The sequence below is a fragment of the Rhipicephalus microplus genome, chromosome 2, assembly GCF_043290135.1.
Source record: "Rhipicephalus microplus isolate Deutch F79 chromosome 2, USDA_Rmic, whole genome shotgun sequence".
Classification (NCBI taxonomy): Eukaryota; Metazoa; Arthropoda; class Arachnida; order Ixodida; family Ixodidae; genus Rhipicephalus; species Rhipicephalus microplus.
In genome coordinates, this window is record NC_134701.1 from 249,867,997 (window position 1) to 249,971,875 (window position 103,879).

Sequence of the window (103,879 nt, forward strand, 5' to 3'; positions counted from 1 at the left end):
CAGTGGAACATACCTATGGGTGATTATGTGCCGCTGTTATGCGGGTATGTGCCACAGGTGATTGACACTAAGGAACGATGAGAACATACATGGCCAATTTGAACGCGCGAGCGTTAAGAAATATCCGACATCGGTAGCGTCGACCCAACGAATGCAACGAATAAATGTCAGGGTACCAGCTGGAATCAAACCCAAGCATTCTGCGTGGCAATGAAGCATTTTACCACAGAGCTATACCCCATGTACCTTAACTACTCTTTCTTTGTCAATTTATTTTATAAATATTTACTTATTATTTTAATGAAAAAAGCCGCCAGGGGGCTGAGGTGTGTAGTCGCACTTCACACGGGCTCCTGCTCTTATTGCTATTTTCTGTGCAACCTTGCCTGGACACTGCTCGCGTTTAGTGACCTGGGATTCCTCACGTTGCAAGGCATCGGTTGACACCAGACTCATCGCAGTGAGTGTACTTTTTTACTAGATATTGAACTCTAAACATATTGTGCCTGCTCGCGGGGACGCGCCAAGGAATTCAGAGGACGCGCTGCACGTGAACGCCGCTGTGGCGACGGGCCTGCGAAACGAGCTGGACGCCAGCGTCTCGTAGGTGCACGAGCACGCTGCTCGCGCAACACAGAGACGCAGCGTCTGAGGTAAAGAGCTCTCATGGAAACGCAGACGTCTAACCCACGTCAAGAAAACCCGAGTACGATGCAAGTGGACAACACGGAGGGTAACTCAAGAACGGCATCACAATGGACGTTTGATGAAAATAGTGGCAAAACGACAGGCAAAGCCCACATTGAGTGGCTTCAAGCTGGCCGTAAAGGCAGGTCAGCCAAAGAAAAAAAGTCAGCCGAAGAACGAGCTACGCAACCTGTGAAGCCAGACGCCGAATCTCAACCGCAACGTCAACGCAGCACTAGGATGCGGCCATTCCCTACTGATGACTTCAAAATTGTATTCCGCCCGCAACCGGGACTAGATCTTTCAAAACGAACACTCATCGAGGTTACACATGCCATCGGAAGATTCAGTGGCTTGGCGCAGCAGGACTTCTTTGACCATGTGCGAGTGCAGGTGCAAAAAGTAGAGAATGTGATCATCGCAAGCACAGCAAGTACTGAAGGAGCTTCCAAAGTGCAAAGTATAAATGCTATACAGCTCGGTGGAGTAATATATCAAGTGAATCCGCACATTCCACACCCCGATGATGTGTGCCGCGGAGTGATCTACGGCCTCGAACCAGGAACAAGCCCCACAGAGATTGTTGAAGGACTTCGCGTAGACCCAAGATACCACGTCCTTGGCGCGCGCATGCTGGGATCTTCCACAGCTGCAGTTATCACTTTCGACGGGCAGCACGTTCCTTTTTACGTGACGTACCTCAGTGGAGACTACCGATGCAAGCCATACCGGAAATCCATCCAATATTGCCGAACCTGTGGCGCCCTTGGTCACCGACAAGACATCTGCCCTCAGCCGAAAGCAACTTCTGCTACAAATGCGGCCACGACAAAGACACATAACCACATGACTGCCAACCGATGTGCAAGATCTGCGGAGAAGACCATGAGACTGCTGGAAAGGAATGCAAGAAGAAACTCCGCAGCAACCCCCCTCCTTATCAAGTAAGACGCCACCAGCTCGATAACGCCCGCGCCCGTGAGAATCACTGGAGTGCTTGCACCAATGATTTACCCGGGTCAGTTATCACACCTGAAATTTCACGGGCCCCCTCTTTTCCCCCCAAACTTGACCGAAGTCGCTCTCGCACTAAGAAAAAAGGCCGCTCTGGATCCCGCACGCCATCACGGTCTCGCTCCGTTAGGGGAATCAGTTACGCCGCCGCGGTGACCGGTAGTGACGGGCCCAGTTCTCTAAATACTACAAGTGCCTCGACCATCTCGCCTGCTCAGACAGCGACCATCCGGGCTCTAGAAAATAAAGTCCAAGATCTACAACGGAGGGTACAACAACGCCCACCAGCCGAGTGTAGCACACTAGAACTTGTCGACAGCATACTCAAACAGACGGAAGCCAGAATAATGAAGCGGGTAGAATAAAGGCTGCAAGCACATGAAGTGAAGATGCTCGACCTCATCGAACGACGCCTTGAAGCTTTCGCGAAAGCCCTCACTGCGAAACTCCTCGCATTCATAGACACAACCATAGAGAAAGTGGTTACTAAAATTATGAAAAAGGTAGACCCACTGACCCGTACTGTAAGCACGCTCGACGCCAAGCTTGATGGCTTCATGGCACAACAGCATAACTTCATAACATATGCATACAAAAATTTCGTTACCCATGAGCAGCTGGTGGAGCAATGGACCAAGCAGAAAGAGCGAAAAACTTTAGAGGATGAAACTGCAGCGGAAATTCGATCTACAGCACCAAACGACCAGCACCAGGCGGGAATCAACTGCCAGAATGGCAGCTCCCACACATAGACAGTCTGAGCCACTCCCCACTCTTCGAATTTGGCAATGGAATTGCAGATCCTACAGACCTCGTTCTGCAAACTTGCAAGAATATGTTAAAACAAATAATCCAGATATGATCGCGTTGCAGGAAACCCACACAGAAAAAATCAAGCTCCCCGGCTACAGCACTCTCACCTGCTCACCCCGCACCGCAATTCTAGTCAAGAAGACTCTAACCGCACAGGCTCATGAAATTGAAGACATTGGCATCGAACACACCATCGTGGAGATAATCCCCCCTCGGAAGACTCAACAAAGCTTATACCTGGCCAACCTTTACAGCCCTCCGCGGGAGCTGTTACACCAATACGACCACTTCGTCCACGAGCTCCGTCAAATGGTTAACGGCAACCGACTCGTCATAGTTGTGGACTTCAATGCCCCACACGCGGCCTGGGGCTATCACAGCACCACCAAGAAGGGGCGCGTGTTCACGACGCTGCGCAGCAACACGGTCTGACGCTGTGGAATGACTTGCTCCATCCAACCCGAGTTGGCAACAGCGTCTCGAGGGATACTAATCCTGATCTCACGTTCACTAGAGACGTGCACAACGCAACGTGGACAAGGCTACCAGACACTCTAGGGAGTGACCATCACATAATTCAAATAGAGGTCGAACAGGCTCACCGCTCGCTCAAGACAGGAAAAGCTCGGCTCACGGACTGGACCGCCTACAGGAATGAGCTTGATGGTGATTTGACTATCGAAGACATTGAAGCCTGGTTAAAGAGTATTGTAAGTGTTGCTGACGGACATACCAAAACGATACACTTGAACGAGGACAATCCGGCAGTCGATAATCATCTTCACCTATGAGAAGCTCGAAGATCGCTTATTAAACGATGGCAACGGCAAAAGCTCAACCGCAAGCTGAAGCGCCGCATTGCCGTACTCACTAGACAGGCACAGGAGTACGCCGAAAACCTTGCGAGCCAGAACTGGCGGTCCTTCTGCGACAAACTTCAAGGGACATTGAGCACAAAGAAGACTTGGCGCATTCTTCGAGCCCTGATTGACGACACCCACACCAAAACTAATCAAAGAAATACAATTCAGCGGCTCATACACTACTATGAGGGCACAGAGCACCAGTTACTCCAAGAACTTCAAGCAAAACTTTGTGGCTCGGTTAACCAGCAAGCTACCTCCATCAACGATTCGACGCCCAGGGAGTACCGAGGAGCACCGAACGAAGCACTAGACCAGCCTTTCACGCTGGCAGAGCTACACGCGGCCCTTGCTACGCTTACGCGCAACACGAGCCCGGGAAAAGACGGAGTGACCAATAAGCACCTACGACAGCTACCGCCCCGGGCGTTGACGGCGCTCCTTCGGCACTATAACGACTGCTGGAGGAAGGGCGAGCTACCACAAGCCTGGAATCACTCAGAGGTGACCATGGTACCCAAGCCAAACAAGCCAATCTAGATTGCGAATCTTCGTCCCATTTCCCTTACATCTTGCGCTGGGAAATTCTTTGAGCACATGGTAAACGAGCGGCTCACCACACATCTAGAAGACAATGGTCACTATCCGAACACCATGTTCGGCTTCCGCCAAATGCTCAGCACACAAGACGTCCTCTTGCAGATAAAGGAAGATATTCTTCTCCGCTTGAGCAAGCACAGTAAGCCATCTGTTCTAGCTTTGGACGTAAAGGGCGCATTTGACAATGTGAGCCACGAAGCCATTCTGCGTAGCCTGGAAGATGTCGGCTGCGGTGCCAAGGCATACGCCTATATGCTGGCTTTCCTCACCAACCACACTGCCACTGTAGGGATTGCCAGTATCAGGAGCGAGCTTTTTCAACTCCCTAACAAAGGCACGCCGCAGGGCTCAGTGATATCACCAGTGCTTTTCAACTTCTCCTTAAGCCCTCCTTAAGCTCCCACGTCTCTTGGACGCGGTCCCTGGGTTACATCGCGCGTTATACGCCGATGATATCACTATGTGGACAAGAGGTTCAAGCACGGGTGAACAGGAGGACCGACTTCAAGAGGCGGTTAACTTCACTGAAGGCTATCTCAAGACCTGCGGCCTCCAATGTGCTCCGGAAAAGTCGGAACTGTTAGTACTTGCGGCACGCACCCGGGGTAGGCCACCAAGCTACGACACTCCTGAACCACAAGTCTTTCTACAGGGAGTCCAAATACCACAAGTTGACACGCTTCGAGTCCTTGGACTACACATACATAAAGATGGGTCTGGCGCCGCTGCCCTACCCCGGCTGCAGAACACTGTGACACAGCTCACCCACCTAATCCAAAGGGTGGCTAATCGCCGCAGTGGCTTCAAAGAGCACGACACACTAAAAATGATACAAGCTCTCCTTTACAGCCGCATAACGTACGGAACTCCCTACCTCAACCTGAAGACAGCGGAGAAACAAAAACTTAATCTGCTGATACGAAAGGCTACAAAGCTTGCCCTAGGACTGCCGCCAGCCGCCTCCACTGACCGACTGCTTCGCATGGGAGTTCATAATACGTGGGAAGAACTCACCGAAGCACACCTCATCAACCAGGTCGAGAGACTCAAGCTGTCACTCACAGGGCAAGCCGTCCTTCGACGCACAGGATACCAGACCACTCTAGAACCCAACGAAGAACGCAAAGGCAAAATACCGTCACAGCTGCGAGAAAGCCTTGAAATTCAGCAGATCCCTCAGAACATGCATCCTCAACATCACCGAGAAAGGCGGCTCGCCAGGGTTAACATGATCCGGAAAAAACATGGCAATGACCCGCAGGCGCGATGCGTGGACGCAGCCAAATATCCGAGACGTAATGCCTTCGCGATTACCGTCGCAGATTACAAGGGCGTGGTACTGGCATCGGCGACTATCCTCGCCAAACGTGCGGAAACAGCTGAAGAGGCTGCTATATCACTCGCCACCCAGACGAGTGAGGATCCCATCGTGGTTTACCGACTCACAAACAGCGGCACGGAACTACCGGAAAGGCAGGGTCTCCACGGTAGCGATTAGGCTACTAAAGCGCATGGACAATCCTCCTCCCTACACATGCATCGTGTGGATTCCGGGTCATGAAGGTCTCGAGGGAAATGAAGCGGCACACACCGCAGCCCGCGAATGCGTCAACCGGGCATTCCCGTACAAGATCCGAGGCACCTCCCACTCAACAACAGAATCAGAGACAAGAGAAGCCATACCACTAACGTATCATGCATTACTGCAACATTATCGGCTCGAACGCAGGTTATACCCCCCGCCACATCCAAAACTCACAAGAGACGAAGGGACTGACTATAGGCGTCTTCAAAGCAACACGTTCACACACGGCGTACTATTGCGCCATATGAGGCCAACGTTGCACAGCTACATCTGCCCTCACTGCAATGTGGCAGACACTCTGGCGCACCTCCTACTGCAGTGCAAAGTAAGCGTCCCAAGACTACGAGCAGCAGCACCAGATGCGGACCTCCTCAGTGAAGCGTGGGAGGCTGCGATCTCCCAGCCGGACCTGGTCGAGCAGCGTCAACTCGTCGCTCGAGCTCGGCGGGCTGTCCAAGCCAGAGGGTTCCTGGAATAAGGGACCCTCCCACCTTTACTCACAAGCTTCTTTCAATAAATGTTTTCTCTCTCTCTCTCTCTTTTATTTTAATACTTACTTTTGAAATTGTTATACTTCATTTCTCTCTATTCTTTCTTAAAAGTTGTGTAAGTACACCGCAAACATCACTAATCTTTGCGTTTGCCCAAACTTTGCTTTTTGGGAATTTTTGATTTTCACAAAACCCACTGCAGTATGATTCATGTCCACTTCCTCGTGGTGGGCTGAGCACAGCGCCTCCTCAAAAAAATTGCCCGCAGCTTCCCTCGGGGGAACACTGAGGAGGATGCGGAGCATATAATTGGTTAACGGGGTGTTAAAGTGCGACTTACTTGGGCCGATGGCTAAATTGGTTAACGCGGTTGTGAAATGGGGTGTTAAATTGCGACTTACTTGGGTCGATGGCTAAATTGGTTAACGTGGTTGTAGGAGGGGGTGTTAAATGAGTGAACACGTACACACGTATGCGAAAGGGCGGCGCTGGTCGAAGGGACGTCGATCATTGTGTTTGTGGATTCGTTGGAATTCATTTCACCGCGACCTTGGACGTCGACGCGCCGTACAAACCAACCGACGAGCGGCAACTGAGCGAGCGAGCGCCGACCTTGAGTATATATACAGCGCGACGGCGCATGCACTGTCAGCTGTCGAATGTTCGAGAAGGGGGAGAAGTGCAACGGCGCATGCGCGCGCGTCAGCTGCCGATGTTCTCGAAGCGCGACGGCGCATGCGCGCGCGTCAGCTGCCGATGTTCTCGAAGCGTGACGGCGCATGCGCGCTACATTATACAGCTAGCGAATGTTCGTGAATAGGAGAAGCGCACGCGGTGTGTAGAGGAGGAAGGGTGCACAGATGGTGGAGGAGTGAAGCGCGCGCGGTGTGTAGAGGAGGAAGGGATGCACAGATGGTGGAAGAAGGAGGAGGAAGCTTGCGGACGGCGCCGCACTACAAGCCTCGAGTATTAGATGCTCCGCATCTAAAATAGAGCAGGCACTGGTTGAACCACTCTTCTAGGATCCTACCAACCAATCAGCCAAGTTAGCTTCGCTTTTTTTTTTTGGGGGGGGGGGGGGGGGGAGGGAGGACTTGGCACTACTAACGCGAAGCTGCCATTATATTTTGTTTGAGCATCGTGCGCCTTTTTGGCCCAACATGCGTAGTTTTATCTGGTTGGCTGGCTGCTCGAGCTTGGCGTTCGGTGCACACTATGCGCTATCTCCATTTGAATAGAAAGCGCCTTTTGCCACATTGTTTGTTTCGCGACACTTTCGCGGAACAGTGGCGAGTAGTAGGGTTTGTCCAATTATTGTTGTTTTCTGCGTACGGACGTAATCATGTGGCCTCCCGTTGGACCGTGAATCTGCTGTGCTTTCCAGATTAGGAGTGTGTATGGGGTATACTACAGTTTAACCCGCTTACAATGATACCACTTTTGTCAATATGTCGGTCATAACAATGAGAAGCTGATGCACCGCCAACTTTTGTACCCGCTTTCTGCAATGGCCGCATACCGCATTATTGATTTATAACAATAAATTCTGGCTGTTGGATGTCCGTGGCGAGAGGTATTGGAACCCGAAGTCCCTGAAAAGAAGAAAAGAAAACGAAAAATTCAAGCTGCTGAATCCCCATCCACAACTCCAGCGTCCCCAGCGTCCCATCAAAGCCACGGTGTCTTTTCCTGCACAGCGGGAAAAGCGAACTTTTGAAATCCGCTGCGGCACGTTAGTGGTGGTGGCTGCTGTAAATACTTTCTGACATGAAACTTCAGTAATAATCTCGAACTTTCAAAAGTTTCGGCATCCGCGACTTCAGATGTTGTCATACATTGAATATATGGGGCTGGTGGCAGCCCCATGAAAGTATCCGAATTTTTCAAGCATGTCTGAAAATCGGCAGCTTTGTCATCCTTATTACTGATGTGTATTGGCATATCTAATCCAATATCATAGTTTTTTTTTTTTCAAAACAACCTGCGATTCCCTATTATGCTTTTTTGTGCAACCCATTTATCGCAATTATCAGTTATAACAATTAAATTTTCTTGGCACTTGAGTATTGTTGTAAGTGGGTTTGACTGTATATCGCTTTGAAAAAATTTCCTAATCATATCGCCGGGCGGATATTGTGGTATTAGATAAACGTTCAATACCCTAGTATTGATGGTGTGGTTACCTATATACTGTGATGGGAGAACTGCGCTGGTGCTGTGTTTGTTGCTGTGAGAGCGCCGGCATGGACATAGCGGATGAAGTTGTCAAGTGGAATCACTATGGCAAGACTGACGCGAAGAGAGTGGCCTATCCCACATAGTGCGTATACGAGTCAATCAAGGGACGGGGAAGAAAGAATAAGACGAGTTTCTCTTCCGTCAAATCAAAACAGCGCAGTTATAATGATGGATTCTCTGTCAGTTTGTGCAGCTCTGACAGCTTCTGAAAACTCTCAAATTCTAAGGACATGCAGAACATTAGTACCACCGCAGTTGAGACTCCTGAGGTTACTGTGGGTTCCAGGACACTGTGGATTAAGATTAAATGAACTGGCCGTTTCCTTAGCACGAGCGGTGTTTGATGGTCCAATTTTGTCTGCACTGCCAGAAGTTGAATATATTGCAGCATTAAGATATCGATAATCAGCAATCTGCATTGATATGATAGAAAAAGGAACTACATGGACAGAATATAACCACCTCAAGTTTCCATGGTGACCCCACTGGAGTCAGTCCAAAAAGCTCGAAGTTTTATTGACTAAATTTCAATGTCGTGTCCCCCCCCCCCCCCCCTAAACCTGTATCTACGCAGAGCTGGTCAGACGATATCAGCCCTCTGCGCATTCTGCGGAGAAATGGAATCAACGGAACATTATTTTTTGTGTTGTCACCGATACGCTATACTTAGAAAAAGACTTCTAGTTATTCCATTTCTGAAAATAGGCGTTACATTGACGGCGGAAACTGCACTAAACTTTGGTGCCTCAGTTTTGGGACATTGCCACAGGGATGCTTTCAATGCCGTTTGCGATTATATTCAGGCGTCCAAACGTATCCCATTGAAATCTTCAATCAGATAATTATTATTCAGCATCTAAAAATTAAAAAAAAAACAATCTAAATGGTGAGGGGAAGTAAACGCAGCTGAGTGGTAATCACAACACCTGAAATTTCATAATTTCTCAAATTGACTTTTTCATTTTTTTTTCGTTTGCTCTCTTTTTATGTGGTTTTCCTTACTTTAGTCCTACTATAATACATATTCGTTTTTACACATAGTTATAATGATCACAGAAAAAAATGCACTACGCTTTCTTGGCCAATCCCGCTGAGTGGGCGTGAGCCATGAGTCCAGGGAAACAAACAAACAAACAAACAAACAAACAAACAAACAAACAAACGAAGCAATGCAGAAAGTATCGGGCAGATTCACCCTATAATCGGCCAATCCCCTCCTTTGGGTACGAGCCATGCGCAGAGGAAAACAACAACAATAAGCCAGGTGGCGTCGGTTGGGGCGGCAGCAAAGACGACGGTCCGCCAGGGTCACAGTCGTAGTCTCGTCCCGCGGGCCTGGTAGGGCTCAAGGGTCCGAGTAGATTGCTTCACTTGGCCTCAAGTGTCAACGGTCCCTGGTCTACGCGTCCGAAAAGTCTGCGTGGCTTCGTCAACCACGGTTATCAGCACCGACCTGCTCCGTCGGCGCATCTGCTTCAGCGTTGCACTGCTCCTCGCCGAACTCCTGCAGTGCCGGCATGCCAGAGTTGCATCGTGCCTACGCAGACGTGCCCCGCAAACATTTGAAGTTTTCGCCGGTGAGACGTTCACGTGTTGGAACTCAGTTTAGGCTGGTTTGTTGCTTCTGCAGTTTTGTCTCCGTTATATAACGCCCTTGTCGTGTGTCCTTTTTGTATGTGTCCGCTTAAAGCGAAAAGAAAACGAAAACAGCCTCGCCCCCTCCTTTTTTTTTATTCAGAGCATTGCTGTTCCAGACGCAACGTCTACTTATTACAGAGAACCCCACCACACCTACACTAAGCTGATACTATTCGGTCAAGTGGGAGGCGGTCCTCCGCCAATCGCTCCGGGCCCACCAACAGTGGGCCGTCCAGCACGACCTCAAAGGCTTGGCTTGGCCATCTCGACTTGGCAGCCACCCGTTGACCACTAAGGTGCGCCTTGCCGGACATCAATAAAGCTTTGCACACACGCACCCACCCCGAAACGGGACTAAAGGTACGTTGGGTTCGTGGGTCGACGTGGTGACGCCAGATAAATTTGAAATTACCGCGTTTTAATATGTTTATGAACAAGCGCTATTTAGTGTGTGACTTAGTCATTATTTTTGAAATTTTCAGCTCTATATTAGCTAGACATGCGAAATGACGGCATTCTGCACTTGTTTTACAATATGTATGGTTGCCTTGGCGCGCAAGTCAAGCCAAAATGCTTCACGATCTGGCACCACTGTGCGCCTTTGTTTTATTTACTCATTTGCTTTAGAACGAAGTTTGGAATGGTGGGCGATGCTCCATGTTCTGTGGATGCATTGAATGACAAGAGCAAGAACAACATGGTGGCTGCTAGACCTTTGATGTAATTCTGGACACTTCATTATTCAATGCCTTATTCATAATCATACCAGTGTTGCATTTGGTTGTGAGCAGTTGAACGCGTTCACGTTCTCGTTGCGAAGGCCGTTCTCCGATCGTTACAGATCTTGGTTGTGACCGTGGTTTTGTCTATTAGTATGCTTTGCAACGTTATAAAATTATATCGTCGTAACTTCAATATGAATTATGTTTTTCGCTTTATAAATTGCACTTTTTCCTGTTTCATTACTATGGTAATGGGGCGTTTGAGTGCTGTTTTCAAATGAGAGTTGACGCCGAAACTTTGCATCTATAAAATTGACTGGCTAACCTCTGTACTTGTTTCTCACTTCGTCATTTTTAGAAGCGACATGCCCGGGAAGTAGTTTCGTGACTTACAATATAAGCAGCAGTTGTGCACTGTTGGTTTAAAACGAAAATAATATCGAGTAGCCTTGACGTAGATCAAAAGTTTGTAAAACATGGTCAAGTCTCTGGACAATGGTACATAAGTGACTGCATTGCAAGGACACCCAACCAAACTTCTCCTAAATTTTTGTCACTCTAATAATGTCACGTTTGTGTGACCGTCGTGGTGCGAGACTGTCGCACAGTGGCAGTTAGTCGTTTCAGCACATCTTCGTAATACATACTACTTTACAGCTTCCAATTAAAATATTGGTGTTCTGTAATGTAGATATTTTACTGACTTCTTCAAGAGAAAAAGCCTCGAGTGTATCCCTGGTGGTTGTGGGCACTAGCAAAGGCAACCGCAATTGTCAGACCATTTTAAGAGTGTCTATAAAGCAAGTGAGAGAGAGTGAAAAAGATACACCCAGCGACTATAAAACAAATTTTATATATATATATATGTATATATATATGTATATATATATATATATATATATATATACTGTCTATAGCAAAACGTGCTGGGATATTTGTTAAACGACTTTTTTTTAACATTTTTATCTCAGTTCTCAAGCACATCTGATGGCGAGTCGTAGGTTTGTAGGTCAAGGGCTATAGTGGTGCACCTGTGAGCCTCATGATTTGCTAATTTCAGGTTGATGTCAATGTTTGTTACTGCTTTTACTTGTTTCCTCTAGAACTTGTCAAGCGGATTCTCTTCTTTCACTCGAGAACTTCTTGACCGAGTGTGATGCTTACTGCGCAACATTTCGACACTAGGAAAGACAACACATGGTAAAGAGACTTAAACCTGATGGCATGGGTGGCATTCGTCATGTTCATGTCTTTCTTGTATATATTGTCTTTCCTAGCGGTAAAATGTCAGATAGTTCACATCTTTCAGTTGGTTCTTATAGCTGACATATTTTTAATATTTGTACAGCCTCGTTAACATTGAACATTGTATAGTTGACCAGCAACATTTGTTTCATTTTTCTCAAACACGACCTTACTGCTCCATTTTTCATTCCAGTAGAATCTGACTGACTGACATCTGACACCAGTCATGTCCACACGGGTGTACATCAACGTTGACTTGGACCCTTTTTGTGCGGAGTTGGTGTTCCCCAAAGGTCTTAATGTCGGAGGCTTCGTCTCTCTCATATTTGGTCGCTTCACCCAAGAAGCTCCTCGTGGTCCCCAAGACCACGGAGTGCGTCATATCTCCCTTCAATCTGCTTCAAAAGCCCAGTTCGGTATGTCCAGTAAATCCTGTTGCATTAGATACAGTGTGATACAAAAGCGCCTAAAGCATTTACTTAAAATAAAAACCATGTAGTACCTACTTTTTTTGCAGCATTCAGTTTGGTAAGAGAAGCAGTGACGATAGTCTGTTACAACCTAATAAAAAACTGGGGGGCCCATAAGCTTTGCCTTTAGGGGTTGAACAGAATAGCTATTTGCAAACAAACGCTCACACTCGCTCACCCTTTATTGCCTTCTCAATCGCTGGTCTGCCTTTGTTTCTCGATGGAGACTTAAACTGAGCGGCTTTCTCGCTCACAACCAAAGAAGCCATCGTTAATGCCAGAATTTTCGTGAAACGAGCCTTTAATGTATCGTGCTGGGAAATGGAAACTAAACTGCACCCACAGTACGAACTCGCACCCACCTGTCACCTGTAAAATACAGTCTTGCAAGCTGGTTTCCTCTCAAACTTAAATGCATTGAGAGTTGATTTTTTTTTCGTTACAAGTGTCCCAAAAATGTGTATTTCTTTTATTGCTGAATAAGATTTTTAGATGAAATCATTTTACAAAAAAAATTGCCTAAGATTTTTTTTCAGTCATCGTAAGGTGAGAAAAGAAGTCATATTTGTTATTGCATCAGATGGCTTATTCATAATGGCAATATAGTTGTAAAAAAAAAGGTATAACTGTTAAAACATTCTGCATTAAAATAAACATCTGTGTAGTTCACAGATACAAAAATAAGTGAACAAAGTCGCGTTAGTTAGAAACGCGAGAGGAGAACAGCCTTCTTATGTTTAGTCAGCATCGTCTCGCCATGCGCGCTTTTGAGAAGCCACTCACGAACGGCTGAGCCTTGACTCATAACTCCTCGCATGACCTCCCAGTATGAACGCAGTATGTGCATCAAGCGACAAAAACGAAGCATGTGCAGCCTATACACTTCAAAGAAATAAAAACCTAAACATTAAAAAATGTAAAATATGCACAGTTCAGGGTTATTTCCTGTTTCATGGGATAAGAAAGCATGAATTATCGCTCATTTCTACACGTTCCACAATTCTTTTATTGTTAAGTGCTCTAAATTTGATTTTCTGTAAGTTTTTAGTGCCCGTTATTTCATTTCTGTGTTGCTCGGGGTCAGCTTGGTTGCATATTGTCATGGCTAAAGGCCGGGCAGGAAGACAGGATGACGAAATGGTGAGCGTGGACAGCAACCTCAATTCCTCGGAGGAAGACGGATGTCAAAGCGGCTGCTCTTTTTTTGTTCTGTTAATACAGACCTTGTTTTTTCTGGTCCCACCGTCGTCCTGTATCTTGTTATTTTCACGTCGCGACATTGGTGGAGGTGCTGGACTTCTCCAACTGATGCTCGGGACACTTCTGCGCCTTGGCACTTCAAGTCCGTCACCGAAACCCGTTCCTGCTGTGGATACTCCTGTCCACCGCTACAGTCGCCAACAGCGAGGCCTTAGTCCCGAGGTGATCCCCCTCGAACTTCTCCAGCAACACACCGTGCCTAGAGAAATGGCTACTGGAGGGCCTTCACAGCTTACTGTTGATCAGCCTCAAATTCTCGAGACCTTCCATGGTGACGTTTATGAATACGTTGAGGACTGGTTAACCCAGTATGAGCGAGTCGCCACGGCCAACCGCTGGCCCACTGAACAAAAGCTATCACGCGTCTACTTTGCTGTGGCGGACAGCGCTCGTACATGGTACGAGAACCATGAGTCAACGCTGTCTTCGTGGGATGAATTTTGGCAGTAAATGCTCGGTACATTCGCAAACACTGAGTGCCGTGATTCTGCTCTGCAGCTCATGGAAGCACTCATACAGAAACCGAACAAGGGCATCGCCATGTTTGCGGGGGACATGACCCGCTTATTTCGGCGGGCGAACGCCGAGATGCCTGAAGGTAAAAAACTCCGACATTTGTTGAGGGGCGTCAAAGAAGAGCTCTTTGCCGGTCTTCTGCACAACCCACCAACAAGTGTGGCAGAATTTATCGAAGAGGCTACGACAATCGAGCGAGCACTGCAGCAACAGCGCCGATACCATGACCAACCAAACAACACATCTGTCATCCTCTCTGCTTTGACTGCCAGCAGTGAGTGTTCTCTGCGCGAGCTCATTCGTGAGTTCGTTCGTGAGGAGATCCGAAACCTCCTTGTGGCTCCGCAAGAACATACCGTGGCTTTCGTTGCAGAAGTTGTGCGACAAAAACTCCGCCAGGCATCTTCGTTGCCCGAATCGCCCTCAGACCAGTGGTCTGTTAGCTACGCATCGGCCGTACTTCGACCCACTCTAGGGACATACAACTGATCGCCACTGGCTTATCGCGATGTCATCCAAGGGCCTTACAATGAGCCGTGGGCCCAGCTTCTAAACCTCGCTGCCGTACCAACAGTATAACGTGCCTGTGCAAACGTCGCCAATGTACACTTCGTGGACATCTGCATCTTGGCCGCAAAGGATGCCCACCAGTCAACCATTAATCCGTAAGACGGACTTGTGGCGCACCGTCGACCGTGGACCACTTTGCTTCCATTGCCGAGAAGCAGGCCATGTTTTCCACATTTGCCCATACCGTGACCATAGACATCAGATCTTTTTACAAACCTCCCCACGTGCTTATTTCGATTACCGCCCTGACAGCAGTGCAAGCTTTCAAGCACAGCCACACGATGTGTCATATCGTCGACCCCGCTCTCCTTATCTGCACCTAACTCGCCGCAGCAGCGCAGTTACGCCGAGGTGGTCTGGGGCAAATTTCCTAGCCCTCATCAGTGAAACTAACAGCAGCGACCTTTGGGGGAAAGGTTGCCGCCCCTCGAGATGCTACCACACCCCCAACATCTTCACTATGACGCGATACGACGGATCGTACAATGAACGATACCAAGGACAATACGACGTCACTGACATCAACGAAAATCGTAAGCCCCAGTCTAGGCATTTTTATAGACGGACGCCCAGTAACAGCGCTGGTAGATACTGGTGTTGATGCGATCGTCTCTGTAATAATCAGCCGTAAGCTCGCCGACTACCTAAAGAAAGTCAGAACAATATGGACGGGCCCAAACATAAGAACCTCAGGGGGTCAATTGGTGACGCCGACGAGCAAGTGTACCTCTTCAATTAATATCGGCAGTTCAGATTTTGTCGCTACTTTCGTAATTTTACCAGAGTGCTGCATAGACCTTATCGTGGGCATGTACTTCCTGCGTGATTACGGCACCGTTATCAACATTCCTGAGAGATTTATTACGTTTTGTATGGCCCCAGGTCAAGTTTTGGATGGGCCCTGTACAGACCAGCGACTTAAACCTTTGCGCGTCTTTGACGACAACAATCCCACTGCGGTCGAGTGCGCTCATGGCTGTGACATGTGACACGTCAAACAATTCTGAAAACACCGCCGAGCAAATTCCAACACTGCTATTCAGCCATGGTTTATCTTTTGCAAGAGGAGGACACGCACGCATCCTTGTCACGAACTTCAGCTCTGAACGCCGACATCTAACGAGGGGCATGGCGGTCGCGTACATGGAAGAGCTCGCCGAGATGACAGACTGCCCAACTCTTGAGAAAGATAATTCAACTGATCTGCCCCCCGTACCTCTATCTGTATTTATTTGCCCAAGTTTTCTACCGGCGCAGAAGCAAAGTATCCTGCAGCTTATTAACCAGTTTGAAGATAGTTTCTCTTCGACTTCCAGGGTCCGTCAAGCACCACTGTCGAAACATCAAATTATAACGGACGACATGACAAGACCCATCAGGCAAAACCCGTACTAGGTAGCTTCACGGGAACGTGAAGCCATAGAAAACCAGGTGCTACAGATGCTTGAAGATGACGTTATTCATTGAAAAGCCTTTGGGCTTCGCCGGTTGTATTAGTGAAGAAAAAGGACGGCGCCCTACATTTCTGCGTGATTTACCGCTAGCTGGGAATCAGGTGACAAAAGAAAGATGTCTACCCACTTCCACGTATGGATAATTCACTTGATCGACTATGGCATGTGCGGCGTCGATGGATCTAAGAAGTGGGTATTGGCAGATAGAAGTCGATGAAAGAGACCGGGAGAAAACAGCTTTCGTGACACCTGATGGCCTTTTTGAATTTAAGGTACTTCCATTCGGCTTGTGCTCAGCACTGGCAACGTTTCAGCGGCTAATGGACACCGTACTATTAGGCCTCAATCGGCAGACGTGCTCAGTGTATTTAGATGACATCATATTTTCTACCACATTCGACGAACACATCAGTTGACTGTACTCAGTATTTCAAGCTATCCGTTCCGCCGGACTAACACTTAAGCTGGAAAAATGCCACTTCGGCCTCGAAGAGCTTCTGTTCCTGGGGCATCTTGTCAGCAGTGAAGGTGTGCGACCTGACCTTAAAAAAAATAGCTGTTGTTATGAATTTTCCAGCGCCAACTGACAAAAAGGCGGTCAGACAATTTTTTGGACTGTGTGCTTACTACCGACGCTCCATTGAGAACTTCTCGCGTATTGCCTCGCCGTTGACTCGCCTTACCAGAGAAGACGTCACATTCGTATGGAGTGACGAACAGCAAAAATCATTTGATGAGCTGCGGAAACACCTTCAGAAGCCACCAGTTTTCGCACACTTTGATGATGACGCCCCGACAACAGTGCACACCGATGCCACCAAGGTCGGCTTAGAAGCTGTACTCGTGCAGTGGCAGGATGGCATCGAACGAGTATTTGCTTATGCGAGCAGAACTCTTTCACGTGCGGTAGAAAATTATTCCAGAGTGCCTTGCAGTGGTGTGGGCAGTTATAAAATTTCGCCCATATCTGTATGGCCGTCCTTTTAATGTTGTCAGCGACCATCACTCTCTCTGCTGGCTGATGCACTTCAATTGGGTCGCACTTCAGTGGTACCTAGACTGTTTGCGAGAGCGCTTTCATCATTTTGCTTGCGCAACGACGTCCTGTGTAAGATGAACTTCACGCCACATGGAAACAACTACTTACTCATCGTCCCAACATCTGTAAGAAGCGAAGTATTACAGGCATGCCACGATCAACCAACATCTGGCCATTTGGGTTACACGCGTACGTTGTGCAGAGGGAGGCAGAAATACTACTGGCCAAGGCTGACGGCGACCAATCAACACTTTTGTTCGGACGTGCCTTGAATGCCAGCGCAGAAAAGTCCCACCCGTCAAACCAGCAGGCCTCCTCTATCCTATTCGCACTTTGCAGCACCTGTAGGGCGCGCGGAGAGCATTTTAATATGGCGGGACTAAAGGTGATGGAGGCTACCCGAAAGCGTGCGCATCTTGAAGATCAGGCGAATTTCAGGTCCGCCGCATGCCATAAAAGTTGAAGTCTCCAACGCCACCGGCGCCATAAAAGTCAGTATTTCTTATGTTTTGCAAACTCTGTACGGTATATGATAATTTAGAGCGAACAGCGGTAGCGCTGTTGTAAACAATGCGCCATACATGTGTTTATGGCGAGATCTATGATTCCCTTTGACGACTTAGTTGCAAAACGATTGCTCAAAATAGTCGAGTGACATGGGCGCAGTAGAAACAGGGGTGATTTAGGAGATAGGAACACTGCACATGCGATTGCTCTTCGCTCGTAGCCCGTCTTTCGCCATGGCGCAGCACGACTACGACGCGCCTGCACCAACCTGCTATCGCCCATAGAGTTTCCTAAAATTAACTAGTGGAAACTCTGTCGCTGCGATCGTTCAGCAACCATTGGAATGATGGGTAGCACACACATTTGCCTAGTCTTCGTACTTGCACCTTCGTTTATTGCTGTTTCGGTCTTGTTTTGAAAAAAAAATTCCACTCTTTTGAACTTTGTGACCCGATTTGGAAAAATAAATCTAAAAAAGTAAGGTGGTGAAGCGCAACCGCTGAACATTTGCTGATTTTTGTTTCGTGAGAAAACACCTCCAAGCCACATGAACACACATGAAGCTGAAAGCAGGCCAGAAATACGAAGATTAGACAGATGTGTGTACTACCTATCATTCCCATGCTCGATGAAGTGCCGTGCGTTGCAGCTCCCATAGACACCAGCGCCAGAGTTCTCTCTAGTGTATATTAGGAAACTATGCTGTCGCCTCCTTCCGGCTTCTGAAAAATTCAATGCGGTGGCGCTAGCTGATCTGGAAAGTGCGAATTGACGTGCCAGTTACTCCATTCGCTCATGTCGGAATGGATATTTTGGGCCCATTTCCAACCTCATCGGCAGATGGATTATAGTAGCCACCGACTACCCCACTCGTTACACCGAAACAAAGGCTCTGGAGAGGGGCACGGCCAGTGAAGCAGCCCGATTTTTTTGTAGAGAATGTGGTGCTCAGGCATGGCGCTCCGTCAGTGGTAATAACGGACAGGGGAGCTGCATTTTCAGACGACCTATTACAAACACTTTTAAGGCTTAGTGTCACATTCCGCCGTTGAACAACGGCTTATCATCCGCAAGCGAATAGTCTTACGGAGAGTCTCAACAAGACACTTGCGGATATACTCTGCATGTAACATCGATGTGGAGCATAAAAACTAGGACGAGATCTTGCCGTATGTCACGCTCGCCTATAACACAGCTCATCAAGAAATAACAAGAACGCCATTCCGCCTTTTTCATGGTCGTGAAGTCACCACTATGTTGTGTGCTATGCTGCCGCATGAGTGCGAAGACGCCGAAACGGATGCTGATTATATCACCCAGCTTTGCGAAGAAGCCCAACAACTTGCATGTCTATGTATTAGTCGCCAGCCGGACTACGATTCAAGATGGTACAACCTTCGTCACCGACCAGTCTCATACGAGCCAGGAGAGAAAGTTTGGATATGGACTCCCATTCGGCGCCGTGGCCTCTTAGGAAAACTGTTAGAGCGATACTTCGGGCCCTATAAAGTTCTATGACGTCTCAGTGACATTAATTATGAGGTTGTTCCTGATACCGCGCACTCCTTAAGGCGTCGAAGGTATGCTCTAGAAGTTGTGCACATGAAGTCTTATTTCTTCGAATGTACTCACGCGTTTCCAATAAATACAAACCACTTTGATTATAAAGCATCGAGACGATGCTTTCTTAAATGGGAGGCTAATGTCACGGCTAAAGGCCGGACAGGAAGACAGAGGACAACGAATTATTGAGCATGGACAGCAACCACGGTTCCTCAGGGGAAAACGGCGTCGAAGCGGCTGCTCCTTTTTTGTTCTGTTAATACACACCTTGTTTTCTTTTTTCTGATTGCACCGTCGTCCTGTATCCTATTCTTTTCACGTCGCGACAATATATATGAATTATTTAGTTGTGAGCGTAGCGAATGTCGTGTCCTAACTCTTGTTGTCGATGTCAAAAAGTGCGCTACTTAATCTTACAATAAAATGATCAATCACAAACTAGCCCACCTCTCAACCATATTTAATGGGAGATTAACAAATTAATCACCTCTTAAATGATTCTAAACCAGAAAGCCATTAGTTTTGAGGGCACAACAAACGCGAACCGGGCAAAGAACTAAACTGAAACTAGCCGGCACATCTCTGTAGTAAAGCATTAAAGAAAATTTAGAAACATTAGCGCAAGAAAAAATTTCACATATTTCGGCAGTGTGGCAGCACATTTCTAGCAAGAGAAATAATTGAAAAAGGCATGCATTTTAAAACATACAGGCATTGACAAACACATGTTGGTGGCTGTGGCAGATGACGTACATGTACTTCATTGAACCTCAAAGGGTTAAAAAGGGTTAAGCACCTCTTTTCAGCTAATGTAAATTCTATTCATGCTAAAACCTAAATGTTCATTTTTTCTACCAAAATCATACCACGTGGCTGTGAAGCGATACCAGAATCTCTGACAAAAGTTACTAAAGTGTTCTCATGTTGCCAATCTAAAAAGTGCAACATAAACATGTCTGTCTTGGAAAGTCAACCATGCTGAAATGCTTGAGAAGTGCTTGACGTCACAAAGAAAAGTAAGTGTTATTGAATACAGTGACAGAAGCGCTGCTCTAATTGTTCCAAACTGCCCCAATCGAGAAATGCTATAACATGCTGCTCTAGACTGATTTCTTTTAGTAATTGCTTCAAAACTGGTCTGAAATGGCACATAAAAAATCAAGATGAGAGACTTTAACCAAAATAATCTGTATACTCTCAGCCTAGTATGCTAGTAGGCAGCTTTATCAGTACTGATCTCATTTTTGCTGCAAGAACTGGCATGTCAAGCATTTAGATCATTTTCCTCTCTTCAGTTTTACATGTAGATTATTTTGGTGAAATGTGAAAATAACTCGGGTTGTGTTAAAAAACCAGCAGTCTTTTTAGTTGTTTGTTTCTTGCAATTTACATTCATTCTTGTCTGTGAAATATTTTCATAATAAATTTTCATTTTTAGGAGACACTTCGGTGATGCTTTGATCGTCTGTAGTTGTGTGGCATTTTGTGCAGTCTGCTCCTGAAACACCAGTAGCTGCTTCATAGTAGCATTTTCCTGCTCCGAAAATCTTAAGCTTTAAAACCATACTCCTTCTGCTCCAAAATCAACTACAAGTAAAAAGCCAGTTCAATCACCGTGAATATCGCATTTACGTGCTATTCCCAGTGATGGGAGGGACGGCAGTGGCTGTGGACGTAGTGCAGATTTTTCGTAAGCTGTGATGAACTACAGCATATCGAAATGTCTGGTGTGCTGTCTCTCTGCAGGAACAGAATTGCCCCTGAAGAAGAAGGTGTTCATCAGTGTGCCTTATGGAGAGCGAAATCCGCTGTGCACACTAAGAGATGCTCCACTACCCGATGATCTTGAGGATATCCCGGATGCGTCCGATGAAGAAGCTGTAGACGATGTAATCCTAGGTAATGAAATCTTGGTACATTGGTTTCGGCTCTCTCATGGTGTCATCATATAATGCACGATAGCACAGTTTCTAGTGCGCACTTGAAAATTGCATGCAATTCTTAACATGATACTTGCATTAATACTGCGATGGCATTTCCAGTGCAGTATCTGCAGCTGGAAATTTTGGCCTTATTTTGTCTCGTAAATTTTACTTTCATATAACAAACACAGTTTTTATTGAATACTGTTTCAGTCTAAAGTGATTGGTAGTTTATAGTGCCCACATTTCAGTGCCCTTTTTGTTATCATGCTTGCCAAGCCAGCAATGTTGGTTCCTGCCGGTTTGTAAACAACTTTACTGATATATTATACCTGAAGTATTGGAGTTTCTTTAGATAACTACCACTTCAGTCATATTCTTTCACTTTCACAATAGGCTCATTTCGTCGCCCTCCCAAGGCTTGCTACGGTCTCTTAACCTCAACTTGATTGTGTTAGATAGCGACTCTTCACAATATGCGACCAACGAAGTAGGTGACATTTTGCCCAATTTAATTTCTCTCAATTTTCTTACATGTTACTACACTACGGTTAAGACAACAATTAGGTTTTTATGCTATCTTTTACCTAATTGTCTGATGGATTGGTTCGGTTTTCTAGAAAAAAGAAATGAGCCCCGTGAAAAAATTTCTCTTTCACTCATTTGCCATGTAGTCTTATCTTGTGAATGTGTATACCTATATATTAGGGTGGTGTGCAAAATGCTGACTCCGAAAATGATCGCAGGGAACACCGTTGGACCGCAAAAGTTAAAAGTTTTATCACACTCAAACTGGTTTGTAGCATTGCTTGTGGCAATCACACAACTGTTCAATGCTTGTCTTGTTTGATTCTCATCCACCATCCCGTTTTCACTTGTCCCGCAGCATTTGGGCACAAGGGTGCTGAAGAGGCACTTATGCTAGTGTCAAATATTTCCACCGTGCTTTATTATCAGAACCTTTTGCCGCCCATTCTCACTATACATTTCATGTCACTTTTATGATTTTATTACTTCTATGTTTTAACCGATGTTGTAGGCCCGTGTGCTCAGATTTGGGTGCACGTTAAAGAACACCAGGTGGTCTAAATTACCGGAGCCCTCCACTACGGCGTCTCTCATAATCATATAGTGGTTTTGGGACGTTAAACCCCACATATCAAATCAGTCTATGTTTTAACCGCCCTATTGCGAGAAATTTTGAAGCCCTTAAGAGGGGACACAGGTCTTAGAAGGCCAAAAGTCACAAAAAAATGGAGTTATTGAAGCTGACATTTTCAGAATATGTACCTATTTTTGCACCCATTTCAGAAGTTTCTACCGTCTCGCGTCATTATTTCTGGCGCAAAATCAAGTTATAACATCCCTGTGAGATGAATGTGAGCACAAATTGACGCTAAAATCGCGCTTTTTCCACGCCAGACTGTTGCCGTTACACACGGGCTATCGTGTTCATCTTGGTCTCGTTTGGAAAGGTCGTTCTTCATCTTCAATTTCCCGCCACTGCTGGCTCGCCTTGCTTACTCGTGCGATTCTATTGGCTGCTTGGAGCATGTGACAAAACTTAGGCATCTGATTGGCCAAGTGGCATTTCCGGCATCTGCTTCACCATCGTGACGCGCACGGACATGCGCCATTCTGTCATGGTGCTACTCACTGCCTGCGGCAAAAAGAAGTTCCGTGCTACAGTAATTTGTGAAGTGGGTGTGGCGATCGTTCGTTCACTGTGAACTTAAGAATGAGCCCCGTTATGGCTCAGGACAACGAGGATAATGAACTCGCTGCAGTTAATGGCGGTCGCCGAGTCACCGGTGTAGGCCTAACTCACGTACGAGCCCGTTGGTTGCCGACAACGTAACTGTTTTGCAGCCTCATCAGTTAGAGGACGGCAAGTAAAACGCAAAAGTGAAGCTACTAGAGATATCAATCTTTGTTGTGACGGAACGGAAGTGCAGTCTTATCGCTAAACGCGTCGATGCCGCGGTTCCCCCCGCCTGACAAAAGGACCTTGAAATGCGTGACGAATCGTCAGCATGGAGTACGCCGCGCATCGACGAACAACAGAAAGTCAATCCGTTCGCAATGAACAGGCTCGCTGCTCACGCAATGGAGGCTACTGGCAACAGGTAGACTGCGTTTAACGACGTGTTCGCAACGTTGTCGTGGTATCCGCTCGAAAATGTGGCAGTCTTACGTGAAAAAAGAAACTAACACCTCGGCACTCGTGTAGCCTTGAAATTGATTAGCGAGGGAGCAAGTTTGGTTCGTGACATTTGCGGGTAACTCATTCTGGACAAGCCGGAAAATATCGCCGTGCTATTCGACGCAGATGACGCGCCCACATTCGTCGCATATCGTCGTCAGTACAGTCACCGAACTGATAAGCGGCCTTGCGGCACACGAGCACACGGCGACAACTTGCTACAGGACTAGAAGAAACGACACGCTCGTGCAAACAATCAGTTCTATTACATTCCTGGTGCATATTAACTGACTAAAAGTATGTGTGCCATGATATTTTTCACTCGGAACAGTGAAAGAAAGTTTTAACAGCATTATCTTCGAAGCACAGATTTTGACCACTTTCTTTTGCTTGTTCGGTAAAAGTGGACCTAGGACAACTAGAGGTGGAATTGTCTTTGCACAATGTAGCTAAATGTGCACAAAAAATAATGCTGAGAGCCTATTTTTGATGGGCAGCTTCATTTTTTTATTTTATTATAAAAATTTGTTTTTAGTTACATGCAATGAACGTTATTGCGCTGTAATTAGAGAAGTACTGGTTCAATTATCGATCAGCTTGCAGTGTTGCACTCCTTGGGCTTTTTAGTATTCATAAATATGTTAATGACTATGTAATTCTAAGTACATACATTTTTACGATTAAAAATGTTAGAATTCCATGTTTTCTTGATTTTCTCAAAATGGTAAATTTGTACACCATGCATGAAAGCTCCTGCAATATGTCGGAAACTATTACAGATAGCAGAATAATTTTTTTTGCAGCATGAAGCTATATGTTCGGAGCACACAACTTAGGAAGCAGATTTTGATTTCTCTTGGTGCAAGTTCTTTAAATTGGTCTTTTGTGTGACCACACAATGGCCTCATTCAGAGCTATGAAGTTTTTACTGTAAAGTAAAAAATAAGGACCCAATCAAAAAAGTGCTTCTCATGTTGTGGACCTTGTGCTTTCTAGTGTTGATCCCTATGCTATTTCTAGATTTCGGACTGGTGGTTATTTTTCTATTGTGGTAGGGACAATAGACATTGTTATGCTAATTAAATAATGAATTAATAAAGCTATAGAACAAATAACTATATATTTAGAATATGGAGAGCAAACTGAGTAAGCATGCCAACTTTTGTCACATTTGGTTCAAAAATAAATCAGAGAGCCCTAAGATCCATTTCCCCCTTAACAGCCACCCAACATATTCATTGTTCACATCTCTTGTCCTACGATGTGGCGCTCTTTTGCCATTAAATGGCCCTTGCATCATTAAATGCTGCACATCATCATCATCCCATTTTCACTCTGTTTTCATCGCAGTAACATTTACCAATGGGCATTTCAGTATACCCATCTGGTCTAGCATTGTGTTTACATAAATTGACCAATATGAATTTCCTTAGTTTCTGCCAAATGTGACATTCAATGATTTCCTTTCGTTTTCCACTGTTGTCGTTGCCTCATTCACTGTTTGATTCCTTTTGTAATGCTCAGTTTTTTTGGCGAAACAAACTTTGCTGAATGAAATACTTCACTGACAGCTTTGGATATTACTGGATCCATGCGCAGGTTCCAGCAACGGCGATGGCAGCAACAGGCCTTCCTCAAAACCTGAAGTGGCCTCTCCCACCATGGTTTCAGGACTGCTGTGTCCGTCTTGCGGGGGTTGGTTTAGCAACACGGAAGTTCTACAGCTACACAAGGCCATGAGTCATTCACGAGTCAACTCCAACAAGCCTGTCAGAACAATGTACGGTTGCAAGATCTGCAAGAAGACATACAGCTCTAGCTCTGAGTGCCTGCTGCATAAGTGGAAACACAAGTGAGCACTGGATTTAGCCTGGTAGTTTGACCATTCTGTTTCCTCCACATTGGCATCTAATTGTAAAATGGGTAATCATCTGATTAAAACCAATACCACATGTATCAGTTTGCGTCCGTTAAACTTCCAGAACGTTAATGCCTTTGGCGCACCGGTATTTTAATTCAGTGGCTTCAAGTCTTCGCTCGTCGTTGAGGTGTGCCTTAAAGTGGTTAGGGTCAGCTTGCCAAATTGGATAGAGTTGCATGAAACTAGATAAGGACTTCGAAGGCCTTTGAATTGCAGGCATGAGCACATTCATGAGCGGTTTGCTTACACAAGTGTTTTGTGAACAACATATTTGAAACAAAAAAAAAAAACTAACTTTAGAAAATTTACTCTGAAGAAAATTGAGCCATGGTCTGTAGGGATTGATTGCAAAATGTAGTAAGGCATGTAGACACTTACATTGTATATTTCCCTTTCTTACATCCATGTCTGCATGTCTTGCTTCCTTCTGCAAAAAATGTTTACATAAGTTTTTTTCTTCCAGCAACGACAAGCGCATGTGCTGCGAGATAATGAAACACAGTCTCAAACACAGTGCTTAAAAACAAAACACCTGCAACAAGTGTGTAATGCCTGAACATGACAGTATACGGTTTACTCACGCTAATCGAACACCAACAGAACTGATGAAATCAGTTGAATCATTGTATAATCTAATTGAACGAGATATTAAAAATGTTAGAGTGCACAATAGGATCACTTAGCAGCGTATGTTCAATTCAAGCATGTTCTGTTTTAAGGGTTCAAAGCAGCAATCTAAAGGGGAAATAACATTAGAACTACAAGAATGTAGAAACCAAAGGCACAGCTGATTTTTCATGAAAAAGATGGTGGCTGACATCTGATACTGACCGTAAGAAAAATAGAAACGAGCAAACTACCTTCGCATATAATAGAAGTCTCTTTACACCCAATTTCAACCAGAACAATTCTCGGTCGCTAATTTAATGCTATGAACCGCACATGTTTTCCTTGTAATCAAGCGGCTTGATTTCTTTCGTGTTGTCTTCTGAGGAGCTGTTCTGCTTATTTGAGCTGGTTATGGTACTCTTCACTTGTTCTGAGACACTTGTCTGCTCTCCGAGGGAAATCGAAATTCAAGTCGTTCTGTGCGGAACCCAGGCCGGAGTCCGAATGGCCGTTCCAGTGCAAGAACTGCAGCCGTGGCTTCATCCGCCAGGCATCCTTTGTGCGTCACCAGCAGACACACAACTTTGAGTGCAAAGAGTGCAACCGTAGTTTCACGACCCAAGAAAGGCTGCAGGAACATAGCGTGGTGAGTTGCCCGCCATGTCCAAGTTGTCATAGTTGCAGTGCAGACTTGAAAATAGTGGCACACGAATAGTGGTCTGTGAAGACATCATCAGATATTGAATACATCCAAAATGAAATCACACCTTTTTATATTTATTTGTTTATTTATATATTATACCCTTTGGGCTTTAGCATATTACAAAGGGGAGTGGGGATGCTTAATGAATCCAATATGGCACAATGAAAGAAAAAATGTGTGTACAAATATTCAAACTTTCAAAAATACTTCCGATAGTATCTGCTACACAATTCAGTTATCACCCGAATTCAGCTATTTATACTTTTCATATTCAAACTTCCCGAAAATAAATATGACAGTTTTGATAAGAGAAAATCGGTGCGCAGCATGCTTGGCCATGCGTTTTTGAGCACCAATGTGTGAAACTGCAAGTTTCTTCCACCGGTGCTCTGAGCAGTTGCTGCAGTTCAAGCTGGGCCAGGAGGCAAGGCAATTGATGCTTTCATTGAAGCACATTCCAGCTTCTTTGCTTTCGCATGTCCACTAGCGTGATGTCTTTGTGTGCAATGTTTGGATTTGTGCTGTGAACAGCACCATGAGCGGTGTTAAACCCAGCCACGACTCTGAGCAGTGATCTCGGTCGCGGTGTGTGTGGCTGCAGTGTTTTGCGTTTCAAAGTACATCAATCTTGATTGCAAATACAAAGAGTTATTCTGCGACGGTATTAGTCACAAGGTTTGAAGTGCTAACAAACAGAGCATAGACACATGTCTGCATTCTCTGGGACGAGCGCGGGGCGCCGTCAAAATCTGATATTTGAGGCTCTGCTTCCAGGTGCCAAACTAAAGCGTCGTTATACTCTAAGTGATTGCTGAGCCATGCACACAGAGCAAGTGCAATACATTACTAAGTATTGCTGACATTCATGACCTTGCAACACACAAGTTGCAGACGATGGTCTCCCAGAGCCAGGATTGGCCCAATGACAACACAAACTTTAACAGATTTCTTTCTGGTACACTTGTTGCTCAATGGAGGGCCTAGCTAAGGCGGGAAATTCCAAAGTGGAGAAAGGCTCCTTCTGATGAGCCCAACATGGAGGCGTCAGGTTGCGACCTTGCGAAGCTATAATTTCTATAAATATAATTTGTAATATGTCTAGGGAGCACCTGCAACGTTTTTCTGTAAGTTTGCTTTGAAGTATTCGAAAACAATTTGATTCAATCGGCACTTAAACTTTCGTATTTTTTGGTCTATAAGTCACACTTTTGTATAAGTTGCACCCCCCTCAAAATGGCAGTTTTTCCGGGAAAAAAAACATATATAAGTCGCACCGGTGAATAAGTCGCACTGGTGTATAAGTTGCATTGGTGTACAAGTCACACCTGCTTATACGGCCAACGAATGTTGCGTTTTAAGAAAGCATCACGAAAATGCATGCTTGAGGCGGCCGCCGCTGTTGCAAGTTTCCAGCTGTTGGCATACGTGTGTGAGCGCCCCCCAACAAACGTAAAAGCAATATTTCCAGTTAAAACTATTTTTATTATTTCGATAAATCAAAACCATCGAAGTCGTCTTCCTCCGAGTCGCTCACAAACAGTGCAGCTATTTGGGGTTGTAGCTCTGCTGGCCCGTCACTGTCGTCATCCGACTCTCTCGAATCAGACTGAACATTGGCCACACAGGGGTTCAACCCAGCCTTGCGAAAGCCCGCCACAATTGTCTTGTCAGAAATGGAATGCCAGACTTCACTAACCCATTTCATCACTTCGCCAAACTCGGCACGTCTCATGCGACTCGTTTTAGTGAAGCTGTGCTCTCACTCCGACATCCATGACTCCCACAAATGTCGCAGAACGGCCTTGAAGCTGCGGTTCGCAGATATGTTGAGTGGCTGAAGCAACTTGGCCATGCCACTGGGAATGATTACAGGCACACAATGCTTCGAAGTGATCTTCTTTTTTACGACGTCGGTGATATGAGCCTGCATACTGTCCATTACCAGCATTCCTGGCTTCAAGTGAAAGAATTCGTCGAGTCAACGTGATAAACAGCGGTCAAGCCACACACCCACCGTTTCCTCGTCCATCCAACCCTTCGCGTTCGCCTGAATCACCACTGTAGGAGGGAAAATATCCTTCGGCACGGTTTTCCGCTTAAATATAAGCATGGGAGGCAACTTGGTGCCATCTGTGCAGCAGGCGAGCACAGCGGTGAAGTGGGACTATTCGTGGCCAGTTGTCCTCACCGTCAGTTTTCTGGCCTTTCTCGGCGACACTTCTCTCGAGTAGGATGTCAAAGGTCAACGGCACTTCATCTATGTTGAAGATGTGGCTCGTGCTGACGTTCTTCTTCACAATTTCCTCCCTCACGAATGAGCTGAAGTGTTCCAGCTGCACTTGAAAGTCGTCAGGTAGCTTCTGGCTCACTGTAGTCCGGGCCCGCATGACAAGCTGATTCCACCGCATAAAACGCAAGCACCACGACGGACCACTGCTAAACCCCTCAGTGTTAGTCCCAGAGCCTTTGCCTTCAGGTGCAGCTGCACTGTAGACAGGCCTCTTCCTTCGGCTCGCTGTTGTAGCACCCACAGTCGCAGGCTACATTCAAGGTCCAGCCAGCGTGCCTTCATGCCGCAGTTGGCCTTCTTTGTAGACTTCATTGCCTGGAGAACGCTGTGAGCCTTGCGCCAGTCCCGGATTACTTTTTCGGTGACATCGAATTCTCTCCTTGCAGCATGATTTCCATGTTCTTCTGTAATTTAACTGCACGCAGCTTGAACTTCGCATCGAAACTTCGCGGACTTTGCTTTCCATGTGGCACCATGGTTAGCGATGATGCTGCGACAACGCCGCTATGCCTACGTTACGATGCACAATATCATCAACCGCAACTGCTATGGCGGGCGGGCAGAAGGGACGGCAAACGAAGCGGCTCTTGTCTGAAATGCAAACTTGACTTCCATTATTTATAATTTTAAATACCTCTACTTTTTTTCACCCCTCAATGATGATTTATTTTCTGTGCAAAACTATATAAGCATTATTATTTTGGGGAGTTAATTTACAACTCTTTTAATTTTCTTTTGAATTGTGGTTTTCGTGCATGACAAAAGGGGGCGCACGGCGAACCGCCTGACGCAGAAAGCGTGGCCGTAATATCCAAGTCGCCAAATCTGCAGCATCTGATCCGATTTTGATTTTATATAAGTTGCACCATTGTATAAGTCGCACCAACGAAAAATTCAGAATAAAACCATGACTTATACACCGAAAAATACGGTATATCATTCGAATTCGCCTCATATCAAAAATTTTACGAACCGCACAGCTCCAACAAAAAAAGTAAAAGTACAATGTGACTGATAAAAACTCGCAGCACGACAAAGAATTGAAATAGCAGTGGGCATATATGAGAACAATTTTAACTTCAACGCAAAAATTACTAGAGGTGTGGGAATATTCAAACTTATGAATATTTTTCTTGTAGTGTTCGCTATTCTATTTGCACCGTAATTTTATTATTCAAAGTATTCAAACTTCCAGTAAAAAAAGTGATAATTGTTCATAATAAATGAAAATAAATAAAACCATGAAAAATCTTTATTCAGCATGCTTAGTTTTGCGCTTTGGGGCACCCACGAGCGAAATTGAGCCGCTTGCACCAGTGCTTCAAGTGTTTGCTGCGCGACATGCTCCACACAGAGCTTGGCCGGGAGGTCCACTGCCCATGTGCAAGATGCCCAATCTTTGTCTCGAGGAGCCGGCGGGCGATGCCACTTGTTGCTTGCGACAAAGCACCTTGCGGTGGCCCCTCCCCCCTCTTTAGCATGCATGCTAGTGTGATGGCCTGTGAACCTCAAAGTCATCTCATACATTACGGTGCCTTGTGTGGAGTTAGGTGTAGCCACTACTCTGAGAAGTAAGGTCAGTCACAATGTGCAGAGCTGTGGTGCTCTGTGTTTGAAAGTACATATGTCATGCTTTATTGGGAGTAAAAAGATCTGGTCCTTGACAGTCTCCATCACGGGGTCCAAAGTGGTGATGAGCAGGACCCCTAACCTCGAGTCTGTCCGAGACGCACGTCTGCTACGTTCACGATGAGCGTGGTGCACTATCGTAATTCGAGTATAGAGCTTCCACTTGCAGCTGCTAACTTTAGACGTAATAATTTTCTGCATGATTGTTGACCCATGAACAAAGGTTGAGTAGGAACGTCTCCTTATGTAGTGAGATTTTCGAAAGTGATGTCCTCGCAACGCCCAAGCAGAGACGATGCTTTCCTAGAGCAAGGAATCGCTCTAATAGTGAGGTGTGCTGGAGCAACATTGTGGACACGGCCAATAAGAGGCTTCGAAACAAAGTGCTAACATTTGCTTTTTCTACTTTTGTTCATGAATAGAAGTCCTAGCTGATGCAGGAAACTTAAAGCCTAAGAAATGCCTTTTCCCAACAAGACCAAAACGGTGGAGCTTGCTGCGCTGTTGCGGAGCTACAAAGTTTTTAAAAATGCATTTTTTTTGCAATTTTTGCAGTAATTTTTGTCACTCAGGCTGATGCGACAAATTCGTTATGCCTTTTCTGCATAAGTCTCAGTAACAGTTGATTTTTAGAATTGGAAAGGGTGTTACAGAAACCTAAAATGAAATTTTTAAGAAATAGATTTTTAAAATTTTTTTGTAATATGAAAGCTCTCACAAAGTCATGTCCACATACAGCGCAAGAAAGTTTTAATGATCTGGTGTAGCGTTTATTTACTGCCAGGTATCCTTGCATGGTAGTTAAGATTATCACAAATACTCTTCTGCATGAAGAGAAAGCAGCCCGTTCCCACCAAGCTTGCATCCTAGGAGGCGTCCAGAAGTGATGCTGTATATGCATCACATGTTCGGCAAAGATAACGAGTAGGCATGGCATGCCCATTGTCTTTTTTGCCCCTTGAATATTAGCTTGGCTTCAGAATCCCTTCTGGTAAGAAGAAATTTGGTACCGGGTGCGGAATAAAACACTATTTGGCGTATGCAAGATGTGCGACTGGCGTCTTCTTCGAAATTTTCCTACTGTGCGGGAAATCTTGCAGAGGCCAAGTAAAGGGCTGCCTCAATGATAATGCAAGAGAACTTGAACTGTCAGCTAGAAATAACTGGAATATGCACTTGCCCGGGCATTGTCAAGCTTGCATGTGTGCACCTTTTTTTCTGAAACATTGAGGCATTAGGCAACAGCAGTGACAGTGCAGCTTTCGAACTGATTAAGGATTTTTTATATATCTGTAAGGGGCAAAGCTTACATAACCAGCACGTCCGTTTCATTATTTATAGTGGAAATTTTCGCATGCCTTGTTATAATCGGCTCATTCATGACCATGTGACCACCTTTGCTTGGGCATATCTGTCAATGCTTACATAATAAAGAGCGACGAAAAATAATTGTCTGTTAAAAGCTTGTACCTGTCAATGTTTGTTACTGTGTATGTTTGTCATTTTGCTTTTACAGTAAAACCTCGTTTATTCAACGTCACTGGGACTGTGACAAAACTGCTAATTAAGTGTTTTGGAATTAATAGAGCATACAAAAATGGGATTCAAGGAACTTGAAAGTATAATGAGGGCTGGTCGTTTGCTGTGCTGGCTTATTTGCGGCTCCAAGGGTTACATTTTCCAGCAATATAAGGTCACAGTTTTCCCACAAACAAGGGGAATGCTAAGATTCATTGCTGCAGTCGAAGAAAAGAAAGATAATAATAGTAATAATCATTGTGATCAACCGAAATGCACGCCTGCAAAAACTAAGACTTCTTCACTGCAGTAGAGTAGTGGCAAAAGGGCAGCGTGTCACCTGCTCCTCGCTGCATCAGCACGTCATTATGCGACAATTTGCAAAATTTTTCTAGTAAAATAAAGAATTTAATAATAGACAATGTGATGAAATTTCCACTATTTTGGCTGGAAAACATGATTATTGAAACTTTCGAACCGAGCTGCAGTCGAAGAAAAGAAAGATAATAATAGTAATAATCATTGTGATCAACCGAAATGCACGCCTGCAAAAACTAAGACTTCTTCACTGCAGTAGAGTAGCGGCAAAAGGGCAGCGTGTCACCTGCTCCTCGCTGCATCAGCACGTCATTATGCGACAATTTGCAAATTTTTTCTAGTAAAATAAAGAATTTAATAATAGACAATGTGATGAAATTTCCACTATTTTGGCTGGAAAACATGATTATTGAAACTTTCGAACCGAGTTTCCGAAGTAGGTAAAGCAGGCAAGAACTTCGACAGCAGTGCAACTGTGCAAATTGCTGGAGCAACTGGCACTTGGAGGTTCGCATATATCGCCAATTCCCTCAGAATGTCTTTTATTAATTTGTTTATATTCTCAGAAAGAATAGGTAAATATTGATGTGCTGACGTCGCGAGATGAGACATGCGGCTCGCGCGTTGCCACTGTGTTGCAGTGAAGCACGTTTTGTTTTCCGCAGGCACACCATTCAGCTGCTCACAAAGCTTTTTTTTTAACAGTTTTATTTTTTTGTGCTGGAAGTATTAAGGCTGGGTACTTCAGCTGACACTCAGTAGAATCGCTATGGTATATTGCCTAGTGGCTCTTAAGGGCTCTCGTTTCCGCAGTATTGTGATGAAATCGGGATTGAGAATTGGTACACTGCACCCACAATCTGGCGATGCGCTCATTGGGCCATCTCACTGGTAATGCTGAAAACATGATAGTTCCCCCGAGATGGGCATCTGCAGTAGTAAGTGGTAAACAGAAATAGCTTTGCGTTTCAACGTTGAAGGAGGTGCTCTTTCGTGGCTCAGTGGCTAACGTCTCGCACTTACAAATAAGAGGTAGGATGTTCAGTTCCACGTGCCAGAGTCTTTTTCTGAATTATTTTTCTTTTTTTGTCTTGCGTTTTCATATACGAATAATGACGGTGATGCTGGCGGCAAAATTCAGCTGAGAGTGTCCATACAATTGCTATTGCAATAAAATGTGTGATATGCATGCAGATACACCAACAAGCACGTGAGACGTTCCTGTGTGTTCACTGCGAGCAGCTCTTCCTAAGCAAGGCTGGCCTGGAACGCCATGTGTTGAAGTTAGTGCATTTCTTCTTTTCTATTCTTTCCTTTTTTCCCTTCATTATACTTGCTTTGTTTCACTATACTTGCTATGCATTCATGATGTATATTCTTTGACTTATGTTTGCACACAGTCTATGCATGCTTCTATTGTATGCTGCAAAAATGTCTGGAAGGCCTAGTATAACTTACTGGAGCTTTGTGGGGATGTATTTATTTATTTATTTATTTATTTATTGATAGTAACCATATGACCAAGAAGCCACGTGTTTTTTTCAGCTGCAGAGTCACACTCATTGAAACAAACAAAAAAAGCAAAGGGGCAGAGTTTGACAAATTGAAAAGTATAGTAGTGTACATATTATGTTTCTGCATTAATATTTGGGCTAATAACCAAGAGGCTAACATTCAGTATGGTTTGAAAGTATGTGGGCTTGTCAGATTCTGAGAAAACAAGAATTATACACATGTCACACGGGCTCAAAAAATGGCATTAAATTCCTGATGCCTTAAGATATAAGGGTGTAATGTGGTTTTTCTTAATGCAATTATGCGATTTGTCACCTAATGCTTTCGCTAAAACTCACTCGACATAGAAATACGTACTCTCGAGGCCAAAGCTTACTCTGTCAAGTGCACATAAGACATTTGAAGGGACACTGAAGGCAAATAACAATTTCCATCAGAGTAAAAGATCAACGTTTGGGAACGCCTAAAGCATCAATATTATCAACAGCAATGCTGCACTTATCGAGAAATTGATGTTAGTGTACAGTACCACATGCTCCACAAGTGGGACATTTTTGAAATTATCCCAATGACATGAGAGCATCCGACTACAAATAATTGCTATTAATAAAAAAGACCCTTCCATGCAGTACAACACATGCTACTTGTCTGTTTCTGTTTGTGTAGAAAAAAAGAACTGAAGGGTTAAAATAGTTCTGTTTTTACGTAGTTAAGCTGAATATGTGGTGCCATCTATTGGGGCCCAGCTGAACCGGCACGCAGAATATTGTTCAATGGTCGTTGTTGCTGCTGTGACTCCTGTTACTTTCGCTCTGTTCCTGCTGGTGTCGGCGGCCGCACAGTAATAACAGGCAATGTTCAGCACGGCCACAGTGACATCAGAAAGACCGCTTTTCCGCAGTTGATTTTTAGTGCACTAATGTGATGCGAACCACTGAAATGTGATTTTATTTCAAAATAAGCATTTCCTTGATACAAATTAAGCTCTAGGAGGTTTCAGGACCGCTATTTCAACAATCAATATTGACTTGATATTTGCCTTTAGTGTCCCTTCAAAATAGCGTCTATCATGTCAGAAATTTCTTAAACAGGGCTTTTGATGAAAAGCATGCTATATTGTCTTGTTGTACCATACAGAAATTCACATCGAAATTGCAACTGTTTCTACATGACAGGTGCCATGTCAAATTCTAGGCTTCAGATTCAGCATGCAATGGCCGAAGTTGCTTTGGCCAGTTGACATTCTGTAAAGACAAGAACGAACTTAAGCTAATTGCAATATAATGGCTTATGTTTACATTTCACTCTTCTTGAAAACAGGTTAGAGTTGTTAAAATGCATGCTTATACTTTATTACTCTAAAATTGTTGATTTCAAAAGTCACTGTTATTGACATTGTCAGGTCAAATTCCATTAAATTTAGATGTGTGGCAGCTTGGCTAAACAAAATCATATCCATGTAAGTAAGTCTTAAATGCTGAATGTCATTCCTTGTGCCCAAGTGGCACAGGTGGAATACATTAACTCTAGAACATGTAGAATATGTAAATGTAAAATAGAATATATAGAAGTAGATAGGTAAAAGAATATGTAAAAGTAGAATATTTAAAAGTAGCACTTTCAATGCAGGACTTGTGTGACATTTTTCTTAGAAGATGCAAGAAAAAAAAAACATGCTAGTAAGGAGAAAAAGGTTTCAAATATTGGCAAAAGTAAATATGTTCTAATAGTGTGCGAATATTCAAACATTTAAGTATTTTGCTAAAGGTACGTGCACACTGGCAGAAAGCTTGCTGCGGCGGAGTCCTGCTTGTCAATACCTCTGCTCGACACGCAGCTCTCCACATTGGTGACGTCGCGAATGTAGTGAGGCAAAAGAGGACATGTTGAGGCGTGTACGACACGCATCCATCGGCTCGTGGCTTCTGTGGATAAATATTCTTGAGTTTGGAAGAAAGCAAAAAAAAATTATATACACTAAAACCTTGCTATAACGAAGTTTAAGGAAAGCCAGAATTATTTCGTTATATCGATTATAACAGTTTGTGGCAAGGTATGCTCAGATGGGCGCACACCTATAAAGCATGCAAAGAAGGAAACCGCTTTGCAGCTCAATGTACCGCTACGCGACCACGCGTGCGACGGAAAATGGACACAGTCGAATCTCATTAATTAGAACACACCTAATTCGAACTGCTGGTTAATTTGAACTCAGGCTGAGGTCCCGTCAAAGCTAGGCGAATTCCAATGGGTGAAAACGCCCTGTAATTCTACGGTTAAGTCGAACATACCGCGCTCCGAAAATGCTCTCAGCACCATGCCCAATTTCATGTCAGCACCTCTCAACGCTGCGCGTGAAGAAGGATTAGAAAAAAGAAAGAAAAGACTGTGGCGGATTGTTTGCTCTCTCTCAAATGCCGCTCTGGGACGCGCTCGTGCCCGCTTCTCCCTTTTCCGTCTCTGCACGTAGAGACCCTTCTCCTTTCAAAGCCGCACACGGAGAGAGTGGAAAAAAAAAAAAAAAGAAAGCTGTCGCAGAGAGTTGGCTCTCTCTCTAATGCAGATCTGCTTCTCTTCGCATGGAGACACTCCTCCTTTCTCGGTGCAGAAGGTAGCGGCGGAGATGCAATCATTGCCATCGTCTTTAGCATAGCCTTGCTCCATTTCATAGAGTTGCTCCATGGAGTGGCTCCATTTTCACAACGAGAATGGGAAAGGGCTGAGAAGAGGATTCCTACTAGTACATCAACAGGACCTGACGGTATCCCAATTGCGCTGACAAAGGAATTAGATCCCAAGTCTAAACAGACTAGAGGCAGTGAGCAAAACAATAATCGATGGTAAAGTCCCTGATGGATGGAAACTTAGCAGAATTAGCATGATCCATAAAGGAAACGGAGACAAAACTGACATAAACAACCATTGTCATATACCAGTGACATCAGTGGTTTACAGGCTGGTGATGCAGATTGTTAAGGACAGACTGCAGGCATGGATAGAGGATGAGGGGGTGCAAGGAGAACTGCAGAATGGGTTTCGAAAACAAAGGAGTTTGGAAGACAATCTGTTCTCACTGATGCAGTGCATCGAAATAGCAGAGAAGGAACACAGGCCCCTGCTACTAGCATTTTTGGATATCAAAGGAGCGTACAATAGCGCGGGCGGTTCAAGAGGTCTTGTGGGGAATACTGGACACACTAGGTGTGGAGGATGAAGTCGCTAAGCTCTTAAACGATATCTTAGAAAAGTAACAAGGTAGCTATAAAATGGAAAAAACAGGTATCCAAGCCCACAGAGATAAAACGGGGGCTTAGGCAGGGGTGTCCTCTGTCACCCTTATTATTCATAAGGTACCTAGAAGGATTAGAAGCCAAATTAGGGGTAGTAACTTGGCTTCAACCTCTCTTTCGTCAAACTAGGAAAACTCATTGAACAGGCACTACCAACATTGATGTACGTAGATGATATAGTGCTAATGGCCGACAACAAGGAATATTTGCTGATTTATGGAAATCTGCGGTAATGAGGGAGATAAGTTAGATTTCAGATTCAGTAAGAGAAAATCAGCAGTCATGATTTTTTATTATAATGAAGGTAGTGAGCTTATAATACTGGAGGTCACGCTAGAGATAACAGATAAATACAAATATCTGGGCGTATGGATAAGCAATGGGGCAGAGTACCTAAGGGAACACGAAATATACGTGACGACTAAAGGTAACAGGAATGCAGCGGTAATGAAAAACAGGGCACTGTGGAATTACAATAGGTGTGATGTTGTGAGAGGAATATGGAAAGGGATCATGGTTCTTGGTCTGATGTTCAGCAATGCAGTCTTGTGCATGAGATCAGAAGTTCAAGCAGGATTAGAAATTAAGCAACGTGGAATAGGTAGGCTTGCCTTAGGAGCTCACGGGAATACACCAATTCAGGGAGTACAAGGTGATATGGGATGGACATCATTTGAGGGCAGGGAAGCTAGCAGCAAGATAAAATTTGAGAAACGATTGAGAGAAGGGGGGGAGGAGGGTTGGGCAAGGAAGGTTTTCAGATACTTGTACATGAAGAATGTCGATACAAAATGGAGAAAGCGAACGAGAAAATTGACGGATAAATACTTAGAAAATAGCAGGGAGCCAAACCAAAAAAAGCTGTCAGTTAAGAAGAAGGTGAAGGAAGTGGAGACCGATATGTGGAGAATTGGCATGATTAAGAAGTCGGCACTAGAGATCTATCGAACTTTTAAGCAGGAAATTGTCAAGGAAAGAATCTATGATAATACTCGGGGTAGTTCTCTACTCTTTGAGGCCAGGGCGGGAGTATTGTGAACCAAGACATATCAGGCCAAACTCGAAGGTGTGGACACGCTATGCAGCGCGTGTGGATAGGAAAAGGAAACTGCCAAACACTTGGAAATGTTCTGTTAAGGGCTTCGCCCTATAGTTCAAGATGATGGTGCAGAGTTTTTCAAAGCACTGAGGTTTAGGGGCAGGGAGGGCAAAATATACTTTAAGCGGGTCGAATTAATTAGAAGGAGGTTATCTGATTGGTGGCTAAAATCAAAGCACGTGTGAAAATAAACCCTTCACTGCAAAGTACCAGTCCTCAATTTCACTATTTAAAGAAAAAAAAAAAAAGATAAATCTTGTTGTTGGTTCATGAAGAATTGCGACTAGGGGGCGTTAGCCACTGCCCAATCTAAAGGGTACAGCCATATCAATCCATTCATCCATGCACGTTGTTTGCACGTTTCCGACAGTTTCGTTGGGTGTGTTCGTCCTCTTTTTTTTTTTTTTTATTCTAGCGGCACTCTCACACCAACAAATGCTTCTGTATGCCCTGTCATGGCGCGAAAACAAAGTCATTGCTTTGTCCCAAGGTGCACTACAGGCTACAAGTCAGGTTGTTCAGCGTTACAAAAAGCGAAGCTTTGCGCAGCGGCAGAGAGCGATCCCACGCGCTGACAAGCTGCTTCAAGAAAACGTGGCTGTGCGCGAGCAGCACTTCGATGAGAGGTACATCTCCCGGCACTTTGGGCTCCCTGTAGATGGCAAAATTGTCCACTTTAAATGGGGTAGGCCCATATGTGTGCTTCTCGTTCAGGGGGGAGGGGGGGGGGATGTTCATTGCAGGGCACCCCCTCCCTATTAACTCAGTGTATAAGGCAGATTTTGCCCCCCCCCCCCCCCCACCCCGTTTAGATGACTATAAGAGTGCCCTGCCACCTAGTCTATGTATAGAGCAGATTTAGCGCCCCCCTCCCAGGTGACAAGGGGGGGGGGGGCGCCCGCCACCCTTTCCCCCCCCCTCGTGGGGACGCCTATAAATAGGCCTCCCAAAGAGCTTCACAGTGAGAGCTTGAAAGAGCCTAATTGTTTCCTGATAGAAAAAAAAAGATGCCACACTGAGCTGCGCACAACATGGTCCGAGCCTCACCAATCAAATGAACAAGTTTTTTCTGCTCACCGATTTGCGTATTTACCCAAAGGCACTCCTCAAGGAGCGAGCATCTCTCCTTGAAAAGAAGAAGTGCCTGAAGCTCAGGCGCGTAACCTAGGCTCCCAGCGCAAGGGTAATGTTCTGTGGGGCGCTTGTGAAATATAAAACTTTTCTTTGGGGGGTATAAAAGAAGATGCACGAACAATTATTAAGAATGCATTGCTGTAAACAGATAGTGAGTCACTACTCGGAAATGCGCTGCATGACCAGTGTGCAGAAAATAAATCATCCAGGCACCGTTCGTTGTTCTCATCTTTGAGTTTGACATTACGAATGATGGGGCTTTTTTTACAGATTAGTGCCTGAGGATAGGATAGTTCGCCGTGGAAGGCATTGTAAGCAATGGCTCACAATTTAGTTCATCGTTCCTCTCTTCTACCACTTCACATTGATAAAATGCTTCAGTGCCGTCACGCGCTCACTTTCGGCACCCTGTTGATATTTCTGTTCAGTCACGCACCCACGTAGACATCCTGTAATTCCAGAAGCTAATTAACATATTTTTTCGCTAATAAACATATTAACCATTTGAAACCATGCATGAGCAACAAAATATATTTCAAATGCTTCACATTGCTTGCGTGCGTGTTTGATTCCCATCTCTGCGCAGCGCAACGCCGGCTTGGGTGACACGCAAATGCCGTTGCCGTCGTAAGTGAGAGGGAAATGGCTTTGCACCGTGGCTGCGCATCTCGGTCGTGTGACCCGCTGAGCGCTTCTTCAATCCTCTCCGCTGGCTGTGGGAGAAGGACGGCTCTCTCGGCCGCGCATGGCGTGGCTGTGAGGTCGGCACGGGAGTTTTGAAAGAGCCACGCTGATTGAGCTTCAAACTCCACAGAAAACGATATACCTAACACACTACAGTGGTTTACTTTTTTTGATAGACTAATTTATTTCAATATGTCCATTTACCGGTCAATTTTAATTTGTTCTCAATGGAGTTTTTAAAGGGAACTTAATTTACTTCGTTTTTATCTATTATTTCATGATATATTATTACGTTGTACTGAGGTTTTAGTGTAATTAATTAATGGAAAGAGGTGACGCAGGTAAGGAGACAACAAGCTTGTGAGGAGAAAAAGCAAGTGCTCATTGGTGGTTTGCTTGCACGGCAGCCGGTGGTTGCGGCCAAAATAGCTCACGGAGCGATATGGTCGGTGGCAGAAATTCACTGATGCTCCATGGAAGAAAGAGAAAAGCAGCACTTGCGAGCAGTGAGCAGCGTGAGAGAGAGTGCCGCGCCGCCAGTGTGTTCGTACCTTAAAGGGGCTTTGTGATGCTTTGTCATCTGCATTCTACATCGCCTTAATTCGTACAGCGCCAAAGGCTGAAAATGATCAAAAAAGAATGATCAAAATCGGTACACAGTAATGGAAGCTATGAGCCTTAAAACTTTAAAACCCCAACAGATGACGAGAAAACACGTTCAATTTTGCATTTCACCCTCCCGCCTTTGAATGTCACTTCCAATCACTGCACGCATCTCACTGAGACGTACCAGATGATTCGCCTCATGGTGGCTAATTATGCAGCACTCCTGGCGTCACTTTCCAATTTTATCACTCTTTAAGGTTTAAAGACTAACATTTTTTCATATCTGGTGCAGTCTAAAAAGTGCTTTTGTAATTTTTAGTGGCCAATGGTGTGGCCTATCTGAGACCGTATGAATATTATGCTCAATTTGTCACGTCGGACCATACAACCTATGTCGTTACTTTCGATCACAAGAATAGCCGGTGGTTGTCGCTCTAATCTTAAAACAGTGCGATTTCTCTGTAGAAGTAAAATTACAACAGCTTTGTTTTTGGCATTGTCATTCGCACACTGACATGGGTGCATACCATAGTTCAAAAAGAAGTGTTGAAAACAATATGCTTAACTTGTGTTGCGGGACCCCTTTTGATAGTGTTTGCTATTGGACTCGATTCGCACTGGAATTTGACTGTTAAAAGTATTTCTACTTTCTGAAAATGAATACAGTCAACATCTTGACGCCTTCAGGACCACGAAATCATTCGAAAAATTGGGCACTCCAAAAAAAGCGAGTTCATGCTTTATTATTCTGTTTAGTGGTAAAATCGTCACAGCGATGTCAGAAATAGCTTTAATGCTTGCCAGTACACCTGTCAGGCATTTTGGTGCACGTAGGGCTTTCATGAATGCATGCAATACCTGCTGTGAGCCCCATTTATCTACGTGCCAGTTGCAAACTGCAAGTTAGCATCTCGTGATGAGCATTACTGATACTAGCGAAGCACAGGATAGATCACAGCTCTTTCGCATGGATCATTTTGAAAGGATGATGCAATGCACAAGGACTGCGGCAGAAGAGTGGACCACTTGTCTGGCTTTCCCCGATGCCTGTGCGCATTTAAACAATGCGTGCGCATGACCAAATGTCATCCAATATGCATCATTTGCTGTCCCGTGAAGCCAATCGTTTCTAGTCGCGCGCAGCACATCGTCAACTAGGCTGATGCCCTAACTGCGGTGTCGCTTGCTGTACCGTATGCACGCATTTGTCACGAACGTGTTATTGATGCCCACATGTTCCTGACCGCACATGGGTGCGGCGATAGCGAGCTGCTTAACCACTTGTCTGTGGTACACACTTAGCGGTCTTGCACGTAGAGGCAGCATGAACCGTGGCACGCACATTTTGGTTATCTCCTATTAAATGCGTGCTACTGCGTGCAGGCGACATGCACGACTTGACACTTAGATAAAAATACTTGTCATAAGAGTTGTTGCGGATTAAGCTGTTATGGAGTGTTTGCTGTTTGCCGCCATCATGCCTCCGTACATTTCCGGCACTTTTGCTTGAACTGTTTTTATGTCTCATATTCGCGGCAACAAAATTTTCGCGAAAACGAAATTTTTCGGTTTCTCCGGTGATTTCGTTATTGCGGGTTTCGACTGTACTTCTCTGGATGCCATACCGGCAAGTCGGCTTATCAGGGAAGCTACTACCACACTACCATGGCCCCTACAAAGTGTTACGACAACTCAGTGACGTGAACTACGAGATCACACCTTTAAAGAATGCCTCTTCGACCCCCTCACTCCAGTCGGACGTTGTCCACGTTTCTAGACTCAAACCGTATTACCCTGCTAGTTCGTAGCCGCTGTACCAAGCGCCGTGACGGCACTTCTGCCGTGGGGGAGTGATGTTATGGTGCACCACCGACAGAAGCAAGCGTAGCACTCTGCGAAAAGGGCGAAGACGCCTGTGCATTAGACGCTTACGCTAGAGGCAGTTCAGTCATCCTGTTCGGCTGCCGATTCTCTGTGGACGCTACAATACAAACCTAGATCTCGCCCCGTCACAATATGATAAGCATAAGTGGCCCACCAACCTCGAGTGAGTGCTGTTAGTTTTTATTGCCATATGAGTGCTGATGAAGTAGATACATAAGGAGATACATAATACTGCAAAACAGCTGCAAAATAAGGTAGTTTTTGCCGGGTCACCTAATCAAGTCCTTCATGCAGAGGGCAAACTTTTTTTAAACAAGTTTAGACAAATGTAGAAAGCAGTGCACTATATGCCGACAGTGTTTTCAGTATTATCGATGGCCTTGACATTTGCGCAGCGTTAGGTAATGTTTCGTATTACAGTCGGAAACATCTTTTTTTTGCCCTCATATAGGTATCACAAGAATGTGTCAGCCGTGTCGACTGGTGAGAGAGTTAATGAAGCTGATGGTATGGATCCAGAAACGGCTCCAGAAAAAGCTGCCATTCTAAGCTCTATTCCACTTGAGCTGTCCTGTGACCAGTGCACCTTTGGCTGCTCACAGGCCTCTGAATTGGCACAGCACGTTGCATCAAACCACCCGAGTGTACCAATATTCAGGTATGTGTCCATTAAAGGAAAAGAAGGATTACTCCCGACTTATGTGATTTTATAAACATTGTTATTGCCTTATTAAGCATTGTCTACAAACATTTCACTTTCAGAGGCCTTTGCAGTGCATGAATACTAGTGCTGTTTGCAATATTCTCACAGTGCATTAAAGTTGCATATTCGCTTAGCCACTCTTTCAGGGCGGGTGAGCTATACAGAATCGAAGCATCAAAAACAATTAGGGAGCAGCAATGTTTTTGTTAGTCAAGCTATGCCGGAATGTTGAAGGTAAATTTTCACTCATTTTGACTCTAAAATTAATAAGACGCAGGGATCTGAAAAAAAAAAAATGTCTTCTAAGCAGCCTCGATTTTCGGATTGGTTACTCGTACTATTTAGTGTGCGTGGCCAGCACGATGTTGCAGTGTTTTACAAGCTGTCAGCTGAAGCTTAGCTGAATACCGATTTCTCACAAATGTCATGTCCCGCAAAATTTAAAGTGTGACGGCACAACACAAGATTTTTTACAGTAGCTAAGTGCAGTTTCTTTCTAAAGTCATCTTGGCACAAAATTCAGGGGTTCAGTCTTTCTCGTAGGCCAATGACGCAGCGCAAAGCTTTCTACAGTAAAGTGGTGGAAATGGCTACTTCCGTCTTGTTGCAGGTGTAAAAAGTGCGAGCAGCCATTTCTCAAGGAGGCAGTGTGTGAGGAACACATGCAGCTTAAGCATCAGATGATTCATGTGGAGCCCACTTCGGACGGCAACTATGTGTGTCATATCTGCGACCGTGAACTGAAGACGTTCAGCGGCTACTGGGGACATCTCAGAGGCCACACAAAGGCTTGTTTTCGTTCCATCGCCGCCTGGGTTTAGAGTGGACTGTACCGGCAGCAAGTCTACATGCCGGCGCCTCTGCCATTGTTACCTTGAAATTTTGTTACGCCAAATTCTATAAGCGGTCCAGATGAGAATGAGAGCTACCAAACTTACCTACTAGTTACAGTGCACCTCTAGATGACAATTTAAGATTATTAGTCAGACCAGCATAATCTACTTCAAAAAAATGTAAACTCTGTCATGCTTGGCATCGTTAGGGTGGCTTGATGGGCAAGTTTGCACATAGTTCTGTTGGCATTCCTTTTACCAAGAACTTCGTTTGTGCTTGCACATTAGTTATATGTGGTAAGGAGAAAAGCCAGCATTTTTCTGACAGCACAGTTGTTGCTGGAATGTGGGATTTTTGAATGCAAGCAATGAACAAGGGCTTAATACCACCAAATGTGTTAAATTTAATACTTGGCACATAAAGTTTAGTACTTCTGGTTTTGAGAGATGAGTCCAGTGTAGTTATGTCCCTTGGCATGATAAATTTGCTTCGCTCAAATGAGGCCGTATGTGGCTGTTTATTTAGGCACGTGCAACTAGTGAATTTTAGGTTCAAAGTGAATCTAAAGCGAATAGCGATCTTTGTTGAATAATTTCAAATCAAATTCAAATAGTATATATCTTGCATATTGTAAAGCAAAGTGAGCATATTTGTCATCACCTAACCTACAAAATATTTTACAAAGATTGAAACAAGGCCTGTACAAATGCCTTTTTTGTTGCATCAAGGAAAGTTGAAACAACTTCGAATAGTAGCAGAATTTGGCTTTCGGTAGAGTGCAAGTTATAACTTGTATAATATGTATGTTTTTAAAATTTCCTATTATAATGAAGGTAGTGGGACATGCGGCTTGACCAAGAGAGAAGAGAAAGACGTTGACGGGCAATAGCCTTTGAGGAGTTGAATAAAGGTTCAAAAAGATTCAGATCGTAGAGCCAATTCATACTCCTATTTTCTAAATTGCATTTAAATTCCTAATTACTTCCTAAATTACTCAGCTCAGAGTTACTACCCATGTTTTTACTCGTGTATTGGTAGTACGTATGTGAAATTTTGTTACATTACTACTTCTTTCAGCTCTAACTAGATGACATTCAATCTTAATGATTAAGAATTTTTTTTTATAGCTCTTGGCTGACCCCCCCAGCGTGGGTGTGTGCCACTGTCCAAGGTTCTACTCTACTCTACTGTACTCTACACTACCCACCTTGCTAGTTAGACTTTGTGGTTGTAAAACCGGTGTCCAGTTATCGCGACTCCTGCCTTTAACGCACCCTTGTTTGAATTGGTAAAGGTGCTGGGAATGCATGGTCTTGATCCTGGAACTGTGTAGTCGGACACTACCGCGACCTGTCACGATTGCTGATGTGGGATCATCTCTGGGCACTCCCGATGCCGCACCTGTTGGGCCTGTTTCTGCCCTGGCACACACTGTCAGCGTCACTCTTTTATGTTCAGTGGTACAGATGAACACGACGTAGAAGACTGGCTTGCCGAGTATGAGCAGGTGGCCGCTTGCAGTAAGTGGGATGCCGCGACAAGCTAACTAACTTGAACTTCTACTTGACGAACGTTGCAAAGCTCTGGTACAGAAATACAAAAATTCAACACACCCTCGTTTGACAATTATACCTACAGCATATAAGTCGGTGTAACTAGCCTTTAAACTTAAAAAAATAATTGATGTGAAGGTAATATGCTCATTTAACATTGAAGTGGAGCTTCACTGCAGTGGGAATTTTTTTTAATATGTTTTCATGGTTTAGCATGACATAACTGCAGTGAAACCACTCTACAGGGGGATTACATGCAAACTTTTATACATCTAAATGAACGCTTTCATAGCTTAGCATTGCTGCACAGCAGTGAAACCATCTCTACAGGTTGTCACAGGCAGATAAATACCCCTGTCGCACGGCAACCGCCAAGCTCCGTTTACATCCATCAGCATTCGAATTCCTAATGCAGCTTTACGGGAATGGTGTTGCAGCCATACCACACAGCTACACAACGAGCTTATAGGGCTTATAGCTGCGCTTGTCGAAGCATCTAGTCTTTCACATATGTAGTCGCCTTCAAATGGCTTCGGGCAGTCGAAATACAGAGAACGCCTGTGTGCTTAGAGTGAAATTTAAGTTGAAATAACCCAAGTCGTATAAATGAATCCAAAGATTCCTCTGTGGTTGGGCCTCAAATTCATGTCAAATGGCGGCAGCTGAATTTAACCCAATGCACGAGTCTATGTCTGTGTAATCTTTCATCACATGTTGTTTACCTGTGGATTGCCACACCGATATATTCTGTGGAGGGTTTCAATAAACGCCACTTGTCAGTGTCAGCACTGTCCTTTTGTTTCTTTCCTTCGTGCATACGTTTAAGTTTAGCTGCTATCATTCCACATGCAAGATCATCAACTAGCCCATATACAAACCACTCAAATTGATATTGTGGTTATGGCACATAAAACTCCAGCAATTATACATTATTACGTTTACCACCACTTCACAAGCCTCACTTCGTCCCCTCCTTCTCCAGGCCAAACCGTTTCTGTGTGATCAATGTGGTCACCGTTACACCAGCCGGGGCAGTCTGACCAAGCACAAGCGCACCCACGACTTTGCCAATGCCACCAAGTGTCCGCACTGCTCGAAGGAATTTGCGACCCTTGATTATATGCGCAATCACGAGCGACTGGTTCACACGCGCAACTTCAAGTTTTCTTGCCGGTAAGTTGTTATGCATAGAACTTCTAGCAGGTAATTAGCTTTAGATACACAGTTGAGATTCATGGCTGGAAAATCGCGACTTTTATTCAAACTTGGAAAAAAAAGAGAATTTCCTACTTCTGTGCAGAGTCATTCTGTAACACCTATGAACCTATACAAACTCGCCTATCTTACTTTTGGTCCTTTTGTCTTTACCGTTGTTATTATTTAAAGTCACCCCTAAACTAAGTTGAGATAGATAAGTAGATGACTTTTCAGGGCTAATCGCATTCTTTATGCAAGGCAGACCAGTTTTAACTACCAGATGAAGGAAAGAATCCAGAAATCGAAGATGATTAGAAAAGGCTTGCTTCATATCTATTTGTTGTGGGTGCCTTACTTTGTGTTCATTTTCTAAATTACGACCTTACTTGTGGGGTGCGATAAATAAATAGGCGAAATTTTCCACAAATACATAGAAAGAAAAAGAAAACGAGGCGGTCGCAAATCGGGATTCTCACGCCAGAAACGAATGGTAAGCTTTGAGTACTAGTAATTGGGACTTTCCTTAACAATAAAACCACAAGTTTAACACAAAGCAAGATTATTTGCAGACACAAACGCAACTAGCAAATAGTGTCCCACAGGTCTTCGTGCGCAGACCCTTGACGTAATCAAGATATCCCGGACTTCACAAATTAATGCGGACATCGTATAAACGATGCTTCCTTAGACAAAGAAGTAGGAAAATTCTGTGTGGCACTATAATCTTTCAAACCTTTCACATCGGCTAATTGTTGCCAAGATGCAGCTCTTGGAGGCCTATCTGGGAAATTTCTTATTCAATTGCATACCTCTCAATTTTTTTACGGTCAGGCTTGCCGAACAACCTTTACCAATGTTGAAGGCAGGAATACTGAAAAGAAATGAAGTATTCAGGATTCAGGCATGGTTCTTGCATAATGAAAATCAGACTTCAGAAGTACAGTTATGCATTGCACACAATACACCTTATATCCTGTTCTTGTAACGACACACGAGTCTTTAGCGAATCCTGATGTCGTGCTGGCTACTTTTCTTTTTTTGCAGACTGTGCGGCCACAAGTTCCCGAATGAGCGCAAGCAACAGACCCACATGGCTGTGGTGCACGAGCAGGAACTGACACGCGAGGAGCTGAATGCCATGACGCGCGTGCGGCACATGAACTGCCCCGACTGTTCCTTTGCCACCTACAGTGTCCTGCAGTTCCGTCAGCACCGAGCAACACACACGGGCCGCTACCCTTTCTCCTGCACAGTGTGCGACCGGGCTTTCGCTTTCCGGTGAGAATTGGCATTTTTTGAATACTACATGGCATTTATTTATTTATAAAAGCTGTCAGCCCTCACTTGGAGGCAAGGTACAACAATTTACATACATAAGCCAGACGGATGCACTGTTATATAGCTTACATTAGTGACAGATACACAATAATAGGAATATATAAAAGCTGTGTGACAACTAAATCAGACACAGCTGAATTTATATGGCTGTAAGTTAAGTCTTCGTAAATCATTATGGCAAATCATATAAATGTGCATCAAGTGCATAAATTTATTAATGTTATTTGTATTTACAGTAACATCTCTGTAGAACGAACACCACTTTAACAAACTTTTCAGATGAACAAACTTTTAAAAAATTCCGCGCCGACTGCTGATAGTTTCAATGTAAAATTATTTCGCTATTGCGTACTTCAGGATACCAAACTTTTCAGAATAACGAGCACTAATTTAGTTTCACGTTATATTAACAACGCCTCAGTACTATGAACACATGTTCTTAAATTCGTCGCGACCACCAGAACGATATCCAAGCAGACGACACAACGAACGCCTTGCTTCTCGAAAGATCTGCGACCGTGTGGAGGGAAAAAAAAAAAAAACTAAAGGACGACTTTCTTTTCTTTCTTTTTATTGAAATTCCAACACTGCAGGTTTAGAAGCGTAGAGGCGAGGGGTGAGGGCAACACAGGAGGGCAAAGTCAGCGAGCCAGAGGTACAAGAGGGCAGAGTGGGGGTTGCAGAGCAGGAAGCATGGGCGCGGGAAACCCGAGACAGCGAGAGAGCAGAAAACAGAACACGAGGAATTTTCTTTTTAGCTCTTTTATTTTTTTTTTTGGAAGAGGCGATGACAGCCGCTACGCTTCGGGTCTTTCTCATCTTTGTCGCTTATACATATGATCTGAAGGCCAAAGGAGTATAGGTGTTCTCTGAGGAGGCCTCGTCAGTTGTGTTCATCTTTTCGGTGATTGCTTATAGCGTCTGCAAAACAAGTTGGCATTCGCAGTGCGGTGCTGCTACAATGAGTTCATCTCTGCTTGCGACGAAGAAGCGGAAGCAGTTTTCGAAAAGGAGAAAGTAGAGAATGTGCATGAGCTGAAAGCCTTCGCGCTGCAAAGTTTGTGCTGCACGCGTAAAAAAAAACAGAAATCGGAGACTTCTTTAATGAAAGGTGTATTTTTTGGTGCTCACATGCGCATTTATCTTTATCGTGAAAAATGATACGAAAAAGGAACCACTGTTGTAAAGGTGTCGTTTTGATTGGTGGAAAATAAGTATTTATGATTATTTTTGTGGGCTTTCACTATAACGACCTTTCAAAATAATTAACAAATTGCCACGGTCCCCTGAAGTACGTTACAGCACTGAGATTTTACTGTACTACATCACCCGGCAACTAATTCTAGGCCTCAATTATATCGGGCAAGCTTCACTACCATTGCAGTCAAACCTGTTTGTGACAAACTAGAAAGTGTCGTGAAAAGTGGTAGTTATATCAGTAGTTTATTTCATGTGTACTTGCCTTTAAAATTATGCTCTTAGCGATCAGCTGTTTTTTTTCTTTTTCTGCGCATTTTTATTCAACAGCTCTAACAACCCCTCTGGTGACCAGTCAGGTCTTTTCGCGTCATGATGTGACACCGCACGCTTACGGATTAAATAACAACCTTTGTGGTTCTCTAGATGGAGCCAATTATCTCTAGCTAGTTCTATGCTGCGCGTCTCCTACTTGGTTCACGGCGTCATCACTAAGTTTGTTGCTTTGTGTCGTATGCACTTGTTTGTGCGTCCTTCGAGCCTGCTCAACTCTGGATCGTGCGAGAGTGCAGGGGAAAACCTCAGCTTGTTCAATGCAGCAAGGACAAGCATTTTGCAAGCCTTGCGTGCTTGGGTTGTCATCTAATAAAACATGCAGTGTACACAGTGTGTATCGACGTTTTTCTATGCCGCACAACTTAACAACGCCAAGCTATCGTATTTACTAGCATAATCCTCGCACTCTCATCCTTTCCTCTCCCCCCCCCCTCATTGTCCAACAAACCCATATTTTTGGTTGTTTTTTTCTCCACGAGTAATTATCGTGCCTTCAAAAATTGCAGCAATAATGTTGTCTGCTTCTTTTAACCACTGGTGATGATAGCGCACAACAGCCTGGAACCATCTATTAAGTGTCATGCATACTGTCAAAGCATGGAGCCTTAATTCACTCCAGTCTAAAATGGCAAGCCATAATGGCAAATTGAAAGCCAAGTCAAAATGGCAAGTACACGTCGCGGCATGCTAGTTAGTGTAGCGTACATTGTTGTGTGTTCTTTGGTTACGCTATTGGGCGATACAGAAGCTACACAGGTGCTTTCAAGTTGAAAGAGGTTGATCATGCGCGAAATAGCAGCAACAGGGACGCTGGCGGGCGCTTCGGAGTCAACGAGTTTTTCGATGGCTACTGGTGACGGCAGCACGAGCAACTAAAAGCCCCTTGGACGCATCGGGCCTTCCGTGTGGTTAAGACTGGGATGAATGGTAAAACTCAGTTTCGTCAGAAGGCAACTGCGGGTGATTCCATGTTAAATGGCCATCAGTCAAAGGTTGAAGGCTACCTATGATGTCCACAGGTTGATGTGGCACTTCTTGATTACGTCAAGAGTCTGCGCACGAAGACCCATGGGACACTATTTGCTAGTTGCTTTTGTGCCTGCAAATGATCTTGCTTTGTGTTCAACTTGTGGTTTTATTGTTAAGGTAAGTCCCGATTACTAGTACTCAAAGCTTACCATAAGTTTCTGGCGTGAGAATCCCGATTTGCAGCCGCTTCATTTTCTTTTTATTTCTATGTATTTGTGGAAAATTTCGCCCGTTTAATTTTTGCACCCCTCAACTTTTTATCTGTTTTTCACGACAAGAAATGCAAAGAATATTCGAGTAAATATGGTACTTTCGTTTCTACAAGGTTGCGCTCTATAGTGGTCTTGCACAACGTGGTGGTGGCAAACTTGCAAGTGACAGCATGGCGCACTTGTGCTGCTGTCAATCTGCACAGTTAATGCCACATGTGCTGCCGCAGATAGCTGCAAATGACTATGATGAGGTTGTGAGCAATAAGTCATAATAGCACGTTCACCGTCAGTCACTGCCTCACCTTTGGTTTTCCAATCCTTATTCGGGAAAGCATTGCTGCAATCATGCAGAAGCCGTAAGCACTGATTGACTGGTCTCTGCCATGACAGAAAAGACTTAAAATAGAGAGTTTAGAATAGCGTAACGCTGAGTTTGCATTCATTGTAGTCATCCGCTATTTCTGTCACATAACGGGGGCCCTTAAAAGGTTAGCATATGATGCATGTGCAGTTGCGGTAAACACAAAGCTTTGCACACGCTATTATGAAGCTCTCAAATATTTTTTATCAACAGACTGTGGCATCGACGAGTTGAAGGCCTCAGTGAACTTTTTTGTGCGACAAAAAGTTCTCCCGGTTATCATTTCTAGCATTTATGGCATCTTGCGTTTTGAGGTGATCGTAGCTGTATGGCATAAAAAAAGGTAACCGCGCAGAAGTTGAGCGCGAGGCTTGATGCTGTCTCCCAATCTGCCATTCCTCTTTTTCTTTTCTTTTTTGCATCAATGCCATTTTACCCCTGAAGAAATGTCTCAAAAGTTTGCGACCTCACTCACAGTGTCCGAAATCTGCATGCAGTGCTCACTGATGGAGGATATCTTAGTTGCGGGTAAACCGCAGCGGAGCATGCATGAGCGCATGTTTTCTCTCATGCTTAGAAGGTCTGTTGTAACTTCTTTTCGCTTTGTTTGCATCATATTGTTGCGAGTGACTGTGTTTATTTACGCGCCCCGTAGGCTCGCGCATCTTTGTTTCAATATTTTTACAGCGACCTTGACGAAATGCCTGCTGTAAAAGTAGGAGGCTTTGGAAAATGTTCACTTTTTGTGGACGATATTTCAATGAGTAGCTAAGGAACATTGTAAGTGCATTGAAATATGGTCATTACAAAAGAGCGATTGTTATCTGTGGGATCGTTATAAGTGGATTCGACTACATCTTTCGAGCAATGTAAGACTGCATCATTCGTCTGCGATTTCCTCTCCCTTAACCTTGGTAGTTGTAAGGGGTTGTTGCTGTCACAAGTTGCTGTCGGTAGTGTAAGTGTTTGTCAGCGTTGAGGCATATTGTTACTTGACTTTTGCAACTGGGCGTAGTAGTGCAACTGAAAGCTTCGAGTGCTTTTGATCTGTAACTTGGTGAAAAGTTGCTCTGTTCACTGCTAAATACTGTAGGCTTCTGGTCAAGGCAGAAGTGCTGAAATGCTGACTGCACTTTGACTTGACGTGGCAGATCAATAAGGAGTGCAGATAGCTTTAGCAAAATATGCTATTTTAGCCAGTGAAAAACTGTTTAGATCATTAGTAGCCCTAGTTAACTAGTTGGTCAGTTAACCTTTGATAATGTTAATGTACTGACTACAAGTATACTTAGCTGCACTGTTCCCACTAAAGCAGCATCACCAGCATGTTTCTCAGGAGAATAGCAATTGAGGAGCTGTGTACTTGAAGCCAATCATACGAGGGAATATCCTTGTGCTGCTATACTTATTATGCATTGTTATTCGACTGTGTGTTGTTCTCGGTGTCTGAAATTATTAAAGACTGAATTCAACCTATTTTTAGTAAAGGCCTTCTTTACCTAGGCTTTAACTGGAAGTCCGGACCATGCATGAAAGCCTAAGGTGAACCGAAAACTGGATGTACTTGGAACAAAAAAAAAAAAAAAAAAAAAAAACAAGCATTGGCTAGTTGCATTTCTGAGGTAGTACATCTTAAAAGTCATGTGACACACTGGTCGTGGCATAACTCAAGCTAGGTGTGATCTGACAATCATTGTGGTTCAGGTCAAAGTAACATGAAAAAAAAAAAATAGAGATGTTAGACATTAGTGCAACGTCGATTTCGTGAAATATCTACGCATTTATAGTATTACCATCCCGCCTTCTCCCTTTCGTTTAGCAGATTTGAATTTTTCAGCTTGCATATGTAAATGCACACTAACTGTTCAAGATTTCCCCGCAAGTCAAGCTTAAATTATCAGCCACTGATGCCCAGCGCTTGTCTTAATCCTTGCAGGCAGTGCCAAGGTGCAATGAAATTATCAGTGCACTAGCCTTCTGCTGATATTTAAAGCTTGCTTGCGCAGGTTCCAGCTGACGTTGCACATGCGGCGACAGCACCGACCAGGCGGTCCGCTGATGTGCCCTCACTGCCCGCGACATTTCATCGCTGAGGACGCCCACAGTGCGCACGTGGCCTTGCACAGCGCCTCCCATGCCAAAGAGCTCGAGTGCACTCAATGCAAGAGGCTGTACGAAACTCCACGACTGTTGGAGAAGCACCATGCCTCTTTTCACAGCTCGCAGGCGACGCGCTTTACATGCAAAGTCTGCGGCAAACGGTTCCGCACGTCCAGTGGCATCGTAGCTCACCGTAGGGTAGCCCACCTCAATTCACACGGTGGTACAAACGAAAAGGTGAAGCAGCCTACGTCCTCCAGAAACTGGGCACACAGACCAGGCAGGTGAGTGGAGATTCATGCGTCGCTTGGGTAGGAATGCAAGCACTGGCTTCACTGTCTTGATTTTTCTGTGATGGGGTAGGCAGCCGTGGAGAAAGTTAGACAGGTTGGGCTATTATGCATTAATGACGAGTGTAAATTAACCAAATAGGCAGACAGGAGCAAGGGAGAAGACATCAAATACACATTAAACTCTCAATATAAGGAAATATTTTTCAGTGGAATTGCTGCTTAAATGTAACAACTGCCTATACAGTCAGTCCCAGATATATCAAACTGGGAGGGGTCGCGAAGTAGTTTGATTATATCAGTAATCCGAAATAAAAAATATACGTACAAAAGTCTTAAATTAATGCAATTCAGGTCTCGTAATTGCCCCAACTTGATAATTTGCTCATTGTACACTAAAAACCAAGGTTACAACTTCTTTTGCCAGTGAGCGCACTTTATTTCGCTCAAAGATAGTCTGTAAACTTGTCTTGCTTCTTGTATGCCTAAATAATATTGAAGCTTTTGAAGAAATTCAGCACTGTTAACCACAATAGCAGTGATTGATGTTTAACGTTGATGGAAGCTCTGGAGAGTGGTCAAAGGTTGTTTAGTGTCGGCGTTGGCGTCTTCATAACCGCGCAGTTCTACTTCTATGGCAGCGATGTCAGCCATGACCTCAGTTTTGATGTAGTCAGAAACAGCAACGTCGCCATCTGCACTGATGAAGTCGCTTGCTGTACTACCATCTGATATGGCATCCGTAAATGTCAAGGAGTTGCAAAATTCACTGAAGTACCATACACCATTGTTAGCGGTGTCTAAATCGGTTAGCGGGGTCTGTGAGTCTGGGGTGTGACATTTGGATGGAGGCGCGAGTTTTACCAAGCTTATTAATTAAAAGTGTTTGTGTTCTTCAAAGACTTCAATAGGCGCCCTCTAAAAAAAAATTCTGGCTATGTGCCTGATACACCATTAGTCACTTGGTACCAAAGCCCGTAAGGAAACAATTTATGACTGCGCTTTGCTTGACATCGTTCCAAGCACCAGTCGTCCTTTTTATCGCTACCAGTGGGTCAATGTTTGGTTTGACTCTTGAATGAGGACTTGTCAAGAACGAAGTGAGCAGTACTAACATCGTCAAATGAAACCGGAACAGCTTCAAGCTTTTGCGATGCTATAGTGCACGCCGTCCGCTTATCACTACGAAGAGTGATGCACATATGCGGAAAGCTGCCGGACAGGATGCGCGCACCTATCAATCGTGATAACTGGACGGCACGCACCACACTATCGCAAAGGCTTGTCACTGTTCGGGGTTCATTTGGCGCTGATAGTACACAAGTCCTGAAGCTGCAAAAGACATCGCTGCCCACAAACAACAGAGGCATCATTTCCCACTCTCACCCCGCCATCGACATCTTGGCGATGTTGATGGCACTCGTGGCTTGGTAGAAAACAGCCGCTGCTTTGACACAAAAAGGAAAAAAAGAAGGTGTAGCCTCCGAGATGTGTGTTTTGTAACAGAAGACACCAAAAATATGTCACGAGGTTGCTTATTTTGAAAAGCCGTGCTTTCTGGGTCCGCATACTTACAGGTATATTTACAGGCACCAGATAATATGTCCGAATTAACCAATTTTTTCAAATTAATGAGCTGTTACTATATCATTATTTGACTATCTTCATAATGGAATATGATAGCACGGCAAGGCATTTCCCCAATTACTGTGTTTATGCAGACCTGTTTAATCGTTAGATAAGTATACTACTGTTTCTCAGTTTGACAAATTTGTCCAAGCATGATGCACAATTAGTTGCCATTATCACTGTTCCTCATGTTTACACTTCTTATTATTGCACTGTGTGTCTGTACTCTATTGGCATCTTTAAAATAAAAAAGTAAGTGAAACTGTGTAGAAGTTATACTTGTCCGCATGCACACACAGCGTTTTGCCTGCGAGTAGAAAAAGAATGAAGCATAGCATCATATTTCTGTGCCATGCAGAAAGTATGGCTGTTCACGATGGAAGTACTGCTGTGAACCCTGCAAACGCTTCTTCAAGTTTGACAGCAGTCTGCGTGCGCACCGGGTCTTCATTCATGGCATCGAGGGCCAGCCTGCCGAGGAGAAGCTGTGTCCCGAGTGCGGGAAAGCCTTCCAGTGAGTTTTGCTTGTGGTTGCTCGAGCAGAATTGTGCTAACTCATTCTCTGCCACTGTGCGCAGACAGGGAACTGCTGGTCAAGCTGGCATAGCAGCCCATGAATGCTAGTTCGTTTATACAATATACTTGCTGTCAAATTCAGTTCACTCTTTGATTTGGACAGGTGAGAAGGCTGTGATATCGCATTATTATCTATTAAGGTGCAGTTGTAGCCCCTCCTCGGAGATACTGTTCAAAACTATAGCATTGTACTACGCTTATCAAAATACCATTTGCTTCCGAATTCGACATATCAGATGCTGCAGTGCACCCCTGTAGGTGTACTTCTTCAATCTCACTAGCGATCACTCACATAATCAGAAATACTCGTGCTGACGAGACTTCGCTGTTTTAGCAGACTCTCGCAGATGGGGTATTGAGCTGGGAAATAGCTAAGGAAAATGGAGATTAAGCTCTGTGCGTGCATCAGTACTGTAAAAGCTAATTAATTTTAACTTGAAGGGCTCTATGAAATTGCTTGAATTAGAGGGTGGGTTCGAATTAGTGAGTGGGCGCTGAAGTGAACAGATGTGGCACCACACTGAGCGGGCAGAGCACAAGGAAGGCACTTCTGGACTTAATTCACGAACTTTGCACTGCTACACATTCGGAGCTAGTGATTTCGTGAATTACATTCGTGGAGCTGTAACAGCGGATAGAATTAATTGAGCAGTCTGTGATACACCAGAAACAAGCGCTATCATGCATTCATGTGAGACGGGAGTTTTAATGTGAGATACATAATGCCATTTAGGCTCAGAAACGCCTTTATTTACATGGCAGGCTTAATCCAATGAAAATAAATAATAAATAAATAAATAAATATAATTGGTAATTTGCTTTTGCTTGCATTCCTTCTGTCATGGCACTATTGGCATTATTTGCAGTTTTCAAGAGCTACAGTGCAGCGTCCGAATTCTCATTTGCTGAGAAATACTGCTCTATTGTTTCAAATCTAGTAGAGTTGGTTTGATTTCATTTTATAACACCGTGTTATCATTTTGGACCGACTTCTGTGAGGAACGATGAAAGCCAGGTGGTTTCAGTTCGAATTAACTGTTGTGGATACCAACATCTTTGAATTATGCCTCAGTTAGAACTGTCTCTACGTTTAAATTAGCACAGTTTGAATAAACGAACTTTTTTTTGTAAGTGAATCGCTGAAGCAGGGGATCGCTTTTATGATCATAAAATTGATTTAATCTCTGACTGCAGATTTTTTTGCAATATGCATCTAAAAAATGCATTTTTTGTTTATCGCTGAATTAAATTCTTCAGATTAAATTATTTAGCAAAAAAATTTTTGAAAATTTTTTCGGTGACCATGACATACCCCCCAAGTCTCTCGCATTTTCCAGGAGACTCACGGATTTCTACCGTTTCTTATGCGTGTACAGTTGGCTGGAAAATTTCCTAGCAAATCAAAATTTTTGTGCATGATCTGGCTGCAATAATAAAAATTCAACCCAATTGGATTTAAGCTTTTTGCGAAACTATTCGACTATTGCATAATAACAGCGTCAATGCAAACCCACAGTAAAATCTCGGTGATATGAATTCGCGAAATTTCCCAGCCGAGTTCCACTGTGTCCACTGGGCTGAAATTCGGATGTTCAGAAACTTTGGCACGTCAAGCCAGGTGATATGAACTTCGATACCAAATCATCGAGTGATGGAGGAGAGCAACCTGCTGGAAGCTTTGGAAGAACGTGTGCGGCCGACGAAATCGCAGTCACTTTCAACGCGATCATATTTGGCGATGACGAACTGACAAAGCTCCGAAAGTGCACGCGTGTACAATGCTCACACAGCTAAAGCGACGAAGTTTTGAAGGCACATGCGCGGGCAGCGCGGGCAGATTATTAACGGAACTGTTGTTTGTTGCAACCACCGCGAGCGAAACTGCGGTCGCTGCGACGCGATTATCAATAGGGACTACTACATGTAGCTCCAGAGATACGCGGCTAATGCAGCAATAGATTAAAGGCAATAAAGGCATAAAATAAAAGGCACGAAGTGTTTCGGTGTTCATGTCAATCTTCGTATATGACTACGGGTGGGCCACGGCAGCCAGTTGTGCCATCCCCCCCCCCCCCGCTCCCCCGTTGCGATAATCTTCCAAATTCGGAGTCCTTCAACTAGACAGGTATGCCCTGAAGTCACGATAAAATAAAATCGTTTGTGTTGTTAGATACACATGCATCTTTCATAAGTAACAGTTAGCAAAGTCCTAAAATGGCAGTCTATACTATTGAAAAAAATTAAAATTATGCATTGTAATAAACATAGCTCACGTGCACACAAAAGTAAATGCATCCGAGTATTTTTCCAGTAAAGAATGTTCATGCTTTAACTGTTAAAACAGTCTTTGAACCATGGCTCCACGCAGAGTAGTTTGTTGCACTTAACACACATGTAGGGGGTCTCTTTGGGCTACATGTGTGTTACCTGCAAGTTTCTGTCACCGAGTGGTGTTGGCACAGACTGTAGTGTCTTATCAGGGTTCTGCTCCACTTAGCATTAGTGGGTGGCAACTTTCCTATAAAGTGTCCGGCGGGCACTTCTACTGCCTAAATGAGCTGCATGAGTAAGCTCACGATGGAAAAGTATGTTGATGTGCACCAGTCCAAAAATCAAAACGAGTATGAAAGCTATAATAATCCTTCGCCTTGTCTCCAACCACGCTGAGTAAAGGAGGAGGAGGAAATGCAACCAAAGTGAAATCGTATGTGTAATTTAGTGCTGCATGGAAAGAGATGTTATTGCGCTCCGAGAATCAATAAACTAAAGTAACAAGTGGTCACGCTTTAAGAAGCGTCGCCCTTTGAGAGATTTGTAACCAGGCATGAATTAATTTTGCGGGTGAGAGAAGCAATGACCGCTCGAAGGAGGAAATCGAAACCTGTCGCACCACGCGTGTGCTCTCCGATGTGCAAGCTAGCGCACCACTAGGGAAAGCGAACGAAAAAAAAAAAAAAGTGAGACACATTGGCACCTAAAAAAAAGTCCACTTATTCCTGAAGTGTGTCAGCAAATGCCAAGCTAGAGGAATGATCGGAAAAGGCGCTTGTTTTAAAGATACATGCAATAACATACTACAGTCGACGTCCGATTTCCCAGACCCTCAAGGTACCGCGAAAACGTCCAAAAATTTGGGCAGTCTGTAAAAACTAATGCAAACGAAAACACTTTTTAATAGGTATTTTTCGCTGACAGAGATTGTCACGGCAGGAGTACAGTGCAATTAAGAAAATGCATCGTTTAGGTAGCTCTGAAAAGAGCCGAAAGAAAGAAGAAAAAAATCTAATATGGCCGACGCTACCGCGTTCTTGAACACTTGGGTGCAAAAAAAAAAAAAGTTGCTTATTTTCGTTTGCACAGTGTTCCACTTGCCCGTGATGATGTTTGCCTCAATTTGAGTTAACCTCGTGCAGTCGCTGTACACCGATGACTGTGTCAGTGCTCGGATCAACTCTGGGCTCGTTTTATGTGTAGGTGCTGCCTCTTCGATCTCAGTGTCAGAGTCGGCGGATTCCTCCGTAACTTGCCAAATGATTTAGCCATCGGCCACTTCACACACAGCTTGAGGTCTTTGTCAGTGTCGACAAAGCCCTCAAGGGTTATCCCAGCTGGAATCGAAACGCTGGCAATGTGCAGATTGTCGAACGCAATGTCCGCGGGTGGAATTTCGTCACAAACGCTGTCCACTTTGAACAAGACGGCTGTCTGGGCATCCAGTATGAAGCTCCCGCAGCGACAATAATTTCGGAGGGTCTGTTGCGTAACCACCTTCCACGAGTCTGTAAGCATGCCGACGGCAGAACATAGGTCAACAGCCTAGCTTTTACCACTGTCGGTGCTCGCGTCAACTTCGAGCTTGTTTTTTTGTGTAGGCATTGCCTCTACGATCTCGGTGTCGGAGTCACAGCACAGCATCCTGCGGCCTAAGCTATGGCTGGCAACGGATTGGCGTGCGCTGGATTACGGCATTTTCGGTTTCTAGGGTACGGCAGTGGCGGCCCTGTGGGTGTGAGAGTCCGAAAAAAAGCAGAATGGCGGGTTCAATAGTTACTTTGAGTTTGCAGTTAGTGGGTTTTTTTCTTACTTTTTAATGCGTTGACTTTATGGGGAAGTTTACGATGCCACAGGTGAGTCCAGGAAGTCAGGCATGTGCTGAATTTTGGGCGTCCGAGAAATCGGACGTCGACTGTATTGCACACCACAGGAGATGTAGAATATTAGAATGTGATAATTTAGTTTTGTTTTGTGTACTCTTTTATGAATTTTGTTGCTTTAGCACCTGTTTAAGCAATTGTGTCCAGTAGTGGTCGCATGTGGTCACGGTTCTCAAACTCTCTATGCTGTTTATGCAGGACTGAACTGAGTCTTGGAATGCACTTGCGCACACACACCCAGGAGATCAACTACAAATGCAGTGTCTGCAGCAAGATCTATCACAGTCGCTGCAGCCTCAAGAAGCACATAGCTACGGTACACCGTTCAAGTCTACGTGTATTCTGTGCTCTCTGCAACCGGGGCTTCCTCAGCCATGCCTCCATGCTGCTGCATGTTAAGTTTGCACACAAGGTTGGTTGGCATTTCTTAGAACACGTGAAGTCAAATTTCATCGTAGTAAAGTTCGTGGTGCTCTTAACATATACAGTAAAACCTCATTAATTTGAACACAGTTATTTCAAAATCCTGCTTAAATCGAGGTATTTCAGCCGTGCCGTATTTTGCAATGTAAGGTTGAGCAGATAATTTGAAGCGGCGGCCAGCACCATTCCGGTTAATTCGAAAACTTTGGGTGCCATGTATCAATTCATAATCCCAAGTTTGCCGCAAAACAACAGAAATGACAGCCCTTAATAGCCACTAGGCAATGTACCGTAGCGATGCTACTAAGTCGCAGCTGCAATACCCCAGCCTCGATACTTCCAGTACAAAAAATATAATTAAAGAAAAGAGGGGGTGGTCTTGTGAGCAGCTAAAATGTGTGCCTGCGGAAACCAAGACATGCTTCACTGCAACACAGTTGTGACGCATGGGCAGCATGTTGCATGCTTTTTGCAACATCAGCACGTCAATATTTACCCATTCTTTCTGAAAATATAAAGAAATTAATAAAGGAAAGTCTGGCGGAATTCGCGTTGTATGCGAACGTCCGAGTGCCAGTTGCTCCAACAATTTGCACACTTGCACTGCTGGCGGAGTTCTTGCCTGCTACGCCTACTTCGGAAACTCGGTTCGGAAGCTTCAATGTTTTCCAGCTAAAATGTCGTGAATTTTCTCACACTTTCTGTTATTAAATTCTTTATTGTACTTGAAAGAATGAGTGAACAGTCGCATCATGATGTGCTGATGCAGCGAGGAGCAGGTGACACGCTGCCTGCAGGTCACTACTGTGTTGCAGTGAAGATATCTTAATTTTCACAGACGCACATTTGAGTCATTTACGTTTTTTGTTTGACTTGTAGAATGGATAGGGTGCATTTAGCAGTGCCTGCAAAAGACGAGGAAGAGGACCGTGGTTCGTGCTCATGACAGCTCCGATTTGGATCGCTGAGCGCTTGACCTGTGTTCGTTTTTAATAAACGCGTCGCGGACTCAACGCTCAACGCGTACTATCAAGTGGTGCAGAGTGCTGGTTCTCTTTTTCACCCTGGAACTTTGTAGCCGAACTCTACCTCCGCCGTCCATCATGCCTGACGACGTTGCAGCAAAGCCAAATGCTGCCACACCCACCGCTCTCCGCTGCCCCGGTATTCCGAAGGAGCGCGACTCAGTTCTATTCAACGGCACTGATGAACAGGACGTCGAGGACTGGCTCGCTTCGTTTGAAAAAGTGAGTGTCAACAACCTGTGGGACGACAACGACAAACTCAGTCGCGTTCACTTCTACCTGAGGGGTGTCGCGGAGCTTTGGTTGAACAACCATGAGGCTGAGATTACCACCTGGGCGTCTTTCAAAACGACCTTCGCAGACGTATTTGGGCGACCGGCAGTGCGCAAGCTTCACGCGGAGCAGCGTTTGCGTGATCGTGCCCAGTTGCCAGGAGAAAGTTTCACGTCTAACATTGAGGACCTCGTAGGCCTCTGCCGGTGCTTCAATCCGGCCATGTCCGAAGCCGACAAAGTCAAGCATATCAATGAAGGGCATCGAGGACGATGCGTTCCACATGCTTGTGGGGAAATCTCCTCGAACCATCACAGACATCATTCAGCACTGCCAGAGCTACGACGAGTTGCGAAAGCAGCGCATTTCCACACGACGTCACAGTTTCGACACGACCAGCACGTCAGCACTGACCGTTGGCGCGATCTCCCCAGGTCCGGTAGTATTGACGCACCAAATACAACAGTTCATTTGCGAGGAGGTTGCCCGTCAATTGTCTATTGCTCCCTTTCTACCTAGTAATAGTCATGGACTCCCCTCGTCACTGTGCCAAACCATTGAGGAGCAAGTATCCAAAGCTCTTCCGCCTACGCACCAGCCACCGCTTGTATCAGTGCCGTTGACCTATGCCGACGTCGCGAGAAGGCCTTCACATGCAGTGCCATACAGCAAAGGCCCTCCTCAACGCCCTCATGTCTTCTACGCACCGCAGGCGCCGACAAGCCCGCAAATTCCGCTTTATCGACGTCCTGCCACCCGTCCCAATAATCCTTGGCGCACACTGGACAACCGACCAATATGCTATTACTGTGGTCTACCCGGGCATGTCGAGCGTTTCTGCCGCCGCCGCGTTCCTCGTCCAACTGCCGTTGAAGCCAATTACAGCTATGACCATACAGAGTCACAACTGCCAATACCCTCCCACGCTCCTTCGAACACCTCATCGTCGAACCGCCGCACCTCCAACTCGTCTCGATCACCCTCCCCGCGCCGGCGCTCGCTATCGCCAATGCTTCGACGCACCGCGCCCGTCCACACGGAAAACTGACCACCTCAGTTCCCGAGGCAAGAACTGCGCCACTGTCGACATCTACAAGGCCTCGTTCCCAACCTGCAAAGGAAATCCCAATTTTCATTGAAGGTGTTGCCGTGTCCGCTTTAGTCGATAACAGAGCTGCTGTGTCCGTGTTAAGCGAAGCAATGTGCCGCAAGTTGAAAAAGATTACGACTCCGATTTCTGGTGTTTCTCTCCGTACAGCGACCGCACTTCACATACAATCTTCCGTCACGTGCACAGCTCGCCTACTCATTCAGGACGTTTTGTATGTGGTTTAATTCGTCGTATTTCCACACTGCTCGCATGACGTTATATTGGGCTGGGACTTTCTTTCCATGCATCATGCCGTTGTCTATTGTGCCCGTGCCGAGCTTGAATTATCAGCAATCTCGGACATCGCTCCTGCCAAGTCATCTTTTTCTCGTGTCGTCATCGCCGAGGACACGGACATCCCACCTATTTCGTCTGCTATTGTGCCAATTTACTGCGACTATGCTTTCTCTACCACCTTGTTTACGCCGTCAGCGAAATTCACTTCCCGTAAGCACTTTCTTCTCCTATTTGCTCTTATCACGATCGAAAACTCCTCCGCAACCATTTATGTCACGAACCTGCTTTCAGTCCCAACCACTATGTTCTGCGGAGAATGTATAGGGTAACTTGAGGACATTGATTCAGTCTGTCCTAACTCACCACCTGGTCGCACAGCTAGCCTCCATGTCGCGAGCGTTAATCTCGATACCACGGCCAACACATCTACCCCAGATGCCTTCCTTCCATCCATTGCTCTGGACCTTCCCAGCGTTCAGCGGACACAACTCTTGAAGCTTCTCGGCCGCTTTCGGACTTCTTTTGATTACAAGCAACCCAGTTTGGGCAGAACAACTTCGATCGCTCATCATATAGACACCGGCAGCCATGCACCCTGCGCCAGCGTCCATACCGCGTCTCTCAAGCTGGACGTCAGGTTATTGAAGTCCACAGCCGTCCCACAATTTCTGGGCATCCTCGGTGTTGCTCGTGAAAAAGAAGGACAGTAGCATCCGCTTCTGTGTTGATTATAGGCGCCTTAACAAGATCACGCGCAAAGATGTCTATCCGCTCCCCAGAATTGATGACGCGCTCGACTGTTTGCAAGGAGCGGAGTTCTTCTCTTCGCTGGATCTTCGGTCGAGGTACTGGCAGGTACCTATGGATGAAGCCGACCGCCCCAAAACTGCGTTCGTAACTCCTGACGGCTTGTACTAGTTCAACATGATGCCGTTCGACCTTTGCGATGCCCCGGCCACATTTGAGCATCTTATGGACAACATACTTTGAGGTCTCAAGTGGCATACGTGCCTTTGATATCTGGACGACGTCGTGGTTTTTTCAAAAGACTTAGATACCCATCTCCAGCGCCTCGCAAGTGTCCTGGAATGCCTCACACAGGCTGGGGTACAACTAAATTTGAAGAAATGTCACTTCGCTGCACAGAAGCTCGCAATCTTAGGGCACGTTGTCAGCAAGGATGGCGTTCTACCAGACCCAGACAAGCTCCGCGCCGTCACCGAGTTTCCTAAGCCGTCGACACTCAAAGAACTCCGGAGCTTTATAGGGCTATGCTCGTATTTTCGACGATTTATTCGTAATTTTGCATCTATAATGATCCCTTTAAGACGTCTACTTGCTGACAGCCAAGGTATCTCGGCATGGTCGTCCACTTGTGACGACACATTTGCGAAATTACATCATCTTCTGACATCGCCGCCGATTCTCCGTCACTTCGACCCAGACGTCCCTACTGAAATCCACAAGGACGCTAGTGGAGTCGGCCTTGGCGCTATCCTTGCGCAGCGGAAGTTTGGCTTCGATGAGTACGATGTTTATTACGCGAGTCGCTCTCTGAAAAGAGCTGAATAAAATTATTCGGTCACGGAAAAAGAATGTCTAGCCATCGTTTGGGCAACCGCTAAATTTATACCTTACATATATGGTCGGACATTTGATGTCGTGACCGACCATCACGCCCTCTGCTGGTTGTCGTCTCTAAAAGACCCATCTGGTCGCCTAGCCCGTTGGGCATTACGACTCCAAGACTACGACATCCGCGTCATCTACAGGTCAGAGCGCAGACATTCAGATGCCGACACTCTCTCTCGATCTCTGCTTCCCCATGACTGTGCAAATGCGCCTGTTTCTACCTACAATTCTACCTCCCTCACACACGCTAACATGCCATCCAAGCAGCGTCAAGACCCTTGGATAGTGTCTTTAATGAAGTTCCTATCGAAGCCATCACCAAGTACCGCCAGTCGCTCGCTGCGGCGCACAGCTCGCCATTTCACCATGCGCGATGGGCTACTTTACCGCCGCAATTACCTCAGTGAAGGTCGCAAGTGGTTGTTGGTGATTCCTCGCCATCTACGTGCTGATATTTGCACCTCGTTTCATGCGGACCCCCAATGCGGCCATGCTGGTGTAATAAAGACACGCACGCCACCGGCTGCGGTACTACTGGCGTGTAATGTACCGATTTGTCCGCCAATACGTGCGTTCATGCTCAAAATGTCAACGCCGGAAGAGTTCACCGCATGCCGTCACTGGTCCGCTCCAGCCGTTGCCCTGCTCATCCCGACCTTTTGATCGCATCGGAATTGACTTCTATGGCCCACTTCCATACACACCTGACGGGAATCGCTGGGTGGTTGTCGCTATTGATCATTTGACACGGTACGCTGAGACTGCCGCGCTGCCAGAGGCTACATCACGTGAAGTCGGCTTATTTATTCTTCACAAACTTGTTCTTCGCCACGGTGCTTCTCGCGAGTTACTCAGCGACTGTGGACGCACGTTCCTCTCAGAAGCCGTACAAGGCCTCCTGCGTGAATGCAATGTTGTTCATCGAACGACCAGTGCGTACCATCCCCAAACCAATGGCATGACTGAACGCTTCAATCGCACATTAGGCGACATGCTGTCAATGTATGTATCTGCTGACCACACCAACTGGGACCGCATACTACCATTTGTCACCTATGCGTACAACAGCGCCACTCAGTCCACGACTGGATTTTCTCCCTTCTTTCTTCTATATGGCCGTGAACCCTCCTCATTTATGGATACCATCTGCTGTATCGCCCAGATACTTCAGAGTCTGCAACTCTCTCAGAATTCGCCATCTATGCGGAAAAATGCAGGCAGCCAGCACGTTCGTTAACTACACAAGACCAAGCACACCAAAAGGACCGCCATGACGCCAACCTGCATCCCCAGTCATATTCGCCTGGAACATTGGTGTGGCTTCGCGTTGCCTCCTCAGCTCCAGGCCTTTCTTCAAAGCTGCTGCCTAAGTATGAAGGCCCCTATCGCATCCTGCGTCAAGCATCCTCGATAAACTATATTGTCGAGCCCGCGTACAGTTATCCACAGACCGCCGCCGTCGCGGCCGTAAGGCTGTTCACGTCGACCGACTGAAGCCGCACTATGACCCACCAGTTGTACCTGTGCCTTAGGTCGCCAAGATGGCTCCTTTTCCGCGGGGGAGTGATTTGTAGAATGGATAGGGTGCATTTAGCAGTACCTGCAAAAGACGAAGAGGACCGTGGTTCAGGCTCGTGACAGCTCCGATTTGGATCGCTGAGCGCTTGACCTGTGTTTTTTTAATAAACGCGTCGCGGACTCAACGCGTACTATCAGTTTGTTTTTGTGATTGCAGCAGGGAGGCTCAGGGTTTTCTCTTGTTTGTAGCAAAAGTGCGACACTGTATTGCTGGAAAACATAACCCTTGAAGCAGCAATCTAGCCAGCACAGCAAATGACCAGACCTGATTATATTTCCATAATTTCAAGTTCTTTGCATCGCACATTTTTCATATTCTGTCAATTTAAAAACCCGCTTAATTCGAAGATTTATTACGGTCCCAGTGACTTCAAATTAACAAAGTTTTACTGTATATATTTGTGGTAGAATTTCGAAGTTGTTAAGTTCACAACCAACCATGAAATACTGCTATAGGTGCCCAGAGCAATAGGTTTCGCTAAAGGAGCCCAAAGCAATAGGTTCAGAAAGATGCAGTTGCATCAACGCAGCCAAAGCCGCTCTAGATGATGTGGCTTTATGGTAAGAGCGTCTTTTCTCCCCCACACATACACCACTGTGTGACCCCATCTGCCAAAAGTGACAAGCTGTAGTGTGAACAGTTTAGTCTCAAAATGCAAAAAAAAACAGATAGGAAAAAGCCTTGACCTATGCTTGTTTTTAAAATGAATGTATGACTAAAAAGTTATGTCGTTTTCATTCATGAAAAGGAAATCTCTTTTTGCCATTTCAAGGATGGTGCCAAAGCTGGAGCGTCAGTTGAAGTTATTGCCGACCGTTTGGAGCCATCCGCAGATGCCGCAACATCAGTCCCATCAGTGACAATGGCAGATATAAATGCTGAAGCAGCTGCAACCTCGGTATCAGCCATGTTTCCCATTTCCAATGCACCTCCTGTGCCCACTATGACTTCTATTCAAGTAGTGCCCATGTCAACCGTCTCTTCGGTCCCACACATGGAAGCTGCACTGAGTGGGTCTTCCGTTTCGCATTTGGCCACTGCAACCACTGGGTCTTCAGTTCCAGGAATTGCAGCCGTTTCTGCGTTGTCACTGGTTCCAAATATGGCCTCTGTGTGCTCAGTTCCAGGAATTGCAGCTGTGACCTCAGTGTCAGTGGTTCCAGATATGGCCTCTGTGTCTACTGTGTCTTCAGCTGCACGTGTGGCTTCTGCACCCAGCGTGCCTTGCGTTCCAGAGATGGGTTCTTATCCTGCGATGGCCTCCGATAACACTGAGGCTCCAGTTCAGGACCTAGAAGCAGCTGCAGACTCTGTTGCATTATCACCGTCCATGACAAGTGATAGCATGGTTGAGTTGGAGCCAGTGCAGGAGATCACCGAGCTGACCCGTATGGAGCCCGAGAGTCATGAGCACGCAACGGTGGAGCACTTGTTTGCCAGCATTCAGCAGCCCACGACCTCCTTGCCTGTGGTAACCGATGGACCACCTTTGAGTGTTGGTTCAGGGCAGCACGTGTTGCACATGCTGACTGTGTCCCAAGTTGAAGAAGTAGTCAGCGAGGTCTGTCTGCCTCAGAACAGTTCTCCAAATGTGTGGTAGTTAAGCCAAGAATTGTTTCCGCAAAGGCACGCAATGTAGCCAGCTCTCTGAATGGTTGGAGACCTTGTTCAACCGTGTAGTTCTGTGAAGGAAACTTGCAGGGTGTGCCTTGGTAACTATGAGGACTCATGACATCACACACTTGTCGGGCCATTGCTTTTTTTATTTTTATTTATTTTTGTGAATGTGCCAGCGCAAGTTATTATTAAGTGTTAACTACTCGAAAAGTTACCCAACCACCTGTAATGTGCAGTTTATCCTTAGTAGATTGTAAAGCAGGAAGATGCATATCAGTATAGACCGCTTATAACGTAAGTCGCGGGAGTCGCGAATATCTGCACTATAAGCGGTACCACACTATAACCAAAGCAACCTTCTTTAAGGGCCGCACTTGGGCAAGAGGCATGCAGTGCAACCTCGTGTGTCCAAGAATCGAAGCATGCAATGCGTGGTGCTTACAAGCATACAAATTTCGAAATGTTAAAAAAAAATTAACATCCAAAGATACACGTTGCCAACAAAATGAACGCAAACGGGGAGTTGGGGTGTTCAACAAGAAACATTATCGCGGAAGCTCGCCAACCACTTTTCAGACTGCTTCAATTATGCGCATTACATAAAAACTATTTCGAATAAAGACCAGAATTTCACGGACTGAAAGACGCTAATCATTCAATTTCACAGGCCCGCACCAGACTTCGAAGCATCGCAATGGAATCACAAACCACCATTCGTGCACTACACGTGCCACCCTCGCTTTTACCAACAATATGTATCCCTTCCCATAAAGTGCAGTTACAGCAAAGAGTTTCGTTGATTCTGTAACAAACCACATCTTATAAACAGCATGCACCCACTACTAAAACGCATCCAAAGCCGATTAGGCGTAGTCTGCCGCTCGGTATGTCATCGCAGGAAGTTTATCCAAGACATGAAAATCGGGCGTTGAAAAGATTGCACTCAAGCACTGAACCAAGAGCAGCGTGCGCCCCGCCGCAGTGGTCTAGTGGCTAAGGTACTCGGCTGCTGACCTGCAGGTCGTGGGTTCGAATCCCGGCTGCGGCGGCTGCATTTCCGATAGAGGTGGAAATGTTGAAGGCCCGTGTGCTCAGATTTGGGTGCACGTTAAAGAATCCCAGGTGGTTGAAATTTCCGGAGCCCTCCACTACGGCGTCTCTCATAATCATATGGTGGTTTCGGGACGTTAAAGCCCACATATCAATCATCAACCAAGAGCAGCGTGCGCGATACGAAACTGCGTTCGCAGCTGGGAGATCAACAGCGATGAAAACTTGCTAAGCTTTCGTAAAACCGCTCACTGGCGCAGCAAAGGCAAAAGCTCGCATCATAAAACTGTGAATGTTTTTAAGTTTACGAACAAGGTAGGAAACGCAATATCTGTAGCAAACTCGATAACGACGACGCTTTTCTTGACAGGAAACTTAAGCACAGTTAAGGACGAGACTGCATGTGCCCTGTGAAGCCGCATGCGGCCAGAGCCACGCTAGCGACAAGCATGTCGCGTCGGCGCCAATGCAAAAGCGGCGAGCTTGCGCAGCGTGCCGGGTCTTTTTTTCCTTTTCTTCCCTCCGCCCTTTGTTCGTTCACTCTGTGTACCCTCCGAAATGACCTCGTCGCTCGCTCCCGAGCGGCACACCCAGTGTGCCTCCTTTCAGACGCGCATTCTTTATTGCGTTTGTCACAAAGATTTTCCGGCAACTGCATTATGAGCGGTCTTTCATCTTGGGGGACTGCAAAATAAGCGGTATGCGTATACATGGGGTTCTATTGGAGGGTTAACGGGAGTCAAAAAAGGTTGCATTGTGACCGATTCTGCATTATAAGCAGTTACGTTATGAGTGGTCTACACTGTATTATTTGCCAATTAAGGCATTAGATATTTCCCTGTTAAACCACTTATGCCATTGCCTTCTGAAGGCGATGTCTCAAGTTGTGTCGTACAGATTTGGGGGAGGGGGGCTTTTCTTATTGATTTGAGCATTTTGACCTTAATGAAAGTTTGCACTCCAACTGTATGCAAAGCAAGCAAGTCAAATTTAAATGTTATAAATTATACACACTTTAAATTTTTTTAGTTACTATGTAGCAAGTTTTATTTTTTACAGTGTTCACTTGAGGACTGTTGCAAAGTTAGCAAGACTGCTTGAAATTTGATGACCTTTTTTTCTGTGCTCATTGTGATACAAAGATGAATGATAAACTTATGCTGATTTTAGGTTTCATGTTGTGGGGGGTGCCTTTGTTTATGATGGAGTGAAAGGGCTTAGTAGTCATAGCTTTGACTCATAGTTAGCAATAATAGCCATTCAAGTGAGTACATTATTGGAAGCATTATTATTATGAACAGAACCTAATCGATCACTATTGTAATTTTTTATGCATTGTGACGACTCTGAAGCTACCAAATTCATCAAAAGCATCAAGAAGCTGCATAAGTGAATTTCTTGCTGTTCGCAGGGGATGGAAGCAAAATTGTAGCGGCCAGTGGACTGTGCTATGTCGGTGAACGCTAAAGAACACCAGATGGTCAAACTTTCCGGAGCCCTTTACTATGGTGTCCCTCAGAATCATATGGTGGTTTTGGGACATTAAACCCCACATGTTTTTATTGCTGTCGGCAAAAAAATGTGCATGAAGTCTGTTAAGGACGAATATCATTAATTGGCTAGAAAAAGCAGCGAGTTTTTTCCAAAGGTTGCACTAGTGATTATACCAGAGCATTTAAGCCTGCAACACCTCCTGGACATAAACACTGCTGTGGTTTTACGAATGCACTGCATGCAGCGGAGAATCTGCACTGTTGCATCAAAAATGGCTAAAAGTGATTTGCTCTTTCATTTGCATTGTCATCACCAGCCACGCATTAAGCAGGCCCTCCAGATATTGGCTGATATTATTAATTGCACGCTGGTTACTACCTTGAAGACCACATGTCGTTTCATGGGAGTAACCCGGCCTTGGTGGGTAGCGCATAACCAACAATTAACATCGATTTACCAAGTCCCGGATCACTCGCGAACGGCACGCGGACTCCTCAGCTTACAGGTGGTTACGTCACATGCACGTGATCTAAAAGTCCCGAGCCAGCCAGAGCGGCCTTGGGCCATCTGTGCGCCTGATGCTGAGTGCATCCGCTGTGGCGTCAGCTAGGCCAGGCTATGCCGTCTGCTCCCTCCATAGCTGTGACACAGGCCACAACGCTGACCCAGTTCAGACCTAAACAGCAGTTAAATAGTGAATTATACCTAATTCTGTTGTGATGCAACTTACTGTAAGTGAACTACTCGAGCGCGTGTGCATCGAAGACCGGCGCGGTCGTTCCACCGCTGTTTCTCCTAGCGAGTATAACGCGTGTTTGCCCGACCTTCGGGAATACGCACATGCTCGACATGTCTCACAACACCGATGACAAGAGTGCGCTAACAATGCGAAATCCAGAAACATGCGAGAAGCGGACAGAAAAGCAAAGAGAGAGCAAGAGCGCATCGAAAATTTCCTGTGTCTAACAAGATGGCCGCACAGCATGTGCACCGCGCCATCGTCTGCCAGCTGGCTGCTCGACAGAAATTGTTCGGGCGGTCCCGGGCCGCCCGCAGGCCGCCAGGCACGCGAAAAACGAACATGCGTCCGAGTGATCCCGGACCAGTGGGTGGAGCTTCCAGTTGGTCCCCGGGAAAAACGAATGCGGCGCCGGCGTCCGGGCCGTCCGGAGCCGCCTGGGACGCGTAAATCGATGAATCTCAATAACAAACGCGCTCGGCTGTAGCTCGAAGTCACAGGTTTAATCCCAGCCACAGTGGTCGCATTTAAATGTAGACGAAATGCTAGAGACCCGTAAACTCTGCTATGTCGATGCACGAGATGGTCGAAATCTCCCAAGGCACCCCTGGCGTCTTTCATATATGTAGGTTTCGGGACGTGAAAACCCAGTTATTATTAATGCCAAACGTGGCAGTGCTGCGCGTCGTGGGCGTACCACTAAATAAAAAAAATTGACCCCGTATCTGCATGTTTCGCTGCAAATGTCGTCGAAAGACGATAGTCTTGCGTCTGGAGATAGTGAACAAAACGTTTATTTGATGTTCTGCGCGAGCAAATCGGTTGATGGTATTCTGGAGGCGCTGCGTTCGAGTGCCCCGATCCGTGCAGTGAAGGTGAACAAGCGCATCGAGGCACGTCACACGTGAGCGCTATCTTGCAGTTATCTTGGAAAACGAAGTGCGCGGCGTGCGCGCCCGTCTCGGAGGCGATAAGGTGTAGACCGCAAGGCGATGTGTAGGTGCCATCGCCGTGTCGTCTTGGCAAAGCGTTGGAAACAGTTGTGTTTTCGTGCGTAGCGTTGCATTGTCAGCGCAGTGTGATGAATGCTAAGTCCTTTGAATTACTTGTGTATGCATTTTATAGTATAAAGAGACATACAGAAAATATTGACGTATTCTTATTGTGCCTCAAATATGCGCAATAACTGCTTTTTAATTGACAATCGCACAAGTCTGAACCCTGAAACTTGAGCAATATTGGTGAGCGCTGCGGATGGGGTTAGATTTTGGCTGTTTCGCGTATCGTTTCTGTGGACAAACAGACAAGTTCACCGACAGACAGACCAAAATTTTTGTGTCGAAGGCAGAAATACTATCGTCTTCAAAAGTGATAACGCCATACTCCTATCAGTTCCTTTTGGTATCTCCAGTGTTAGTCTTGACGTCACCGAGAGAGTCTGGAGACGTCAGCAGCAGTAACAAGAACCTGTTTGTCTGCCGGCAGTTACGCGCACTTGTTGCTTTTCCTTCTCGTACGGCGAGGAGAAACTTGGGCCAGGGTCAGAAACTAACTAATTAAAGGGCAGTAGCGAGGGAAAGGGCGAAACGAGCGAGGGCACTGCATTTAGAAATTCAAACGCGTGTAACTCCGCTATTGCAATGTCGTTTCGAAAAATTCTCGCGGCAACGTGTTCGTTGTAGACTCGTGCAACATCTGCAATGCCGGAACTAAATTCGGACCTCTGGGTTGTTTAGGGGCCCTTTAACGGGTGCTCTTGCATATCGCCTTGTCGAAATGCGGCCGCCGGTGTTGGTCTTACTGGCTAAGTTGGTGCACGCTGGTTAAACCGTTAAAGGGACACTAAAGAGGAACAACTGCTTCGTTTCGATTATATATATATATATATATATATATATATATATATATATATATATATATATATATATATATATATATATATATATATATAGTATGTGTGCAGCCCAGCTCAGCCGAAGCTTCTTCGTTGACCCATGAGGTGGCTCTACGAGTTCGTTGTTTAGGCTGGACCTATAGACGCATAGTAAATGTCAACGACACTTATAAGCACAACTTATTTGAGACGTACCCATCAACAGCTGAACTATTGCGGCTTCATGTGCGGCGTAAGACCACTTACTTGAGAAGGGCTTGAAACAGCTGCCAGGGAGATAAGCGGTAAGCCACATACGTTCGCTCGGTCGACATGCGTGCGTATGAACGTTACGTTGGAGCGTACGTCGGCAATGTGACGGGACGGGCTGCCAGCGGTATTTAGTTACTATGCCCAGCTGCTTGGGCATGCGTTCACCGCTGGTTTGAAAGCTTACCCACGCATGCACTCCCATCAAAACTGATAATACTGGTAGAGTGGACTAGAACAGTACACTCCAATGCTAGTATCAGTTATGTAAGAGCTCTTTTTTGTTGTTCTGTAGCATGAAACTGCGTAATCAATGCATTTTTGTTTGTATTTACAACCGTGACAATGCAGAAAACAATCGGACGTTGGTCACAGGCGCGTGCGCACGTGGGGCAAGGTCGAAAACAGAATGCTACCAAGGGTTGTGAAGATTCTTTCGTGCTAATTTTTGACGTCACGACACGAGTGGTGTTTAGCGAACAGCGCCGAACGCGCAAGGCTGATCCTGACTCGCTTCTTTTATATGCGAAGCAGCTCATGGCAAAGCTGAATCTGGTGTGCGTAATCACCCTTAATTACTGCGCATGCGCAACAGCTCGCCCAAGCACGGCCAGAATGTGCTAGTGCGGTCCGCCCTGTGTAAGGCGCTTGGTAAGACGCTGTGGCCACTCCCCCTTACCTTCTCTCAGAAATCACGTGATGGCGTCGGGGAACGAAATTATTTAGACGCGCGATGAACCAACGCGTTGGTCCGCGCTAGCGCGGTCGGTCCCGTGTAAAGAGCTGTGGCCTCTCCTCCTCACACTCTCTCAGCAATCACGTGATGGAATCTGGGAACGAGATTCTCGCGATGAAACCACGTGCTCCTTCGTGGCGTGGCGATGAACCCGCGTGGCGCTCCGACAAGAGTTCGGTACGAGTATAACAGCAACCTAAACTACAGTGAACTCATGTTGTGCTCCGCTTGCAAGGACGCGTTAACATCGGGTGAAGTGTCCGTCTTAAACGGAAGTCGACCCATGCGCTGCATCACAATATCCACTCACGCTTCCGTACACACCAGAACACAGCGAGCTCAGTGCTGGCTGCCATATTGAAAAGCGCGTGGCACCATCTGTTGCAAGTACGGCGAAGCAACACCCTCAACTGCCACGCGAGCAGACGCTCTGAAAATCAAACGCGAGACTTCACAACCCGAGTGTGGCTGTAATCATGTTTCGCGCTGTTCTTGTGCTGGAATGTTATGCTGATTTCGTGTGAAACGTCGAGGAGACCTTTTTCGACAGTCCGGAATGTCTGCAACACGTACATTGCAAACTGAGGAAGCAACTTCATCAGGTACGTATTATCCGAATGAAAGAAACGCGAACAGCGTTAACTGCGGCGTGCCTTGGCTGTGACAAGGCAGAACTTGTGCTGTAAGCCGGCGTCAACGTAGCGCTAGAATCTGGCTCCAACTTACGCTCATGCACCGCATGTGTATCAATTGCCAGTCCTGCCGGGTACTCGGAACACACACGCGGTGCAAAAGTGCCAGCCAGAACAAGATTTTAAAATGCTACGGTCACGCCTGCCGAAAGCACATGTAGATTCGCCTAGTGACAGTCAAAGCATGTCCCAGCTCGACCGAATCGAAAGTCATATTTCCGCGCCACTGCCATCTATTTTCATCGCGATAGTAGGCCGTTACAGTTGTACTAAACATGCGTGGCGCGTGCATCCACACGTGAGTCGTAATACGTATATCCTATTATTGACATGCGGCCTGCGAAAGAGTGCGGCAATAGTTTTATGCCGCATACTACAGGAATACTGCACGCAAATCGCTGCTGTATTGTGGAACAGCTGGAGTCGCACTTCAATAAACGCAATCAGTATACTTACTCGTACACTTCACTGGGCTCATAGTTTTTCCTGCTGATTGCGATTATATCCTGTAGGGTGGCCGAGCTCAGCGTTATTCGTTGTGGACGGAAATATGTGCAATCGCAAAACACCGCACCGGCACGATTTGCGCGATGCGCTGTGAACTTCACAGGCAGCGCTCAGCAATCTCTACCTCTTGCGCTGGTTGTTGTCGCATCAGATGACAGCACAGTGGTACCCAGATGAAATTTTATAAGAGGCGTGAACATGCTCTTTTTCGCATTTTAAACTCCCAGAGCCACTGCATGACATGCTAGCGAGGCGCGCCTTGGCAGTTCCGAACAAAAATATGGCGTCTCTGGGAGCGAGGGTATACCTCCGAAGGCGCCTGGGTGCGAGATAGGCGTGCTCTCCTCTATAGTGGTAGATGGTGTTTTTTTTTTCTGTTCTCCCATGGACGCACCCAAGGGAAATTTCAAAAGGTATATATTCCCGCCAAGTGGGACGCTTATGCAGTGAATATATCACAGCTTACATCTCTTCGAGGTGCCGTAAGTCACCATGGGGCAGATACGTGCTTTTCAAGTCAAAAGGATCCGTGTTAATATACGCCAATTATATCCGTAGCATCGTCAGACGAAGACAGCTTCTATAGTGTTGCTGTGCCGACATGTCTATGGCCTTGTCCCCTTTGTGTAATGCTGCGTGGTATAAAGTTGAGCCGTTTCCCGGCGCCTGACATCCGATATCACGGTTAACTGCTCCTTATTTGGGTGCGGCAACCGCAAGAAAACCGAAGGGTGATACGCACAACAGTGAAAATCCGGTTAAATTTTATTCGATGCCAAACGTTATTCGTGAGCAATCTAACTGTATTTCGGAGGTTTCAGCAACGCGACGAACGGGGTCAGCCCTCTTCACCTGCATGGCTTTAAAGGTTGTGTGGTAAGCGCCTGAGAGTGATTTAGCTGCAAATGAAAACTCGCTATAGTTCATATTCTGATAAATGTGTATAAAGGAGGAAAGCCACTTAATCAGACGCGAACGAAACATTGATTGATTTGATTGATATGTGGGGTTTAACGTCCCAAAACCACTATATGATTATGAGAGACGCCGTAGTGGAGGGCTCCGGAAATTTAGACCACCCGGGGTTCTTTAACGTGCACCCAAATCTGAGCACACGGGCCTACAACATTTCCGCCTCCATCGGAAATGCAGCCGCCGCAGCCGGGATTCGAACCCGCGCCCTGCGGGTCAGCAGCCGAGTACCTTAGCCACTAGACCACCGCGGCGGGGCGCGCGAACGAAACAGGCACAAAAAAAAATCGCATTGACGTGTAGTCAATGAATTTCCGCCGCAGTGCATTTTCGAGGACATCTGCGAAAAGAACGACTCAGCAAAGCACTTGGCGTTGGTCTGTCTATATTTACACATGAGTGGATACAACACGATCTATAAATGGTCTCGCCAAGGTGGACTTCTGTTGGCGAGGTTTGAGGTTTTGTACATTTCCATTAAAGCACAGATTACATGTAACGCTGGACTTGTGAAGTAATTTTGCGCCTTATAGAAACGACTTTTCATCGCGATCAATCGCAGCTGCAGCCGAGTCAATCATGTCAAAATTTTAGTCTCCTTCGCACGTACTTGACTGCAATTTAAGGTACCCCATGTCACCCCGTGTAACGGTGCTTTTACCGGTGTACCGATTACTGTGTAAGCGCTTTTAATCGCTCTGTTCCAACCAGGTTCACAGAGAATGACAGTATACCATCAAACTGATTCGTAAACTCGCCTGTAGCGCGTACAGATGAAATGCAAGTTAAACGATAAAGATGATCTTGCCTTTGCACTCGCAACGAAACAGTCGGTGTCAGCAAGGGTTCCTGGACAAACCCATTGGTAAAGTAATTTTGAGCTTGCTATAAGATTCCTTGGGCTACAGTTGTTCACGCGTTACAAATTAAGCTTGTGTACCAAGTAGGCCTTCATATCTGGAAGCCCCACGTTCGGTACGAGTGCGATACAGAATGCAACTTCCTTGCTCGTTAAAACGAGTGGGTCGACGCCTCTGCGGAGAGCCACTTGGATTGATTGATTGATATGTAGGGTTTAACATCCCAAAACCACCATATGATTATGAGGGACGCCGTAGTGGAGGGCCCCGGAAATTTTGACCACCTGGGGTCCTTTAACGTGCATCCAAATCTGAGCACACGGGCCTACAACATTTCCACCTCCTTTAGAAATACAGCCGCCGCAGCCGGGATTCGATCCCACGACCTGCGGGTCAATAGCCGAGTACCTTAGCCACTATAGACCACCGCGGTGGGGTGGAGAGCCACTTGGTCCGTGTATCGCTGTTTCGCGTCAGCGTTCATTTTCTCGGCCTATACGCCCAACATAGCCAAATGATCGTCGGCCATGGCTGCTAATTTTTGTAGCCAAATGAATTAAACCGAGTGGCTTGCGGGAAATGCAGGTTGTAGCCACGGACGGGCAATGATTGCACCGGTCGGAACTGATGGCCTGCAATATATGGCAGCCACGCGGTTGCCAGCGCAGCATACGCACTGTTGCTACCGCTTCCGTCAACCTGTCGTCAAGTGAATACAACTTGTATACGCACGGGCACATACGAACGCATGCTCAAACGTGTAAATAAATTACGGTTGCCCACTGCCCAGAAAGTTTTCTGGCTACGCTACTGGTATGCTATTCTAGTGAGCCCAAGAAAAAGCACTCCTGACCTCCTTATATTTGCGAACGTACCAACAGCGCATGCGTAACTGACCGCTCGTGTGATCTAATCTCGATAGATGAGATAAGGTGAGGCTGAGTGTCAAAATGGCTGACTGGGGGAGTTGTTGATTCATGATTGTTTCAAATACGAGCGCGTAAGGTCACAAGGACAGCCAAGACACGGACAAGCAGTTACTACCAACTGAAGGTTCAGTCGGAAAGCTGTGACAAATATACACTAACAGATCAAAGTTTCGTAAGTGCGTGCGATAAGAGCCGTAAAACTATTATATTTAATGCCTCCCATTCCTGCAGGGGAGGTATTCTTATCAGCGAAAAAAAAAGCGTTTGGTAAAACAGCGCGATCAGTCGATGGCACAGGACGCGCAGGCCAAAAGAGCATTTCGTAGAACTGTAAAAAAAAAAGAAAGAAAGAAAACATGACGCAAGCTGAAGTTTCGAACCTACACGCATAAAACTAATTTGGAAGCAGAAACCGATAGCTAAGAAAATGAGCACGCAGGTCACACCGGCCACAAAACATCGCCACAAGAGATGCGATCGATTGCTGCAGAAATAAAATGAAAAAAAAAATTGACTGCGTAACTGTAAATCGCGATGGGGCCACGTGCACTCGGTACTTAGCCATTAGCAAAAGGGTTGAAAAAAAAAATCTCACTGATAAGTGCTCTTGTTCAAACTCACAATGTCGGCAGTCACCAGACTGATACAAGCCAGGCGGGCCTGTTGTCAGCAGCCTCGGCGAAAGCCCTTGGCACCTTGATACGTTGAGCGCATCTGGAGGTCGACTCTGAAGAATGGACGCTCTCGTCGAGCCGTAGCACGGCGCGCTGTGTCTAAGGTAGGTGTCCACTTTTTTTTTCCTTTTCATCGTCACATATGCTCGTCCTGTGATATCTGACTTGTTTCTTGCCATGTTCGTCGCTCGACTTAAGACCCATCTCGGGTGAGCCTATTGCCAGGTTTCCATTTTGCCCGGTGGAGGCGTGGCGTCAACCGGGGCTTAACTGTTCACATTGAGTGGTGTACACATATTAAACAAAATTCAGTCCTAATGATGGCTCTTCAAATTATGCGGCGGAGGGGGGGGGGGGGGGAGACAGTGAGAGGTGAAGTCGGTCGAGATGAGGGCCTGCCTTATCCACTTATCCTTTCCGCCTCTCCCGTGTCTGCACGCATGCTCGTATACCCATGTCCCCTACGAAAGCGCCGGCCACTGCGTGCATTCTACTATCTTTCGTCAAGGTAGTATTTTTTGTAGTTTCAGGTAGGCGGCATGTGTCGGAAGCTTAGCGTAAGCAATACGCAAGTATCCAGTCAGGCCGCAGAACGGAGTTGCCACTTACGCGCGTAGAGGTTGTCAGAAGCGTTTACACAGAATGTCTTTTTCATTGAAGGATGTTGAAAATGTGGAAAAGACGACACAGCCAAAGCCGGCTACATCGAACTCGGATAAATAAAATTATTTCTTATATGGAACTGCATGTTTTCGGACATGGCAATGCCTTAACCTCAATGCATGGGAAAATTTGGGGTTAAATTGGGGGAAAAATAGCCGGGACGCATCATATATCGAACATCTGGCTGTGCGAAAACCCCCAGAAGGTGGCTTTTCCTCGTGCACTTTCCTGCACGCATGTAGAAGAGTGAGTGGTATGATTAGAAGGGTGCCACACTGAGCGAGCTGAAAATACCGCTTGCTATCGCATATTTTCCGACATGATCCCTCATCGCCGCTCCCATCAGCTTGTCATGCGGTGCTACTCAAAGTCGTGCGAGGTTGCCCATGCAGGGTTTAAAGAGGCCCTGCATCACTTTTTCAGGGGGTTCGGAAATGTTGCCGACCGGTAATCGATGCTCCTGAGAACACGCGAGCCAAACGTTATAACGCATCAGAACGCGGCATGGAATTTACAATTAAATCTCGAAATCGCTCGCTCTTTTCTCGATAAATCATGATGACATAACCCCCAAATGAACGACCGCGTCATGAACCCACTGGTCACGGTCATTGGCTCATTTGACCATCCTGGGCTGTATGCCAATCACGGTCGCCGCGACGTCCCCTGCACTTGCTGGAAATTGCAAAAGTGAAGTCAACTGTCTATAGAAATGAGCAATGGGCTCATGAACGTCGTAAACAAAAATATTTCGTTCCGATTGTATTCCAAACATTTATTCATTGTACCGATCCAACCAACTTTCTACAAACAAAAAAAATGAATCTTGAATATGACTTTTTCATAACATGACTCCTGATGTAAATGGTGAAAGATATGCGTGTTTAAAGCAACTTAACGTTAACTGCAACGCAGAGTGGTCATTAGTTGTCTTACTGCAATGAGAATTTCAAGCACGATAACGCTATATATAGTTTATTTTCACACCTAGTTACTTAAATATATAGGCAATGCATACGTAATTGGCATTGCTCCAGGCCCGTAATGCACAACTAAATGAACACCAAGGGGAATTTTCTCTTATTCGCGAGCAGGTTCACACCACATCAAATGAATTAGTGCGATTGAATCATTATTAGGAAAATCGGGGAGGCATAATCTTCTAAAAAAAAAAAGCACTACTGCCAAAGTAATCAACTGTAGCGCTTGTTATATGGTTGCCGCAAAAAGCTACATGTTTATCTATCTAGGGGAGACTGAGCTACTCCTTAAATGATTGAGACCCCTCCCCATCCCCACTTCGACTTCCCGCAATAAGTCCTGTTAACTTGATATCTGCCGTAAAACGGAAAAAGCCGGCTGTTCCCCTCAAGGATAGCCATAATCTACATTCGAACGTACAGTGAAGTCTAACCTTGGCCTCCGAGATGGCGGGCATCTCGGAGGCCACGGTATAACGTCGCTGCTGCGTGCAGCATCCCGAGGAAGACGTTGGATATACTGATATCGAAAAACAAGGCCAACATTAGGGGCCGGGCAGAATGGAGGCTTCAGGTACCAGAAGACCTCTCATAACTGCGTATAAAGATTTTGTTCGATGCAGTGTTCTCTGCATATAACGCAACTGCATACAAGCGCACATGCAGCTGCAAACTGCGAAAAAAATAAATGCTTAAAAAAAAATCACACGTATTGCCGTAAAGCAGCTTTCTTTGCATTCCCGTGAAACAGTGCCGCGAAGCCAAATTGAACGCCGAAGTTTTTTTTTTTTGTTTTGTTTTTTTAACATACGGAATAGCTGTTGTGGAGGGTACTGGGCTGCTGAACCGCAGGTCGAGGGGTTGAATCCTGGCTGCGGCGGCTGCATTTTCGATGGAGGTGAAAATGCTGTTGGCCCGTGTGCTGAGATTTGGGTGCATGTTAAATAACACCAGGTGGTCGAAATTTCCAGACCCCTCCACTACGGCGTCTCTGATAACCATATGGTGGTTTTGGGACGTTCAACCCCACATATCTATCAATCAATTAAACATATGGAATATTTTTAGAAGTATTATATTGAATTATACAATATATCGAACAATTTATCATTTCTTTTCTAGTTTGATATATGTGCGTTTGACTGTATTTCTGTAGCTCGAGTTACGCAGAAATACTGCCATAGCCGGGGTGTTCGAAGTCCCTCCATCAGTAATTAAATATCAATAATTAAAAATAAGAAATAACGAGAATTAATCAATCAGTCAATTTAATGCCCCTTTAGCAGCCGGAAACCATCTCCGCCTCGACGTGGAGTTCGCGCGTGTGAATAAGACAGGCCCCTGACTGTCATATCATTTTTCATAAAGCGCTGCGTTGTCTATATAAAAAAAACATTTACATTATTAGTCCAGCACACCCGCTGCTCTTTCAAATTATGACAAAAAAATTAAATAATGATAAAACAGAAACTGCGTCAAAGAAAACCTACTTGAAAGAGAACTGCTTTCTATGTGCGTCAACACCGTGTATTGTTATCGAGAAATAATTGTCGAGTTGAACCACTCGCTTTAGGCAAACTCATTAAGTTCAATGAGCGCACGTGTAAAGTTCATGTTTTCGGCCGTCATTTATTACGCATAGTCTTGCACGCAATTCTATCTTTTTGAGTGGTTTCTCTATATTTTTCTTTATTTCCTTTATAGCAACAGAGCAATGACGCTTTACCTATTTTTTTTTTTCTTATGTACCTTCGTCGAGACCTCATAGCTGCACGTTGCGAAAGACGAGAGTGTGTCTTGCAGACAATAGTCCGCGTACCGTGCTGGCCAAGTGTAGTGTTAGGGGTTGCGCCGACAAAAGTGAGGTCGCGGGTTCGTTTTCCCGCCGCTTCGGCTGCATTTAAATGGCGCCGAAATGAGAGAACACTTGCCCCTGTACTTAGATGTAGGGCGTAAGTTATAGCCGTACAGATGGTCAGAATTGATTTGTATACCACCGGCTACCGCGTCTCTCATAATCGAAGAAAATTCCAGAAATCACGTGCTGTCTGGTTTCTCCGAAGGATGAAAAAGTAATTTTCGCATGGTTTAAGCTAATAATATTCCCTCCAGGGGCGTACCCAGGGGGTGGTACACCGGCCCGGTCTCCCCCGAAATTTTTTTTTCGCTATGGCATACAGAGTGAAAAGTTATCATATCAAGGGGGTGCCCTCCTCAAAATAAAGTGCCCCCCCCCCCCCCCCGGCCACCCACACCCAATAAAATACTGGCCACGCCCATGATTTCCTTGGGTACTAAACTTTCATGTTCTTGCGTATTACATCTCGCGAAACGCGCGGCAAGCTTGCCCGCGTGCGCGAAACATTTATTTGCACATGTGCAAATTAAACTAGACCATGTAACTTCTTTTTTTTTTACTTTCAGTTGACCAATACCAGTGTAGACATTCAGCTTTTGCACGTCTCCGGTGACGTTGACTGCTGTAAAATGTATGCGAACGATTCTTGCACCGGCCTTGCTCTCTCCATCTCCCCTGAAAGCATAAAGAAAGTTCTTGGTTGCGCCACTGCATTGTACCTGTCGTTATCGCCTTATTTTCAACATGCTATGCAGCCGGCACTGTTTCGAACTATCTGTTGAGACAGAGAGAGAAATGGATATACAAGAAGCCAGGGAGGTCAGCCGGAGCTGGTGTGCTTTCTATAGCTTGCTATACTATACACAGGGTAAGGGAAATGAAAAAGAAAAATCGCAGCATATATACACGGAGTGAATGATGATGAGTGGGGCGAAGCGTCTGTGCGTCCATCCGTCCGTATGTCTGTCCGTCCGTCCGTCCGTCCATCTAGTGAACTCTCGAAGTACCGCCATTTCGCATCTTTTCATATATTGATCATATACAAGTACCGCCATCCAGCGGACATTCTAACGACTAAACGAGAGGTGGCTACTAAGACGACACGGGACGTACGACGCACGGCGTAAGGAGCTTCGCCTCCCCCCCCCCCCCCGTCCCCAAAAAATAAATTGATGCAGATGGTGATGGGGAAAAAAAATCAGTAAAATGCGTGCGCATGTGCGTGTGTGTGTGTGCGCGCGTGCGTCTGTTAACTACGTTACAGAGGGCTTTTTTTTATAGTCCAGCATATACCTATAGAAAAGTCCATGAATACCTTGTAGCAGTTGTGAGGCTACGTGGTTTTGTTTCCGGACGCAGCCGTCATAAGAAACAGTAGCAGCATCCACCGAAGTAGCTGAAGGCTATACAGGTGCACAATCTGTTAAATCTTTTTGTTACTTATAACTCAAACGATTTCGCGTATTACGTATACGCTGAAAGATTGTGCACACGTACAGTCATCTGTAAATGTGCACCAATTATCGACATTCAAAATCGAGAAGACAGTACGAAAACACAAGTAGGAACATCTCGTCAAACGCTTCGAAACCGTGTACAGCGTTCTGTTTCGATGTCCATTCATGCAGCTTTGAGAAAGGTACGTAGCCTGCAATATTTGTCGGAGGACAGGGGTTCAATTATACTTTCTGTGTGTCTGTATGTGTGAGTGTATTTATACACAAACAAAGGTTTAAAAAAGTATTTGAAAGCCTGAACCCTAAATTATACCCCCACCCACCCGCTGGCTATGCCCGTGACTCGAGCTACTAAATGGCGACGCTTTCGCCTGATATCTACGCATAGTTCGACGGGCGAAGTTTCTGCACGTTCCATCACGTCTCAGAGAAGCCCGGATTCAGACCGATCAAAAACGTAGTGACTTCGCGACTTTCCACGCAATAATTGCGTTTTCACAAACGTGTGCACGTGCGTGTTTCTGCTCATTCGTGAATGAATAACAAGTTGAAGGCCGAAGTCAAATTAGTCTCCTAACAGAGAGACAACGCACGAGTGCGGTATCGGTGTCACTCCATGAGCCTCTGGCAGGTGACATGAATAGACTCGCCACGTACGACGTTTTATATCGTAAACGTGGGAAGTAAAGTAATTGCAAGAAATGAAGACGGTGCATAGCCAGCGATAAACATCAACCGACATTATTTAGGTGAATGCCACATAAGTATACATAAGCGCATGCGCGTAACAACTACACCGCTAACAAAGAGTCGAATGAAAAAAAAGTTTGGCTCTATCTTAAATAGATAGATGAAAGTGTTCGCCCAGTGCACTTTCTATTGCTTATTCGAATTTCTTGCTTCCCATTTTCGCGCTAAAAGATATCTGATGTTATTCGACACCAACTCGCGCGACAAGTTTTATTGAATAGGCATATATAGTCGTGCGTGACGAGCAGTTCTTTTTTGTTAATGTTTCGTTTCCGAATGTGGCCTCCCGGAGAAACACTCGCGCACCATCCGCTACAGTGCCTAATGGTCCCAACAGGTGCACAACCACAGAGACAAGGTAGCATCGACTCTCCTCTGTTCGTTTCTTTTCGTTTTATCTGTACGCCCCGACTTCACAGTCCGTGGGAAGAGCTGGGGGTTGCAGCGGTGGCTGTGAGGATGGCCGGCGTTCGTTCCACCACGTGCGCCGAGGGATGCATGCCGGGCGGACGGGTTCGGCAGCGGCACAGGTGAGCCGGTTACGCTGCACGGCGGGGCATGAGAGGGGTTCCGGTAAAGGGGCACGCTGCAGGCGCCCGTAGGCACGCGGCCTTGAAAGGGGCAAGTTGGCCTGCATTTCGTCGCCGCCGCCGCTACCCCAGAAACGGGCCCCATCCCACCGACTGCAGCATCCGCCCAGAGGAGACGGGGTGGCCGCTCGCAAAATTAGACCCCCCCACCTTCTGGCTAAGACCCCCCTTTACCCGCTCGCAGGCCTAAACTGGCATCCGGCGAGGAATGTGCCGACAGAACGACCATCACAGCAGCGGCCGACACTGAAACGACTTCGCGCTGCTGGTTATGTACAATGTGCCGTCGCAACAAATATACATGTACAGGCGCTGTGTTTGGTGCTGACGAGTTGCGCTGACCTTCACTCGCGCTTACTTGTAATCTCGAATGAGGGGAGTAGCCAGAAAGCTTGACCATGCTGTATCGGTGTATCACCTCAGGAATACCCCCCCCCCCCTCAATCTGTGTGATTATGTTGGCATATAGTATACTCACACTTGCCGTCTTTCGACGAGTGTATGAGTTCCCGTTGTGCATAGCGTCGTGATCATGACCCGTCGCCGCTATCGTTGTTAATAAATGCTCGCAAAACTCCACGCGTTCCATGTTTCACAAGAGGTGTGGATTTATGCTCTGCATATGCGTGCATTAAAGTTCTAACCTTGCTAATCGCTTGCGTCGCTGCGGAAAGCTACTACGTGCTAAACTTCTAATTGTGTAAACGCGAGAAGATACACCAGTCAAAAGGAACACAGAGATTACCTGACGGACACTTCGGTGCACCATATCGGAACCTTGTTCACGAAATTCGCAAGAATGGAACAGCGCGCCTAATTACGCGACGTAAGCAATGAGAGTACATTATCGGTGAATACCACTACGAATCACTGGAGCTCTAAAGAGGAAGAGGACAACACACCCAAGGGAAAACATGAGGTAAGGTATCTAGACAGACGCAAGCAATAATTCAGAAACCCTGCCTTTAAATAAACGCTGGAATTAACTCAGTGGTAAGTACTGGGGCCGCATGTGTCAGTTTCTCTGGTTAACCATCTGTACGGAGTGCTTGGGCGGTGATATTTAGAAACTGCTAAGATCAGAGCTAAGGTGCTTTTTTATGCAAATCTGTCACTCACGAACTCTCAACCCTAATTGTTCATAAGTGAGTGAGCTCGTGAATGGCCCCACCGCAGTGGTCTAGTGGCTAAGGTACTCGGCTGCTCACCCGCAGGTCGCGGGATCGAATGCCGGCTGCGGCGGCTGCATATCCGATGGAGACGGAAATGTTGTAGGCCCGTGTGCTCAGATTTGGGTGCACGTTAAAGAACCCCTGCTGATCGAAATTTCCGGAGCCCTCCACTACGACGTCTCTCATAATCAAATGGTGGTTTTGTGATGTTAAACCGCACATATCAATCAATCATTCAAGCTCGTGAATGGATCTCACTCACGAGGTCAGATGCTCGGGAAAGAAGTCATGGACACATTCGCGGCGTGGAGTGCATTTCGCGATGGGAGGTTATTTCTGGTCGGGCGTCGATCAGAAACGGTCACGGAGGCCATCGCCATGGACAGGCGTGATTATACACAGCGGACAGCCGTCGCTCCGCCACCCGACAAATATTGGTGTGAGCGATCGCGAGATAATATGCGGATCCTCGTGAGAAAAAGAATAAACCAACGCGTCGTGCCCACGGCTCGAGGTCTATGCCATGCATTACGTCGACAGGTGTATAATTCTGGGCGAGAACCGTCTCGCGCTGATGTAGGTACTAAAGAGTCAGAAGCTATAACAAATGTTTGTGCTGCGTATCTTGGAACATGCCGTGGGTAACTTTATTTGGAAGATAGATAGATAGAGGCATCTGTGAGAACGTTGTACGAAACCTGTGCATAAATGTTCATATATTTCTGCTATCGCTCTGAACGTATTTTCGCATATGAATGAATGTTGTGGGCTATACATATAGTGTATACCGCCCCCACGGATTGAAACGCGCCATTTTTTTAATTTTTAGTTTAACAACTGCACGAGTGATTTCTCGTAAAAGCTATGTCATGTTGCTGCCAATCCGGCTGATGACGGTATACTGCTTTCGTGTAATTGTTCGGGTCAAACGTTTTCCGATGTGACATGAACTAAAAACGCTGGGAACGTATTTACGTGCATTACTCCGCCAAAATTTTGCATTCAGTAATTCCTCGAGTAATCTACAAGGGGAGAACAATAAGGCCTTGGAGAAAGCGGAATTGTGAAAAAACTAAATTGAACGTTTTGTCACTATGGGATTATGAGGCGGGCCATGGCAGAGAACTTCGAATTAATGCGTGCCTACATGTAAGAGTTGAGTAGTGTTTTTTTTTTGCGCATTCACCTGAATGCGGGCGCTGTCACCGTGTATTAAACGCGTAACCTTTGGACTTGCAGCGGGACGCCGCTATTACGCCACATATGTAGCCGCTGGAAAGAGAGAAAGAGAGATACGAAAATAAAAGGCATGTTTACCTGGTATACAAGTGATCGGTTTGATATCCTGCACAGGGGCGGGAGAAAGGGTTCACAAAAATAACAGAGAGTGAGAGAGAGATACAAAATGAACTCGTAAAAATGAGCTAAATTAAAAACGAAAATGCAGACATGCGCGCACATGCACGACATTCCAATAAGAGACGCCTATTCATCACGGTGGGTATAGGCTTCATTATTACAAGCTTATTCGAATCATACTTCAACAGACGTGACAAAAAATGAAAATTAACAGGAAGGAAGAAGTTGTAATCGTTTTAAGTGTTCTCATCCTATCCGAGATAATTAGCGAAGCCGTACATTGTTCGCTAGCAATCGTACCAAGTATAAAAGTTCTGCGCGGCGTCATCATTCCAGTTTCTCTGCACTCGATGAACCCGCGTGAGAGACGTACCAGAGTGAGAGGCCAGAATACAACCTGCCGTACCGGTTCCCTTCGGGTGCGAATATTCCGTGCTATTGTGGACGGTTGTTTTTGCTTCCCTTCTATGTCACTTAGACAAGCATTTTTCTAAAAAAACGATAAGTATGAGTGAAGTATGGCTGTAGGGGCCATAGTTAAGTCTCCCACAAAACTGTGTATATAGCTATTTCGTCAAGTTATTGCAGGACTGTGTGGGTTAAATATGTGGACAATAGCTGTGGAGCGTACTTCGTGCAGCAGTTGATCATATACGTACACATGTAATAACGGGACATTTACAACTGTACGTCTGCGTGACTACACGAGGATCTTGTAAATGAGACACATTCGATTTTGCTTGTGCGAGGCACCATGACAATTGAAGCGGTGAATAAAGAAAACGGAACGTCATCGGATGAAGCGTACACATATATGGAGTGATTTCCTTGTTTAGAAAGTCAACTGTTGATGCAGTTACAACACCAGCAGCTTCAAGCCACGCGAGATGCAAAAGCGATGCAAAATCAGTGAAATTTATCAAATAATTATCATTATCACCGTCGCCATCAGCCTGTCACGTTTACTGCAGGAGGACCGCCACTGTTATAACCAACTCATGGTGTCCTGCATGCGCCGGCTGATTTAATTTTGTGCCTGAATTTCGTCGCTCCACCTGACCCTTCATCACCATTTCAGCCACACTTCCCATCCTTGATATCGATTTCGATGCTCGAAGTGACCATATCCTATCTGTCCTCATGCCCTGACTTGTCCAGGTCTATTTTTCCCCTTTAACATATAATAGTATATGGGATGCGCCTGTTTGTTCTCTGACATATTCTGCCGTGTTCCTACAGTTAGAGTTCCGCCTATAATTCTTTGTTGAATTGCACGCTACGTGGTCCTTGACTTGCAGTGTAGTTAGAAATGTTTTTTTGAAGAGTTGGGGGGGGGGGGATGAAGCATACCTTTTGTGCATTCTTGCGTTTGAATCTTTACGTGTACATATACGAAAGCGATATTGATGTTTCTAGAAAATTTGAACCCCCAAGCCTTCCCCCCCTCCCCCACCTTGGCTGCGTTCATGTCCTTAACGTTTTCACAAGTCTTTTTGTTATTCTCCGTACTTCTGCCCACGTGTTACAAGGGGCAAAATACGATGGTTTACACTATCTGTAAGCCCCACCACGCGTGGTGGTCTCACTCGGCTGCTGACCCGCAGGTCGCGGGATCGAATCCCGGCTGTGGCGGCTGCATTTCCGATGGAGGCCGAAATGTTGTACGCCCGTGTACTCAGATTTCGGTGCACGTTAAAGAACCCCAGGTGATCGAAATTTCCGGAGCCCTCCACTACAGCGTCTCTCATAATCATACGGTGGTTTTGGGACGTTAAACCCCACAAATCAATCAATTACACTATCTGTAGGTGACAGAGGTAAATTTCCCAGACGTTTAAATTACGGGCACAGCATACGTGCAACCGTATTCTGTCTCGCTATGTGCAGAGAGGGATAAATGTAGCATCATATTAGTGCGTCCATTATTTTAACAAATTTATTTGTGGGACAGTGACGCACAGAGTTCCCTGTAATGTCACCTTATAGTTTTTAAGAATACCACTGCGCCGTCTTTGGGTGGCGTGTGCACATAAACATCGCGCTTTTATGCATCGTCGGTGCACCTCGCAGAATAACGGGATTTGATCTGATGCTCCTATGGAAATAACGATGCGGAAGAAAAAAAAAAGAAGGCGAGCAAACAATACACACGACGTTCTAACTGCGCAAATACCACGCCCCGAACGCGCCTGCCTCCGTGCCGATCACACAAGGAGTGCTAACTCCACGCTCACAACGAGTTCGAAAGGTGGGCTGCCTCCACGATCCGTGTGTGTACGCCAAAACCGAACATCCAGGTCGCTCAGAAGACGCGACCTTATATGCATGGTGTAAACCGTGGCGCCAGCTGTTTCGAAGAAAAAAAGATAGTGAAAGGGCACGTGGTGCGAAAGGGCGTCTTCTGGGTTTCGTTTTCGAAATGGCGTCGCCCGTCTGCTATATACGCAGCGTCAGACCCTCCCCCCCCCCCCCTCCTTACGCTACATTTAACGGATGCTCCCGCAAATGCTCGAATTAACCACGTTCAAAAGTTGACATGAAGAGAAGGCTAAGTACTGACCACCACCAGGACAAGACTTCCGGTTTCATACGTACCCGATTGACGTCAGCGTGAAAGATTGTATACACGATCGAAAAGGGCGTTCTTGCTTCTTCCGTGAATGCATTTTGCCGGACGATTGGACATCCGCTCTCGTGGCACACGTGCAGACCGGAGGTCAGTGGTCCGAGCGGTCAGTTTCATTGTTAGCCAAACGTGTCAATCATTATTATGGATGAGCAAGCGTCTGTATGATGCACACCCGCGTGCTCGGCCACGCATGCGTAAGGCCTAACGGTTCACCACCCCCTCTCCCTCTACTAAGCTCACCTGTCATTTATGGCATGGTGAGCGCGGATAGATCCTTCTTCTCACGATAACGCAGCACGATAACGCAGCCTCTCTCCGTCCCCAAACTGTACCCCTGCTACTCAAATTTACCCTAGCGCATGTGTGTTGGGGTAACGCGGTTGCGTAGAACGGTTTCGTGTAGGCGGACGTCGTACATAAGTAGAACAAAGCGTCCACTGACGCACTGAGTATATTGTGTATGTGTGCTACTGGCATGTCCAATGATAAAATGGGGTGTCTGTTCTGTTATAACTGTCTTGTTGTGGAGAAGTTGAGGTTCATATTGCCTCGGCTACTTTTTTGCTATAAGTCCTGCAAAAAAAAAAAAAAACAGGAAGGGTTACTCAACGTCACTGCATCACGTTTTCTGATGAAAGCTGTACTCGCAGTTCCCATGCTTTAAACCTAACGGCTTTCTTTGCGCATGCCAATGCTTTTAAATACATTTTTTCCCACGTGCGATAGCGCTATGCAGTTCCCTGCATGGTATCATTCGCGACTTGCCCACTAAAATAGTTTATTGTTGCAATTGACGAGCATATTTCTAACGTTTAATCAACTTCCTCTTCAATATTAATTTCTTATATGAGTGTTCTTGCTTTGCCTTTTGTGTTATTTTCTTGAATTTCTTTCCTGCTTTCAGTATTGTATAATATTCCATTACTGCTGTAGCCCTGTAAAGGGTTGCAATATTTATAAAAAAATAAAAAAATAAGTTATCTATATTATGCATGGTTGGAAAGGTTGTCTATAAAATTTAGTCAAACGTCTTTATGCATTTTCTTTTGTGGCACGTATATGTTTCTTATTATAACAAACCACTTGGTAACCTGGAACCTAAACAATAGTTTAGCGTTAGCTTTAAAGTAGTTTCGTGTTTATGACAAGAGCTCCTCAAGTCGGGGAGGCCCCTTGACTGTGTTTTGTTCTAGAGACGCAGTGGCAGCACATGCAACGCGAAGACGTGCTTCGTGCGTCATTTGGGAACGAATTTAGAAGAGCTCATCAATCGAGCGGGGCCTCCCTTCCCGCCATGGCGGCGGCCAATCAAAGTCGTCGGCCATGGCCACCCCGAGCGGAAACGGTTATCTTAGCCGGGCGTGAGATCGATGGCCGGCACAGCATATAAGTTGTCGCACCGCCACGAGGAACGCACAACAAAACAGTAGGCGCGTGTGTGTGCGTGTACAAGGTGGATAGGGGGAGGGTCAAGGGGCTGTAGTGTGCCTGCATATGTGTACCGTATAATATGGTGTGCAACGCCCATTGCAACGCATCCGCGATGCGCTGTGATGAGGGGTCAGGCGGCCACCTCTCGTAATCTACTATACTCTGTTTCACACATCATGTGCAACGTTGCGGAGGCTACCGAGACTTCTTGCAGTGGATTCGTTCGCAACAAAAAGTAGTTCGATGTTCTTGCCACCAATAATTTAAATTTTCGTTCATTGTTACGGCGAGAAGTAACTTAAGATATTACGTGCCTTATAAACGAAAACGCCGCGGAACGTCTGATATGTGGCTGTATAGCTTAGTTTTAACGTGACGTCACATACAAGCTCGCTACTCAGGCCACACCACGATGGCGGCCACCTGGACTGTCAGTGCAGGATAGGACACGACTGGGTCGTTCGATACCCGCGTTCTTTTATGCTCACCCCGCTTTCTTCTGTTCGCCAGTCGCGCCAAAGTGGAGCACAAAGAAACGCGTGAGTGCACCGCCACTAATCAGATATCACGCGAGCGACCACGAAACGCGCGGAGTTATACGTTTAGCTGGCCGAACTTCTATCATAGCTTCCACAGCGTTGCACCTGATGTATGAAACGAAGTATAAGGAGGGCGCCACGTCAACCCCGTATGTTAACACAGTCGGCCTGTCCTGCCATTGTCTAGTACGCACGGCCATGCGAATCTTTTTGCGAAATAGCGGAAACAGACAGCCCCTCATGTTGCATTAAAGAAAAAGGTGGTTTACTTTGCACCTGTAAGAATAGTGAAATGTTTCGGGGGGGGGGGGGGGGAGCGTTATCTTCCCCTTTCACCCCCCGAAAGCCAGGAACCAAAGGCAGGCTAATATGAGAACAGTGTATACTGCACGGTAGAAAACACGGACGATAAGTATACAAGGACTAGCTGTGTTGCTAAAGCACAAAAACAATCGTACCCGGATGATCATTGAAGCAGATAAAATGACGCGGGAACCTGACAACTGCTGGAGCAGACAATCGGTTGCTCGCCTAGATAAAAGAGATTCAATATCTGGCAAATGACACATGTGACTAATGAATCTGCTATTCTGCCTTGTGATTCAGGTGTAAAAATTTTGTAGTATTTTAAAATGCTAACACATGTGCTAACATGTATGGTAACACACACACACAATATATATATATATATATATATATATATATATATATATATATATATATATATATATATATATATATATATATATATATATATATATATATATATAAGGCACAGAACTCAGGCAAACCAAGCCCCCACAGCAGAGATGAAGATGATGACCACTCATGATTATGAGCATGTGTAAAGATAATAAATGTGCTTAATGAATGCCTACACTAACCCCCCCCCCCCCCCACACACACACACACATGTGAAAGCGGTCATCCTGACCGCAGTTCTTGGCCGCAGTTTAAAGCGAAGAGGAACGCCGTATGAAAGGTTTCATGCGGGATACGTGGGCTATTTCTGCTGCCCGGCAGCGGTGGTCCGTTGGAAGAACGGGTGCCAAGCGGTAATTGACAGGGGACGTTTCGTCCAAGACAGTGTAGGGGCCAATGAAACGTAATTGAAACTTCTCGCACGGGCCGGTAGTGCGAATGGTTGTAAGAAGGAGGACTTCGTCGCCAGGGCTGAAGGACACGGAACGATGATAGGCATCATATTCAAGCTTGCGATCCTGTTGCTTGGCTTCAGTGTTGACGCGAGCCAGCTGGCGGCAATGAAGTAGACAAGGCACGTATTCTTCACTTGAAGATGAAAATGGTTTGACAGGCGCAGAGAAGAACGAAACATTGAGGAAAGAAGAGGGGAAGCGACCGTGGACGAGGTAGAATGGCGAGTAACCGGTTGTGCGCTGTACAGAGGTATTATACGCAAAAGTGACAAATGGCAAAATGGTGTCCCTGTTTCTGTGGTCCGGTTAGATATGCATCGCTATCATATCTGACAGTGTACGATGAAAGCGCTCAGTCAGGCCGTTCGTCTGAGGATGGTAACTGGAGCTTGTTTGTGTGCAGTGCCGAATGCCTTGAGCACTTCTTCGATGAGTTCTGAAAGAAATGCTCTTCCACCGTCGCTCAGGATTACACGAGGAGCTCCGTGACGAAGGATTATTGTTCGAAGGATGAAGTCAGTCACTTCCGAAGCGGATGCAGAAGGCACGGGAGCTGTTTCGGCGTAGCGGGTCAGGTGGTCGACAGCTGTAACTATCCATCGATTGCCTTGACAGTCATAGGAAGCGGACCGTACAGGTCAACGCCAACTACCTCAAATGGTTGCAGGGAACACGGGAGCGGTTGTTATCGTCCACTTCGAGTTGATGTAGGTAGCTTGCGAACCTGACAAAGGGCGCATGAGGCAACGTACTTCGCGACACAGGTGGACAAGTCCGGCCAGTAGTAGTGAGATCTTATGCGGTCATACGTTTTCTGGAAGCCCATGTGTCCAGCAGACATGTCGTCGTGATATGTCTTGAGGACTTGAGCCTGAAGAGAGCGAGGTAGAACGGGCACCGAGCGTTGACCATCAGGGTGGTAGATATGACGCTACAGGACGTGGTTGTTGAGCTTGAATTGCGTCAGCTGTCGGCGAAGACGGGCGTTAGGGGGCCGGAAAGTCCAGTCAGGACGCTCCATGATGCGGCGGCAGTAAGGGTCAGCACGTTGGTGAGATAAGAACAAACCACACTCGCTTGGAGAAGTTGGGTCCACAGTAGCTAAGGACGAAACATGTAGGGAAGAGACGGCGGAAAGCTCCTCGAGTGCGGCAGGGGCGGGTTTGTTAAGTGGCTCCGAAGAGAGCGGGCAACGCGAAAGTGCGTCGGTGTCTTGATGTTTGTTTCCCGACTTGTATGTAATCGCGAAGTCGTATTCTTGTAAGCGAAGAATCCAGCGACCAAGGCGGCCGGACAAGTTCTTGATTGTCGAGAGCCAGCACAAGGCGTGATGGTCCGTAACCACAGTAAAGTGGTGGCCGTAGAGATAAGGTCGAAACTTTTGTATCGACCATACGACCGCTAGGCACTCCTGTTCGGTGATGGTATAATTCTTTTCGGCAGGGGTCAGTGCACGGCTCGCGTATGCGACGACCTTCTGACGTGAAGATTTGCCTCGCTGTAGGAGAATTCCACCAATGCCTTGACCACTAGCCTCTATATGCAGGAGCGTAGGCGCGGTTTCGTCGAAATGGCAGAGGACTGGTTCGGATGTGAGTGCACGCTGGTGCGTGGTGATAATCCACGATGGATAGACCGTGGTAGCCCGGGCCGTGGAGGTAGATGCAGAAGCGCCGGTTGGCTCATCCTGAGGCATGTTAGCGGACACCTGGCACAAACGACGACCTGAGCGGAGCTCCAGGAGGTAAAGCGGGCTGGAAGAGGATGGAAGATCGCAGAGCACACTACACCACTTGTGATGCAACGCTGAAGGCAACCTTTACTAGGCCCAGAAGACACGATGAAGCGACCACACCAAAGACACAGAACTCAGGCAAGCCAAGTCCCCACAGCAGATGATGACGACCACTCATGATGATGAACATGTGTAAAGATAGATGTGCTTAATAAATACCTACACTATATATATATTACAGTGGGGAAGAGGGAGAGAGACCGTATTTAGTCGGAGCACCTGGAAGACGACTACGACAAAGAGGTGAGCTCGTGACAGTGACTGACGCCCCTTGAACCAGACAGTTTGTTTTAGTCAATACACCTCCTTATAATTTGGTGGAGGTGCTGAGTGAGATGCCAGTGGCATAGGACTTGGCGCTGTCCTTGCTCAACGCAAGCCTGGCTTCTCAGAGTATGTAGTTGCGTGTCGCACCCTAATGAAGGTGGAGCACATATACTCGGTTTCCGAAAAGGAATGTTTGGCCATTGTTTGGGTGTTACGAAAATTTCGTCCTTACTTATATGAACGCCCATTTGATGTAATTACAGATCATCATTCACTCTGTTGACTCGCTTCATTGAAGGATCCTTCAGGCCGGCTTGGACGTTGGGCGCTACGTTTACAGGAGTTTGATATTCACGTCATTTACCGCTCAGGCCGCAAGCATACCAACGCAGATGCTCTTTCTCATTCACACCTTCCTTCAGCCGTTGCACCTGTTTCCTTTTCCGAAGCTACCACCGACAGCATCGATACCGCTGACATGCCTTCGGAACAACGCCAGGACCCTTGGTTAGCCTCGTTCATCGACGTTCTCTCCTCGTCTTCGGTTACACCACACCAGCGTCTACCTCGTGCACTACGTCGGCGAATTCCCCATTATGCAATACGGGGTGTCATGTTGTACCGTCGTAACTATCAGCCGGATGGTAGCAAATGGCTTCTTGTTATACCTCGCCATTTGCGCTCCAACATGTGCGCGTATACTTCCACGCAGACCCTCAAAACGCGCACGCTGGCGTTTCGAAAACATACGACTGGCTTCGCCAGCGATTTTTCTGGCGTGGAATGTACTCGTACGTTCGCAAGTACATACGTTCCTGCACTGAGTGTCAGTGACGGTAAACAACTTGTCATGCCTCTGGCGAATTACAACCATTGCCGTGTCCAGCTCGGCCGTTTGATAGAATCGGCATCGACCTCTATGGCCCACTACCTTGTACTCCTGCTGGAAATCGCTGGATTATTGTAGCCGTTGACCATATAACCTGTTACGCTGAAACCGCCGCTTTGCCAGCCGCTGCTGCTCGTGATGTCGCCTTGTTCATCTTGCGTAGCTTTGTACTTCGCCATGGCGCGCCACATGAGCTGCTTAGCGACCATGGGCGTGCGTTGCTATCGCAAGTCGTCCAGAAGCTTCTCAGTGAGTGCAGCATTATTCATCGCACCACTACAAGCTATCACCCACAGACAAACGGTTTGACGGAGCGCTTTAACCGCACGCTCGGTGATATGCTCTCTATGTACATATCCTCCGACCGTTCTAATTGGGATTTGGTGCTCCCTTTTGTGACGTATGCGTATGATACGGCCACGCAAGCAACTACAGGGTTTTCACCTTTTTTTCTACTGTGCGGACGTGAGCCCTCTTCTGTATACGCTTGACACGATACTTACTTACCGCCCAGATGCTTCAGAATACCGCCCAGCCACCGAACTTGTTCAGTGTGCCGAAGAGTGCCGCCAATTAGCGCGTTCACTTACGTCCGTCGCACAAGGTCTCCAGAAAGAACGATTTGACCAAGACAAGCCATGGATGCTCACAGCTTCCCCGTAGGCTCATTTGTATGTTCCATTCCAGTCCCCCGGCCTCTCCCAAAAGTTTGCACCCAAGTACAATGGTCCGTACCGCATCGTTCAATGCACATCACCGGTCAACTACGTGGTCGAACCAGTGACACCAGCCGATGACAAACAATGCCGTGGTCGTGAGACAGTCCACATCAGCCGCTTAAAGCCTTACTATGATCCCCTTGTGCTTGCTTCGCCGTGAGTCGCCAGGATATCTCCTCTTCACCACCGGGGCAAATGTAGTGGGTTAAAAGAGAGACAGTATCTAGTCGGAGCACCTAGAAGACGACTACGACGAAGAGCTGAGCTCGTGACAGTGATGGACGCCCCTTGAACCAGGCACTTGGTTTTAGTCAATAAACCTCCTAATAATATATATATATATATATATATATATATATATATATATATATATATATATATATATATATATATACGGGGGGGGGGGGCGTGTGTTGATAGTCTAGAATGGGAACAGTTAGGGATAAGATTTAATGGATAGTACATTAGTAACCTGCGCTTCGCCGATGACATTGCATTGCTGAGTAACTCAGGGACGAATTGCAACTCATAATTACGGAGTTAGACAAGGAGAGCAGAAAGGTGGGTCTTAAAATGAATCTGCAGAAAACGAAAGTAATGTACAACAACCTCGGAAAAGAGCAGCGCTTCGAGATAGGTAATAGTGCACTTCAAGTTGTAAAAGACTATGTCTACTTAGGGCAGATAATAACCGCGGAGTCGAATCACGAGATTGATGTAACTAGAAGAATAAGAATGGGGTGGAGCACATTTGGCAAGCACACTCAAATTATGACAGGTAGATTGCCACTATCCCTCAAGAGAAAGGTATATAACAGCTGTATCTTGCTGGTACTTAGCTACGGAGCAGAAACCTGGAGACTTACAAAGAGGGTTCAGCTTAAATTGAGGACGACGCAGCGAGCAATGGAAAGAAAAATGGTAGGTGTAACCTTAAGAGACAAAAGGAGAGCAGAGTGAATTAGGGAACAAACGGGGATTAAGGATATCATAGCTCAAAATCAAGAAGAAGAAATGGATATGAGCCGGGCATGTAGCGCGTAGACAGGATAACCGCTGGTCGTTAAGGGTAACTAACTGGATTCCCAGAGAAGGCAAGCGGGTTAGGGGGAGAGAAAAGGTTAGGTGGGCAGATGAGATTAAGAAGTTTGGGGGTATAAATTGGCAGCAGCAAGCACAGGACCGGGTCAACTGGCGGAACACGGGAGAGGCCTTTGTCCTGCAGTGGACGTAGTCAGGCTGATGACGATGACGATGACGTGTTGATAGTCTACGCTGCTTGTCCTTGTACGTTTCTCGCCCTTGTTTTCAACCACGTAGTACACATCAATCATGAATCACCCACTGGCCCAATTGTCCACTTTGATTATGAGAAGCATGTCGTTGCTTCTTAATTGATGCATTCACTGAGAAGCTTGTTTTCTTTCGAACTCTTTCATTCGGTGAGGGAGGGGGTAGTTGAAGAGTGAGGGTGAAAGCGTTCACGTGAAATCTTGCTCTCCCACCCCGTTGCAAAGAACACATGAAGCTTGATGTCAGGGGAAGACTTAACCAAGTGTTGTCAAACACTAGAGTACGCGTAAGGAGACGTGAGAAACGTGAAGAAAAATATACGGCTAGAAAGTGATGCCCGGTGCCCAGATGATAGCTAAGTGGCATTGCTGGATGCTTCAACATTGTTACGCGATGCTTTCAACAAGAGACCGGGAAATATCCTAAACTAGGACGTTTTTTGTGCAAGAAACGTCCTAGTTTAGGAAATGTTTCAGTCTCTTGTTGAAAGCATCGCGTAAGACTGTTGAAGCATTCAGGACCAGCAATGCCACTTTGCCATCATCTGTGCGCTGGTCATCATGACCTCGCTTATACTGAGCCTGCAGCAGAACGCAGCCGAGGGCCTTCGTGGCAGAGATACCAGCGCGATGCCGAAGCCGTGTCCAAGGAATTCATGTCCACTGAATACATTGTACCTCCACAGGCGTGCGCATGAGCGATGGGAAAGGGGGAAGACAGCCGCCTTTTCTAATGACCTGAAGGATCCGCCAAGTGTGCATCATACTCTTACTCTCTCGGACCTGCGCCGTCACTGTTTAAAAAGCCGGGTTATGGTCATGTAGGTTTTTGATGATAATGGCGACCGATGGCACCTGATGTTTCACTGTGACACCTGTTTTCTCTTTATATTTACACTGGTCAAGTTAGGTACCAAAGTTAAGCTATCTTGTGAAGCATGTCTCAACTCCATTTTCGATTTTCCATCGATTCTGAACCAATGTTATCTTCTGGGCTGGACCAACCGTGTGTGCGTGTGGGGGGGGGGGGGGGAGGTGTAGGAGGGAAGCGGTGGTGTAAATAAAGCTTCGCCCTCCACATTCCTTTAATTAGGCAACGCCATCTTGCCGTCATCAGAATCGTTCCAAGTATCGAGACTAACACAAAGCCTCGTTTCCCAGCCTAACACACGTCTTACAAATGAGTGACGAGCCGGGAGGCTTGTAAGGCGGGAAATACGGCACCCAGTCGTCAAGCGCTCTCGACAAGTGTGCAAGCAGCATGCGGCAAGGGTTCCTCAAATCGCGAACACGCAACCGCGACCGCCAGATTGGTACGTGAAGTATAGACATACCCGCCCGTTCTCGAAGCCCGATCGGTCCCTGTTGCCAACAGCGACAATGATCAATAGCCGAGAGAACGTAAACATACGTGCAAATGCACACACACATGCACGCGAGCAAACTCGAAAGGGACAGGACGATAACTTTCTTCGGCCTTTTTTTTTCTTTCCTATGGCTAAATTGAGACGCCGCCTGACCGTGCGGACGCGAACGGGGGTGTGTTGTTTATATCGTCGATAACCGAGTCGCTGGGACACACAAGCGCGGAAGAGTTGCCGAAGGAAGCGAGACAGCCGCGATCGAGACCCGTGCATGGTTCCCCGGTGTTCCGTATACGTGCGGTATACGTGATAAGGAGCTATTTGGCTGCATACACACGGTGTCCTTTCTATCGTGCTTTTCGAAAGCGGCCGCTCTATTTCTGAATCGGTTGATGTTTTGCCAAGGAACAAGCAACAAACCATCATATCATCTGCTTCTCATTAAATGTGTATCTTCGCCGCCCTGAAATACAGAGGGGGGCCATGAATGCATCATTATGAACACCGTACCGAACATCCTAGACAGGGGCATAGCCAGGGGATGGCACACCGAGAACGTGCCCCCCCCCCCCCCCTCGAAGAACATTTGCTTAATCCTAGAGGTGTGTGTGAAAAGCATAAAAATGCAGTTGGCCATACTTTCCTGCGCAAACATTACAGATGATGACACAGTTAACGGGATCCAATCTGTTAGGTGTGTGTTAAGGTGTCTGTGTTCATTTCTAACCTTACGATGGACATTGCTTTTTTCTACTGCTTGCCCATCCCAATGAGACTTAGGAGTTGGAAAAGGAAAAAAACAAATCACAGCATATCAATGGAGTGAACGACATGAGCGTGACGAAGTGCTGAATTGTTTGACTGCTAAACCGTGAACCATCCGCGAATATCGCCCACAACATCATCAGACACGTGACAAACACTGTATATATTTATACAAAAAATTTCATAATTCGTAAGTGGTAGTTACACGTCACTTCCGTTCCCCCTTTATTATAACGGCTCTTATTATGGTCGGCTAAGTGGTGGATCGGTGATGGGGTGTAGTTGGATGTTTGCAAGGTCGAAAAAGTGGGCAGTTTGCAAAGATGGAACTATAAGCGGTTGCGTAAAAACAAGCGATGGACACAGTGGAACAATCTATGGTTCTTTAACGCACACTTGGATACAAGTACACGACCATCTTGCATTTTCTATTGGCTACTTTTCAGCAATATTTGCTTTATGGTCGGTGAAGTGATGGATCGGTGATGGGGCGTAATGGGATATTTGGAAGGACGAAGTAGTGGGCAGTTTCCAAAGGCCGATTCACAGGTGGTCACGTATATACAGGGATGGACAGACCCACGCTTTTAGGATCTTCGCCTCTGAAATTCAAGTTGCTCAGCTATACCCTATACTGTAGAGCGTGGCTAAATAAGAGAGTACACAGTGTTAAGATCAGACAGAAACTGTAGCACATGACACACCATCTCTGTCGATTCATATCGCCCTCAGGCAGTCACAGTGCACTGCACCTCAACCAGGGAGGTCATGAAAAAAAAGTTTTTCTGTCTAACCGCCTCGACCTCACGAAAACTAACCCAGGTTCATCTGCGCATTATCATTCGCTTTAAACGTGCGAAGAGAAAAGGGCAGATTATTAACAAGGAGGGAATAAGTTCGCAGCCAATCTGTTCGTTCAATGACATCTGTGCATTCTGCATGTGTATAGAGACGTATCACCTTTAAAGAATCTGAGCCGTTGTGGTTCCTCACTTATTTTCGTTTTCTTCTCATTTTGCTCTTGTATACCATCTCGACGGGGGTTAGCGTGTATTTGAGTTTGCTCGTGTTGCTAGTGATTATCTCGTACTTTCGAATGTGAAACGTGGTTTACACTGTTTTCTCGCTGATTTAAAACGATGTAGTTTATACAAAACGTGTCGACCATCGCTAAAGGCATAGGAGTACACGTGGCTCTCCGTCGGGGGCATGGGTAGAAGGAGGGCAAGTCTTACCGCAACGGGCTCCACCCCCCTTTGGTCTGGTCCGAAAGAAATAATACGAGCAGTGTAATAAATGCCAAAATGAAAACGATGCGACAACGAGCTCTTAGGACGGTTATTGGTCTCCTGCATTCCGCGGTAAACCATGGAAACAAATAGACCTTTGAACGCAGCACTGAGGCCCTTTGTAAAAAACATGCGTACCCTTAACCCTGTTTATAGAAAAGTGACGTCAAAGGTCCGACTGACTCGAAGTACAAGGCGGTATTGGCACCCCCCTTCTCCGTCTTTAGATTATTAGAGTGTGGGAGTCGGCCACCTTCCTGTCCACCACCATGCACCACCCCTCCAAGGGCACGAGTATATATATGGAACCATTGAGAACAGCTTTAATGCCTGTACTGGAGTTAAGGGTAACATTATTACGTTTGCGCATGATGTAACATTGTGTCTTACACAGCTTGATCGAGCGAGTCGAGAAAAATCTTGAAGTGTCAGCTCATTTTGTTTTTGTCTTTTCGCGTTACCGTATACTTCGTAACCATTTTGCAGCCGACGCCTTCGCCGCAGGACTGAAGGGAAATTACAGGTGCAAGCTAGACAAGCAGCTCTTCTGCATGGACCGAAATTGCAAAGAACTATACGTTTATGCTGAATCAGCGGGTGTACCAAGAATATGTTGCGCGCGTTCGCGTACACACAAACACGCGGGCACACACAGGCGCACACACCCACGCACACAATTGAAGATCATATGAGTGATCGATGCTGTTCTTACTATGAAATCAACATGACATTACTCTTGCATCGGCATATATGTGTTATATGGCGGCGTGAGCTCAGTATCTAAAGGACTTGATCTGGCCCAGCGCCAGTTTGCGCGTGGTATACGACCTTTGAAAATGCAGAAACAACGCTACACAGGAAAGCTGATGCGGCGTTAGCATGTATACTCTTATGGCAAAAGGTTTAGAGGACTCAAATACCTCGCTGCCTTTTTTTTTTTGTTCGGAGCCAAGAAGGACGCGGGTTGCGACTTCAAGCGGCGGCGGCGGGTGCATGCATTTCATTCGAAAGTCAGAGCGATCATTGTGGGCGACCTTCGAGACGTGGCGTTGCCCTCTGCGAGACTTTTCGGGAAGGCTCGAAAGACCGCACCGCGAACTCCATTGTGTCTGCTTATATACTGCGCCTTTGCATATTTGCGTGTCTGCGCTTTATAGTCGTGTTTCGATGACAAGGAGACGCGATGCGAACACTCGACATTTCGGGCGTTGTGTCGCCGTGAGGGAATTATCTGGGTCAGACGCTCGGTCTGGGAGGATGTGCGCGTGCAAAGGCCCGAGTGCAGCTGCGCTATTTGACTGTTGTGCATACACTTAAGATGAAACAAAAATACATACCAAATGCACGTATGTAATTTTTTTTATTTGAACATACTGCAGGCTTTTCACGGCCCATGCAGGAGTGGAGACAAGAAAATACGTAATAGGTATCGAAAGAAAATACATAACGGAAACACAAGAAAGAAGATACAATGTCAAACAGCTCATATTTAAAAATGGACACACTGTATTATGTTCATAAATGATTGAATGGTGTTACAGCACACAATATTGTCGTCTGTAGTCTATTCCAATGGTAGATAGCTGACGGAAAATGGGAATGTTTGTGAGCGTTAACACGACTGAAAGGTTGCTGGATAGTTTTGGAATGGTTCACTCACGATAAGTGTTTGGGCGGGTCTAGCAGGTAATGAGATCGTTATATGCGGAATCGACCATGATATAATTGGTAAAGAAATTTTAGTCGCGAGATAATTCTGCGTTGCGAAAGAGGTTTTAAATTTGCCCTTGTGAGCAAGCCTGTAATACATGTTAAACTTTGCGATACAGTGTTTGTTGCATCTTTTTTTTAAAGAGGGGCAGATAAATGAGTCCTAATCAGTTGATCTATACTGATCTAACACCATGTTGGTTTCGGAATTGTGGAACCTTTTGTCCTTTCTCTCTCGATTGAAAGATTGTATTTTTCGGCCCTCACTAACCCTGTCCAATGCGGGAGTACCCGTATAACTAACAGCTATGGAGGCTACGCAAACTATAGCGAAATTAAATTGTCAAGTGATATGCGCAGCAT

General features: G+C 45.9%; 1 protein-coding gene across 5 annotated transcripts; it reads left to right on the forward strand.

Moving 5' to 3' along the window:
• The first annotated feature begins 10,106 nt into the window (after positions 1 to 10,106).
• On the forward strand, positions 10,107 to 70,585 carry LOC119170155 (uncharacterized). Of its 5 annotated transcripts, none has more exons than XM_037421219.2 (15): positions 10,540 to 10,649; positions 11,755 to 11,851; positions 12,090 to 12,312; positions 21,022 to 21,174; positions 25,000 to 25,252; positions 26,423 to 26,576; positions 33,583 to 33,671; positions 43,052 to 43,258; positions 43,914 to 44,091; positions 46,673 to 46,863; positions 47,932 to 48,165; positions 53,367 to 53,744; positions 55,738 to 55,893; positions 60,308 to 60,521; positions 67,201 to 70,585. In XM_037421219.2, exons 3-15 carry the CDS (start codon positions 12,123 to 12,125, stop codon positions 68,026 to 68,028), a joined length of 3,225 nt encoding a protein of 1,074 aa, XP_037277116.2. In that variant the 5' UTR covers positions 10,540 to 10,649; positions 11,755 to 11,851; positions 12,090 to 12,122; the 3' UTR covers positions 68,029 to 70,585. The 5 variants fall into 5 exon arrangements, with proteins under 5 accessions (XP_075735317.1, XP_037277116.2, XP_037277117.2 ...); XM_037421220.2 differs by having other exon boundaries at positions 12,093 to 12,312; XM_075879202.1 differs by lacking the exons at positions 10,540 to 10,649; positions 11,755 to 11,851 and adding an exon at positions 10,107 to 10,289.
• The last annotated feature ends 33,294 nt before the right edge of the window (positions 70,586 to 103,879 follow it).

Excerpts from the sequence above, each read along its gene's own strand:
- LOC119170155 (XM_075879202.1), top strand. The coding sequence starts at position 12,123 with ATGTCCACACGGGTGTACATCAACGTTGACTTGGACCCTTTTTGTGCG. Across the intron at positions 26,577-33,582 it reads GGCTGCAGGAACATAGCGTG|ATACACCAACAAGCACGTGA; the intron begins GTGAGTTGCCCG and ends ATATGCATGCAG. Across the intron at positions 43,259-43,913 it reads CCGAGTGTACCAATATTCAG|GTGTAAAAAGTGCGAGCAGC; the intron begins GTATGTGTCCAT and ends GTCTTGTTGCAG.